General features: G+C 43.8%; 7 protein-coding genes and 1 long non-coding RNA gene across 13 annotated transcripts; 4 read left to right on the forward strand and 4 right to left on the reverse strand.

Annotated features, from left to right (window-relative positions):
* The first annotated feature begins 3,744 nt into the window (after positions 1-3,744).
* Positions 3,745-16,694, forward strand: SPARCL1 (SPARC like 1). 2 transcript variants are annotated; one of them, XM_088164117.1, is made up of 11 exons: positions 3,746-4,260; positions 7,280-7,397; positions 7,525-7,578; positions 9,895-11,055; positions 11,731-11,800; positions 12,431-12,558; positions 13,087-13,207; positions 13,970-14,106; positions 14,555-14,703; positions 15,598-15,746; positions 16,266-16,694. In XM_088164117.1, exons 2-11 carry the CDS (start codon positions 7,344-7,346, stop codon positions 16,292-16,294), a joined length of 2,052 nt encoding a protein of 683 aa, XP_088020243.1. In that variant the 5' UTR covers positions 3,746-4,260; positions 7,280-7,343; the 3' UTR covers positions 16,295-16,694. The 2 variants fall into 2 exon arrangements, with proteins under 2 accessions (XP_088020242.1, XP_088020243.1); XM_088164116.1 differs by lacking the exon at positions 16,266-16,694 and having other exon boundaries at positions 3,745-4,260; positions 15,598-15,835.
* A 2,088-nt stretch (positions 16,695-18,782) lies between these two features.
* Positions 18,783-25,138, reverse strand: NUDT9 (nudix hydrolase 9). Of its 2 annotated transcripts, none has more exons than XM_088164118.1 (8): positions 24,963-25,138; positions 23,709-23,942; positions 22,591-22,686; positions 21,979-22,065; positions 20,978-21,089; positions 20,666-20,812; positions 20,332-20,416; positions 18,783-19,397 (listed from the first exon to the last, which is right to left on the reverse strand). In XM_088164118.1, the coding sequence occupies exons 1-8, from the start codon at positions 25,133-25,135 to the stop codon at positions 19,222-19,224; spliced, it is 1,110 nt and encodes a 369-aa protein (XP_088020244.1). In that variant the 5' UTR covers positions 25,136-25,138; the 3' UTR covers positions 18,783-19,221. The 2 variants fall into 2 exon arrangements, with proteins under 2 accessions (XP_088020244.1, XP_088020245.1); XM_088164119.1 differs by lacking the exon at positions 24,963-25,138 and adding an exon at positions 24,518-24,846.
* Positions 25,136-34,998, forward strand: LOC106854820 (17-beta-hydroxysteroid dehydrogenase 13-like). Its single transcript, XM_088164120.1, has 7 exons — positions 25,136-25,785; positions 27,602-27,709; positions 28,319-28,450; positions 29,084-29,190; positions 32,834-32,971; positions 33,233-33,349; positions 34,301-34,998. The coding sequence occupies exons 1-7, from the start codon at positions 25,576-25,578 to the stop codon at positions 34,386-34,388; spliced, it is 900 nt and encodes a 299-aa protein (XP_088020246.1). The 5' UTR covers positions 25,136-25,575; the 3' UTR covers positions 34,389-34,998.
* Positions 34,999-38,190: 3,192 nt separating this feature from the next.
* LOC106854821 (estradiol 17-beta-dehydrogenase 11-like) lies at positions 38,191-44,788 on the forward strand. Its single transcript, XM_088164124.1, has 7 exons — positions 38,191-38,562; positions 40,750-40,857; positions 41,468-41,599; positions 42,232-42,338; positions 43,011-43,148; positions 43,410-43,526; positions 44,226-44,788. Exons 1-7 carry the CDS (start codon positions 38,353-38,355, stop codon positions 44,311-44,313), a joined length of 900 nt encoding a protein of 299 aa, XP_088020250.1. The 5' UTR covers positions 38,191-38,352; the 3' UTR covers positions 44,314-44,788.
* A 7,185-nt stretch (positions 44,789-51,973) lies between these two features.
* On the forward strand, positions 51,974-72,912 carry KLHL8 (kelch like family member 8). 3 transcript variants are annotated; one of them, XR_015803376.1, is made up of 11 exons: positions 51,974-52,019; positions 59,231-59,477; positions 62,366-62,914; positions 64,983-65,169; positions 65,874-66,017; positions 67,199-67,310; positions 68,926-69,094; positions 69,614-69,773; positions 70,136-70,194; positions 70,730-70,931; positions 71,332-72,912. XR_015803376.1 is itself a non-coding variant. In XM_088164121.1 (10 exons), exons 2-10 carry the CDS (start codon positions 59,271-59,273, stop codon positions 71,453-71,455), a joined length of 1,854 nt encoding a protein of 617 aa, XP_088020247.1. In that variant the 5' UTR covers positions 51,974-52,019; positions 59,231-59,270; the 3' UTR covers positions 71,456-72,912. The 3 variants fall into 3 exon arrangements, 2 of the variants coding, with proteins under 2 accessions (XP_088020247.1, XP_088020248.1); XM_088164121.1 differs by lacking the exon at positions 70,136-70,194; XM_088164122.1 differs by lacking the exons at positions 51,974-52,019; positions 70,136-70,194 and adding an exon at positions 53,614-53,808.
* A 5,656-nt stretch (positions 72,913-78,568) lies between these two features.
* LOC148224048 (uncharacterized) lies at positions 78,569-82,899 on the reverse strand. The gene is made up of 5 exons (XM_088164123.1): positions 81,843-82,899; positions 81,497-81,598; positions 79,738-80,494; positions 79,456-79,538; positions 78,569-78,831 (listed from the first exon to the last, which is right to left on the reverse strand). Exons 1-2 carry the CDS (start codon positions 82,890-82,892, stop codon positions 81,557-81,559), a joined length of 1,092 nt encoding a protein of 363 aa, XP_088020249.1. The 5' UTR covers positions 82,893-82,899; the 3' UTR covers positions 78,569-78,831; positions 79,456-79,538; positions 79,738-80,494; positions 81,497-81,556.
* A 3,626-nt stretch (positions 82,900-86,525) lies between these two features.
* Positions 86,526-89,966, reverse strand: LOC148224049 (uncharacterized). Its single transcript, XR_015803575.1, has 4 exons — positions 89,664-89,966; positions 88,126-88,176; positions 87,383-87,420; positions 86,526-86,646 (listed from the first exon to the last, which is right to left on the reverse strand). It is a non-coding gene; the product is annotated as an uncharacterized LOC148224049 (long non-coding RNA).
* Positions 89,967-97,900: 7,934 nt separating this feature from the next.
* Positions 97,901-119,928, reverse strand: SMARCA5 (SNF2 related chromatin remodeling ATPase 5). 2 transcript variants are annotated; one of them, XM_014878989.2, is made up of 24 exons: positions 119,565-119,928; positions 117,159-117,233; positions 114,766-114,932; positions 114,053-114,153; positions 113,301-113,401; positions 111,175-111,354; positions 110,655-110,810; positions 110,422-110,553; positions 110,083-110,151; positions 109,606-109,715; positions 109,107-109,333; positions 107,532-107,653; positions 107,291-107,443; positions 105,951-106,083; positions 105,354-105,502; positions 104,857-104,976; positions 104,509-104,619; positions 103,872-103,985; positions 103,143-103,265; positions 101,788-101,920; positions 100,706-100,824; positions 99,548-99,760; positions 99,015-99,125; positions 97,901-98,195 (listed from the first exon to the last, which is right to left on the reverse strand). In XM_014878989.2, the coding sequence occupies exons 1-24, from the start codon at positions 119,697-119,699 to the stop codon at positions 98,130-98,132; spliced, it is 3,120 nt and encodes a 1,039-aa protein (XP_014734475.2). In that variant the 5' UTR covers positions 119,700-119,928; the 3' UTR covers positions 97,901-98,129. The 2 variants fall into 2 exon arrangements, with proteins under 2 accessions (XP_014734475.2, XP_088020251.1); XM_088164125.1 differs by having other exon boundaries at positions 105,354-105,498; positions 105,947-106,083.
* Positions 119,929-123,779: the final 3,851 nt, after the last annotated feature.

Consider the following 123,779-nt stretch of genomic DNA (forward strand, 5'->3'; position numbering starts at 1 on the left):
CTCATTCCATACATCCAGGCAATAGGAGTTCTGCCTGGCCCTTCTTGTCTTCCCAGGCAGCATGGAAATCACACGCAGAACTGCATCCAATACAGCATTTAATGCAGATAGAACAAGAACTAAAAAGCCATAGTAGGGTTTTGGCTGACTGAGATTGCTGAAGGGTTGGAAAACTTGGTGTAATAAAGGAATTGTAATGTGGAAGTAGGCAGAATCACTGCTGTGTGGAATAAAACATTGGTGATTGTGGTTACTGTGCCAGAGAGAGAGAACAAGGACAGCAACACACATGGACTTTTTTAGGGAAAAAAGGTCAACTTTATTGAATGGATAGCCCGTATTTAAAACATATTATGTGGAGCTAAGACAGGACAGTAGCTCATTGGACAATTGGGAAAAACATCCATGGGACCGTACCTCAGGATGTGTCCCACAGGAAAAACACCAGGTGTTAATCTTTATTATGAATTCCTCTCTGCTTTTCACCATTTTATCACCTTGGGAGACTTCCTCTTTAACTGAAGCTGTAGTCAGCTTGTCAGCCTGGGAATGGACCTGAGAGTCAGGAGAAATCCAGGCCTGAAAAGAATTTCCAAGCTGTAATTCCCTGGCTCTCTAAATGTGTGTGTGCACAGGTGATGGAGGGCTCCTGGATTAGAGCAAAAGATCAGCTGCAACCACATAGTCTGTATTCAAGAGGACGTTTTTACATGCAGAACTGAGCAGGTAACAGGCCAAAAAAGAACACACAGGATTTTAACTTGGTGTCTCTGTGATTTTTAAAAGTTTTTAATGATAAGCCACACTTTGTGAAATTTTTCACTAAGAAACTCTTGGGAGATAGCTCAGTTTCAATATAATCATCAGCAGCTCATGTGCATTTATTATTGTGCTCCAGAAATGCTTACTAATCTCAAAAGGGCTCCGGGACATTGCCTTTGGAGTCGAAAAAGACCCTAGAGAAGGGAAGCCTTTAGAGTCAAAAAGCTGTGCCAAAGGTTCATTTTTCAGAGCATAAAATCTTCAGTCTAAATTCAGCACAAGAGGCCTCCAGAAGGAAGTCAATCTTTCTTTCTTTTGAGGAAAGAAGAAAGGAGTAATGTACTAATATCACTTAGTCCAGGGGTTATAACTTACATTTGTCTATGTACACATCTATGTACTATATTTACTATAATTATCAGTGATTTATTTTCGGTAGATAAGTTAATTTAGAAAGAAATGCATGCAAAAATACTTGGGCAAACTTCCCGAGCAGAATCTCTATTACAAGATACCTAAAGAGCCACAACTGATATTTTCCTGCCTCCCCTAAAATAAGGCACAGAAGGCCCCCCCAGCTCCAGTATTGCTTTGGTGTGGCACAACTGAACAGATGTGTGGCACACACATCAGCACTGACTGCAGTCAGACTCAAGCAGTTTCATGTTTGTCTATAGTTTTGTGGTTCATTTTGCTGTTTTTTTCCCTAGCTAGGTATCATATCATTGATATATTAGCCAGTATACATGCACAGTTTCTTTATTTACAACACTTGAGTTCCAGCTTGCTTACACCTTTTCATTTTGGGGCAAAGCATATTTGATGGAACAGCCAAACTTTATTTGTGAATCAGAATGAGCACTGATGTTCAAATTTACTTCACATTTTAAAAACCTGGAAGTTGAACCCTGGTGTGTGGTCTGGAAGCTGGTGGCTCAACACCACTCTCTTGTGGGCAGAGATATGAACCCTCTGCCAGGACTGAGCACGCACAGGTGCTCCATAAAAGCAGCTCCAATAAAAACAAATGTCTTTTGAGCCTAACTCAGTCTCCCCCACAGTCAGTCAGACCCACAGAACTTTGCTGCCAGAGAACACACTGCAAGACAGGCATATTAATAAATACAACTCGAAATCCTTTGAGATTTCGCTCTTTTTCCTTGGTTTAAAGTGCCTGTTTAGCAGCTGTCACAGTGAGATAAATCAAATCTTTCCACCTCCCTGTACTCATCTGTCCTCTTTCTTCTGTGTTTAATCTTCCTCTATTGTCTGCTGCACATTCTCTCTCACTTAGCTCAGCAACTGCTTGCCTCCCCTCTCTTCCCCGTACTTCACCTCGATGGCACAGCACCTTTTCCTGGTAAGATAATTAATTAATCAGTCAATTAATCCACCTCTGAAAAGGTTTCCAAAAAGCACACTGCCTGCCACAGTGGGACTGACTAGGACTGATGGCTCCCAGACAAGCTCAGGCCTCCTGGTGACATCAGAAAGCCACCAGAGATGTTCCCAACCGAAGCATTTCGTCATCAAAAGCAAAGCTAGAAAATGTTGTTTAATGAAGTATTTTGTAAATCTGTAATAGCTCCGAAAAATAATGTATAATCCCTCAATAAAAAATGTATAATCCCTCAATATCCTCAAAACCAAAACATATACTCCCCACTATCCTGTAAGTCCCGAGAAAGCTGTTTAAACACAGAAACACCAAAGCCTACAAATCACATACAGTTTTCCAATAATAACCTTCAAACTCCTACAAATTTCCACTTCAAGTTTCTGCACATTTCTTCACAGTCTGGCACTTTTTTTTTTTGTGAATTAAGAACTTCAAGGTAATGTTAATAGCCATTATCAGAAAATCTTATGACAAAAAGAGTTAATATTTAGCTACCATAAAATTAACACTGTACTTGTCCTAATTTCTGGGTAGCCACTTGAACAGTTTTCTTCTATCAGCTGAGAGTCCATCCATATCTGGAACACTGAAAAATCACAACAAAGCCACTTATCTTTGATAACCCAGTAAAGCTAATCTGATGGTACAGCAGAGCACAAAACAAAGTTTTGAGTAGATAAAACCAATCATCTTTTCTGCACGCACAACAAAAGAAAAAACAAACGGGAAGTTCTGAAATATGCCCACTCGTTTCAGGCACTGACTGGCTGACAGACAAGCACAATTTCAACTCCAATAGGCATGAATTAGTTTCCAGGCAGAGAAGCAGAGATAAAAGGGAAAAGGATTTAAAGAATTTCTCATGGGCTTTTGTCAAAGGGGTTTTTTTTCTGCTTGGTCTACAGAGCAAGGGCTCAGCTCTGATTTCAGGCTCTTTTTTTTTTTTATTAACTATAAACTTCACAGTTTGCCACATAAAACATGGTCAATTTTTGTACATTTCTCAATGTATCTTGTCTAATCAACACTCAATGTCTATTACCTATTTGGGTGAACGGAACAGAAGCCATCAAAACTGTGACTTTAAAAAGAACCATATTAAAAAAATATCTAAAGTGACTGAAATTTCAGCATTTGCATTACAGTTCTTACCATTCACACACTTCATTCTGCTTCAGCCTCTCTTCCAGTCAGATCTACACAATATACAAAGTGTCCTCCTTAGGAAGAGAGGATTTTGGCAGAATGGGGAATTTGAGGCTGGATCTGCTGCCTTTATCACTGGAAGTGCCTCTGCCCTTACACTGGTGCATCCCCTCCACTATTTCTGGACAACCTCCCAGAAAGTATTCCAGGGCAGGTGGAGCATTTGAGATGAGAAAAAAACAATAAAGAATAAACTCATTGATGCTTGCAGAACCAGGAGCCACAAAGGCTCTGCTGCAGAGGCTCGTGGAGATTTCCATACTCCTCATCAGGCAGCACAGCCATGGCAACAGCTTCCAAACAGCAAACTCCTCAGAGTTATGCCAGAGCATCCAACCAACACTGGGTTTGATCATCTAATTTAGAGTTTCTACCTTTTTGCAGGCTCACACACACCATGTGCAGCACTCAGAAACAGTACTGGGCAGTTCAGCAGGGACTGGCATATCCAGTTTTCTGCTTGCCCCGGGCTCACAGCGTGGCTGCCCCAGCAGATCCCTTAGTTCAGCTCTTCTGGGAGCAGCTGATGCAGCAGAAACTCCTGCACCCTCTCCCTTTGGCTCCCCTCCCTGCAAAACACAAAATATGTCCTTCCCACACAGCCACTGAGCTCCACTGGCCCGGAGCCCGACAGCACTAAATTGTCTTTCTGATTCAATTAATCCACCAGAATTCCACCAGCCCACTGCCCCCACCTCATCCCATGGAAGCTGAGGATTCCACCAGGAGCCAAAGAATCCCATCTTCCTTCACTGAAGCACAAGGCACCTGCTGAGAGGGTCTGTTTCAGACACCAAAACACACCTCAGGAAAAGCAGCAGCATCTTGCAAGGCTCGAGGATTTCCAGCACACCAGTGGCAGGCCAAGAAGGAGCACCTCCTCTACTGCTATGGTACTGTTTCTTCTTTATTCTTTATTAGAATGCTTTATATCTAACCCTCTGCAATTCCTTTCCACTTACTGCAGAAGCTTTCACACGGTGTCATCTGTTTTAAGGATAACACATTTCAGATGTTTATGCCCAGAACAGGAAGAAATGTTCTTTGTAAGAGAAAACAATGTGTAGTTACTGTGTTGAGGAAGACAACCCTTGTCTTACCACTGGAATATTTATTTTTCCAGCGATCCTGAAAAATAATAAAGCATTATGGCTAACAAGAACCAGGAAAAGTACACACCTCCTTTGGAACCATACAGTGGTCCAGCTGAATGCCACAATTTCCCAACACTTCAACAGTCTCTTGAAATATCAGTTTAGGAAACTTAATCCAATAGACAAAGACAAAAAATCAGATTCACCTTCTTTATTCTTACTGGAGAAGAAAGAGAGAGAAACTCTGGCTGGTCTTGGAGGAAACTTTCAAAAATATGTTGGTAGACCTAATGCAAACATGTACCAAACAGGGAGCCCATGGAAGAAATATAGGATCTGGGAGAGGACAAAACCCACCAACTAATATAAAAATAATTCTGCTAATAAGTAAGCCTCATTTTGATCCTCCTCAAATTAAATCAAAGCAGCAAATTTTGACTTAATCTGGTCTAAAGTTACAGAGAGTTCTAGTCAAAAAAAACCCTCAAACCTCTAAAAACTCAGATCTAAACAATTAAAAAAAAAAACAAATTGCAAAAAGGAAACATAAGAGATTAAACAATTACATTAAGTTAACGTGAATGGTTTGTTAAAAATTGTTTTGACTTGTCCTGAAATACTTTTGGTTTGGTTTTGATCTTTTTGCACTCAGCCATCAAGGACTTATGCCCGATGGTTTTTACAGCTGTAAAACTGGGACCAATTCTCTTTAGCAGCTGTTTACTGGTACAGAATGAGTGAAATCGTTTTAGTATTTTAATATTTTTTTTCTTATTATGATCTTTTACTCAGATCAGAAATCTATCTCAAAATCTACCTTTTAATTTTATACTTGTGCACACATGAACCAGGTTCTATGTGCATAATGTACTCCTGCTCTCACAAGGGCTTTTCAAACAGACCTGGAAACAGGAATGTGCTACACCAGTTGTAATTTTAAAGTATCACACTTATGTTTTTATTAAAAATTCATGTCATTGATGAGTATTTCAAGTGATTGCTGACACTGTTAGAAAGGCAGCCCTGTAGCCTCCTTGTAATGCAAACCCAGCACCCCTAGTTAGCCCTGCTTGCTCAATAACCCAAGGTGAAGTATTGTTAAATTACTCATTTCTTGGCCAAAAACACATCAAGAAATTTTCCTATTCACTTTTGGCTAAGTTTTTCTACAGATTCTCCTGCAGAGTATAATGATTTCATTTTTCCAGGGAGATGTCTCCCTGTTAATATTTTTAAAAATAGTTTCTTGTATAATCGTTCCTTTCTGACAGCCCTATTAGACTTATGTGTCAAAAAAGCTTGCTTTTAAAAATTCTCTTCTGTAGACATATTTGGAAATTAAAGCAAGAATGAAGTGCTTTCTCTCTTAGTGTAAAAAACCTCACAATCCATCATAGAATACTCCAATCAGTGTGGTCAGGCTTCTCTAATAATTCAGTACTTATTCAAGACCAAATACTTAATTCAAGACTTATGATTCCTATGGGCTGCTGTGGGCTTGCTGTTAATAAGAAAAGAAAATACAAAAGCCCTGTCCTGACACCCTAACTCAGATTTATTCCAACTACTTTTTCATTATTTGAGCAAAGGCAGTAGAGGCAACTTCTACAGACAGAGACAAGCCAAATTAGAAACCTGCAATTATAAATAAAATACAACAAGCAGAACTTTTCATTTATAACTCTCAAACTAGTTTACTGAAACAAATATGACAAATGAGAGATGAAAAAAAAAGAAACTCAGTTAAGTGACATGCCCAGATTTGTGCTGCTCACCAGCAATAGAAAAAAAGAGAAATCAAGCCTACCTGATATTCACATCCTTCTTTCCTCAGTCACTTGCCAGGCCTTCAAAAAGCACAGTATGCAGTTTTTTAGGGCTTTACATGAAATTGGATTATTGCCCTGCATTTCTGACAAGTTGCCTGCATAACCCTCAGTCTAACAACACTTGCCTTGATGTGAAGAGCCTGCCCATATCCAGCCCAGCGAGGCATTTTGCATATGCTCGTTAATGGTTTCTGCTGTATTCTGCCTTTCCCTCTGAAAACATCTTGGACAGTAAACTAACTGTAAACTAACTGTGAATGCCAGAGAGATAATAGATAATTAGTCAAGAGGTAATTTGGATACCAACTGTGAGAAAAAATGGATTGCATACTAGATATGCCCCACTAATGAGTATTTTGATCTTCATTGACAGAAAGATAATGACATTAAACAATGTTTAACAGAGGAATTTTCCAAAAGCATACACTTGGAGTGACTATTTCTGAGAAAACACAGAAGCAGGACTGCATCCAAAGCAGGACTGCACCCATTCTTCAAGCAGCCTGGGCAGCACTTCTGGGCTTGGAGACCTGCTGAGCAGAATTTCACCACTTAATTCTTCCTGCCAGCCTCAGAGGGGAGCAGCCAGGAGACACCTCAGCTGTAAAGACGCCACAAGCAGGCACTACCTCAGAGTTCAACAAAAAAGGGGCATTTTTCACAAAGTGATATCTCAGAGGGGTGGATAAATACTTACAAGTATTTGTAAGTATTTAAATGCTCAACTTATGTCCATTCACAGCTCTGCCTCTCAGTAGGACCCACTGGAGTTTGTGAACACAGCCCACAGTTTAATCACTGTCAAAGACCTGAGACTAGAGTCTCCTCTAGTTAAGCTGGTCTCACATCTGAGTTTAAAAGACATTGCATAGCAATTTTGTGGATCTCCAGACTTAACAAGTTACAGCAGCCACTACATTGCTTCCATCAGTCATTTCTAGGTCATTATACCCAAATCCTAACTTGTTTTGTTTTCATGTTTCTTGCAGAAAGGAAATCTCTAAACCCTACCCCTGAACCATTAACTATTGTCCTCTACAAGATCTGGAAAACATGAAGGCTGTAGCTCTCTTCATTTGTCTTGTAGGACCAGTTTTTGCTATTCCAGTAAGTCCTCATCATGCTATTATTACCAGGCACTTAATTTCCCACACTGAGATTATTCTATGTTATCCCATTGATCTATACAAGATTTTTATGGAAGGGCAGATAATAATATATTTGTCTTTTTTAGACCCATGCTGTAAACCACAAGGTCAGAACTCACAGACAGAAAACTCCAGAAAAGGTACTCTTCTTGTTCTTTAAACTATAGGAAGTAACTTACATTATTCATCTTGAATATAAAAACACATTAGCACATACATACTGGTTGGCAAATTGATTTATGTTAAAAAACTTTAGGTCCTCTCACCCCAAGAATTAGTGCCAAGTATCTTATGCCTTGCATATTAAACAATTGCAAACAGGACAAAATCTAAAGCTCAAAATGTAAGTTTCGCTTATTGACAAAATTACCTTAAATGAATCCCCACATATCACCATTACCCATATTTGTACAAGCAATAAACTCCAGTGACAGTCAAAATTGTTATCACAGCTCCGGTACAGGAGGGGGATGAAATCTTCAATTTATTACACCAGGGGATCATATGCAGTCTCAAACATACTGTAAGAATTTTAGCCACCATATGTTTTATTATTCATGGTGCAGAGCATTAGACACAGGGCCAGATGCCCTAATGGCAAAGGGACAGAGGATTTCACCAGCCCTCCCTATGCCACATATGTGTGCTAATGCCAGAGCCCACAGTTTTCATTCATGGCTGACCCAAATGAAAATTCCTTTTTATTGCACTGTGGCTCAGACACAATGGATCTTGGCTCCAAGCCACTGGGTGTTTCAGAACTGTTAAATTCAGATCATGCTCTGTAGGATGAGATTCAAAATCCCAAATCTTATGCTAACCATTTTTATATTTTTAATTAAAACTGTATCCCATTCTGCACAGCTTTCCAGATACATCTCATATCAATCTGGATGGTGCTGTACACTATGAAAACCAAAAAATTAACTTTCCCTAATGAAGTATCCAGCAGAGGAAATGGTAGAAAGATTAGTTTGTAGCTACAGCTGTCTACCAGAAATAACACACAGAAGTCATCAAAGCAAAACCTTGCAGTAGCCAATGAATCATCAGTTCCAAGTGTGTGCATCATCCATCAAAGGCCAGCTCTCCCCACAGTATCTACTCACAGATAGTGACAGAAATTTGCCCAATTTCCTTCATGAGCACTGCCAAGACACGAGCCAAATCTTTCTCAAACACATGCACCCACAATAGAAAGCCTTAAAGACTGTTTGGCCTTGTGTTTTCTAAATCTGTAGAATTTTGGAAAAGCTCCACAGTGAATTTCTGTTAGATTGGAGCAAACATACAATCTTCCCCTGAAAAAAGTTAAGGATTGGAATTTTTAACAGTGAATATTGTGCCCAGTACTATTCCCACATCAGCAAGGACACCAGGCAAAAGACAAAATTAAAAAACATTAAGATACCACTTTGACATTAGGAAATAGGATATAGCTGATCTACAAGAACCAAATTAATATTTCCAAACCTACCTTTAATATAAATATATATAAGCATTTGTGAGTAGAGTGCTTGTTTCCAAGCAGTCATGAGACTACCCAAACTAAAGGAAAAAGCTTTTCCAGTAACTTGGATACTGAGAAGGACCATTCTTCCCAAATTAAATCTCCCAAAAGCTTTAAGAGCGATCAGTATCAGGTGCTATATTGCTGTAAGCAATAATAACTCAATAATAACACTGAACAATAATAACACAGAACATCCACAGGTGGTGTTCAGAAATACACACAGCAGCAGAAAGGTATTTGTTTCAGCAAGACCTGACAGTCTTTTTTTGTACCTGTTTTTTCAAGCATTTGAACCATTTCCACTGAAGGTACCACTTTTGCTATTGGCTTGACAGATTAAGAAAAAAAAAGGCACTCAAACATCTATTGTTGATCTTATAATTGTCACCACACACAATAGCTCCTGGTGGCTTCAGCCAGGAAGCAATGATGTATCAGACTCAAAGCAGATGAATATATGGATTATAAAATCAATGCAGGGCACTCCTCAGGAATTACTATCACCTTGTGAAAGGTGCCTTCTCTTCACCTGCTCCTTTTTTCCCAGGTTCCTTATTTTTCCCTTATGTGTGTAGGAAGTTATGTTTCACATCCCCCTTTTCTGAGGTAAATGATAATTACTGCAGCCTACAAGTGCCTGTAGTTATGACTAAAATACTAACTAGGCATTTTGAGATTTCACAAGACACCCATGTGCATCTGTGTCTGAAACAGAATTGCATAGACCTCTCCAGAAACTCCAGCAATAAAAGAAGGGACAGATAAACAGATTTTCTGAGAAAGGGACATCAGCTATGTATTTCATGCTCTGGGCTAGTTTAAAACAAAGAAAACAAATAAAGCCACTGCCATGCTTTTCAATACAAGGCAAAAATAACACTGCATCAATTTCAATTAAATTCTATGATTTAATAATCTGTTATTTTTAAATATTTTTTTTAAGAGTGAATATATTCATCCTGAAGCCTCAAAGGAAGAGAACACAGGGTATGTAGACAAGGGTGATTTGCTGCCCACTCACAGAAACTTCAAAGCAGAGCTATCAGTACCAGGCACTGATGATGAGCCCTGGACCATTAGGAAACAGGGAAGAACTGGGAGCGAGCATCAGGTGCAAACCAGCCTGAAGAGCATCGATTTCCTTGCACTGCACAATAAACTAGGGTTGGCTTCTGATAACCAGGACAGTGACTCTGGGAGCAGTGGCAGAGAACAGACCAGCCCTGAGCTGGAGCAGCTCAGGAATTATGAGAAACACGGGAACACAGCAAACCAACACCTCCCTGGACATGCAGAACACCCGGGGGGTGCTTTCAGCCTTCAGCAGGAGCATAACATGTGGAAATATAACAAAAATGCTGTTGGCCTGGATGAAAAAAACAGTGAAAGCGAGGAAGAGGAAAGCATGGAAGAAGAGGATGAGGAATGGGGTGAAGAAACTGATTACAGAGACACAAAGCACAAAGGCCATCAGACACGTCAAGGTGACCAATACAAAAGACAGCAGCATGAGAACAGCATGCAGTCAGATGAACTCCTGAGAGATTCCAGCCAAACAACCTGGAAAACCAAGAGACACAGTGAGAAATTTGACCTAGAGGAAGAAGAGAGGGAGAACAGGAAGAAGTCCTATAAAGAAGGAGTCCCCCTCTCTCAAAAAACCCATAATGAGTATCAGGATGGCAAACAGCAAAGTCAAGAGAGAAAAGACAATATTCAAATGAACTATCAGAATGATCATGATCATGTGAAAATACAAGATAGGGAAGACAGTAATGATGATGGTGATGGACATGACAGTGGTGACACTGATGGTGAGGAATTGCTCAGCAATACCTGGAAAGAAGCAGCCTATGAGGAAGAGGAGAGAATCCAGAGTAATGACCAGGAGAGCACCAGTACTGAGCCTGGAGGGGAAGGAACCACTGACGATGATACTGCAGTTCATAGAGAGACTGAGGATTACCAAATTGTCAAGATTAAAGACCTTGCTCACTCTGAACAAGATATTTCTCATCATGAGCCACCTGATTCTGACAACAAGCAACAACTCAAACTGAGTAGCTCTGTTCAGAATGTGAATTCAATGGACAGTGAAGATCAGGTAAATTATCTTTAAAATAAACTTGACTACTACAAAAAGGGGGAGAGGGACCAGTTCCAAATTTAAATTCCTGATGATTGAAATGACCTGTTGGAGAAAAACAGGTGACTTCTTAATATGCAGAAGTGTCCTCTCCCCTTCTATTCCTCTGGTTCATGTTGTGTCACTGCACCCAGAGCATTTAGATGAATTGGACCAGAAAGGAAATGAACACCATTCACATAAGAGCTCCAGCCCCAATGGGATGTATAATGAAACACACAGATAAATACAGATACAAATCCTGAAACGGTCTCCAGCTTATCGGGCCAGCCTGTTTACTCCTCTCTCACAAAGACTTAAAACACTATTACACAAAAGTGAACAGCTTGGAAAGGCAGGACTAAAGAGTCCACAGAATAATTATAAGAAACCCAGGCCTTACTGAGCTCCCACTTCTCTCTCTCTCTCCACCTCCTACTCTATTTCTTTCCCCAAATAACAAGAGAATGGTAATACTACCAGAGGCTTTATGCTCTTCTCACACATTTTTCATAGCAACCTCTCTGCTGAAAGCAGAGCAAACTGTGCCTCAGTCAGCTCTATATTTGGACCAAAAAAACCCATCTGTCCAAGTATTTATTTTCTTCCCAAGATTTACCAAAACTCTCTGCTTATGCCTCTGTGACTGTGCAGGTTAAGACTACAGGCAATTCCCATGGTGAGATGGAAAGTGTCAGCAACAGGAATGAGGAGGCTCTCCTTGGTAAGCACCAGGCAAAGCTGGAATGTAACTCCCAACTGGGGAATCTGTTGGTCTGCATTTCTTTTCTGCCTTTTGCAGCACAGGATTTCACGTGACTGAACTGTTTGTGCCTAATCCTGTGTTCCCAGAAAATCCCTTCCATACTCCCTTGGATTTAGTAACTTGTTTGTGCAAAACATTTGTAGGCAGTGCACAAATGTTTGTGTCAGTTATACAGAAATGGGGATTACCTTGCACTGAGAGCTCTCAGTTTCAGAACAGTAGCTTGAATTCAAGTAGGAGTGGGACAAAGGCCAGTGCTTGATTCAGCAAAGACCAATGGGATATGTTCCACCAAAGGAAGCTGGAAGTGAATGTCAGTCCTTACAGAAAAACAGCTTTTTCTAAAAAAAAAATAAAAAAATTATTTCCCCATCCAATTCAAACCTGGGACTGCTAGAAGCCTCACAAAATTCCTCATGTAAAGTTTGGCTTGTTTTATTCAATATAAGACCCAGCTTCATAACAAAATCAAAAACGCATTTGAACTTCTTGATGACTATTGGGTTGTATTTTGCTTTGGCTGTCAGTAGTATCTGACAAACACTTGGCTTTATCCCAACACCTCTAACAGTTCCCCTTTCCTGCTAGGATTGCCAGACACATGTCGGAATTTCCACTGCAAAAGAGGCAAAGTCTGCCATGCAGATCAACAAGGGAAACCTCACTGCATTTGCCAAGATCCTGCTGCTTGCCCTCCCACCAAAGACTATGAGCATGTGAGTATTTCGCCCAGTGCACAGGACTGGGAAAAGCCACCTCAAGTGTTCACAAGACAACATATTCCCCTGATATTATTTAAAATTATTCTACCCTTAAATGCATGCAAGTGAGTTTGAGTGATTCCAGTAACTGCAAAATTAATATGAAGCGCCCAAACTCACTGAGTGTGGCTTGAGAGAAGTAGGAACCCATGGAGCTACACAGTGACTGGCTTGTTTCACTCAGACTCTCAGGGATTGTAGCTTTTCCCTGTCACTAAAATTTCTATGTATCCATACATGCCGAGTACATATTGAGTGAAATAATCCCATAGCATCTCAGAGGCTTCATTACAACCACAAAATTCAACTCAAGTGTTGCAAAAAGTACAGACAACTCATGCAGGCATAAAACAATTAATAATTCTGATAGTTCTGATCATGTGTACTCCCTCTGGGTAGCCATTACTTTTATTGCTATTATGCCTCTGAGTGACATGGATTTTTCTCAACACAGTGGTGGGGTGGTGGTTTTGCTTCTTCTAGGTTTGTGGTACGGATAACAAGACTTATGATGGCACGTGTCAACTCTTTGGCACCAAATGTCAACTGGAAGGGACAAAAATGGGACGCCAGCTGCACCTAGACTATATGGGCTCCTGCAAATGTAAGCCTGCTTTTCTTTGAAGAATTCACCTAGGTATAAAAAAACAGTAGCCTTAACCCATCTGCCAGCCCTAAATTACCCTTCTTCCTGCAATCTGCCACTTGTGCATCAACTATCTGATAATTAAGACCTTCAAAACTCTAAACATGTTTTTAAAGTATCTGAAAGGTAGACTCTCCTGTGTTTACACCAATTTGTTGTTGACCTTATCTTCTCACTGCACTGTCCTACATGTTCTTATTACTGTACTGTAGCCTCTGAAGATTTTTGTAAATCCTGGACCAGAAAAACAGTGTTTGCAGAGTTAATAAATGAAAATGTTCTTCTCAAACCCCCATGGAAAACAAAAAACCAAAAAACATCAACCAAACTTAGACGCCAAATGCAGACTCAGGATCTAAAAGCCAGAACTGATTTCCAACCTCTTTGACCACTGTATATGGTAGGAAGAAAGTGCATTCCCAGCCAGAATACTCATTTGCTGTCAAAAACTCTGCTTTCATACAACTGATTAGAGCTTCACTGCACAGCTATGCTCAAAAGCTGCACAGATGTATAAAAGTTGTGGCTTCACAACTGATTAAGCACATACACCAAAAAACTGTAGATTTATAATTGAACACATTAGGTGCATTCACAATTTAATGCATTAACAGCTCCACCAATTTTAATTTTAACTGGAAGTAGATCTCAAATCTCAGAAATGCTCAAACAGGGACTTAACAGATGACTTGTCAACAAAAGCTTTTCTCTTTGGCACAGACATCCCCCCCTGTACTGATTATGAAGTGGCTCAGTTTCCCCTCCGGATGCGAGACTGGCTTAAGAACATCCTTATTCAGTATTATGAACGTGACCTGAACACTTCTGGGATTCTAACTGAAAAGCAAAGGAATAAGGTCAGCAATCCTTTCCAAATAATACCATGAAGTTACATGGACCAGCCCAGAACATTTCATGCTAAATGGCATGAATTAGATGACTTCTGGTTTATTTCACACCAAAACATGAGGTGCTTGCCTCAGGACAGAAAATGGGATAAAACTGGTTCAATCTCCTAACAGCTGAGGCTACTGCCCCCCTTAGCTGAGTCTGACAATCAAGCCAGAAGAATTTCACTTCCTTTCTAGTTACTGCTAAAGGTGATATGAACAGCAGCAAAAATGTCCTGGACTATCTGAGGCAAGCTTTTCATGCTGCATATGGTCACCAACAATAAAACACAGTTCCCTAGTAGTATTTTATTATCAAGTTTCATTTCTCCAAAACACCTTCTTGCCAGATAGTTTTCTTCAGGACAGATCTTCACCCTGAAACAAAAAATAACAATTTCTGTGTTGAGCTCAGGTCAAAAAGATCTACCAGAACGACAAGCGCCTTGTGGCTGGTGACCACCCAGTTGAGCTGCTCCTGCATGACTTTGAGAAAAATTACCACATGTATGTGTATCCTGTGCACTGGCAGTTTCACCAGCTTGATCAGCACCCTGTTGACAGGTAAAAAAAAAATAAAAATCTGCAGTTCAGTTCTGATTTGCTGATTAAACTCAGTCTATTTTACTTTTCTAAACACCTCAAGAGATTCTCTACATACAGAACCAACCCCTTAGCTGTTAGAAGCCAGTTTCAACCCCTCTCTAATACAGAACTTTTTCCCTCATTGTTTTCCTGATCGTGTCCTAGGTCAGAATCTGCTATCCTCTTGCCTTGCATAATCATGTATTACGCTGGAAGCTCTACATTGTCTTAATACCTATTAATGCTCTCAGCCAGGAAGAAGTCCTGTTATCACTGAAGCTAAGAGTAACAGGCTGAGTACAAAGGACAGAGCCCTGGCAGCAAAAATCCACTAGTGAGGAATCCATAGTTTTCAACTAACTCCACAGAGGTCTCTCAGTGTAAGAAGCAGATATAGTCACAGTTCAGAGGAAGCCTCCAGCTTCTGAGAACATGACTCAGATTTCAAGCTTTAGGTCGTATCACCCAGTGATGGGATCCATATTTCCAATATCTTAGGACAATCACACCTACTGTTCTAGAACATAATTAAGCACTTTTGCAAGCTTGATGTCCTGAGGATTAACAGCAAAACTTCACAAGTGATGAGTTATGAGCAAGTTGCTCCATACAATACTTGTAAATACTACACAATACTTGTTCTAGGAAAAAGATGTTAGCAAACAAACATGCAGCAAAAGCATTTTAGTTCATCAGGTATTAAACATCTTTATAATGACCTGGGACAGATTCATTACAGAAGCACTGTAACAAAACCAACTGGGGCATCTCTGATAAAGCTATCATACTGTTGTCTTCTAGCACCTTAGATCAGCTTGGAAAATGCTGATTTATTGAGGAAATGCAGCTCTCCATTCCTACTCTTTCTTTCAGATTATTAACACACTCGGAGCTCGCATCCCTGAGAGCCTCCCTTGTTCCCATGGAACACTGCATAAGCCGTTTCTTCCAAGAGTGTGATGGAGACCGGGACAAACTCATCGATTTGAAGGAATGGTGCCACTGCTTTGGGATTAAGGAAGGTAAACCTAAAAGAATAGGCAGATGTACCTGGCAGAATGTTCCCACCAAGAACATTACTCAGACTTCAACGTAAGGCAAAGAAATTGTAAGCAGAAACCCATGGCTACTGTGCTGAGAGGAAAACAGAACACTAATAATAAGGCTGCAAAAGGTCAGTGGGGTTAAACAACATAGCACAGGTTAATCCCAGAAGAGTTATGGGACAGAAGGCATTTGCCAAACAAGCAGACTGAAGAAATGTATTCAAAATCCAACCAGCAAGTCCCTAATTTTAAGTGGAGGCTGATTTTGGTCAGAGGTCAAACATACGAAGCCTTCTCTCTTCCCAGAATCTTCTCAGCTCTTCTGATGGCAATTTACCAATCATGAAGGAAGAAAGCTTCAAGGAGTTATTTTAATACACATATACTTCTGCCAGTGATTGCTCATTCATAGCATCAGTCACTTCATTGATAGTGGTACAGCATAAAAATGTTTGGCATAAAAAGTTAATAATGTTTTCTTCTTCTTTGTTGCAGAGGACATAAATGAAAATCTCCTTTTCTGAGCCCAGTTGAACAGACCCCCAGTACGGCACTAAAGTTGGTGAATCCTGCTTACTTCTGTAATTAACAGCTTTCAAGAAAAAGGTGGAATAAGGTTCACTAAATTCTTATCAAACAAGCCAAGTGCAGAAAATTTCTACATTCACTAACAGCAGAAAAATTTAACTACTTCAGATGGTTCATAGCTAAACAATCAGTGTTTCCTCCTCACATGTATCCATGATCTTTGTGAACCAATAAATATTACTAACCTAATGACTAAGCTGTTCACAAAACTCTTCAGTAGAATTATAGAATGTAGATTTTACCACCCACTGAAATGGGATTTGTTTACTTTATTTACTGTATTGTCAGTTTAACACTCTGCATAGAAGTCACAAATAAAATAGAAGTCTACTTGGATATATGGGTTTTATCACAACTTTGTTAAAGAAAATTCTGTTTCTTTCACCTTTGCCCATCTTTTATTCTCCTCAAGAGAGGCACAATTTAAGCATAAAAAACCCCAGGATAGGATGAGATTATTCCTGAATCCCCATAAATTTATGATTTTTAGATAAGCACTTCACTGAAAACACTCTAGGCATGTTCTGCTCTAAGAAAAAAAGCCCCAAATTCTATTCCTACAAAGGATGATCAGCAAAAACCTTTCACCTGAACCATGTCACCTTTCCAAAGGAAAGAAGATGGGAGTCAGAAATGCCATTTTGGTAGCTTTAATAGTGGAAGTCCCATCACCCTGTGCTAATTTGCTGTTGAACCAGCAAAGGCTGATAATCGTAGTCCAATGCCAGCCTGATGCCCTGGGATACAATGAATTAAGCTGTGATTATTTTCAACACAAGAACTTCTTACACAAACCAGAGATTCCTTCCCAGCAACCAGTGAAAACAGTTTCACTGCCAGTTTTTTTTTTCCATAATCCTGACTTGTTGCTCACTTCACATTCTGCAACATCACACAGCAGTGTGTAAATAACTCAGCTTGGATGGCAAGTACAAAAGCATTCTCTATGCTAGTTCCATTTGGAAAAGATCCTTTCTCTGGGACTTCAAATGTCTTGGGGGAGAAAGTAATTTTGACAGCACTTTTCCAGCCTGGCTGCAGCCTATTGCTTATGTGCTCTTTCTGCTTTTTGTTTAACCCACATAGAGCTGGGTGGCAGAAAGCACAGCTCTCAAACTGCAAGTACACTGCCAGTACACAGCTGGCCTCAAAAGGTAAGGACTTTAGTCCACGAGTTCCCATTTCTTCAGGAAAAAGAATTTATGCTGCCTCTCAGTTTGCAGCTTCAGTACTCTCAGTATTATCATCCCAGTACTCCTCCAATTGCTACAGTCAGAATATCTACAGTGAAAAAATAAACAACAAATATTCCTTTCATAAACATTTCCACTGCCAAGCCTGTCAACCCTCCAAGGATTAGTGGGGGTTGTTACAAAAAAAAAAACCCTGTTGTTTTTATCAGCTGAGAAGTAAATTAATAATCCAAAACATATGAAGAAGGCATGATTCATGACATTTTGTGGTTTTCTGATGCAAGCCAGAGTATTAAAAACTGTATATAGAGACTGCAGATCCACATCCCTGGACTCCATAAGAAGGGTCTGCTCTTGTGGGTCATGCTTTCAAAACCCAACTACACTGCTGGGAGTCTGCTCTGCATAATGTATCACATCACAGAAGAAATCAGATGGGCAGGAAGAGGTGAGCAAGGACTGAAAGAAAAAAATAATACCTCTTGGCATTACCTTTTCATTTGAAAGGAATATACTAATAACTCAGCAAGATTCCCAGGGCTTCTTGCATAAACACCACTGGCTCCTCCAGGTTTCACTAGCTAATTGGGAGGCAGGGGTAGGGTTGAAAAGGAGAAAGCCCTAAACCCATTCATCAGTTAAGCAGGATGTGGATTAAGTCTCAACAGTGCATGAGTGTGTCACAGTACTGTTAGACAAGATAATTCCAGACCATGACATTTATCACCACCTTACTTCAACACACGGATCAAAATTCCCCAAGTCCTCAGGTCTCAATATCAGCTGTCAGCTGTCACTGTCACCAACTCCTGACACAATTAACAGCAATTCATTAAAAACACAGGGAGAAATGTCAGCAACTGTTGTGCAGTCCCGTTAGCAGCATAAATGCCATAGAAGGCCCCCAGCAGCTTCCTGACTGCAAGTTACATCACCTGAAGGGTAAGAAACCAGCACAATTTAAATATTATACTTTAAAGCTGCTCTTTCCAGTGATTCTGTTTATGCTGCAATCTCCACAACAACTGTACTGCCATAAGCTGTGGGAAGAAAAGAAACCTCAAAATTCAGCTCCTCAAATCAGTCATGAAGTTTCATCTTCCAACAGTTTTCTTTTGACAGAGGGGTACAGTCACACATTCAGATGTGGATCCCAGCCACACTGTAAACTAAAAAGTAATTAAATGTAAAAACTAATCTCTCAAAGTAGAAAATCACTGCAAAGATATGCTATGTGAAATGACTCAGAAACTTCACTTTATTGTGCAGCACTTAATTTAAGTCATTATTCAGGTTATCCTACAAGTCTCTCATTCCTTAGGGATTCATACTCCTGAAAAGGAATCAGTGCAAAAATACAGAGCCTGTGTACTGGCATTCTGAGCACCAGTCAGAATGCCAGTGCTGCCATGCAGATGTGCAGACATTATGAAACAGCTGCAAATAATGAAGCCAAGAAAGCAAAGTGAGAGCTCCACATTCTTCTCATTTCACAGTAGCTAAGAAATCAAAAGAAGCCATCTGAAGTCTCTGAAAAAGCCTCTGTTTATCACTGTCCGGTGTTTTTCGCAGCTGAATTTCACGGAATTTTCACTGAGGATGACAAGGACATCTGTTTCAAGGCGGGAAAATGTATTCTCCTCTCAGAGTCTGTCAGTTCCAAGTCTCCATCACTCGTGGCACTCAGAGCCAGGATCCTCACTCCAGTGGGCTGCACGTTTCTCAGTCACCAGCTTGATGAAGTAGCTGTGACTCGCATACAGCTCAAGCTTCTCACTGATGTCAACCCACTTCACCACTCCTGCATCATCACCTGCTTCCAGAGGCAAGTTATCCATCGTCTCACCTGTTCACAAAACAAGAGTTGGAACATACTATTGCATCTTTTCTTTCTGCTTTTTCCCCCTCTCACATTCTATAAGTTCTCCCCTTCCACAGGCAGCAACCTTCAACTGCTTCTCTGAGAAGAAACAACTAAATTTCTCACTGATTCTGCACCAGAAACCTTTTTCATACTTGCACTATTGTAAGGCAAATCTGAATGGCAGAAGTGCTGTTAACATCCTGTCACCACCCCTAGGGTATCACCAGCAGCGTGAAAAGTTACTGGAAGCCATCATGACAACATGTACTTATTACTCCAAGTTTAGCCAATACATCTGCCTGGATTTTTGTTTGTTTGCTTAACTTTTGACTGCTCCTTTTCTCACATATTCTACAGGACAAACTGAATTCTGAAACTTATATACTCTTAAGAAAAAAAAAAATTCAAATTTTACTGAATGCCCCAAAATCAAAAATACTACTTTAAGATGGGATGCATAAAGGCTTCTGAATTTCTTTTTCCCCCAGAGTTTTCACTGTTTTAAAAAAGAATCTCAGGACTTCATAGACAACCACCAAGGAAATGCTTTTCTATTCTGTAATGGAAACAGAGGCCAAAGATACACTATCTCCACTACTTCTGGAGGCCAATAAATGTAGGACCAGTGACATGTGAAACTTCACAGCTGGCACCTGCTACCCAAAATTCAGTGGAAATGTCACTGCATGAAGTCTCTGGCTTGAACATGTCAGAAGCATCTAAGTAGACTGATTTATCTTAGAGGTGAAAAGTGGGAGTCCAAGATAACAGATCAATTTAAGAATCGAGTCCCATATTTTACACCTGACTTGCATGCTCCCCTGATTTCATTGCCATTCTCAGCTCAACAACAGTCCCAATTTCAAACCAACATATGGAGTAAAAGGCAACTAAGAGCATGCCTGCTGATATTTACCTGTTTCATCATGATAGTTCACAGCCTCTGTCTCCATCCAGGCATTATCAGTGTTACGAGGGTCATCCACATATCCTCTATACACCTATAAGGCCCCAAACAAACCAGAACAAGCTCAGTGTCAACAACAAACAAGGTGGAATCAGTCATACTTTTTTCTTTCCCTCTGACACATTTGCCTTTACAGAGTTTTCAACAGTCCCTTCCATTTCCTACACCCCAAGAACATGAGCATCACAATTTATTTTCATTTCAGCTGCACTTCTTCAAGTTCCATACAACTGTGAGCTACATGCACAGCTCAAGAGACTACCACAAGAGACACAGAGCTCACCACGAAGTGGTCCTGGCTGAACAGCTTCTGGAGCTGCTTCTCCAGTTTTGCTTTCTCCTCAGGGGATTTCTGCAGAGAGTTCAAGGCCTCCTCCTGAAATTCTCGCTTCAGGGTTGCACTGATCTTCTCTCCTGGGTCCACCATCCCCTTAGAGTGGGGAAAACAAACAAAAAAACACTAGTCCTCAGATTCTACACATTTTAACTCCTGGCTCTTAGTATATTACATCCACCTGAATCACACATGTGCCATATCTTCCTCATGGCCTCACCAGCAGGGAAATGCCAGCTGCCTCTGGAGCTTTGCCCTTACCCCTGGAATGGCCCACTCCCCACAGTCTCTCCTCTTGATGGCTACGAACTGCAAGATGTTCTTGCCAGAAACTGGATGAGCAACTTTATTGCCACTTCCATCCCTCTTCCACCTGCAGAAAATGACAAACAAGAACATGTTTTGCTGCTTCTCGACACACGGGCCTGAGAGAAGAACAGCAAGGCACTGCTACCCGTGTGGGACAAATAAAGCAGAGAATGAACAGTTGGGGACGACTAATAGATGCCATCCAGCACGATTGCAACCAAGGGCAGAACACTGAGGGTCTTCCTCAGCCAAAAGGGCAGAAAATGCCCAGGAGGAACGTTTCTGCAGCCAGGCTGGGAGCAGCAGCTCCTCTGAAAGCTCTCCAAGCTGCACTTGTGCCAATCCATACTATGAGGCTGAGAATGTTTCTGCTGGAACAGAATGGTCACACAGGCTGCAGCAGCACCAGGACAAAGCCACAAGCAGCCACCATCACCTTCATTAAAGAACTAAGATCTACAAATAGGCAAAGCAAAAAGCTGTCTAAACAAAAAAATAAAACAAAAACAATGCCACCATTTACTTTCAAGGAAGCAACTCGGTGGCATTGGCATCCTTCTGGAAAGGGGAAGAAGTAAAATGCATCAGGATGATTCTCCACAATGGCTCTGCCTTCAGCATGGCACTTCCTAGCTCATACTTCTGTTAACCACATAATCTTTTCCGAATGCTTTGTGTAAAATGGTTAGCAGTATACACATATCCTGCTGGGAAAAGCACATCAAAACAAAGCATACAGTGACAAAAAGAGCATCCTAACCCCACCTCCTCCTATCATAGCCTAAGTCAAGTTAGTGTTTCTTACATAACAAAAGCAGAATAGTCTTACACATAGAGAACACACAGAGAAAAGGGCTGTGGAAAGTAATATCCTGTCCAGAGAAGCAGAAAAGAAGCAAAATGCATGGGTTTTTTCTCTGCTGCAGGGTACCTTGCAGTCACCTGTCCCTTACCTGGTTACAACAGGATCAGCAGCATGGTTTGGTCCCCAGCGCCCCAACAATCCTCTGCCAGTGAGGCCTGTCCTTCCCACCGGATTGCTGAAATGAACGCCACAGTACATGACTCATATAGTCCTGAACTGGTTCCAGCTGGAAATTAAGCCCAGCCACAACCAGCTCCTCTGATCTCTCAGGACCAGCTGTAACAAAAGGGAGTTTATTTTCTGCTAAATTTCCAAACCCTTAACACAGAAGTACATTAAACGTATTTATTTACCCACATTCAAAATATTCTACCAAAAAAAATCCCAACAGCCAAACAAAAACCCCAACCAAAACAAACAAAATAAAACAAAACAAACTCAAAAAACCAACAGATCAAGACTAAGTAACAAAAAAGGGAAGGACAGCAACACATATTTGGTGTTAAAGCACATACATGCATTAAAGGGCAAGAGACACAATATGTTTTTCTCTTTCATCAACTTAGATTCATCAAACTAGATTCCATTTTTCTCTCTTGGCTTTGTCCTAGCAGGTAACATGTACTGGGACTGACAGACCTGTAAGAGCACTGAAACTACATCAGTGAAATGAATGTGCAAACAAAAACCCCACACTCACCGGGGTCTCCCATTTTCGACCACATACAAGCCATTCAGACTCTTCCTCTCCACTTCTCCATCTCTCTCGTTGAATTTGGGAGAAAAACCTTCATGGCTGCGTGGCAAATAAGAATTTAATAGAGAGAGACAAACTGTAAAACACAAAAGCTTGTATGCCAGCCATCAGACAAGCAACGCCCCTTGGAGTGTGTTGATGAGCAGTTTTTACCAGAACTGGAATTGCAGGCCCACCCTTTTCTAAAAGAGGCTATGAAGTCCTAACCTTTTCTGATTACAGTCCCTGCAGAACTAAAGTATTTAATATTGCATCTCTCTCAATCTTCATTTAGACAAAGAGTTTCAAAGGTATTTTTGTTAAGATTAAGAGTTGTAGAATGACAGAATCATTTTGGTTGGAGAAGACTTTTAAAATCACCAAGTTCAACGTAGCACTGGCAAGCCCACCCCTAAACCATGTCCCCATGTGCCACATCCAGATGTCTTTTAAATACCTCCAGGGATTTAAAACTAGGGATTTTCCACTTCCCTAGGCAACCTTTTCCAGTGCCTAACAAACTTACTGGTGAAAAAATGTTTCCTAATATCCAATCTAAACCTCCCCTGGCACAAGGTGAGGCTACTTCCTCTTGTCCCATCCCCTGTTACTTGAGACAGAAGAGCTGACACCCTCATTGTTACACAGTCACAAAAAAATTCTGTAATTAATTCAACCTTTCACATTTCCTGAATCAGAGTGCTCCCTTCAAAAACTACAATTACACTTTCTTTTATCATGTTACATTCCAACCATGAGCAAACGAGTGTATCACTAAAATGTTCTTCCAAATTCTTAAGGAGAATTAGATTTTTATTTAGCTCACAACACAGAGGAATACTTGCACAGCATCAACAGCTGTCTATTATTCCAATCTCAACCATCAGCTCAGCAAAATCATGTGTCAAATACCCTCACAAAAAACCCAAACGACTCAGTTCTCCAATTATCACCTTCCTTAACCTTAATTTTCACACATCACTGCAGAATCACACATCACTTAAGATGATCTTGTTAACTCAACTCATGACTATTTCCTGCTTTCATTTTCAGAGGGGAAAAAAGCCACCATTTCCACTCACTTGATCTGGGGATCTGCCCAACTGGGTCCGGCCAAAACAGACTTTGCAGTGTACTCCACAGGATTATAATCTTTCCACTCAGTCAGCCAGCCCACTTTATCTTCAGGAACTTGGCTACGCTCAATGTGCGATCCTGGATATGGGGAGGTGAGAGCTTTGCTGTGCTGGAACTTCACATTGTAACTGTTGAGCATGTTTACAGGATGAGGACGGGACCAACAGCTTGCAGATAAACTACCAAAAGAAAAAATAAAAATAACGTCTCATCCATTAGGTTTTAACTTGCTATTTAACAACCGATCTGCAAAGTACAGAAAGCAGAATAGACTCAGGTCTTTCACAGAATCAACTAGGTTGGAGAAGACCCAACCTATGACCAAATACCACCGTGCCACCTCGACCGTGGTACTGAGTGCCACGTCCAGTCTTTCCTGAAACACCTCCGGGGATGGTGATCCCACCACCTCCCTGAGCAGCCCATTCCAAAGTCTAATGAAATTAGAAGAAATTCTTCCTAATATTCAACTCGCGAAGCGCCTGAAGCTCACAAAAACCAAGAGGCGTGGGAAAGGGCAAAACCGCTCTTGCACTTTGCAGTAATTACCCCGCTGTAAGGGACAGCCCCGCTTGCCTTTCTGCCCCGCCCCAAGGGGACACCCGAGGGACACCGCACACTCCGGCCAAGCTCCCCTGGGCGGGCAGGAGGAGCACGGCAGCCCCGGGATCCCGGCCGGGCCGTGAGGCGGCTGGTCCCGGCGGAACAGGCCGCAGCGACAATGCGGCTCCGCCAGCGCCACAGCCCGCCGTACCTGAGGGCCGGGCGGCGCTGGGCAGCGCCCAGCAGGACGGAGAACGAGAGCACGGCCACCGCCCGAGGCAGAGCACCGGCGGGCAGTGGCATCGGCCCGGCCGCGACCGCGACCGCACCGCAGCGACCGCGCCTCAGCCTCAGCCCCGGGGCCGGGCCGGGCCGGGCCGCTAGGCCGGCGGTGGCGCGCTGGGCCGGCGATGCGAGGCAGCCCGCTCCGAGATGCCGCCCCTTGATCCCGCTCCGGGATGCCGCCCTTTGGGCCCGCTCTTTGATCCCGCTCCCCGATCCCGCTCCTTGCCGCCCCGCGCTGTACAAGCCGGCCCCGCATTGGCGGCAGCAGCGCCAATGGCAGCGCCCGGTGCCGGCTCCGGCTGGGGCGGAGCTCCGTGCCCGCGGCAGCCCCGGGACGTGCAGCGGCACTCGGGGAGGGGCCGGTAACACACCCGTGTTTTGGCTGCCCGCTGGGCAGCGTTCCCAGAGCGTCAGCGCTGTGTCCCCAGCATTCCCAGCCGCACCGGTGGGCAAGGTCCTGGGAGGGGACACAGCCAGGCCAGCTGACCCGAAACGGCCAAAGGGTTATTCCATGCCACGTGACGTCAGCTGGGACATAAAACATAAGGAATGGAGAAGGAGGAAGGGGAGGGAGGGCATTTGTTATTTACAGTGTTTGCCTTCCGGAGCGACTGATGTGCGTGCGGAAGCCCTGCTTCCCGCAGGGAAGTAGAGAATAACCTTTTCTCTTCTATACCTTTTACTTTAATCAACTACCTTATCCCAACCTAAGAGTCGCTATTTCCCAGGTTATTTTCCCTCCCCTGTGGAGCCGGGAAAAGCTTTGACAGCGCGGCTCGGAGCGCACCCAGCCCCGGCCCCGCCCACAGACACGCCCACAGACAGGGCCCGCCCCCAGAACGGGCAAGGCCCCGCCTACAGACACACCCTCGCTCTCTGATTGGGCGCCGAACCTCCGGGGGTGTGGTCTCGGCAGGCTGTGGGGCGGGCGGAGGCGGCGGAGCCGCGGCTCAGTTCGGGCACCGGAGGAGATCCGGGAAAACAATGAATCTGTTTGTGGAGGTTCTCCTGTTCCTGGTCACGCTCCTCTACTCCTACCTGGAGGCTTTTGTGAAGCTCTTCGTGCCTGCCAGGAGAAAGTCTCTCAGCGGGGAACTGGTGCTCATCACGGGCGCTGGCCATGGCGTCGGGAGAGCGACCGCCTTGGAGTTCGCCAAGCGCCGGAGCAGGCTGGTGCTGTGGGACATCAATAAGGTAATGGCACACTCGTGTCCTCACTCCGTGACCTCCGGGTGCACTCCGGGGGACTTAGGGCCGTCGGAAGGGCAGCACCACATTGCAGCCCCATCGCCTCCTCCCAGCCCGCTCCCGTCGGCTCCCGCTGGGATGCTGCTGAGCGCCACGAGGGGCTTCGGCCCCGCTGGCAGCAGAGGATGTGGGGCTCTGGTCCCTCCGGCACCCGGTGCTGCTCGGCAGGGAGCAGGCAGCAGCGGGCAGAGCAGCTGCGGGAGGGACTGCGGAAGCTCCCTCCGGAAGGGAGGGAGCTGCTGGTGCAGCCGCTGCCTGGGCTGGCAGAGAAAGCGCGCTGGGACCAGAAGGCTGTTTGCAGAGAGGAGCAGCTCTGCCTGCACTTGTTCCCTCTGTAGCCTCGGGGTTTGTGTGTGCATTGCTGGGAGATGTGTTTTCTCTGCGCTCCCGTCAGCAGCATCGCTGTGCCGGGCTGTGTGTGAGCCCTGCTGCCCTCTGGGCAGCTGCACGCTTGGATGGCATCTCTCTAAATGTTTGCACTGGCCCAAGCTCTTTATTTCAGATGACTTGACTGGAATGAAAAAAAGCCGTGGCAAGTGGAGGATGGGCAGATACAAACATGCAGCATGGCATTCAGAAGGGATCCAGGCCAAGTGCTGGGTGTAGGTGAGAGGCTACAGGGAGGGTCAGAGACTGTGCTTCCTTCTTCTGACACACTGGGTCAGCAAAGGAGTTCATCATGAAGCTTCAAAACAGAACCCTTCCCACCACAAAAAAAAATACACCAAACCTAAGACAAGTTGAGTGAGAGGATGGATAAACAGGGTTGAACTTTTTCAGTCTCTGTTCGTGGTACCCATTATGCCTAAGACCAGACATTGGAGCGGAGGGAGGAGGCGTGGCACTGCTCTCTCAAAGTGTACAGGGCTGGAGTGAAGCAGAGAATTGGTCGTATTCACTGGATGGAATGGGGGGATTAAGGTATAAATTTAGTAGCGAGCGACGCCTGGCTTCAGTACCGGGAAGAGATTGTGAGCGTGGGTGTCAGCAGGAACTGAAATACAGCGCCAAGGGAGGTTGTGGATTCCAGAGGATTTAGGAATATGTTCCTCCAACGCAACTGCCTTGACAAGGCCTCCTTCTTGGGGTCTCTCAGCATTAAACAGCAGCTGGTGTTGAGGACAGCTGCCCAGTCACCCAGCACAGGGACTGCTGAGCTGTCCCATGCTATTTGTGACCTAGAGCTTTTCACTGCACAGGTTCCCACTGACATGTCTGTCTGGCACCTGGGAACAGGGATACAACAAAGTCACTTCTGCTCTGGCTTAGTGAGTTCATGTAATGACTTTGGGGAGCTTCTGACCTATGTGTATCAAAGGTCATTCTGAAATTATAATCATTCCACATTGTACAGTGTGGAGGGCACCTCTCTTCTCAGACCCAGCATGTAAATACAGAAACACATAGAGCCAGTTTTTATATGTCAAAATGCCAGCCAGCCCTGTGTTTTACGAGCTGTTTACACTCACAGTGCTGCCTGCTGTGCTGTGATAGGCACCATGTGCCCCCTTTCTGCAGCCTTGCTCTGTATGCCTTACCAAGCCAAACTCACTCTTGTTGCCACCCTGCCTCTCTGGCTGTCACTACACACAGATCCTAATTTAAGGTTGGAATGCCCGTCCCTTTCAGCAACCCCACCCAGAGCTCTTTCCCTGGGTAGCCATGAGCTGTTCTGGGGCTGGGCAGTGGTTGCTCAATCCAGGCACATCTTCAGCCTCTGCTGCTCAGCTCTGCACCGTGTCTTTCTCTCTGCCTCTTCCAGCACGGCGTTGAGGAGACGGCAGCAGAATGCCAGAAGCTGGGAGCCACTGTTCAAACCTTTGTGGTGGACTGCAGCAAACGGGAGGAGATCTACAGCACTGCAGACAAGGTGGGGCAGCAGGGGCATGGCCAAAGGCTTTCCCAACCATGCCTGATTTCCAGAGAAGGCAGGGCATCTAGAGAAGAGGGCTTGCACACAAATCCTGCAAGCCCTTGGAAACTCCCCACTCCTCGCTGCTCTCTGCACACAGAGTGCTGTAGCATTTCCAGGAGCACAGCCAGTCTCATCCTATTTGGGAGGCTCCAGCATATCACATCCTATTGGCAAATTTGATTTCTAGGGCTCCAGCCTCTGAAGGAACATAGCACTGAGGACATATGGAACATTTTATTGTAATGGCTGTGGTCCAGCTGCCTCGAAACAGTCTCTATCTCATGGTCCCAACTGTGACTACACAGTCCAAACTGGGCACAGTTTTTGGAACACAGTAAATAGTGGCATTAATTACTGGGGAAGAATCAGTTCTACACCAGATTTCATGGCTCTACTGCAAAGTTCCTGTCATGCCATATCTGGAAATGTGGCATGATCTTCCTATCCCTTAAAGATGCATTGTTAAGAATTTAATTAGTTATGGCTCATCTTCCCCACGCTTGCATACTTGTTTCTTCCCCTGAGTGACAGACACAATTTTGGGTTTTGTTTTCTCTCCAAAAGGTGAAGAAGGATATTGGGGATGTGACCATCCTGGTGAACAATGCTGGTGTTATTACAGCTGCTGACTTTCTCTCGACTCAGGAACACCAGATAGAAAAGATGTTTGAAGTCAACATTCTGGGTCACATGTGGGTAAGGACCAGCACCATCTGTAGCTACAGTTTTTTTGGGAGTGTCATTGAGGAGGCACATTTAGACCAACCGTTATTAGCAGTGAATTACCAAATCCCTATATAGCACGGAGGCACAAAGCAGGCTGTGTGCTGGGAACCTGGAATGGCCTCTTGCTGATGTGAGCTGGCTGGGGACAGCCTCACCTGCAGCATGCACTGGCCTCTGTCAGAGGAGTCGTGGGGCTGACAGGGTGGGAGGCTTTCAGCAATGCATGTTTGTGGCAGAAGAGAAGAGAAGCCATGGGTTGACAAGTGATTTATTGTACATGCTGGGGGTGAGACCCTGCCAGCATTTCTGCTGGCACCTGAAACCTTGAAAACAGCAAAGGAAAGGTGTGAAAACCATCTCCTGTTTATAGCCAGCTGCTGAAACCTTTGGAGAGCAGGTTGCCAGCTGCACCTCTGGTCAGAGAGCAGGTATCCCTGGGGCTCTGGGAATCTGAGGTGCTGTGCAGCTCACAGCTTTAGGGATAGCTTTGGCCACCTAGTGAATGACATTGAGGGTCAGTGCTGAGTATGCCTAAGAAAATAATGTTCTTTTCCTTCTTCCTGCCCCCTGTATTTTTGCCTCTTGGTTTAAATGACTTCCAAGACCACGCGAGCTTTTCTGCCAGTCATGATGAACAACAACTATGGGCACATTGTCACAGTGGCTTCAGCAGCAGGTCATTTTGTCACTCCTTACATGGTGGCATATTGGTAAGTGATTTTGAAATCAGCTTGCTTAATTTGTTTTTAATTTTAATTATCTTGTCCATAAGAAAGCACCAAGTTATTAGCTCTGACTCTGTGAGTAATGTGTGTATGAAAGAATAGTCATGTGACATATCTACTAATGAAAGACTCTCCTGTTTTCTCTGCCCACCAACGCAGACTTTTGCTTGGCAAAAAAGGTATTCTCTTCCCTTCTCCTACTTAGAATGTAGTTATTTGTTGTAGTGTTGTCAAGTAAGCCCTTACTGAATAGCTTTTGATCTTTTTACCATTGTAGTATTGACTGTAGAGTATAAAAATAGAATCATCAGGGTAGGAATAGACCATTAAGATCATCCAGTCCAACCATCCACCCAGCACTGCCAGTGTAACCCCTAAACCATTTCACCATATCACCAGATCCAAATGCCTCTTAAACACCTGCAGTGTGGTGACTGCCCCACCTCTCTGAGGAGCCTATGCCAGTGTCTGATCACCCTTACAGTGAAAAGATGTTTTTCTAATATCTCATCTGAATTTCCCCAGTCTCAGCCTAAGGCCATTTCCTCTATTCCTCTTACTGCAGGCATGGCAGAAGAGACTGACTCCACCTCCCTCCAACCTTTCAGGGACTTGTAGAGAGTCATGGTGACCCTCCTCAGCCTGCTCTTCTCCAGACTAAACAAACCCAGCCCCCTCAGCCATTCCTCACAAGACATGTTTCCTAGACCTTTCTTGAGCCTTGTTTCCCTTCTCTGGACGTGCTCCAGCTCCTCAATGTCCTTTTTAAAGCGAGGGTCCCAGAACTGGTCACAGCACTCAAGGTGTGGCCTCACCAGTGCCCAGTACAGGGGAGCAGCCCCTCCCCTGTCCTGCTGGCTGATCCAGGCCAGGGTGCCATTGGCTCTCGTGGCCACCTGGGCACACTCAGGTTCAGCTGCTGTCAACCAGCACTCCAGGTGTCCCTTTGTGTCCCAAGCCACTCCTCACCCAGCCTGTATCACTGCATGGCTCAGGTGCAGAACCTGACACTTCACCTTCTTGAGCCTCCTGCAGCTGTGTCCTCAGCCCACTGATGGAGTGTGTCCAGGTCTCCAGCAGAGCCTCCCATCCCCTGAGCACATCAGCACTTCCACCCAGCTCAGTGTCTCCTGCCCAGCTCCTGAGGGTGCCCTGATCCCTGTGTCCAGATCATCCCTAAGGATGTTAAACAGGACCAGCCCAAGGTGGAGCCCTGGGGAACACCACTGGTGCCAGCTGGATTTATCTCCACTCACCACAGTGCTCTGGGCCCAGCCATCCAGCCTGATTTTTACCCATTGGAGGGAGAGTCCACCCACCGGAGCTGCAAGCAGCCAGTTTTTCTAGGAGGATGCTGTGGCAGATGGCATCAAACACTTTAGTAAAGTCTAGACAGACCCTGCATAGACACATCCACAGCCTTCCCCTCATCTACTAGGTTGACCATTTTGTCATACAGAGAGATCAGGTTGGTCATGCAGGGCCTTCCTTTCATAAATCCATCTTGGCTGGGCTTGATCCCCTGCATGTGCCTTGTAATGGCACTCAGGAAGATCTTTTCTATAACCTTGTCCAGAACCAAGGTTAGGCTTACAGGCCTGTAACTCCCTGGATAATCCTTCTAACCCTTGTTGTAGATGGGTATTACATTTGCTAATTTCCAGCCAGATGACACTTGTCCAGTTAACTAGGACTGCTGGCAGGTGATTGAAGTGGTTGGGCAAGTTCTTTCAACAGTTCCGTCATAACTCTGGCATGGATCTCATCAGAGGGCATAGACATGTGAGTGTCTAATTGGCACAGCAGGTTACTAACCATTTCCTCCTGAATTATGGGCCCTTCCCTCAGCTCTCTGTCCCTAACTTCCAGCTCTGGGAGCTGAGAATCCTGAGGGACAGCTGGACAATATTAAAGACTGAGACAAAGAAGGTATTAAGTTCCTCTGCCTTTTCCTCATCCTCTGTCACTACACTACCTTCTGCATTCAACAAATGTTGGAGACATTCCTTGAGCCTCTTTTTGCTGTATTTATAGAAAACTTTTTTGTTGTCTCTAAGGCCAAGTTCTAGTTGGGCTTTGGTCCTTCTAATCTTCTCCTTATGTGACCTTGCAACATCTTTATAGTCCTCCCAAGTTTTCTGACCCTCCATCTGGAGAGAATGCATTGGGTTTTTTTCCCTAAGTACTCTTGTTTAACCAGGCTGGTCTTTTTCCCTGACCACTTGTCTTTCAACCACATGGGGACAGGCTGCTCTTGAATATTTCACAATTGCTTTTTAAAGCATATCCAGCCTTCCTGGACCCCTTTCCCCTTCAGGGCTGACTGTCAAGCAATGTCTCAAACTATGCCAAGGTCTGCCCACTGGAAGTCCAAGGCAGAAGTTCTGGTGCCCCTCTTTACTTCACCCACTATTGAAAACTCTGTCATTTCATGGTCCCTTTGCCCAAGACTGCCACCAACCACCACATCACCCACCAGTGCTCTGCTCACAAACAACAGGTCTACCAGGGCATCTCTTCCAGTAGGCTCTCCTACCAGCTGTGTTAGGAGGTTGTTTTCCAAACACTCCAGGAACCTCCTAGGCCGCTTCCTCTCTGCTGTGTTGTATTTCCAGCTGACATGAGGCTGGAAGTTGAAGGGCTGGAAACCATGAGACTTCTGCCAGCTGCTTTTAGAACACCTCCTCTGCCTGTTTGCCCTGGCTGGGTGTTGTAAAGCAGCCTCTCACCATGAGAGGCTCCCTTCTGACCTCCCCTCTGACCTTCTGCCATCATGACATCAAATTACTTTTCTACTTTAAACGTGTCAGGAAAATCACAGTGCAGGCACCAAAACCCTGTTAGACTGCATGTTGCCATCCTGCACCACATCCAGCCTTCTATAAAGGCAGCTCCAGCTGCAACAGTCTTCCCCTGGGAACACTCCTTCTTAGAGCAATCTTCTCCTGGGAGTTCTTCTTAGAAAGTAACTCACTGTAAGCAGTGTGAGAACTCTCCAGGCAGGGATCTTACCAGGGTTACACTACCAAATCCATAGCAATCAATAAACTGACCCTGTGTTTTTTACGTTCTTTGGAGTTGATTTAAACCTCAGGCCCACGCCTATGTCCATGGCAGGTGGTTCCTGCTTTGCTTGCATAAGGCTTCTCTTTTCAAAAGTCACACAGAACTCTTACAACATGCTCCTGAGTAGTACAATAAACAATAGAGGGTTAATCTCCATTTCTACCCTGCCCATCCTTCTTAATTTTAGACATTCAGGCTGCCTTCCTTCTAGGAGTCTTCTCTCATGCAAAAGAACAGGATATCCTTTGATTGATGTACTTCAGTTGCAATTTTCTAAGAATTCCTGACGTCTGTTTGTCTGTTTGCAACTAAAGAGCCTTTTTTGTGATACCTGCTATAAATTACACAATTATTCCACAAGTCTCAATATCTAATCTACTACACTCTGGCACAGGCAAAGTTAGAATAGTCCTTGCTCTGCCTCTCAGCTGGATTACATTATTTGGAGGTTTTTGCATACTAACCTGTACTGTATGTATAGGATGGCTTAGGCCATTTGCAGTGATAGAAGGGTGGAAATAGGATTTCTGCCTTCTCATTTGTTCTTTTTCTCTTCCTGCAGCTCAAGCAAGTTTGCTGCAGTTGGATTCCATAAAGCTCTGACAGAGGAGCTGGCTGCCCTGGGAAAGGATGGAATAAAAACAACTTGCCTTTGTCCAGTTTTTATCAACACTGGCTTTGTCAAAAACCCCAGTGCAAGGTAACTCTCAATACTCTGCATTCCTGTGCTTCCTTCTTTGCATCAAGGCACTGCATATTATCCCCAGCTTTAGGCCTCTGTTCCAACTGGCTGTGTATCAACAGTGTGTATCACTGGCTAAAGAAAATCTGCAGTGCCCTTTTACCCCTGTAATTGTTGCGTTTGAATTACCTGAATTTGTGCATTTGTGAAGCCTCCTAGATCAGCTGGTACCAGCCCTTCTTATCTCTGCAACTCTTATGTGTTTGCTTTCCTGTGTAGGCTTGGAAAGATTTTGGAGGTTGAAGAAGTTGTAGAAGCTCTGATGGAAGGAATAGTGACCAACCAGAAAATGGTTTTTGTTCCACCACAGCTGAACATTGCTTTGCTTTCTGAATTGTAAGTACAATGGCAAGTTAGGCAATGGGTGTGGAAGCAACAACACTACCTGAGTATACAAGGTTCAAACTTTTTACTTCAGAGTCAGAAGAAGTTCCAGAAAGAGTTGAGGACCTGATGCTTGTTAGTGTTTGTTAATTCTTTTGAGCACTGAGGCCACAGGGGCTGAGAAGATTCCTTTAAAAGGGCTCTACTGTTCTCTGCTATATAAAGCAAGATTTATCCTCTCACACAACTTAATTATCCAGTGCAGCTGCTCTGTTGAGGAGGTGTTTTTACCAGAGTTCCAGTTCCAAATCTGGAATTCACATCTCAACAACTAAGTTAGCTTCTCAGTTAAATCCTATAGTTTCTCATGAAACACGTGGTAATTTCTTGTTTGTTAAACCAAACACCAGACAGTCGGAAATATATTTTAAATCTTTTTGCAAATCCAAGAGCTGCTTGTTGAGAGTGCAAGCCTGCAGAAGCATAGGCAAGTCAAAATTGATGCTGTCCAATCACTTAGAATAATTCACTTTTTTTGTCATAATTTAGGACAGGGGGAATAAAGAGACAAAGCTCTTTAAGAGAAGCAACCTTAGGAGTGGAAACTGCACCTCAGTTTTAACATCTTATCTTTCCACAGGCCTGCTGCTTTTCAGAGCATGAAATGTAATACACAACTACCACTGTACAATATTGAACCTTCCTGGATCCTGCAGCCATATTGCAGTTCACATACTGCCCGTAGATACCTGGCATTGGAACTGTCCTAAAAGGCCGGGGCTGGACTTCAGTTAGTCAGAGATTGATGAAAGCTATGGAAATAATGCCCAGTTTAATACTTAGTCTCAGTCTATATGTATGCATGCATTTTGATCCCAGACCAGCTCCCCCCTTACCTACAGTGCCACTTTTTCCCATAATTTTCCTATCTCACGTTTAATTTCATGTCACTGTCTCTTTCAGGGTATTTCCAGAACGTGCCCTGAACCTTCTGAAGAAGATGACCACTCCAAAGTTTGATGCAGTCATTGGGCAGAAAAGCAGTCAGTGAAAAGCAAGAATTGATTGTCATTTCCCAGAGGCTCCAGTGAAAACAGAACATGTGCTGAGCAGAGTTCAGCTGGCTTGATTCAGAACAGAGCTCAGGCAGGTGCTCCCAGGCCACCATTCCCAGGCACACCTAAGGGCTTATCCCACACCTGCAGCTGGAACACACCTGTATAACAGGGAGTGTTAGCAAGCAGAGATGCAGCTCTAGAAAGGCTGCTCTGTCTCATTGTGCTGAGGCAGGCAGGATGCCCACAAAGCCTGTGTTTGGGACAGCACAGCTGCCTGATTGAGTGCAAAGGGATTGCCTCAGAACATGTTAATCTGGACTCTTCCCTGAGCAAAAGCATCTTGCAAGAAGCAATTTATAGAGGAGATGGGTGGCCTGTTTCATCTCACTTCATAATATTAAGTTTTAAAAAAATGTGCTCTAATGAACACTTACAGTTTCGTGTGTGTTTGTAATGAGCATTATTGAATTATTTGTATTATTGAAATACTGCAATTATTTGTATTATTGTTTGTAATGTAATGCCTAATTACAACATTTATCAATTATGCATTAGCACCATCAACACTCCATATTACAAATAAATACATTTTTCTAACCTAAAGGTGTCTCTCTGCAATGAAAATGGTAACCAGGTCCAGGTAAGGACAGTAGAGTAGGTGCTGCAATGCTGAAAGGATCAGCCAGAGTCTGCCAAACACCAGCCCAGGCTGCAGGGATGAGGCAGTCTCCAGGCACACAGGGAAGCCACATCAGGATCAGTGAGGTACAGGGCTAGACACTGCAGCCCATGCACGGGCCAGGGCTTAAAGGCAGGGCCAGGGCAGGGGGTGCAGGGGAAGGCTCCAGACGAACTTCCACACACAGCTCCTCATCACAAGCCAGGGCTCTCCTCTGATGGTGAAATCCCTGAAGGTCTTTGGCCTGGGGTCGAGGAGAGCAGCATCTGCTGACACAGGGGTCACAGACCCCTGCAGAGCACAGAGGAGCTGTGCACCCACTTGTGCAACTCCCACTGCAGGCACTGCTGGCCCCCAGCCATCCCAGGCAGGGCTGCCACCTTTGGCACTGCTGGAATCTGACCTGCTCACCTGAGCCTTTCAAGCTGTTCTGTAAACAAGTTCTTGAGAAAAGGGAGAGCCCTCACCACCCAGCCCCTCCTGCTCTTAGCTGGCAACAGGTAGAAGCACCATTGACAGCTTAAATAACACACAACTGTTTTCCATTTTGCCCATGGAACATTCATGTAACAGGACACTTGCCAGCTTCAGCTCTTGTGCTTCACAGTGCAAGATTCCTGCAGCTGAGACAGGAAAGGAAAAAATTCAGGGTAATATAAAAAAGGTTATAAGCCAATCAAAGAATACTTAGGCATTTTTTCTATTTGAAAACCAAGCTAAAATGTGGGGGGGTTGCATCCCCACTTCTTTTTGCGCTGCATATTGCCCTCTTGCTACCATCATCTGTCACACATGTGAGACACTAGAAGCCACATCTGTGTGGCTTTTTGATTATGTTCACTTCCACATATTCTTACCTAGTGAGGAATCAAAAAGTCTAATTTAATCTAAAATCAATGTTCTGTCCTTGGAAATAGAGGGATATTATGCAAGCAAAACTGAGGGCAACCTGCCACACAAATAGGTGTGGCCCTTAAGTTGAAACGAATTCTAAAGGAAAGAGATGTCACATGACTATTCTTTCGTACAAATTTTGCTGACGATTCAGTCAGATCTAATAACTTGGAAATTTGTGATGGAAAAAACACAATTAAGTTTTTTAAAATTAAGCAAGCTGATTTCAAAATCATTTACCAGTAAGTCACCATGTAAGGAATCACAAAATGACCTGCTGCTGAAGCCACTGTGACAATGTGCCTCAGTCGTATCCCCCAAATCTGAGAAGAGTGATTTAGTGACTTTTGCCTACTCTGAAAGAAGTTGTTTTGTCCTACTTTTATTTGAACTACATACTCAGCTCTTTCTGAGAGGACAGGCCTGTCACAACTGAGAGCTGCTTGCTCTTCTCCATATTGCTTGAATTTCCGTGTCTTCTGCTTGGCATAAGACCAGACAAAACCCAAGGATTTCAGCCTTCATCTCCAGTGAACACCAGTGACAGAACGGAGTCACCAAACCTCCCAGGCTCCTCAGTTCTCTTCCTGGCCACAGCACTCAGCTGAAGCTTAGCCCAGACTCTGGTCACACATGGGTGCCCAGCAGGAGTCCAGTGAGCAGGTTTCATGCAGCCACCTACAGCTAAGTCCCAAATTCGAAGAGTGGGACCTCACACCCTGCTCTAGGACTCCTTAGGAGTCAGGTTAGTGCCTCTGGCCCTGTGCTCTGCCTCCTGCTGAGGTGTCTCTGGGAGTCAGTGCTTCCATGCCCTCCCTGCCTCCTCTTCCTTGGCCCCAGCACTGCCTGGAGCCCTGTGCCAGGAAAATGACAGCACTGCTGAGCCGTGCAATTGGGGTCTGGCCCAAACACTGATGTGTTAATTGAGCAGAGAATCAAGTTCCAAGAGAAAAGTAGGAAGTGCCCAGTTCTTTAACTTTGTGCTGGAATTGACCCAGTCTCTCACTGATAAGGTAAGCTGCAAGCAAACTACCAGGACAAAAATAATACTTTTCAAAAACTGTAATCTTAACTGGACACAATTTTGGTCAGTTGTTAGGTGTTCGTGAACCCTTCACACTTCCCTAAGCAGCTCAAGAATATCCTTAGATAAAATGATGAACATGACTGTGATACATCAGTTTTTCTAACTGAAAGCAAAGGAGTAAGATCAGCAATCCTTTCAGGAAAGGCCATGCAGTTACACTGATAGAGCTGGAAAAAACACCTGGAAGTACTTTTCTCCTATAAGCATTCCTGTTCTGCTTAAGGTTCTGCATACTCACAAGTGAGTCTAAGTGTGAGTTGTGTGATTTAGACTAAATTAGATAAAAATTATGCAATTCATGCAATTTAATTCCATTTTTCACAGGACTTACGGAAATTAAGAAGCTGCAGCATAAGATGGAAGGTCTGAGTATGAATAACTAAATAAAAGACACAATAAGAAAAACAAGGTAAGGTGAGCTAGGCAAGAGCTCACCTGTGGAGTTTTAGGAGTTGAAAAGACATGTCTCATTCAGCTTTCCTTAAGGGACCTGGAAGAGGATGGTGGGGGACAAAGCCTGCTGACAATGCACAGAGATGCAATGGAAGGAAGGACTGTGAAGAAAACTGCTCTAGGACCTCACGGCACTGAGCAGCTCGACAGGCACAAAGCACAAAAAATGAAAATAATTACAATCCAGAGTTGAATGGAACTTCAAGATGCTTTTGTCACTAACCGAATGAGCAATTTTATTGCCACTTCCGTCCCTTTTCCACCTGCAGCAAATGACGAACAAGAACATGTTTTGCTTCTTCCTTGATACAAGGGCCGGAGAAAGGGACAGAAAGGCACTGCCACCTGCGTGGGGACACACAAAGCAGAGAATGAACAGTCGGGGGCGACTGACTGATCAAAACCAAGGGCAGAACACAGAGGGGCTTGCACACCTCCATCGTCTGTGTTTTCCTCAGCCAAGAGGTCCGATAACGTCCTAAAAAACGCATTTTTTATCCACGCCCGGCACGTCCCGTGCGCTGCAGGGCGAGCACGGTTCTGCGAGCATAGACTGCAGCTCCTCCGCACCGGCACAGAGACACCGGGAGCTCAGGGTGGGACACCGGGAGCTCAGAATGGAAGACCGAGAGCTCAGGGTGGGACATCGGGAGCTCAGAATGGGACACCGGGAGCTCAGAATGGGATAGCTGGGCGGAGCAGCGGGCGGTGCGGGGGTGGATCCTGCGGGAGCGAACGGGACCAGCGGCGCGCACTGAGACGGGCAGAGGGTAAATCAACAACCTGCGTCTCCTTAAACGGGATTAAAGTTCGGTTCCGTCCTCAAAAGAGCTCCGGGAAAACAATGAATCTGTTTGTGGAGGTTCTCCTGTTCCTGGTCACGCTCCTCTACTCCTACCTGGAGGCTTTTGTGAAGCTCTTCGTGCCTGCCAGGAGAAAGTCTCTCAGCGGGGAACTGGTGCTCATCACGGGCGCTGGCCATGGCGTCGGGAGAGCGACCGCCTTGGAGTTCGCCAAGCGCCGGAGCAGGCTGGTGCTGTGGGACATCAATAAGGTAATGGCACACTCGTGTCCTCACTCCGTGACCTCCGGGTGCACTCCGGGGGATTTAGGGCCGTCGGAAGGGCAGCACCACATTGCAGCCCCATCGCCTCCTCCCAGCCCGCTCCCGTCGGCTCCCGCTGGGATGCTGCTGAGCGCCACGAGGGGCTTTGGCCCCGCTGGCAGCAGAGGATGTGGGGCTCTGGTCCCTCCGGCACCCGGTGCTGCTCGGCAGGGAGCAGGCAGCAGCGGGCAGAGCAGCTGCGGGAGGGACGGAAGCGCTCAGGGAGCTGCTGGTGCAGCCGCTGCCTGGGCTGGCAGAGAAAGCGCGCTGGGACCAGAAGGCTGTTTGCAGAGAGGAGCAGCTCTGCCTGCACTTGTTCCCTCTGTAGCCTCGGGGGTTGTGTGCGCATTGCTGGGAGATGTGTTTTCTCTGCGCTCCCGTCAGCAGCATCGCTGTGCCGGGCTGTGTGTGAGCCCTGCTGCCCTCTGGGCAGCTGCACGCCTAAAGGACCTTGGCAAGAGGAGGATGGGCAGATACAAACATGCAGCATGGCATTCAGAAGGGATCCAGGCAAAGCGCTGGGTGTAGATGCAACAGGGAGGGAGGAAGGCTGAGCTTTCTGTTTCTGACACACAGGGTCAGCAGAGCAGTTGATTGTGTCATCCCGAAGCTGCAAAACAAACCCTAGGACATGGTCTCACTGGCACAGCCTTCTGGCACTTGTGGACAAGACAACAGGGAAATCACTCCTGCTTTGGCCTAGTGAGCTGATATAGTGACAGAGGGAAGCTTCTGTTCTGTGTGTGTCAAGTGCAATTCTGTAAGGAAAGTCTCTCTGCACTGTGCACTGTTGTGGTGGGGTTGACCTTGGCTTCATGCCAGGTGCCCACCAAGCTGCTCTATCACTCCCTCTTCTCAGCCGGACTGGGTAGAGGAAATAACATGGGAAGCCATGACTTGTAAGTTGAGGTAAAGCAGTTTGCTAAAAGCAAAGCTGAAAGACTGTGTGCATAGAAGCAAAGAGAAAACAAATATTTTATTCCTCTGTTTCCCATTAGCAAGAGATGACCGCCCAAATGCTGGGAAGTGCATGCTCCAGAAGGCAAATATTGTAAATACCAGATGCCCCTCCTCTTCTTTCTCTTTCTTGGCTTTTGTCATCATATGATATGGAATATCCCTTTGGTCAGTTTTGCTCTGCTTTCCTAATTGTGTCCCCTCCCTGGCTTTACTGATGGGGCGGGGAATGTTGGGAACAGAGCACTGATGCTGTGCCAGCACTACTCAGCAGCAGCCAAAAAATGTGTGTGTTATCAACAGCTTCCTAGTAACCAGTGCAAAGTGCAGCACTGTGAGGATGCTATGAGGAAATGAATTCCATCTCAGCCAGTCCCAATAAAACTGTGGCTCTTCTCACACCCAGCACTGAATACAGAAACACATAGAGCCACTCTCCACGCCTCAGGGTGTCAGCCAGGCTTGTATTGCACGAGCTCTGTTTACACTCACAGTGCTGCCTGCTGTGCTGTGATAGGCACCGTGTGTCCTCTTTCTGCTGCTGCGTGTGCCTTACCAAGCCAAATTCACTCTTGTTGCCACATTCCTAAGGCTGAGAGATTGGGATTGTTCAGCCTGGAAAAACTATGGGTTCAGAGTGACCTAATTGCAACCTTCCAGTATGTAAAAGGGCTTACAGAAAGCTGGAGAGAGGGAATTTCCAACAGCCTGTAGTGACAGGACAGAGGAAAATGGCTTCAAACTGAAAGAGAGGAGGTTTAGATTGGATATTAGGACGAAATTCTTTACTGTGAGGATGCTGAGGTACTGGAACAAGTTGCCCAGAGAAGTTTATGGATGCCTCATGCCTGGAAATGTTCAAGGCCAGATTGAATGGAGCTCTGAAAACTTGGTCTAGTGTCCTGCCCATTGCAAGGAGGGGCTTGGAACTGTATGATCTTTAAGGTCCCTTCCAACCCAAACCATTCCATGATTCTGCGAGTTGCTTCCCGGCTATCACACTACACAGGTCCAAAATATCCAGCTGGAATGCCCGTCCCTTTCAGCAACCCCACCCAGAGCTCTTTCCCTGGGTAGCCATGAGCTGTTCTGGGGCTGGGCAGTGGTTGCTCAATCCAGGCACATCTTCAGCCTCTGCTGCTCAGCTGTGCACCGTGTCTTTCTCTCTGCCTCTTCCAGCACGGCGTTGAGGAGACGGCAGCAGAATGCCAGAAGCTGGGAGCCACTGTTCAAACCTTTGTGGTGGACTGCAGCAAACGGGAGGAGATCTACAGCACTGCAGACAAGGTGGGGCAGCAGGGGCATGGCCAAAGGCTTTCCCAACCATGCCTGATTTCCAGAGAAGGCAGGGCATCTAGAGAAGAGGGCTTGCACACAAATCCTGCAAGCCCTTGGAAACTCCCCACTCCTCGCTGCTCTCTGCACACAGAGTGCTGTAGCATTTCCAGGAGCACAGCCAGTCTCATCCTATTTGGGAGGCTCCAGCATATCACATCCTATTGGCAAATTTGATTTCTAGGGCTCTAGCCTCTGAAGGAACATAGCACTGAGGACATATGGAACATTTTATTGTAATGGCTGTGGTCCAGCTGCCTCGAAACAGTCTCTACCTCATGGTCCCAACTGTGACTACACAGTCCAAACTGGGCACAGTTTTTGGAACACAGTAAATAGTGGCATTAATTAATGGGGAAGAATCAGTTCTACACCAGATTTCATGGCTCTACTGCAAAGTTCCTGTCATGCCATATCTGGAAATGTGGCATGATCTTCCTCTCCCTTAAAGATACATTGTTAAGAATTTAATTAGTTATGGCTCATCTTCCCCACGCTTGCATACTTGTTTCTTCCCCTGAGTGACAGACACAATTTTGGGCTTTTGTTTTCTCTCCAAAAGGTGAAGAAGGATATTGGGGATGTGACCATCCTGGTGAACAATGCTGGTGTTATTACAGCTGCTGACTTTCTCTCGACTCAGGAACACCAGATAGAAAAGATGTTTGAAGTCAACATTCTGGGTCACATGTGGGTAAGGACCAGCACCATCTGTAGCTACAGTTTTTTGGGAGTGTCATTGAGGAGGCACATTTAGACCAACCGTTATTAGCAGTGAATTACCAAATCCCTGTATAGCACGGAGGCACAAAGCAGGCTGTGTGCTGGGAACCTGGAATGGCCTCTTGCTGATGTGAGCTGGCTGGGGACAGCCTCACCTGCAGCATGCACTGGCCTCTGTCAGAGGAGTCGTGGGGCTGACAGGGTGGGAGGCTTTCAGCAATGCTTGTTTGTGGCAGAAGAGAAGAGAAGCCATGGGTTGACAAATGATTTATTGTACGTGCTGGGGGTGAGACCCTGCCAGCATTTCTACTGGCACCTGAAACCTTGAAAACAGCAAAGGAAAGGTGTGAAAACCATCTCCTGTTTATAGCCAGCTGCTGAAACCTTTGGAGAGCAGGTTGCCGGCTGCACCTCTGGTCAGAGAGCAGGTATCCCTGGGGCTCTGGGAATCTGAGGTGCTGTGCAGCTCACAGCTTTAGGGATAGCTTTGGCCACCTAGTGAATGACATTGAGGGTCAGTGCTGAGTATGCCTAAGAAAATAATGTTCTTTTCCTTCTTCCTGCCCCCTGTATTTTTGCCTCTTGGTTTAAATGACTTCCAAGACCACGCGAGCTTTTCTGCCAGTCATGATGAACAACAACTATGGGCACATTGTCACAGTGGCTTCAGCAGCAGGTCATTTTGTGATTCCTTACATGGTGGCATATTGGTAAGTGATTTTGAAATCAGCTTGCTTAATTTTTTTTTAAAAAAGTGTTTTTCCTATCAGAAATTTCCAAGTTATTAGGTCAGAAAAATTTGTACGAAAGAATAGTCATGTGACGTCTCTTTCCTTTGGAATTCGTTTCAACTTAAAGGCCACACCTATTTGTGTGGCAGGTTGCCCTCAGTTTTGCTTGCATAATATCCCTCTATTTCAAAGGACAGACAATTGATTTTAGATGTTCTTGTATGGTACAATAAATAGTCAAAGGTTAATCTCCATTTCTACCCTGCCAACCTACTTACTTTCAGACATTCAGGATGCATTAATTCCAAGAATCTTCTCTCATGGGAAAAATGGGATCTGCATTGATTGACACACACTTGTTAATGTTTTTGAAGTTTCCCTGATGTTTTCCTGCCTGTTTTCTCTGCCTCTTCATATCCTGTCCGCTTTCCACAATTACTCCGTAAGTTTCACTATCTCGTCCAGCACTACACTCTGGCACAGGCAAAGTTAGAATAGTCCTTGCTCTGCCTCTCAGCTGGATTACATTATTTGGAGGTTTTTGCATACTAACCTGTACTGTATGTATAGGATGGCTTAGGCCATTTGCAGTGATAGAAAGGTGGAAACAGGATTTCTGCCTTCTCATTTGTTCTTTTTCTCTTCCTGCAGCTCAAGCAAGTTTGCTGCAGTTGGATTCCATAAAGCTCTGACAGAGGAGCTGGCTGCCCTGGGAAAGGATGGAATAAAAACAACTTGCCTTTGTCCAGTTTTTATCAACACTGGATTTGTCAAAAACCCCAGTGCAAGGTAATTTTCAATACTCTGCATTCCTGTGCTTCCTTCTTTGCATCAAGGCACTGCATATTATCCCCAGCTTTAGGCCTCTGTTCCAACTGGCTGTATAACAACAGTGTGTATCACTGGCTAAAGAAAATCTGCAGTGCCCTTTTACCCCTGTAATTGTTGCGTTTGAATTACCTGAGTTTGTGCATTTGTGAAGCCTCCTAGATCAGCTGGTACCAACCCCTCTTATCTCTGCAACTCTTATGTGTTTGCTTTCCTGTGTAGGCTTGGAAAGATTTTGGAGGTTGAAGAAGTTGTAGAAACTCTGATGGAAGGAATAGTGACCAACCAGAAAATGGTTTTTGTTCCATCAAATCAGGGCATTGCTTTACTGTTTGAAAGGTGAGTAGGGCAAAAAAATGTATCAACTGTAACTTGGTGAGTGTACCACCCTCAGACTTGTAATATCTGATTCAAGATTAAGTTTTCTTGTAGGACATATCACAAAGTATTTAGTAATGCAGCGGTTCTTTCCAGTGACAGCAGCAGACGTCATACAGAGATTTTTTGAGCCCTCTCACAGGCTCCTGCATAGAACAACTTGCTTCAGGTGACTGGTGTCAGTGCATAACTCCACTTCTCTAAAGGCCACCATATTCTCTGAAACAGCCACCCCAGCATAGTCCCAGAATGAGATGAGGACCTGCGTGTTTATTTCTCTAAGTCAACACCAAAGATTGAGGCCATGAAGGCTGGGAAATTGCTTTAAAAGGGTTCTGTTGCAAAGAGAAAGCAAATGTCTATGTTCAGTATGAAAACTTCCTGGATTCTGCAGAATTACTGCAGCCAAATCATGGTTAGTACAGAGCTGTCCTGGAATTGTCATAGAAAGAGATGGGTGGGATTGGAGTTAAAACTTGTCAGAGATTGATGAGGGCTACATGTCCTTGGGAAATGATGCCAAGTTTAAGAGGCTGTCTCAGTCCATGTATGACCATGCATTCTGCTCCCAGACCAGCTCTTCCCTCACCTACAGTGCCACTTTTTCCCATAATTTAAGTTTCTATCCCACGTTTAATTTCATGTCACTGTCTCTTTCAGGGTGTTTCCAGAACGCGCCCTGAACCTTCTGAAGAAGATGTATGAGATCAAGTTTGATGCAGTCATTGGGCAGAAAAGCAGTCAGTGAAAAGCAAGAATTGATTGTCATTTCCCAGAGGCTCCAGTGAAAACAGAACATGTGCTGAGCAGAGTTCAGCTGGCTTGATTCAGAACAGAGCTCAGGCAGGTGCTCCCAGGCCACCATTCCCAGGCACACCTAAGGGCTTATCCCACACCTGCAGCTGGAACACACCTGTATAACAGGGAGTGTTAGCAAAGCAGAGATGCAGCTCTAGAAGGGCTTCTTTGAATGTGCATCTCATCACCTCTGTCTCATTGTGCTGAGGCAGGAATTCCCACAAAGGTGGGTGGCCTGTTTCCATGCAATTTATATTTTTTAGTTATAAAATGCTCTAATGAACACTGAATGCCCCATATTTTTGAAGCAGATACCTGAAATAATACAGGTGTATATGTAATGTACCTAATTACATTGATTATCAATTATGCATTTGCACCATCAATGTGCCTTTATATGAATAAATACAGTTCTTTAACACAAAGAACACAGTGTCTCTTGGCAGTGAAAGTCATAATCAGGTCCTAGACATGCATGTAAGGTATGGTATCAAGAAATACACCTTTCCCTGTATAACTTCTCACACTGCTCCTCTGCACTTTCCAGACATATTTAAAACACCTCCTCATGAAAACAGTGCAGTATTTCTCTACAAATGACTGGGTGCCACAAGTGCAGCCCATGCACAGGCCATGGCAGGGGGTGCAGGGGACAGCTCCAGACGAACTTCCACACACAGCTCCTCATCCCAAGGCAGGGCTCTCCTCTGATGGTGAAATCCCTGAAGGTCTTTGGCCTGGGGTCGAGGAGAGCAGCATCTGCTGACACAGGGGTCACAGACCCCTGCAGAGCACAGAGGAGCTGTGCACCCACTTGTGCAACTCCCACTGCAGGCACTGCTGGCCCCCAGCCATCCCAGGCAGGGCTGCCACCTTTGGCACTGCTGGAATCTGACCTGCTCACCTGAGCCTTTCAAGCTGTTCTGTAAACCTTTCAAGCTGTTCTGTAAACCAAGGTGCTTTTTTTTTTTTTGCTTTTTTTTTTTTTTTTCAGAGGAGGGAGAGCCCTCACCACCCAGCTCCTCCTGCTCTTAGCTGGCAACAGGTAAATGTTTTGCTGCCATCAGCAGGAATAGTTGCTAGATGAGCTAAATGACACAAAAATAGTTTCCTTTTTGCTCTTGGAACATTCATGTAACTGGACACTCAGGGTGAGTGAAGCTCAGGTTCCCAGCTTTGGAAAAGAAAAGAAAGAAAGGGTAAGCAAATTTCAGAGACTTTTAAAAAATCCAAGAAGGTAAGAGTCAGTTAAGGACTCTTAGATGTGGACCCTCCAGCCCCTAAAGCATTTGAGAGAAACTTTGAATCCTGAAGGATAAAGCAGTACAATTTGCATGCATTTTCAGTAAGCTATTTTGTAAGTCTGTTTTCCCTACTTCAGTTGTATCCCCCAAATCTGAGAAGGGTGATTTACTGACTTTTTCCTACTCTGAAAGAAGTTGTTTTATTTGAACTACACACTCAGCTCTTTCTGAGAGGACAGGCCTGTCACAACTGAGAGCTGCTTGCTCTTCTCCATATTGCTTGAATTTCCATGTCTTCTGCTTGGCATAAGACCAGACAAAACCCAAGGATTTCAGCCTTCATCTCCAGTGAACACCAGTGACAGAACGGAGTCACCAAACCTCCCAGGCTCCTCAGTTCTCTTCCTGGCCACAGCACTCAGCTGAAGCTTAGCCCAGACTCTGGTCACACATGGGTGCCCAGCAGGAGTCCATGTGAGCAGGTTTCATGCAGCCACCTACAGCTAAGTCCCAAATTCGAAGAGTGGGACCTCACATCCTGCTCTAGGACTCCTTAGGAGTCAGGTTAGTGCCTCTGGCCCTGTGCTCTGCCTCCTGCTGAGGTGTCTCTGGGAGTCAGTGCTTCCATGCCCTCCCTGCCTCCTCTTCCTTGGCCCCAGCACTGCCTGGAGCCCTGTGCCAGGAAAATGACAGCACTGCTGAGCCGTGCAATTGGGGTCTGGCCCAAACACTGATGTGTTAATTGAGCAGAGGACCAAGTTCCAAGAGAAAAGTAGGAAGTGCCCAGTTCTTTAATTTTGTACTGGAACTGACCCAGGCCCCTGTATATACGATGAGAACAGTTCAGTTAAAAGCACCATGACTTTGGCAAAGTCTGAGGGTACTTCTTCGGAGACTGGCTCTGCTGCATTTTTCCAAAGTCCTTGAATCCTATTCAGAATGGTAGGAGAACCATCTCAACCTGTGTTTCTTGGCACAAACCTAGGTCACTTACAAGAGAAAATCAGGGTTGTACCACTCAGTGCCACTGTCTTCCAGCATCGAGGGCCCAGCGTCATGACTGGGAAAATACTTTTTTAATGCTTGTAGGTAGTAGCAGTATGCATAAAAATCCAGGCAATTCTAGGCAGCATTTCAGAACATGGATTTCTAAACACACAGAATCTCCTGAAAACACCAGTTCAGGAAGGGTGTGTGCATTGTTTTGTGGTTTTTTACTACTTCTCCACTGAAATTAAGCATCTGAGATCACTGGTGATTCACAGAGTTTGAAAACTGTCTGCAAAAATTCTGACGCAACTTTTTGGTACCTTCAATCTCTCAGATTCTTTCATTCTGCATCTATTATCCGACCATGTGTTTTTTCCTTTTCCAAGCAGGTCTCTTGCTTTGTTTGAGCTCATCACGTAGATTGTAGGATTGTAGCTTTACTGCAAAACTACTGGAGTATGAAGAAGCTTATATTTATCCAAGGAGCCAGGTGTTTCTAGGATTAAACTTGTTCTTGTGCAGTCTATTTCTTCTCTGTGTTCTCAGCCTTTTAATGTTCACAGCTGATAGCTGATCATTTTCTAAAACATCACAATCAAAATTATTTCCAAGGAACATTCTGGTTAAACTGGTGCTGCAACAGGAACATACACTCAATGCTCAAAAATAAACTGGTGACAATAGTGGCAGTATTTTTATATAAAAGAATTACAAATACTCATGTTCACCAGTGCCTCCCAGCTTGCTAATCATGAGGTAATCTCTAATGGGAGAAAAACCCGAACCCCGAGCAGGAGCTTGCACTAATCCTTTGATGGCTACATAGCTTTTCCATGATGAGGTGTTGCTGCTTCCCTCTGAAGAGCTGACCTGCAATACAGTAAATAAGGACATTTTTGAGCTTTATAGAACTGACACCTGCACTCTAAGAGAGGTGAAAAATTGAAAATCATGTAATAGTTGGCTTTAATATTATGTAGATGTGGTGGTCTGCATTTATTTTCATTGAATGATTTCTGTGTAATTACACTGGAATTATACTGGAAAAAGACAAGATTCACGTTTCTCTGGTATAAGAAACAAGAAAGAGGAAAAAACAAGTATTAATATGTAGCTCAGTTCTATAAGTCCTTAAAGCATGCATGTGCTGTTAACACCAGTTCTGGCTGCACAGCCTAATCATTAATGATATTTCCCAGCTGGACATCTGCTCATGTGGCACATTTCCATTTCCATCCTCCTCTCTCTCTTAGACATTAAATTGTACCAAAAGCCCTTTTAAACATAAGTACAATTTTAAGGGGATTTTAATGAATTTGTCTGGAAGGAGGCTGCATCATGATTTATAGCAAGCAATGTAGTATGGGCCAGAAAAAGCTAAAAAATTTTAGATTAATTAGTTATTTCCTTAGAAGTGCCCTTTTAGGTCACTCAGAGTTATGGTCAGTTCTTCTGCATTTAATGATTACTTTCAGCCAAAAAAACCCCAAACAAACCCAAACCCAAACAACTAAAATCAATCAGGACACTAATTAACAGAGACACAGTTACAGCTAACAGATTTTCTGCACAGCACTATGGAGAGACACCTTGGAAAGGAGACTCCTTTTTTATGGGTCAGTTGTAATAGACATGACAATAGGAATGAGTGACTGAGAATCATTAAAATGCAACATTTTATGAACATACTTTATGCTCAATGTTTACATGTTCATTTTCTAGAGAAAGAATTCCTGACTCAGAAGGATTTGTGCCTAATCCATATGGTTAATCAGTAACCAATTTAGGGGCAGAAGAGGCTGTAGCTCAGTTCATGCTCTCTCTCCTCAGGAGCAGGGAACAGATAAAAGAGAAGAAACATGCCAAACAGGGGTGTACTCTCCTTCAGCAGGATGACATAAGTCCATGTATGCCACAGGCCTAGAGATAAGGAAGCAGCAGCACAGATTTTTTCAGACAGTTATTTTTCAAGACACGGATTGTTTCAGTTTTGCCCTGCCACACACCACACATCTGAAGCCTTGGAAGTCATGAAACTTCGGACATTCCATACACATTTATATTAAACACAGATCTTCCCAAGTGTTCACAAACATAATATGGGTCACAGGCAGACAAATCCTAAAGCATGATCCTCAGTACTCCAAAGGCCATTTTAGATAATGCCTGCTGTGCAATGCTGAGCTACCTCAGAGCTAGCTCAAAGGCACTAAAAAGAGATGTTTTGCATGTATGTGTAGCCCCATGACTACCTGCTACCTTGGAGCCTGGCTGTGTTAGTGCAGTTGTGGACTAACAAGTTTGGGAAAGGGGTTGTCCTTCATCCAACAGCTAATCCAGGATCTCTGGAAGAGGTCAAGTGACATGGTGCAAAGCTATACTCAGTGCATGACACCTTGGCAAGACACAGCTATCTGGCATTCCTTTTCTCTTCAAAGCCTCCTCTAGGAAGGTGTTCATGGCCCTGTGGTTTTTCACCTTGGGGGCATATCTGTCACATGCTGATGTAGCTGAGATTAGCACACAAAGCCACACTCACTCAACACCCAAAGGTCTTCACCACCCAAGGTTATGCCCTGTCTGAGCTGCCATGGTTTATCTTTTGGACCAAATAAACGTCATTTTATTCCCTCTGAAGTAGCTGAAAAAACAAAACAAAACCATACACACACAAAAATACGGCTATTTAAGCTTTCACAGTCGGCTCTTTTTCTTTTGTTTGTTTAATGAGAATTGTTACTATCAGGGAATAACAATATTTTTAAATTGTTGCCTTTAGAGCAGGAAGATCAACTACTGAAGTCTTACAGGTCTCTACAATTGCTAATCCAAAAAATCTACTACAGTTTTAAACTCAAGGCTTTAAGAGAATCCAGACAAATGCTTATTTTACATTTACTAAGAGAAGAGAAGTAAACCATTTACCAGAACAGTCACAACAGATCACCAGGAATCCAGCCTCCTGCCCACACCCAGGAAAAGGTAACCTATTTATGTCATCAGGGATTATACCTCACCCCTGTAAAGCACTGCTTGTGAGGACAGTGGATGTATGTATCTGATGTATGTGAGAGCAGGAGCAGCACTATGCCAAGCACCTCATTGGCAGCAAAACCAAGCAATGGCATCTTTGTGATCAAACTATGATTGAAGTCATCAGAGCCTTTTTGGTGGTTTCCAGGGGCATTGGATGAAAGCCACAATACATTATAAACAGTATCATTAACTCTCAAAGCCAGAAATAAGAGCACAAAGTGCCTTATTTAGAACAGCAGTCTGCCCACTGATGACTTCTACCTTTTCACAGCACTCATCTGAGGAAGCTGGGAGGTAATATTTCCTCCCTTGGCACTTCTTAAGTGTCAGGCTTTCATCTTGAAGAGAACCAGTCTGGGGAAGTCAAGCAGCTGCCAGGCTGGGCACTGTGGATATATAATGTAGAAACTTTGACCCCCAATAGGGAATATAAGCATACACTGTGATAGAAGGGGAGGAGAAATCTGCAAAACACAAGTCTGTGCAGGTCACTTGTCCAATTCCAGCCTTCTGGAAACTCCACATGGACAGCAGCATCTCTGCCACATACATTCAGGTTAGTACCTCTCAAAAACATGGATGAACTTGGGGTGGATTGCTTGAGATTTTTATGTTCAGAAAAAAAATGAAAAAATGACTTTGCTGAACAGGAATATTCTGAGATGCATTAGATGTATTTATGCAAAACCTAAAATGTGCTGGGTTGATCACAACTAGTGCAACTTTTTGATAAGCATGTCATATAATCAATTCAGCTGTTTGCCACTGAATTCTCACCTTCTCTGACCTCTATGGAATAAATGGCACAGGGCTGTGGAATAACAACCCAAACCCATCAGATATATTTGAGATAATAACAACTGATCCCCATATTTTCATGGGCAGTCTTCTGTCTCTTTGTCAAACAGGCTACCTCAAATAGAAGTATTATTTAGTTGGACATTTTTGCCTTTAAAGATTCCTAAATGGATGTGCATCTCCTCCTAAAAACAGTATATGTGTACTCTGTGTGGAACTGCAAAGCTCCAGCCACTCATTCCCAGATAAACATTGATTTATAAAACACCTTCCTGCTTTTCAGCAGAATTGTGTTGGGTTCAGGAAAAAAGGAAATCCTAGAATTATTATGCACATCTGTAGAGCTGAACTTGGCATCCAGTGTGAGTCCAGCTTTCAGCTTTGCAGTATAGAACTGGGAAATCTACCGGGCTCTTAACCTGTGGGGCTGGAGGTGACGGGCATTTTCACTTGGCAAGCTGTGCTTGCTTTTGTGCAAGGAAATCTCCATACTCCCCAGGGCATCTATTTCTTTCATAAGGGCTTTCTAACAGCCTGCAAAGCTTTCTTGGCCAATTCTTTTCAAGTTCTGAAGTCAAGCTTTGACCAAATGGAATAAAGACTTACATTTATTATTCCCCAGGCAGAGAAGGGTACTACTAATAAAGAGACTGAATCAACCCGGGGAAAAATGCGTATTAGGGAAATGTATTGCTGCACTGGAGGGGCTGTATGTACCTCTCTGTATGTATACATAAAAAATATACACTCGTAGAGTGCAGAGCTGGTGGACAGGTGGAGAGGAAGGAGCTGGTACCGCCTTTTCCTCTGTATTACATCCTTCTCCCTCTGAACTTATGGAGAGCAGTTCCTCCAAAATCTGAAGCAGGATCACTCCGATCTGCATTACAGAATCAAAGAATCACAGAACATGCTGATGTGGAAGGGATACACAAGGATCATGGAGCCCAGCTCCTGGCCCTGCACAGGACATCCCCAAGAGTCACACCCTGTGCCTGACAGCATTGTCCGAATGCTTACTGAGCTTTGTGGGGCTTGGTGCTGTGACACTCCCACGGGGAGCCTGTTCCAGTGCCCAACCACTCTCTGGGGATAGAAGAACCTTTTCCTGATATCCAATCTAAACCTTCCCTGAGAGATTTTCGGGTTGTTTCCTCGAGTCCTGTCACTGCTCAGGAGAGTGAAGAGCTCAGAGCCTGCCCCTCCGCTTCCCTTCAGGAGGAAGCTGTAACTGCAATGGGGTCTCTCCTCAGTTTCCTCATTTCCAGGCTGAAAACACCAAGTGCCCTCAGCCACTCCCCACGCGATCATTCCGGCGGAGATTGCGATGGCATTTCTCAGGAGATGCTCTGCCTGCTTCTGCTCCTCGCTGAAGCCCAGCCCTTTTACGCTCCAAGAAAACCCATTTCCCGCACCGATGGAAAGCACATCCCCGTCAGTTTTCCCCAGGCAATCTGAGGGGGTGGCAGCGCGGGAAGCGCCGCCGGCCTCCCGCCTTGCCCCCGCCCCTCCGCGCATGCGCGCTGCGCGCCCCCTGGCGGCCGGCGGGCGCTCCGCCGGACCCGCCGCGGCGGCAGCGGCAGCGCAGGTGAGCGGGGCGGGCACCGGGCACCGGGCAGGCACCGCGGGGCTCACCCCGGCTCTCACCTCACGCCTCCGCTTCCCCCGCGGTCCGGAGGGCTTCGTCCCACCCCACGCCCTTCCCCCGCCGTCCCGCGCCCTCATCCCGCGCTCGTAGCGCCATGGCGGCTCCCCCGCCCTTATGTAACGCGCCCCCTGCCCTCAGGTTCCGCGCCGGTGTCCCGGGAGCGGGCTCGGTGGGGCGGGTGGTGTTCCTCCCCTTCCTGCGGCACCGCCGAGGGCTCCTGCCCCCGGGGCAGGGCGGCACGGCCCGGAGCCGCTCCCGGGAGGGCCGCGGGGCCGACCCGGCTCCCCCCTGGCCCGCGGGGATGGCCGCGATGGGAGCCGGGCCGAGCGCCGGTGTGCGGGGAATTAGGGTGGAATCGGTGGGAATGGTTACCGGAGCTGGGCTGTGCGCAGAGGCGGCACCGTGCCCGAGCTCGGCATCGGGGGCACCCACGGAGAGAGCCCCGGCGGCCACGCCGCTCGAGAAAGGAGATAAATGTTAATTGAAAATGAACTGAGCCGGGATTCCGCGCGTTTCAGGGTGCTCCATGCGGAGACCACAGCCGAAGGTGGTGCCTTAGTCTGCTCGCTATCGGCATCTTGTGAAGGATAACGAGTAGTCGCTTAGCTCACCCCAAAACAAATGTTTGTGTTTGAAAAAGCAAGAAATTGACGTTGCTGTTGGGGAGAGCCTCAGGAGTTTCTAGCTTTTCCTTCCTTTTCAAATAAATAAGAAATTAAAATGTCATACCTCCCCCAGCTCTTGAAACTGCCTGCTTGGCTTTCCTTCCTCTTTTGATGGGTTCCCTCTTCCCATCTCCACTCAGTTGCTAACTGGCCACTGGCAAGTGTATCTTTGTTTCTTCCTTTGCCTAAGTCCTTCCTATATATCCTACACTTGTAAAAGTTACAAGACTCATAGAAACCTGGCTTCCTGTGATTGCTGTGCTGGTTGCAAAGGCTTCTGCAAGGATAATCAACAAACAAATCACACTATGAAGAAAGACCACAACGAGTAAAACAGCTCATCAAGTGCTGTCAAATTGAAACCACAACAGACGTGTCTCAGATGTCTGTGCTGGAAATGGAGGTTAAGCTGCAAAAGGTTCAGCCACCTTCAAGCAATGTGGTCTGAGGTTTTTGAGTTAGTTTGGGCCGAGTCATCTCTCCGCAAACTCTTGTGCTGCGGAGGAAATGTGACTGCATTGTTGCGTGGCAAGGTTGTGCCTCCTGTTTCTGTGCTGTGTGCTCATGACCTCATTTATTTTATTAATTGTTAGTGGGATGTCACTAGCCTGGCATCGAGTTTTCTGGTTGGCTGTTTATTTGTAAAGGCAAATGTAATCGGTGTGGTCACAAGAAGACAGGATCATTGTGTAATGACTGCCAGTAATTTGATGCAAGGCAGCACAGTACCACATTAGCCAGTGCTTTAGTTCTTCCCCAGCAGGCTTCACCAAACAGATTTTGTAATAATAATTTCTTGCAATGGTTGTAGCATCTTGGTTTGTGAAGCCTTTTTGTCTTGTATTACCTCTGCCACCTCTTGATTTCAGATTTTGAAGGAGCCTTGCAGCTCTGGGACAGAAGGAAGGTGATAGTGCTTTATGGTTTGAGCTGTTTGTCTCGTGAATCTCTGCTCTAAATGCGAGAATGTGATGATGGCTGGCAGCTAAGGCAGAGAGTCCTGGGAGGAAGGGACTGGTGTGTGCATGGGAAGCATTGTTTGGCTGCAGTTCTGGGATGCTCTGGTGGGTACCATGCCTTGATTTACATATACAGGATAAAAGAAGCTGCCAACTCACTTAGAAATGATTTTACTCTCTGTTAAAACTTCCCAGGAATGGCTGGACTAAATGCTGCTGTGGAGACTATTAAAATATTGTTATTTTTAATATGGTCTGTCAGAGAAGACAATAGTGCCTCGCCTTGGTAAGGGACTCTTCTGTGTTCTTGTGAATGTAGCAGGCTAGTTAAATTTTTGTATTTATCAATCAGCACTTCGCTATGCTCCCATTGCACTGATTTTCAGTGGTTTTTATTTTGTGTTTTACTTTTTGTGTCTTCCCAAGTTTACTTTGCATTAAAAAAACCACGCCTTAGTTACTGCTGTACCTGCAAAGCAGGGTCCTGCCTTGCTGTTTTGTGACTTCTGAGGGATGTTGTTGGTTGTTCTGAAGCAAAAATGAAGCATAAATAAGTCATGGCACATGAGATTTTTGTTTGTTTTTTATAATGCAGAATTGAACAAAATTGTCAACCTGTCATTCTGTAAATCCCAGGAGACAGGTGGCCTTTCTGGTGTTTCACAGAAGCTGGGATTAAACCTCAGGAGAACTTCACTGAGCATTGACTCAAAGAGAGCTGGGAGGAAATCGTCTCAAAACAGCATGAAGAACTGCCAGGAAGAATTATTTCCAAAATGAATTTTTATCTGACTATGCTTTTCATGCTCTACAAAACACTTTTCTGTTTTTTCCAAGGAAGAGCTGTTCTCATTCACTGCTTGTGTGTCTGCAGCACTGATGGGGATTTGATTATACCAATTTAAGAGAGATGGTGCCAGCTGTACCCATTTCACCGTTGCTGAGCTACCTGTGTGACAAGTAACACAAAATACTAATGTCACTTTTTGCTGCAAAGAACTTTGGAAATGCTGAAAGGATTCAGAAACTCTAAATTAGTGTTGTCTAAGAAACTTTTCTATGTGTTTCTACAAAGCAATCTCGGTGGTTTTAAACAAGCTAAACCAGTTAGATGGGTGGTTTCTGACTATTTTTTTTTCTTTCTGTTAAATAACTTTCTACTGAAAAGTGCAGTAGGTTTAGGATTGTAATACAGTGTGTCATTTGAACGTTCCCCATGTTTTCCAGCCTTGTCTAATTTGACCTAGTTAGTGTGGGCATCTGAACAGTTCTGCATAAAGTTTCCACATCATCTTTAACAGAAATTAAAGACGAGAAGGGAGAATGGGAGAGAACTGAGGATTTCCTACACTATTTTATCTATCAGTTTTCCCCCTCCGTGTTCCTTCTCGATGGTGCAGCTGTAGCCAAGGCTGGCAGTGAAACAGCTGCTGGCACAGTCCCTGCCAAAGCTGCTGCTTGTCTGCAGTTTGCACTGCAGCTGCCTCCTGCCCTTCCCACTTCTCTCCCTCTGTGTCTTCCTTAGCTCTGCCAGCTGTCCTTTCTCCAAACATTCAAGTTCTCGTAGTACAACACAAGACAACAACTCGAATTGCTCTGTTAGCTGGATTAAACTGGAGAAGATCTTGTTGCCGCCTCTGCTGCTCTGATTTTGTGGGCAGCAGTGAAAGCATTTCATTACCCACTGAGACTCACCAGGCTCTGTGTTAGACAAGTTAGTTTTACACAGCCACATGTACAAAGGCAAATTTCTTGTCTCCTTCAATTAAAAGGCGTTTTTAGTTTCTGAGGGAGGCTGACCACACTTCTTTGCACAGATCATGATGTGATTTTAGTTCTTCTTGGGGATAGGTAGTCAAAATTGCATACAGGATACTTGGGGAAATTTCATCTGTGTCTTTATTTTTCCTGCACTTCTGCCACCTTTTTGCCAGCTTTTGTACCACCAATCATAAGGAGCACTGGATTTACAGATTTAAGATTACCTCTTATCTGAACACTGCCTAATTTTTGTTACAGTGGCAATCGTGGTTTTGTTTGTTTTATATCACTGAAGTGTCTTCCTCCCATGTGTCAGAGAAGGAATAAGGATGATCCCTTCATTCTGGGACATGGCCTCCAGAGGTGCTCCACAGGGGAAAAGGAGGCCATGTCTCCAACGTCTAGATTGGCTTGTCAGCCAGGATTCCTGGGATTTCATTTCATAATGGGGGAAAACAGAGCAATGTTATTTATGTTCTATCACTGCCTATTGTCTTCAGTTTCTTTCTGCTTCAAAATGGAGGTATTTTGTCTCTACTGAGCACAAGTACTCAATGTGACTTGAGAAATTTTATGCTTTATTCCATTTAAGATTTAGCTAGAATGTCTGAATCAAAACCATGTCACATTCAGATGTTACCTGAATTAGAGCAGTTGTAAGATAGCCTGCTTGTGCTCTGACCTCCCATCCTTTCTTGCTTTTTTAAATTAGAGGAGCAGCTAGGAGGGGATCCTCAGTCCCTTGCCTTAGGGCCAGCACTGATGACCAGAGCACAGAGCTCTTGAGAATAGCAGACATCATCAGTATTTCTAAATATTTAACTTGAACAAGGAAATTGCTGACTGGCTCTCAGTAGATGGTGAGCTGTAAGTGTGTGGGGTTTGTTTGTTTGTTTTTTTAATCCAGACAGCTACTCCTTCATGGAAAGTGTTAAGTAGCTGTTTTCAAGGAATGATAGATGATGTTATGAATGAGGCACTTCCTTTAGTTTCCTTAGAGTCACTTGCTGTGATGGTCACTTATACCCTTAATGTCATCAAAATATTAGACTGCATGGAGGCTGAAAGACTCAATTGCCAAGGTGAAAAAGGGAGCACATTATTGAAGTTCTGAATGGCAGTGTTTTGCTCTAGAGAGGAAAGACTGTGTGTGTGTTGCATTCACCCAAGACTAAACTAACCTCAAGTAGTTGGATGTTATTGTTGAATTACTGTTGATTTGGGGAATAAATCTGTAATGGCTCTTCTCTTTGTTTGTGGAGTATATATTATACTGACTTTCATGAATTTGGAGTCATCTTCAGATTTTCAGAACTTAGTATCTTGAGTCAAGTGCTACTAAAATTAATTTCTTTTTCATTGAAAATCTGAGATTAGAAAAGGTTTATGGCTAAAGATGAGCCCAAGCCAGGATTTTCTGCAAATGAAACATGGCTGCAGCTGGTACTTTCCATAGCAGATGATGATTTGTTTGAAGATTCAAATTGCAAGACTCTGTAATTAAGACCAGTGGAGGATTTGGGGATAGATGTCTAAAAAGATTTGCATGACCTAGGTGTATGACAGAAGCAAGATGCTCCTGAATTGGTGACTTGGGGGGAAGAATAAAAATCTACCTGCTACCAAGTCTCATCAGAAGAAAACTGAAGTGTGTCAGTCTATTGCTGTCTGAATATTTCTGAAGTTATGTTACACATGTTCATTCTTAACATGTTGCAGAAACTTCTCTTTAGTTGAGGAACAGTAATTGACTTGTCCTCATGTTCCCATACACATATTTGATATCACAATACTGGGCACTCCCTCATAGATGTGATTTTCTTATCTATGGCTGTGTGCCCAAGTAATGCCATTGGTTTCCTCTGGTGTAATTTCTAGTTTCTTCCTCTACCATATCAAGTGGGTACTTAGTATGTGTCAAGTATATAAATCCAAGTATGCAGTCAACTGCTTCTCTTACAGGCAAGAGCTCAGAGCATCTCCAAGACCTTTATTTGCTGTGAGCGTGAGATATGAATGTAAAATTGCTTAACATCAGTTATATTTGGCTTTTGTGTTACTGCTTAGTTCATGTGTAGCATAAAAAATTCACCCCGACAGCACTGATTTTTTCTTAAGACTCATGGGTTTTATGTTGGTGTTTACAGTGGCATACCCAGAATAGGAAAAATGTACACATCAGCCTTTTTAAGGAGGGAGTGGTAAAGCGAGAGTGTCAGTCAAAGACCAAAATAAGCATGAGTTCCCTACAAGTGTAGGCTAGAGATGCTATATCTTACCTACATTATCATGTGAATGAATAGCACATGGTGCCTTTCAACATCCCTATACAGAATTTCACCGTCAGTCTTCTCCTTCTTGTTTGTCCATGTTAATTTTTATAACCTCAGGATATTGTGTTTGAAGCTCTGTGTCAGCTTCAGATCTCAGTGCTAATAGTGACCTCCTGGAAGGGCATGTTAAACATGAGTACCATTCATAGAGGATTCATTTGAGAACCAAAATACCATAATGAACTAGAAAAACATCTTAGTAATTTGTAAATCTGGCATAATGAAGCTTAAGTTTTCAGCAGAAAAGGTATTCGTTGCTATAAACTGTATAAAGGTCCCATGATCCATAATATCTTTGAGCTAGTTTGTAGTTTTGGAAGAAGTAAGATCTTTCTCTTACCTGAATTTTAAAAGATGAGTACTTACCTTGCTTAAAGCACCAAGTATTCTATGTTTGATCTCACCTTAACCTGCCTGGCCCAGTGCAGCCACCAGCTCTGTCACCACACAGGACCTGGAGCTGGCAGCAACCCCGTGACCTACAGCAGGAACAAGTGTGGTTGCCTCAGGTCACTTCCTGCTTTTTCTCCAGTACTGATGCATGAAGAGCTGTAAGTTTAATAAGAGGCATGGACGCTTTCAAAGTCTCCCAAAGGAAATCAGTTCTGCTCCCAGACATGTGACTTAAATTTTTAGTGCAGAAGAATTTTTTGTTCTTTGGCTAGTCCACTTCCTCCAACACCAGGGTCCATGAGCAGAAGTCTCTGAATTATAGCAGTGATAGACTCTTAGAATAGAATGAAGAATGAATGCATCATAAAGTAGCTAAAAAGCCATGAAACCAAAGGTAGTCGGTTCCAAAAGAGGAACATGCTTCTCAGTGTAGTCTGGAGTACCTTCCGGTGCTTAAAGGTGGCTTATGAAAAACAGGGAGAGTTACTTTTTACAGGCAGGTGGTCATAGGGCAAATGGGAACAGTTCCAATGAAAAGAGATTTAGATTAGATGTTTAGAAGAAGTTCTTTGCTGTGAGGGTGGTGAGACAGTGAAAAATGTCCAGAGAAGCTGCAAGATGCCTCATCCCTGGAAGTGTTCAATACCAGGCTGGGTGGGGCTCTGAGCAACCTGATCTAATGGAAGGTTGGAACTATACAATCTTTAAGGTTCTTTCCAACCCAAACAGTTCTATGCTTCTATGGTACATATCTGCCTTTTTCATGTTTTTATCAAGAAGTATGGACAAGAAGTTCATAAATATGGCTTTTCCTAAAGGTACCTACATAGGATTCTTAGCTGTGGGTCTCTTTTTTTGTTCCTTCTTCTCTCATCTTCCCCAAGTAAGATCATAGGTAGTATTATAATGTAATTGAAGTGTTATGTACTAGCATTACCTAATGTCTCATTTTCTACTTTTGTGTGTGTTCTTAAACAGGAAGATGAACAGAACTGAATTTTATAACCTAACTCCTGATGGGCTGGATTTTATCTTGGCAGGAGTTTTTGAAGATTGATGCACTGAGAGAAGAAACAGCCAATGGCTTCAGAATCCATGGTCCCTGAGCAGGCAAAACAACATCTGGTAAAGGGAAAAAGGCGGCAGCAGCAGCAGCAAACTCGGCCTTCCAACAGCGATGGGGACGAGGATGTCTTCGTGTTTGAGGCAAATGAGGCTTGGAAGGATTTTCACAGCTCTCTTCTTCATTTCTTTGAAGCTGGAGAGCTCTGTGATGTTACACTGAAGGTGATACTTGTCACATATCCATTGCATGTATCAGTCTGAAGATAAAGCTGCAGATAAGTGTGTTGGAAGGTGGCTGTGAATATTGGCAGGGGTGTGGAAGCCACAGAATATCTGTTGGATCTGAGGCATCTCTGGAGATGCTTATATTTTTTTTCTTTATTTAGGAAGTTTACAGCTGAAATTTAAACACTTGAAATCCTGACAATCTGAGAGAGGAAGTACATGGCTTTGACCTCATCCAACTTGCCTTCTAAGCAAGTTCCTTCTCTTGGTCCCTAATTACTGTGCAATTCCAGCTCCTTGTAGCCTCTTTGTTCTCAATATACTTTCATCTCCAATTTTACCTCCATGTCTGCACTTTGTGTTGTTTTGCTAGATTCTTCTCAGCAAACGGGATTTCTGGAACAAATCTAACTTCCAGCATTCTTCAAAGAACGAAAGAAAAAAAACCCAGACAGTTGTGTTCTGCAGCTGATCAAAGAGTAAAGGAAGAGAGGGAGGAAGCAAATTTTGTGATTCTTGCATAGCATTGCTTTAATGCATTATTTGTAACTCAGCTGTATATTACTTAGATCCTGATCACAATAAATTTGTATTTAGCATGCAAAGAAGTGGGTGCCAGCACCTTTGACTATTAAGTATTGCTTAGCTAAAGAACTTGCTGGTGCAAGATAGTTATTTAAGGAATAGTGATGAAGCACAGTTCCTAAACCAAGAACAAATGACAGTTGCCTTTAGGATAAGTTGTTAGCCTGCTGCTTTAACTATTAGATATGAACAGGGAAAATCCTTGGCACATGCATGCCCCTCGTGTTACCAACCCTCTTCATCCCTTTTCTTCTTGGTCACTTCATTTTTACCTTCCCTCCTTTCTACCTACCCTTGCAAAAAAAAAAAAAAAAAAAAAAACAACAAAAACAAAGGCAGAAAGTCTTACTTTATAAACATATTTAAATGCATATTCCTGCTAGGGAAACTTGCCTTGGAAAAAACAGTTTGCTGGGGCTGGAGTTTAACTTTCCCTAAATTAGGCTGGTATTAATGTTCATTTGTATGATCTGTGTGGAGCTATTTTGGTAACTTAAGAATGCTGGATGACGTGATTTTCAAGTAACTGTTAACATGTACTTGAATTAGAATTTTCAGAGGGGCTTGATTTTTCTTGCTGTAGTGCTCACGCCTCACTCATGTTTTAAGAATAATCAGATCATTACTGAACTTTTTGCTTTTGTGTGTGACCTGAGTTAGTGAGCAATTCTGGTATTGCTGTTGTCAGACCAATTATTGTTCTAACTGCTGACTCTTAAAATATGATAGTTAGTAACTGGAGGGGAACTCTGATCTCAAAATAGCAAGAACATGCTAGGTAACTGGTGGAAGGAGTCCCTGCCCATGGCAGGGGGTGGAATGAGATGGCCTTTAAAGTGCCTTCCAACCCAAACCATTCTGTAACTTAAAATTAAGCAGATTTGAGTAACATAGTAAAGCCACTTAATTCAAAAGAAAGGTTTAATTATGGAGTGGGATGATGGGCAGAATAAAAGTGTCTGAAGGTAAGGATGGCCTGGAAGTTTTCCCTGATACATCAGACCTCTCACTGGTGGCATGTTTTTATATCAATACTGTAGTTAGTTGGTGTGCTGATGCTGTGACAGTGATAAGCTGTGGGAGCACACAGGGAGACTCCCTCTGCTCCAAAGAGTTAAATTCTGGAATTTCACCTACTCTCCTGCTGCTGTCATATGAACAGTCTTAGAAGGCGGAGAGTGGCAGATGAATACCATCTGCTTTTCTCCCGGTGGTTTGTTTTTTTTTCATTTGGTTGGTCTGAATTGTTCCTTCTGGAGTGATCTGAAGTTACCACACTGAACCATCCATCTTTTCCTCTTTTTTAATCTGCATACTCTTGCTTGTGTGTTTACTTTCTGTACTCAGCTCGCTGCTCACCAGATAGATTACACTTGTGTTGATCATACTCTTTAAAAAAGTAAAGCAATTGTGTATTGAATCAGAGCTAGAAAAAATCCAAAATATCCTTTATAATTTAGTATGTTTTTGTTTTTTTAAGTGCACACCAGCTCTCTATAGTACCTTCATCTGAAAATGAACATGTAATTTGAGTCTGTCAGGGAAGCTGGTTGCTTATGTCAGCCATCCCTTTACATGCAGAGTGACAAAGGCTGTAAGAAAGCACTCCTGCAACACAGATAAGCTGTGGATTGTTCATTTACCTTCAGTATTCAGATTCTTTTTTAATGTAGTGGAATTCTAGAATTTTGTACATGAAAATCTTATCTTACATTTCTGATCAGAATTTTGAGGAATACCTTCTCTTTATGGGGAATACACTGTCTTTTGTGGCTAAACATTCTGAAAATATTGAAGTGATTGGTAACTTTTAATAACCCCTGAAATAGCTGTTATTCCTATGGTTTTACATAAATTTGCTTGTATAAACATCAATTCCTTGACAGCAGTAAAAGTCCAGAAGTCTAAATTAAGTACTCTAAAAATGTCACTTTCTAATTTTCCCCCCTGAAAGTCTCTGAGTACATATAAAAGACAAGCAGTCTCCTCCTATCTCCAGGATGCATCTAGAATATTTCTAAGGCTGCTTCATAAGGCAAGTTCAGTGCTGTCAGCAGTAGCACTGATGTTACGGCTTTGCTCTACCCTGATGGCCAAGCTACAGCTCAGAATTCCTTTGGATGCATGGATGTAATGTCAGAAGTACAGGGCAAATGGGTTCATTTGTGTGGACAAAATACAGACGAAGCACATGGAGTCCAGAATTTTTATTCAACTTCACTGTTCCTGCTTTGACAGCCAGTACTGACATTCCAGCAAAACATTGGGGATTTTTTTGTTGTTGTTCTTTTCTCTTTCAGGTTGGTTCAAAGCTAATCTCCTGCCACAAACTGGTGCTAGCTTGCGTTATCCCGTACTTCCGGGCCATGTTTCTTTCGGAAATGGCTGAAGCCAAGCAGAAGCTGATCGAGATCAGGGACTTTGACGGCGACGCCATCGAGGACCTGGTGAAGTTCGCGTACTCCTCGCGGCTCACGCTGACCGTGGATAACGTGCAGCCCCTCCTGTACGCCGCCTGCATCCTGCAGGTGGAACTGGTGGCCAAGGCCTGCTGTGAATACATGAAGCTGCACTTCCACCCCTCCAACTGCCTGGCCGTCAGGGCGTTCGCAGAGACCCACAACCGCATCGACCTGATGGACATGGCTGATCAGTTCGCCTGTGAACATTTCACCGAAGTGATGGAGTGCGAGGACTTTGTGAGCGTGTCACCACAGCACCTCTATAAACTCCTGTCCTCCAGTGACCTGAATATTGAAAATGAGAAACAGGTTTACAATGCTGCTATCAAGTGGCTGCTGGCCAATCCACAGCATCATGCTACGTGGCTGGATGAGATCCTTGGACAGGTAGGGCAGACCGAGGCAACAAGTGCCTGTCTCATCACTGGTTTAGTTGTATAATCAGCTCTCTGTACTTGAGTACATCTGAAAGTGAAAAATATTCTTAGCTTTTGGTGCCTCTTCTAGTATTCAGAGTTGGGAGTTGACCATGGAAGCAAGTTAGATTTCTTAAATATCAGAGAGAAGTGATATTCTCCTGTTTCTGTAGAGAGGAAAGTTCTCACTTCATGCTCATGGCTGGGAGATGGGGAACCAACAAAAAGCTACATCTGTGGTTGAGCAGAAATATTTTATACTGACGCAAAACAAAATATAAAGTCATCACTTCACTTGGCTTGCCACTCCTACAGCCTGATATGCTCACTGCCCTTGCTGTTACATATTTGTACTTAAGAGAGGAGGCAAAGCTGTTAAGTTTTCTTACATGGCTAGGAAAGGAAACTAACATATGTCACATCAAGTTGTGTCATAGTATTTGAGACAGGTGTGGAAAGCCTGTATTGGGAAGAACTTGCATGCCATGTGCTGCAAAACATTCCATGTGTCTTAACAGGTAGATTGGCTGTGCAGTTTTAGTTGTCACCAAACTCCAACTTGATTATTTTGCATTTGGCTGAATTGATAATATTGACGTTATGTGAGTAAGGAGAGGTCCACTGAGATGCTGCTGTCATTGCCTTCATGAATCATTTTTCACATTTCCTAGGAAAAGATCACAATGGTTTATTAGCTATCTTCCAAAAACTTTCAGTTTCATCTAGACTACCATGAGGTTTTTGGTACAAAACCCCCTTTCTTATTATGCTATACTTAAACTTACAGGCAGTATAATTAAAGATTTTTTAAAAGAAATTGATGAGATTAACAGTTTCACTCTATTGATGGAAACCAGAGACTAGATTCAAGCAAAGAAAAAGTAAACCTCTTCTTGTAATTATGGGTTATTTGCCAGAGCCTATGGAGTCATTAGTTGACTTGGATATTACTGCTAGCAGAAAACATGCCTGGGCTTCCGGACAGTGATTATCCGTGTCATATTCAGCCTTATGGGGTTTCACTGTTATAATGAGGTTCTGAATTTAACAGTCTGGAGTTCTTACCACTTCACTAACCTTAGGAGTCTGTCAGCAGGGCTGCAGTGGTACTTTAAAATAGCCTCAAATAAGCTGGGCCAAAATAAAGGAAGAAATGGGACTAAAAGCAAGGAGGTCAGGAAGAATGGGTAGAAACACATGCTTGCTTCAAGGCAGGGGTGCTTGTCAGTGCTGTAACAGTCCCATCCTTTTGCTGTGAGAAGCACTGGAGCTACTGGGCTTCTGCACCATTGCTGTTAAGCCAGCTGAGAGCTGCTTGATAGTGTTGACTCCAAACTATAGGAAGTCAGGTGGAGATTTCCTTCAGTTCCCCCCACTAATGTGTCCCACCTTTGCCTCCGATTGTACTTTGTATTCTGCACTGTTTGTCTTACAAAGAAGGATGAAAGGTTTTCTGAAATAAATGGCAGGAAGGATTTAGAGAAGGAAACAACTAGCTCTCGATATTTATTACTTTTTTTTAAGATTGAAGTCTGTCAAGTCTGCCTTAGAGAAAGGTGTTACTGCACTAGCAAAATGTCCTTCATAGACATGTAGTTCATGGTGACTAAATGTTTCCTTTTTGACTTGCCACCCACACAAAATGAACCATTTTAGCACAAACCCTCTGACACTGACATAGCAGTGAGATTCATAGCCAACAGCACACTAAGTTGATAAAGCCCTGGTAAAGCCACAGATGGTGCCTGCATCACGCTGGGCAGGTGTGCGTGCAGCAGCGTGTCTCCTTCCTCGGCACAGCCTGGGCCAAGGGACACTTCTCCACTGTGGCTGAAATGCAGATGGTTGTAGCAGACATTATCACCAGAAAGAAGTGTTCATGTGGCTGTTGTGTGGAACAGCTCTGAGAGCTGCTCTCCTTCCTGAGGAGCGTGGGGCTGCCGGTGGCTCCGCAGCTGCCGGCCGTGCATGTGCAGCGCTGCATGGTGACACTCGGCACTTGAGCCACTTTTCTCCAACTGTGTTCATTTCTGTGTCAGGTACGGCTGCCTCTCTTGCCCATTTGTTTCCTTATGGGTGTTGTGGCAAAGGAAGAGATTGTCAAGCAGAATCTAAAATGTAGGGATTTGCTGGATGAAGCAAGGAACTACCACCTTCACCTGAGCAGCAGGGCAGTGCCTGACTTTGAGTACTCCATTCGCACAACACCAAGGAAGCAGACTGCTGGTAATTAAATGTGTGTCTGGTTACCCAGTAGGGAGTGGTGTGGAGAAAAGGCAGCACATCTGTGCAGGTATCTTGATATCAAGCAGGTATAGCTTGATGTCGAGGGTTGTTCATGACTTGATGCAAAATTGGGAAAGCTGCTGTGTATCTCTCTGGTATTTCTATAATGTGCTGCATTTTCCTAGCAGAACTTTAGCAGAACTTTTCTTTCTTTAAAGCGTTAGTAATTTATCCCGATTGGCTCTATCTGGATTAAAGCCAGAGCTGTTACATATATTATGACCAGGCAATCTGTTCAAAGCTGTACCAAAAACAGTGGACAGTTACCTTTTGGTGTTGAAGGTTGAGGAAACTTTTCAAGTCTTTGACTAACCTACACCAAAAGTGAGTGATGAATGTTTACCACAGATCATAATTTCTACATCATTATATTTAACAAACAATGGATTTATCTCCTTAAGCCAAATCACAAAAAGCATATTTAAAATATGCATTGTTTTTACAAGAGCACAGATAGCAAATTGCCATAGAGCATGTCAAGCAAATGCCAAAATCCAGTATCAAGTTATGAAGGGCAATGACTGTGTTCCTTGAAGTGAAATACAAGTTCCCCCAAACGACATAATTTTCAGTTTGCTCTGCTATGAAGCTGTTTTTGCCCATCCTCCTGCTAGTTCTCTGGAAGCCTGCTTTGTGTTCTGCAGGTGTGCTGTTCTGTGTCGGTGGCAGAGGAGGATCAGGTGACCCCTTCCGCAGCATCGAGTGTTACTCCATCAGTAGGAACAGCTGGTTCTTCGGCCCTGAAATGAACAGCAGGAGGAGGCACGTGGGTGTCATCTCCGTGGGAGGTCAGTAACCCTATTCAAGTAACCCCAGCCAAAAGGCACTTGTTTGCTCCTTTTGCTGTGTTGGTGCTTTTACTAACTGTACAAGAAATAAACTAATTGCTTAATTGTTTGATAGCCTTCAGTTTAGTAAAGCTTCTCCCCCTTGAAGGAGTGTTTGGTCCTGAGCCGATCTGAGACTGTGTTTATGGAAAAGACATTGCTGGGAACTGACAGAGCTGGGCTGCTCAGACTTGGGAGACTTCATGGAGACCTTATTGTGGCCTTTTTGTGCTTTAAAGGGAGCTTGCTAGAAAGAGGAAGACAGGCTTTTTAGTGGAGCCTGTTGTAATAGGGCAAGAGCTAATGGTTTTAAACTAAAAGAGGGTAGATTTAGACTAGATATGAGGCAGAAGTTTTTTAGAGTAAGGTTGCTGAAAACCTGGAACAGGTTGTCCACAGAAGTGGTAAATGTCCCATCTCTGGAAGTGGTCAAGGTCAGACTGAATGGTGCTCTGAGCAACCTGAAAATTAAAATGTCCATGTTTATTGCAGAGGGGCTGGACTAGATGACCTTTAAAGGTTCCTCCCAGCCCAACTGAACTGTATATAGCTTCTGGCCTTTAATAGGTGATTTACTTATTTATTTACTTATTTAAAATCCATTTATAAAGAAATGGTCTTACACAGCAGTCACCCAGAATTTGCTAGTACTCATACTGGCTCCCTTCCTACTTAAATCCATCCTGGAAAGTTACTAAGTTACTAAAGTTACATAACTCTTCCAAGAGCAGATCTAGCTTTTGGGTCTCCATCTTCTGAAAAAGGTCTGTGCAGTCCAGAGCAGCTTAGCACCAATAATGCAGCTTTCTCTTGTACATGGGAGCCCCTCTGTTGCAACAGAACAGAGATCATTTTTCTCCATAGAAAATCTGGAGAGACTGGTACATGTGTCCAAACTGATTTGACCTGCAGTACTTAAATTATGAGATTTTTTTGTCTACATAATCTGAAGCTTTGTGCAAAAGTTCACATTAGAACAGATTCCTGGTTGAGTGCAGCATATAAAACTCTGACGTTGAAAGCATTTAAAAACTTTAACCTTTATTTGACCTCTTTGTCTCCACATAGGCAGGGATATTATATAAATGAAAACTGAAATGTTGCCAAGCAATCTCTGTATCAAAAGATGTCTGTGTGTTCAGGTAAAGTCTACGCAGTAGGTGGACATGATGGAAATGAACACTTAGGAAGCATGGAAGTATTTGATCCTCTCACAAACAAGTGGATGATGAAGGCATCAATGAACACAAAGAGGTACATGTGTCCCATGCTCCAAGTCCTAGTCTGTGATGTGCTGTTTCTTGCAGATGCTTAAAAACATCCTGTCTCTCCTGCCTTTTTTGGGGGTTTTCAAACTGTTCTATTTCTAGGAATTTCCTTCCCCTATTTTGGAGCTTTATGCTATGAATGTATTACCCTTCTGTTCTTTTTGGAGGAGCTGGCTTCTGGACCAGGGGCCTCTTCTGCCCCAGCTATGCTTGCATTCTGGCATCCAGGGCCTTTCTGCTGTGCCCAGTAAACAACTTGGAACTGATGAACTGGTTCTGTGGGGCTTTTGCTCTTTTTAAGAATGAGCGAGATAACTGCCAGCATTACATGAAAAGTGAAATACTTCATAGTGAAAATCAAGAAAGTGAAATACTACACCAGGAAACAAATAGCTGCCTATTTGTGTTTTTCACACAAAAGGCCAGAAGCATGCAATCTCAAAGTCAGATTGAGGGCTCTTTTTGCCTTGACATTTAAGATTCTTCTAAGGAGTTACTGGGCTCACAGATCTGTAATTTTTTGTTTCTGCTGTTATTTAAATCAATGTCCCTAATTCTGCATTCCATTTTATTGTTTGTTTTTCAAAGCATCATGTCCGAGTAGGAGTGAAATATTAAGTATGACTTAAGTCTGAAAGCTATATGTAGCTGTGACCTAATTAAAGTAGAAGACCCAGACTCCTAGAAGTGGCTTGCTCTACTTCCTCCCTCCTGCCACCACCCCAGGGCATAATCTCAACAACAATCAGCCCTAGATTTCTGTGACATTTATTACTGAGTACTCGGGTAAATGAAAGGCTTGCTGTGCCTTGGCCACTTCCCAGCTCCACTCCTCCCATTCACAGAGGTCTTGGAATACTTAATGGAGAAAATAACTGCCACCATTACATGGTGTCTGTGTTATCTTCTGAGGCAATTTAAGATAAGGCCAGGATGTTGCCACAATGTTTGTTCTGTAGAAAGATTGTGCTTCCCTTGCTGCTGCCTCGAGTATCTCTGAACCCGCCCTCATTAAAGAGACCAGAATATTGTCAGTAACATGGTAAAAGCAGAAACCTAATGCTACATTCTAGACTATGCTTTAAATTTTGTAGTAGTGATTGTACTCATATTGATAGATTTAGTAGAAACAAATCTGACAACTATTTTAACACTTAATAAAAAACCACCAGAATGGAAGACATTGCAATTAAATCTTGCTAGAGTTCAGCTACTTAATATTCAGCACAGGTTTGCCTTTTAATATGTATTAGTATCACCCCAATCATTCTCAAATGGTAGCAGCCAGCTATACCATCAAAGTTAAAACCAGCAGGTTTTGGTTCATCTTCTGATTTAATAAAATGGAGAAATTGTATCTGACATTGTCCTGTGTCCAAGTATGTGATCAGAGGACTTGGCCTTAGAGTTGGCATTCAGTCTAAAGGACACAGGTGTGCAGAGGGCCAGTGACATGATTTACTATAAACGTCACTTTTTAAATTTCCATCGCTGTTTTCCCCCTAGTTTGAGGCAGGTGCCACTCACGTAGCATGGCACTAGCTGTGTGGCTCCCTGTGGTTAAGGAATTTCACTGAGCTGTTGCTGCTGTGGTTCCCTAGGAGAGGCATCGCCCTGGCGTCCCTGGGCGGCCCCATTTACGCCATCGGGGGCTTGGATGACAACACGTGCTTCAGCGACGTGGAGCGCTACGACATCGACTCGGATCGCTGGAGCACCGTGGCCTCCATGAACACTCCCCGGGGAGGCGTGGGCTCCGTAGCCCTGGTGGTGAGTCGCTGCTTCCTGCGCCCCGGGCTGGGGCCAGCTGGGGAGCCCAGCTGCTCTTCAAAGCTGCGTTCACAAGGTCTGAAGCAAAATGCAGCTGGTGGGTCTGAGCGCCTCTGGTCATCAAAATCCCGTGCAAAAAGTGAGGATGTTTAGGATAATACTCATGGCAAATGGAACTGTTTCAACAGTATGTGAGGTACTGGGAGGAGTACCTTTCTAGTGACATGAATAGTGCTTCCTGTCTCACTCAGCTGACTGATTTGTCATGGTAACTATGTTTAAAGATAACCAAATGCATGCTCTACTTTAATCCCTCTGTGCTCTGAAAAACAGCTGCAACACTACAAAACTGCTGGCTTCTTTCATTGGAAGAGATAGCATTTATGTTAGATAGTTAAATCTGTTGGAATTCTTAAATGAAAGTGGATGTACCACATTTTCCTATAATTTTAACACTGCTTATGAAAAGCTCAGTAAAGGTAACTAATCGCAAACAATGTTTGTACAAATATTTTCCAGAACCACGTTTATGCCGTGGGTGGCAATGATGGTGTAGCATCTCTTTCCAGTGTGGAGAAATACGATCCCCACTTGGATAAGTGGATAGAAGTGAAAGAGATGGGTCAGCGAAGGGCTGGGAACGGTGTCAGCGAGCTCCACGGCTGCTTGTATGTTGTGGGTGAGTAGGGATGTGGCATTTTGTAGTGCTGCTGCTGCTGCTGCCAAGTGCTGGGCTTTGGAAGAGGCTGTTGTTGCTAGAGGAACTGGAACAGATAGAGCTGACCTGTACTTGGTGTTCTCGGGCAGGAGAAGAATGCAAGCACAGCCAGGGCATGCTTAAACAAAGGTAGGTTAGCAAGGAAATTGAAAGCAGCTCCTAACCCACATTTCAGGACAATATGTCTGTATTAAAAAATCCTCTCAAGACTCACTACTCTTGAGTTCTTTTAGGAAACTATTCTTAAGTTCACATGCTTTCAAAGCACTCCAGTTGTGTTCTGAGTGTAGACAACAGTAGCTTTTTTTGCACTTATTCCACAGCTTCTTGTCTTGTGTGCTACCTTGTATTTACCTGCTTTCCTGAGAGAGGAAGACGCCAGGTAGGTGTGCCACAGTGATAGTTTAAAAAGCTCTGTGTATTGTCATAAGTGCTTAAATATGTTTTGAACAAAATGCTCCTCTGACAGCTTCTCCAGCAAGGGGAGTGCATCACTGAGTCTTATATGAAAATTTTTTTCCCTACTAAAATATTTGCCAGTGCTATAATTTGAGAACGCTGCTGCAGTGTGTTTTGCATAAAGTAAAACGAGTTTAAGATTGAGACCATCCTTATGCTGGTGTTAGCTTGCTTTCTCTTCCAAATGGGAAGCTGTTTCATTATGATGAATTCAGGGAGAAAAAATAATATAATTAGAATCCTTGCAACTTGAGTAGAAGAAAATTATTGCTCTGGGTGATGCTTGTGCAGTGAGAAGAGGGTGAGCTGTTAGATCAATTTTTAGGAGCTTGTAAAGTTCTGGTAAAGAGAGAGCTGGACAGGACGCACTGAATGCTGAGAATGATCAGATAATGCCAGTCTGGGATAACCCCTGCAGCAGGAGTGCCAAAAGCTGACCCTGTGATGGTTGCTTGCAGGTGGCTTTGATGACAACTCTCCCCTGAGCTCGGTGGAGCGGTTTGACCCTCGCTGTAACAAATGGGAATACGTGGCAGAGCTCACAACTCCGAGGGGTGGTGTTGGCATAGCAACACTGATGGGAAAAATTTTTGCAGTTGGAGGTCATAATGGCAACGTGTACCTGAATACAGTGGAAGCATTTGATCCCATAGTGAACAGGTAATTTCAATTGTTTTGTTTGTCCTAGTAAGACGAGGAAATCTGCCTCTGTGAAAACACAGCAGCAGAGAAGCAGTGTGCAGGAGGAGCCTAGCTGTTGTTTCCTGGTAATAGAGTATTGTCCATGACTGTCAATGCAGGGCTGCTGCTTGTATCACAAGGACAGTCTTGTCAATATTTAAGCACCTTCTCCTGCTCTGCTCCTCTCTATCCCTTGTCATTGCCCTTTAATTCAGTAACAATCTACGTTCTTCTGCTTGTTTCAAATCTGATTTTTCACTAAATGGGGTGCATTTTTGTGCAGAGCGAACAGCTAGGCAGTGTAATAGAATTTCAGGCACAGAACATACTCTCAGGTTGCTCAGAAAGGGCAGGAACTTATTTTTCTTTTCTCCCATAGGTGGGAACTCGTGGGCTCAGTGTCACACTGCAGGGCAGGGGCGGGCGTGGCCGTGTGCTCCTGTCTCAGCAGCCAGATCCGGGATGTGGGCCAAGGATCCAGCAACGTTGTGGACTGCATGTGAGCTCTGCCACCTCCTCCAAATTCCAAAGGAATGCTACAAGGGAGGCACTGCAGAGCTTCTAAACACTGTGTTTTGTATGGTAGGTTAAGGAATAAATCCGGCACATTTTCTTTGTGAAAATGGTATCTTCTGCAACTGTAAAGCTTTTGGTGGCTTTCTATCAATAGTGATGCAGAAAAGCCTGTGAAAACATGGAATAAAACTGTGACTCACAGGAACAAACCTGCCAAGAACTGCAATCATCCCATTTTTGAGAAGCTGTAATTTCAGAATCGTTTGAGGCAGCTGTTGCAAGGACTCAATATTGAACTGTAAATCAGGCATGTGGTGAGGAAAGGAGCAGCAGCTACTCCTGCTGAGCTTCCCCCAGCAGCCCTGCTACATGTTCTCTGGAGGGCTTGAGTGCCATTTAATTTAACTTATTTTCTAGAATGGAGTCTTAAACGTTTCCCAGTTGTACAAGAGCTCTGTAACAGAAGGTGTCTCAAGTTTTAGAAATAATGACATCCCTGATGCACACTGAGGCAGAGAAGTTCACTGCTCACCTCCCAAGGGAATGCTGGCAACAGTGAAAATTGCAGGGATTCTGTCTGGAAACTGTCTTTCAAAGTACTTTTTCAAGCTAATAAACTTGTTAGAAAGCTGGAAATATTCTTGACTTGAGTTTAGCCACTGGAATACTGGCATTCTCTAGGCTTCCATTAAATTTGTAGTTGCCGCCCCCCTCTCCAAAGGAGAGTTTCTGTTGAGAGGTCCTTCCTGAAGTAACCAGTGTAATTTGTCCTATTTTCAGATGATAGTGTGTGAAAATGTAGGCTTCAGTGGTGTTTGAATCACCATTTTTATACAAAATGGAAATGCATAATAAAATTTGTGGTATTCTGTAATATTTTTAAGTGCATCTCTAGAAGACTTGACTGATTTCAGTATCCAGTAGCAACTCTGGTAACATTCTCACATTACTTGCTCTTTTAAGGGAGCAGATAAATAACCTCAAAACCCTAAATGAACCAAAGAAAGTCATCAAGAAAGATAATTGGGAATAAACCAGTATTTCGATCAAAAACTGAGATAGCAACATGACAGCCCTGCGTACAAAGATGTCTTGTTAGGCCATGACAATCCCTGAATCCCAAGTAAAGTCCTGCTGGAAGACTGCAGATTCCTGTTCCTGCATCACCTTCAACAGACCAACAACTGACAATCCTTTGTGACCAAAGTTTCACGATCACCAGGTTGTTCCAAATGCCCAGGGAGAGCAGCGAACTTCTCTGTGTTCAGGACCAGGAAGAGGCAGCACAGCAGGAGCGAGGAGGCACAGTTGTGTTTCTCTGCTGAGTTACCATCATGTGGCTTTCCTGCCCAAAATGGCTTTGCACTTTGGTAGCACCCAGGGACAAAGTGAACGGTACTGTAAATAATGAAACATTGCAATAAAACATTTGTACTTCAAAGCATTTCATTTGTTGTGTGTCTGGAGCATCCTGGTGCTGGGAAGCTTTACAGCCTTGAGTATTTTTTGGTTTCTCAACAGGAAGCTTTTGTTAGCAGGGAGAATCCTGCATTACCAGCATGGGCTGCATCACCCTGCTGCCTTCCTCGTGGTTACCCTCATGGCTCTTGACTTCACTCTGAGGGGTGGAAAGGAGGGATAAAGATTCCCTCTCTGGGACCAAAGGGATGTCCTGGATAACAAAACCCCTGAGTTTTCTACCAAATGGCCCTGACTGTGAAACCAGGTAGCCCAGCAGTGCAGGTTGCCAGCTGATCCATTTCTCCTCTTGATGGAAAAGTGTGACACCCATGGGTGCAGCCTGTGGGTGACTCACATGCCTGGACCACACTGACCACAGCACCTGCCACATACCAAAGGGGGAAGTGTTCAGCAGGGAAATCAGGTTACAGCAAAAGCTCTAGGATTTTGTGCTGTGTGGGAAGAGCTGAAGTCACATGGTGCTAGCTCTGAACATGATCCTAAAAGAGGCATCTCATTTGTATTTCAATGCACACCCCCACCCCAACACTCGTGTTCAGGGCTCTGGAGGTGTATCCCTAAGGACTGGCAGGAAAACTGCAAAGCAGGCTTACAAGGAACAACCCTGTTCCCAGAACAGTGGTGTCCCACATTGTTAATCTTGGATGGCACCACAGCTAAATATATTTTGTACAGAGCTGGTTTTAGAATCACTATTGCTGGAAATGTGCTAATGACGACAAAGTATAACCAGAAATAAAAATACAGGATTACTGTGGTGACAAACTGCAGTGACCTGCCTGCACATAAAGCTGTTGTGATTTAACACCTGTCCTGGCAAGGGAATGCAAGTTGTTAGTTGAAAAAAAATTTCAACGTGGCATCAACACAACTAATAACCATGCAAGTCAATTATACATAAAAAAAATACAAATCCCAAATGAGCACCCCTTATACACAATGTAATTAAAGACCTAAGACAAACAATGAAAAAAAAACAGTTTAAACTCTCCATGCTTCAAACAATTATTAAAAAGCACCTTCAATAATTATGATTTCGTACCTTTTAACCACAAATATATTACCATAACAATCTTAAAAAATGCACAATTCATGTTATAAAAAGTAAAAAAAAGAGCTCTCGCCAAATTTTTAAAAAATCCTATGCCAAAAGTCCACATGCAAGCCTCACATTAAAAGAAATGAACAAAAAAAGCTCATGATAAACCACAAGACCAAGCAACAGTCAGCCTCCAGACATACTCTCAAATATAAAAAACTCAACCACTATACAAATCCAACCTACTAAAGTTTCAAAAAGCATTTATACAAAAGTAAAACAAAAAGTATCTAAGTCGTTCATTTCTTTCATAAATCACCTAACTCAAGCAATAAAAAAGGAGTACAGTAATGAAATAGCACATCCTCATCTACTTCAAAGCTTAGCTTTTGCAAATGCCAATAAAAAATACAAACACATAATTAGTACCTTGCCTGATCCACAGCCAACCCTGCCTCAGATAATAAAGACATAGAGCAAAATAAGTACTCCTCAACATGTAACAACAATCCAAACAAACACCTTAAAAAAAACAATTCAAAAAGCTTCTAGAAACTACAAATCAAAAACTAAGAAAAACCCTTACAACTCTTCGTGTAACTCCTCACACAAAAGACCACTTGTTAGGGGTTAGTAGTACTAGTTAATTAGTGGCTTGTTTTCATTTTTTTGTCCACTCAGAGTTAGGATTAAAACATGAAGGAGATGAATTTTTCGTTTGGACTTGGTTGATTATTAAATCTTATCTAAAGTATAGAGAGTTCTACAACACTTCCAGCTACTAGTTAAAAGCAAGCGAAAAGGAGATTAATCTAGTTAGTTACAAGGTTTTTTAAAGCTAAATTTAAAGTCCAATTAAAAGCTGATGCCTATATGATTTACACTTTTGACCTAATAACCAAACACCTGTGACCTGCACTGGGGGATTTATTATCTAGCTAAAAACTACTACTTGAAAGCATGAAAAAGAAGAAGGAGGGAAGAGGTAACACCTAAGAACTTCCATCTTGTCCCATACCTATTACTGTATTCTAAAAACCCTACATTCTAAACCCTTCACCGTGTGACACCACACCTATTCTAACTACACACCTGTGGCTTTATTACTCAAATTTGGATGCCTTTTCCAAGGCCTTAAATCAAAAGTAGTATTCCCCTAAGAGTCAGTGTCAAAAAGGACAAAAAGTTCAAAACTTCCAAGCTTCCAAGTTCCCACAATGGAACAGTGATGACAAAGGAATATCCCCCCCCACACTTCATGCTGAAGAACAGAGCAGCCACACAGTGATAGGAGGCCCTACCCAATACACCTTCTTTAATTATGTTTTTTATGTTTTATTTGGTTATACTTTCCCAGCTTCAAATACTATTTAATACTCCTCTTTCCCAGCAGAGTCTCATTCCTAATAGAGCCATGCTGGCAGCAAAGCTCTTTGGATTTGACATCCTGCTAAAATACTCAGAACAGAAAATTTTAGAAGGCAAAGCACACGATACTTCCATATTTCAAAATATAAATCAAATACATAAATGCACTCCTATTAGAAAGACTGCAAACTTCCATCCTGTTTGAACAGCAGCTGGAAAAATTATTCCAACTAGAAATGCCTGCCTGCAGAGGGGGATGCAGAAAACTGAGCTTTTTTTGTGTGCAGTTACTTAAAATCAGGGTGCCTCCCTGTGTCCTGGGTGCAGGACCTCAGTTCTGTGTCCTTACCTCCACTTGCAACAGCATTTTCATTGTAGAGTGTTTTCATCTCTTCTAGGAGTTGGAAACAAGCTGCATGAAAGACAAATCAAGAAACAAAAATATCTACAAACAGCAATCACTGAGGAATAGGCTGAAGTCCCACCAACCCAGGGAAACTCCTAAGCAAAGGTTTGCCAAAGATGAAATCAAGGTGATCTGAATGCAACGCTGACTACATGGTTTCCCAGCTGCAGCCCAAACTAATTCCCCAAACCAGGATGGGAACAAGAAGCAGCACCTGGGTTTGCTGTGTCTGCTGGGACAGCTGCAGGATGCTCAGCAGGATCCCTTGAGACGGGATTGTGGCTCCCACATCAAACCACACTGAGATTCATTTCACAAACGAGTTGTCAACAGGTGATAAAAATTCAGCCAATTAGCCCATTCAAGCTTAATTAGAACAAATTACTGGGAAATTCTTAACTCTAAATTTTCCCCACAGTCAAACGAACCTTTCTGTTCTTATTTATACTGAAGCTGTTCTTGCAACTATTTTTGGCATCACTGCAGTGCAGTTTTGCAAACCCAAGTACTCTGTTCCAGATACTCCACTTTTTTTTTTCTTCTGCTGGCTGCTTTTATCACACCTGTATTTGTTTTCTAAAGCTTTGCACGTTTCTCTACTGGAACTGGTGTCAAATAAATCCCAGCCAGCCAGGAGATGAAACTTTTATTTGTAATTCCTCCTTGGCTCAATCTGCGAGGCTGGTGTTGCTGCCACTTTGTGGCATTTTAATGCAACTGTGCTCTAAGCAGGCAACTGTGCAGCTCTGGCTGTTCTGGGAATGGCAAAAAAGTCACCCCTCTGCATGTCTGTGATGCTGATTCACACCCACTGGTGACTGGTTTTGAGCAGAAGATCAGTTACTGCTCTTAATTAAAGTTTTCCTCACTGATAGAAGGTCAAAGCTGGCAGACAAAATGAACAGGTTAAAAAGTCATCTTGTCCATGTCCTAGAATAGGCCCAAGTGAAAACAATGTGCATCTTTCCTAACCCTTTGCAGGCCCCTGACCTGGCTTGAGGTTGAAATACAATGGATTTTTATAACTTTTCTACTGTTTCACAGAATCATAGAATGGCTTGGGTTGAAAGGGACATTAAAGATGGTTTTGTTCCAACCCTCCTGCTATGGGCAGGGATAGCTCCAGGGATGGGGAGTAAAAAAGGTTTGATAGGTAAAACGGGGAGGGGGAACATGGATCTTCCTTGCACCCATTAGGGCAGCTTATCCCTGAAAGGTTTTTGTTAAAGTGAACATAAAAGGCCCTTGAAGTCCCTTGCAGATGTTGGAAGACCCAGCCATGATCCCAGTGGTCCTGCAGGGCCAGAAGGGCTCTTTCTACACAAACCCCTTTTGGAAATGCAGACATGTTGCTGGTATTTATTTACTGTTCATTTTCTTAAGCCTCAGACCCACAAACAGGTATTTTACAAAGGGGGTACAGCTAAACGTGTGCAGACCTGTTTCTTCATCATGAAATGAGAAAATTCTTTCTTGTAAGCCAAATTATTTTGGGATACCATCCTCTCCACACTCTCACAGGTGTGTCAGAGATAGGGAAGGGATGTGACAGCAGCAGAGGGCTGAGGCAGGCACAGCATTGGATGGCAGGATGCTGCAGTCACACAACAGGAAATCTTTGTCAACTCAATACACTGGACTAGCATGGTGATAAATGAAGATTCCAGAGTCACTCACTGATATCAAGCATCCATGTTTTATTGACCATTTGATGACCATTACCAAAAACTTGCTTTCATACTGGAATACAGGGAATACAACTGTAGAAAGGAAGCTGCTCAGCTGTGTTTGAGGGACAATGAAACTACTTGTACAAATAAAACTTGTTGTTTAACAATTTTTTGAACTTGATCTTAATATCTTGTATAAATAACATTGATGCAAAGCCCATCAAAGTCAGCTGAAAGGTTACTGCAGAACTTGGAGGGGTTTGGGGTTTTCTTTTTTTTCACAGAAGCAAGACTTCTCTGAAAACAATAACCTCTTTGAGCCATACTGCAAGCTTAATTTCCAGGAAATCTCTGGGAAGGGAAGGGTGTCAACTGAACACACCAGTGCTGTGGATGCTGCCTCCACCGTTAGTGTGCCAAGGGAAAAATGCTTGCAAACAGCTCATTATGCCCTGTTGGGTTCCCTTGGCAGGTTTCTAAGTCAATGGGCCCATCCTAGAGTGTGGCTTCCTGTGGGAGAGGGAGCCCAAATCCTCTCCCACAGGAAGGATGCCCTACTTTGGTACCAAATTCTGCTCTTGGACACTCCCTGAGACCACCACTGCTTGCAGGCAAATACCCAAATGCAAAATGTGCCTTATGTTCCACATCCAGCCACTTAATCTCTCCTTTATCAGAAGAGATTCCTCTCCCTGGAACCTCTCAGACTCACAACAATGCCCAAGCAATCCCAGGGACCCACTGCAGTTTCCCAGCCTCACCAACCCAAATGCCAAAAAGCAGCCCAAGAATGAATCCTCCCTGTGAGTCCCATCCCTTCAGCACAGGAGACAGGCAGAGGTGTTTCCAACCACACCTTGGTTGTCATTTTGCCATCCAAACTTGGATCTGACCAGGCTGAAACTGAGCAAGACCCTCATTAACAATCTGAGTGCATATTTCCTGTCAGCAATAGGTGGGAATATTGTCCTGTTAGTTATTCATAATAGAATTTTAGGTTTATAGACCACCAGCACATGGGCCCATTCCCAAAATTCATTGCACTTGGTTATTTTAAAGGCAGGTACCACCCTCCATCTTTTCTTTTGCAAGGCAGAAAAGCATTACCCTCAAAAAACACAAAGCTCTCCTGAGGTAGCCAAAAGAACTTAAAACTGTATTTAAAACAAACAAAAAAAATATGCAGGTGCTTTGCATTGAACAGTAAGAAAAGTAACAAAACAGAACTGTTTCTGAGGCTCCAAAACAGAACAGAGAACATGGAAAACTATTTACATCCTGGAAACCCAGTTAAGGCACTCGGGCTCCAGTCTCAGTCACTATAAATTCTGTCTCGTTCAGTGCATGAGGTCAGGCCAGCTCCTGGTCACGTCTCTTGGCTTTGTTCAGCAGAAATCCCTGGAACAAAAGGAGGGATAGAGAAAACATTCGGTTGGATTCATCCAACAGGCACATCTGGCAGAAGACACTCAATGACTGGAGTGACTTTACTCAGAGAGAACCTGCAGAGCTCTTTGACTTCCAGCAGCTGCCTCTCTATGGAGAGGATTTTTACAGCCTCCCAGCCCTTCTGCCAGGCACATCCCGATTATTTTCTTTTGCAAGTTTGCCAGCAGATCATGGCAATGCATCCCTTTGCCCAAAGGGGTCCACAAAACTTTGTGTTTTATGGAAAATGACACTGCAAAGGCCCCGTGGGATGGCAGGTTACAGCTTCTGACTATTCCCCACTGCTTGCACCATAGGACAACACAAGATTTGTAATGACTAAACTGTACAAAAACGTAGCAGCAGCTCCAGGAATTCCTTTTGGCAAATGTTGGTCACAAGCCCAGCAAGGAGTCAAAAGTCCAAGTGTTGCCCAGCTGTAGCTAAGCTACTTAGCAGGTGCTCTCCCCCATCCCTCCCTCTCTCTTTGCTCCCAAAATGAGGAATAAGGAAGCAGAAACTGGGGTGGCTGCAGGGCCAGCCCTGCTTGGTGCCTTCAGAAACTGCAGGCAGGGCTGTGAAACAAACACTTACTGTTCCAACTTCAGTCTTCTTGTCTTGTCTTCATTTGGCAGAGAAGTCGCTGGGAAAGGATTCTTCTCATCCCCTGCAGATCCCTGAAAAACCACAGAGAGGAAGCTGGTCAGAGAGGGATGCCTAAAGCAATTCCAAAGCCCGGCTTTCCTAAATTTCCAGAGAAAATGTTCCTTTGTCCCAGGCATAGTCTATGCTCCAGGATCTCCCCCTCTCGCCTCCTTCCCCAGCAATCCCTCCAATAATGGAAATGGAACCTTGGCTTCTCACTTGGCAACTCACAGTGCTTTGGAATCATTAAACTTCTCCCAAGCATGGAGACATTCAGCAGCAGGTTTCCTTCTCAGTGGCTGAAAGAGCAGTGAGGGCTGGAAGGAGGAAAATTATCAGGAAAAAATGAGCTATTAGAAAGCAGCAAATACAGTGTGCACAGCCTGCCTTAACTCACAGCCCCACCCTCCCCCAAGCATCCTAAATCCCACATCCCCAGCCAACAGTAAACAGCCAAATTTTAACAAGCAGCCCATTAAAATCCAATTTTATAACCCAGAAATGCAAAGCTGCAAGGGTTATGAACTATTTTGTAAGCAAGCTATAAAAGTTCAGGACCAGGTTGCAGCCACACCCGGAGGTTTGTTGTTTCTTACTTTTAAACAAGATTTAAAAGATTTCTGTTTATAAACACACTCCTTTTTGCCAGTCTTGCACTTGCAGTTGGCTACAATCAGAAAGAGTTACTTATCTGAGAGGATGTTTCTGAAGATAATCACACAGCACGTGTGGGTTGCAGGAATCCTCCTGTCAGCTCTCCTGGATATCCGTGTTGATGTCCTGGGATTGTTCCCTGTGATCTTCCTCCACTTTCCTGTGCTTGGGTCCTGGTTCCTGGCAGGGTTATCCGTGGCAGGCAGGTCCAGGTTGTCAGGCTCGGTTCTGAGTCTCTTTTGGGTTGAGTTTGGTGCACGTTGTGCAGCAGCCATGGCCAGCAGTGGTGGCAGCACCACATTCTTCCTCTCAGCTGGGAATGAAGCTCCTGATGCTGTGGGCAAGAGAAGGAAATTCATTAATATGATGCACATATAATGTTCTTAAAAACTTGGCTGCATCCTGTACCAGTTCTCACCAGTGTCTCAACTGGACAACGCTTCCAAAGCTGAGAGGCTTCAAGTGACAGGGACTTTTAACTGGCAGGGATTTTAACATTCAATAACACAACAGCCTAGCAGATTTCTGATCATCTGAAATCAGGATGACCAGGGAACTCTGGCAGCAAGAAGCAGCACTGAAATAGCTCTCAACCTTGTTTCACTACTGCTCATTTCCACCATTTTTAGTCAGCTTCTCAAAGTTTCCAAGAACACAGCAAGCAGTGAATCCCAGCTCATGGACTGGAGCATCAGGAGAGGAGGAAATGAAGTCAAACCCAGTGAGAAGGCTCAGCTGTGGGGCTGCACTTCTTGCCTGACTCTGCTGTGCATGGGACAGTCCTCTCCCCTCTTTCACACCCACCTTTGCCATGCTTTGGTCTCTACACATTGCACACGTGCTCTCCAGCTGCTCTGCCTTGGCACAGCTGGTGCTGCACATCACATTGGACACAGAGCACAGCACCATCCCCAACCTGATCCAGAGCCCTGTCTGCCCAAAAACACCTCCTACCCCTCCCACTCCAAAAGCCAGCACATGACTAAGACAGCTGCTCATTTTCCCTAAGGAAAAGGGAGCAAAGAACTCCAGAATTAAAGCTTTGCCATTCCTACTGCAATTGGAACATCCCTTCCCCCAGCCAAACACCAAGCCCAACACCTCTGAGCTTCCAGAAGATGTCAGGAGGGAAAGGCTCCCTACCCTCACCCACCTCCACCTGCAGAGCTGCTTTCTGCACTGGTTGCTTCCAGCATGGGAAGGCCAATCTGCAGCAGTTCAATTTGCAGAAGGCACACAAAATCAAAAGCAAACTCCCAAGGATCTGGACAGAAGATAAAGTTCTTTTTCTCACCCTTCTGACTTAGATTTACACATCCCACCACTGCATACTCACTTCAGTTTACTGCAGTCTTTGTTTGCTGAAGGCTGAAATTTTGGGGGGGGGATTTTTTTCTCACTCCTTTTTCTTCCTGGGAGTATCCCCCTTGTCTTCCCTCTAGCAGGAAGAAAGAAAAAAGGGGAAAAAAAATCAGTCAGGTCTTGAAAGTTTACATAAAGTACAGACCAGTACAGCTCAGTTTGACAGATTCTGGTTGAAAACAGAAAAAAGAACACATGGAGCTGTCTTTAGAGGAGAAGGATCATGGCTCTAGTGCCAACCTATGAAGGGAATCTCCACATGGATTTTTCAAACACCACCTTGATCATTGTCCAAACCCACTTCCCCCTGCCCCTCTCACCTTCTTCTTTCTAGGGGACTCCTCAGGATTCCTCATTTCTTTTCTCTTCAAATCCTGCTTCCTGGCAGGCAAGAACAGCCTCTTCTCCCCAGGAGGTGAGGGCACTTTCTTCTTGTGCAAATCCCCAGTCCTGTGGCCATTGGGGATGAGGGCGTCACCTTCCTGAGCATCTCCCAGGAGCTCAGGGTCCAAAAACGCTTTGGTGTTGGCCTGGGGGCAGCCCTTGTGCTCTCTCTCCTCAGAGGGCTTGTGAAGTGCCAGCTTTGGGTCTTCCCTGTCGGTTTTTAGCTTCTCTTTGACTTCCAGCAGATCCTTGCAGGGCTGCTCTGTGACCTCCCCAGGACCAGGCTCCCTCTCCTCCTTCCTCACCCTTTTGGGTTTGTTGTGTTCCAGGGGCTCTCCAGGTCTTTTGGTAGCCACAGACTCCTTGGGCAAAGGCTCCTTGGTGAGCCCAGGAGGATGCAGGCAGCTCTTCTTAGTCTGAGGATGAGTTTGCTGAGGAGCCTGATCCACCCGGCCACTGCTCTTCTGGGAATCCTTTCCCAGGGAGCCAGAGCTCTTGTGACCATCCTTGGCCACTTGTCCGGAGCTCTTCTGAAGGTCCTTGGTCACTGGGCCACATCTTTTGTGAGAATTCTTCTCTGAAAACTTGGCACCTTGGACAGAGCTGGTGTGAAATTCCTTGGCCACTTTAGCAGAGCTCTTGGGCAAACGCTCGGCCACTTGGCTCCAGCTCTTGTCAGAATCCTTCACTGCTTGGCCAGAGCTTTTGTGGAAATTCTTTTCCCTTTGGCCAGAGATTTTTTGAGTTGTCTTGGCTGGTGTGCCAGAGCTCTCCTGAGAGCCCTTGGCCACTTGCTGACGGGTTTGCTGGCTTTTCTTGGCCACTTGGCCACAGCTCTCGTGAGGAGACTCCCTTGCCTTGGAGTGCTGCTGGCAGGAGTGGCCGCTGATGCCCTGCTCCTGCTTCTCACCCTCCTCACGCCCATTCCCACGGGCAGTTTCCCTGGGAGCCTGTCCTGGTGCTGCTCCTCGCTTTGCCTGGGCCATCAGGTTTCCAAGCCACCACTTGTTAGTAGCTGGTGGCTCAGGCTGCCAACAAAAAGAGAAAAGAAGGATTCAAGACTGATGCCTTCATGGGCTCTTTCTGTCCTAGCACAGCTCACCAGAGCCCAGGGACTCTTGCCCAGAGGTTGTAAAGTCTGGGCTTTGACCTGTGAAGAATTACTCTAAACTAACAGGCCATGTGCCCTAACTTGCTCCTTGAGCACCATGGATGGATATTTGCCAAATAAAAAACCATATTTGCCTGTGGGCAAATAGCTAAGCCTTCACTGGAGTGAGAGGGGTCTAACAAAGCAGTGTTTGCAGGACACACCAGGCAGAATTTGGTACCAGAGGAGAAGTACAACATCTGCTTCCTCCCTAGGACACCCCCTGCAGTGGGCAGGGGCTGTGGGAGCCTCTCCATGGTCTCTGCACTCACCTCAGGTGCTGGCAGGTCCAGCACCTTTGGAAGGTCCTCCTCACTGTCACTGGAGCTGGAGCTGGAGCTGGAGCTGTCACTGGAGCTGGAGCTGGAGCTGTCATTGGAGCTGGAGCTGGAGCTGGAGCTGTCATTGGAGCTGGAGCTGGAGCTGCAGCTGGAGCTGGAGCTGGAGCTGGAGCTGGAGCTGGAGCTGGAGCTGGAGCTGGAGCTGGAGCTGGAGCGGGAGCTGGAGCTGTCATTGGAGCTGGAGCTGGAGCTGCAGCTGCAGCTGGAGCTGGAGCTGTCACTGGAGCTGGAGCTGTCATTGGAGCTGGAGCTGGAGCTGTCATTGGAGCTGTCACTGGAGCTGGAGCTGCAGCTGGAGCTGGAGCTGGAGCTGGAGCTGGAGCTGGAGCTGGAGCTGGAGCTGGAGCTGTCATTGGAGCTGGAGCTGTCATTGGAGCTGGAGCTGACCTCTGTGTCACGGCCTGGGATGCTGTGGCAGTCCCTGGAGCTCCCTGACTCTGAGCTGCTAAATTTTTAAGTAAGAAAAAAATCATTGTAAAACTTCTAAGAAGTGTTTTCCTTGGGCACAGGAGATTACTTTCAAATTTCACAGCTAGATTTATACAGTTTTTGTAGGTGTAGCTTTACTAGTCCAGCCAGGCTTCAAAACCATATCCAGGAATGATCAGATTCAGCTGGTATCCCTTAGCATTTATTTCTGTCAAAGGCATTATTAGCAGGTTGACAAGCACAAAGTGTGATCTTAAGCACCACAGATTAAAAGAAGACTTTTTCAGTCTGGTACAGGAAGACCTGGGGGCTTTTTCTTCACTTTCACTTTATTTTGGTTTTAAACACAGTCACTGTAATCATGACATGGTTTAGTGCACTTGGTGTTGTTGGATTAACTATAGGACTTGATCTTCAAGATCTTTTCCAACCTAAACCATTTCATGAGTCCATCAAGAAATAATAATTTTTCTGTTGGTGAAAATTCCCTGCGTTGAAGTTTCCTGAGAAAAATCTGACTGATAACCCAAAGTTTTGTTCATTCCAGGCTCTTTTCCCAGCAGAGATTGGAACAGAGTCTGGTTACTTACGATGTTCTTGATTCAGAACTCAGACACGTTTCTGAAGCTGCACCAGCCTGCTCTGGAAATCAAAAATGAAAAGGTTGTGTTTATTTGCCTGACCTGTAGAATATTTTACCCTCTGGTCTCTGAGCACCAGATTAGGCAGGTGCTTTCTTCCAGGAGGGGTTTGCCCCTCAAAGATCAAGATTGTTCATCATTCCAGATGGCAGTGATGAACAAAATACTGCTTGTCCTCTGCTGAACTGCTATCTTGAGTTCTAAGTAATGATTGTTTACAGTTTCTTAAGGCATTCCTAAATTCACCCCTGCTCAGCAAAGCAGAGGAAATCATGGTGCTTCATCAGTGTGAACGCTTGATGGTCTCTGCTACATAAAACACACAAAATTACCTGTCAGCACACAAAGAACTGGGTTTTCTTTGCATTTCTACTTACCCTGCTTCTGTGCTGCAGATCCGTCAGGTTGGGACTCCTAGAACGAAAGGACAAAGTAATTTAGCATGTAGCTTAACAACACATCTACTGACTCCAAAACTGTGCTCATGGCACATTAGGGGTATGTGCATTTTGGAAGAATTATTTTTAAAACATTCTAAGAGCTGCCAAACAGCTGAGCCGGACTTCTGCTCAGCAGAAAGATCTTTTGTAATTTATCAGAAACCCTGGGAAAATTGGGCTGGCTTACCTTTGTTGCCAATGGAAGTTTGGAAATCTCTGCCTTAGTTGGTGTCTGAAGAGGTGGCAGGAGAGGTGACAGGGGGCTGCTCATCTCCTGCAAAGAGAGGGAGAGAAGCAGCTCTCAGGAGTTTTGCTGATGGACACAGAGGGAGTTCCACCCTTCCAGGGCCAGAGGGTTCCACCTCCTCCTCATGGATTTGTACAGGAGATCTGGCATTGAAGAGCACCCACCTTCAATATTCCTTCAATGGACTGCACATAAACGTGCAGGATACGCTGAAACAAGAAAGAGGGAGCAGTGAGAGTTTGTTTGGATATTTTTGTCATTGTTAGCAAACAAGCAAGCACTCAGCAAACATTTGCTGACCAGGAGGTCTGGAAATGTCATACAAGTCCATTCATAAAGAAATGCTAGTAAGGATTAAGAGCTGAAGCCACCACTGTCACCTCCTGTGAGATCAATGTCTGGCTTCCCTGGCAGTCAGGAAAGAGTTTCCATTGCTGACTTTTTAAATTCATATTCTCAAGACAGTATGTCCCTGCAGTCTGCTCCCTTTATTGAATATCACTCTCCTTTAGTTGCTATTGAAGCAGCTGAGCTTTGCCTGCAAGGGCACAGGCTGCCTCTGCATGTGAAAGAGTTGAGCAAAAAGTTTCCTTAGTTAAGAAAGAACAGTTTAGAAATAACGGTTCCTAATTCTAGAGAAATTCTCAGTTCAGGTCTAGAGAAGGGGGAATATTTGTCATTGATTCAAATAAAATCAGACTCATCTTTCTGAAGTAAAAAAAAATTAAAAATAGCCCTGGCTAAAATGCAACCCTTGTAAGGTGTAGTTGGTGCTTGGCTTCCAGTTGAGAGCACTGCTCCTGCTCAGGTAACTCAGGCTGGCTCCAGCCTTCAGCACTGCAGGACTGAGTTATCAAAGACAGGGTCATCTTTGACACCAAGCAGAACTAAGAAAATATTACATCAACAAGACTGAAAGAAGCAGAAAATGAAAGAAGGAATTTTTCACATCTAGAGCCATTGTCCAAAACAGCCATGACCAGAAATCAGTCAGTCAGGGGCCACAGCCCAGAGATCCCTACTGCAGAGGATCCAGCACATGCACTCCAGGTTTCATCTCTCAGCTTCAAAATGGACTAATCCTGGGGTGAAAACTCCAGAAGGACTAGACAATGATGCCAAAGACATAACAGATAAAGGGACAAGGGGGAACACTGCCAGGTTAGGCTCCAGAAGTCCAAGAAGGGCTATTTATTGACAAATTCAAAAAGGGAAGCAGAGGGCAAGAAAAGTCTGATGCAGCTGCAGAGGTCTCAAGAGGACACCTAACAATTACAGGATTTCAGGTGTGCTGTCCTGGCTGCCCTCAGACTGCAGAGAGGGAGGCAAGGGACTGCTGTGGAGCAGCCTCTGCATTGGATTTGCACTCACCTTGGGTGCTGGTGGACTTGGAAGTGCAGAGGCTGGGGAGCTGTGGCATTCCCTGGAGCTCCCTGACTCGCAGCTGCTGGGCTGTGCTGGTGCCACCCTCTTCTGCTGGGGCTGGAGAGCTCTGCAAGGCCACCAGGAGACAAAATTAAACTGCAGCAGGGGAAAGGTTACTTACTTATCCCACTGACATGGCAGAATTCAAATCTAAACCCAAACCCTATATTTGGCCACTGAGAGCAGAGGGGAGAGGGCCAGGGGAACACATTGCCATGCTCCAAAAATAAAGAACCAGCATCAAAACTCCTCTGGGGGAATAATCAAACCTTCAACATCACACCCAGACAGACAAAAATGTAAACAGGATCTGACTGCTATATTGTGAACCTGTCTTTTGCCAACTAAAGTTAATTAAACACCAAAACTTGCCAGTGCCTTTCTGAAAGCAACAACCCTCAAAGGAAAATTTCCAATAGAGCCCAAAAAATTTCAGGTTAGATTTTTGAGGGTTTATTTATTCTTCCCCTTATACTTTCATTTCTCCATCTGTGTTCCTTTGTTAAGACAAAAACATAGGATCTACAGACACACTGGAGGAGGGGAGGAGGAGAAAAGAAGGGAACACCTGGGGAAATACAAGTCTGCTTCATAGGCAAACTCCAGCATGCCCGGGTTATTCCTTTCTAATTGGAGCTTTCCTGAAAACCCCATAAAACTGAAACCAATTTTCAACAGCAGCTCCAGGCAGCCACAAACCAAAGCTACAAGAGGAACCAGGAACCCCTTCCCATCTCCCCCTCGTGTGAAAATGTTTGTTTTTCTAGTTTGGTCTAGAGGGTTGTTTGGGAACACAACTGTACCTTGGAGGAGCAAGTGAAGGAGCTGGCTTTTCCACAACCTGTTTTGTTCAAAAAAACAAAGAGGAGAGGGGGAGGCAAGGTTAGCTCGGGGAATTGAGCACAGTGCAGCAAGTGGGGATGATTTAAAAATCTGTGTGCCTGGTGTAGGCACCATCTAAAGCTGACTTGGTGGGCAGCACTCTGCACTCCAACCTCTGCCTAACACACTCAGATAATTATTGTCAGCTTTTGCTGGCAATAAAGGTAAAATGAGGTTTGTGCTTCCTCATGTGACATGCTTCAAATGTCCATGAAAAACATCAGATTTGGAGATGACAGCTGTAACAAAAGTGTGAGTCCTTGAAGCATTTTCCATTCATCCTCTGGCTCAAACATGTTACAGCTCTACAAATGCAGAGCCTACTGAAAACAATGGGAGAGAGGAAAGAGAAGTTTGCTGCCACATTGGCCCTCTCAGAAACACTCAGAAGCTCAAGGGCATCTGGGTCTCTGTAACACCCTGTGCTGCAAGCATGGGGCTGGTTTCCCTTTGTTGGCAATGGGAATTGGGAAGCCCAGACACAAGGCAGCAGGTCCAGAGCCTTTGGGCAAGGGGAGCTCAGGAATGGAAACCTCCAGCTTGAGGAAGGAGCAGCTCTGGCTGCTTAGGATGAGTTGTCATGGGATGGAGCTGTTCACTCACCCATTTCCTTAAGGTATACAAAACAAGCAAATACAGAGATCTATTACTGAAGAGCACCAACCTTCAAAGCTTTTTCGGTGGATGGCACACCAATACCAATGGGCTTCTTTTCCTGAAACGAGAACAAGGGAGGCAGGAGTTGATTTGGGTTTGTTACTAATTGACATGCACTCAGCCAGCATGTGCTTACCAACAGCTCTACAAATGTCATTCAAGTCCATTAATAATAAAAGGCCAGTAAGGATGAAAAGGCCCATCTGAAGGGGAGTGAATAATGGAGACCAGGTGGAAAACCAGCTGAAATCCCCACAGTCACCTTCTCCTCCTCTGAGGAAAATGTCTGTGTTCCCTTTGGAACCTGGCAGTCAGGAAATATTGTGTCCATTCTTAAACTACTACTACTATTACTACTATTTATTACTCTTATTATTATTGTTATTGTTGCTATTGTTATTATTATTATTGTTTTTTTGTTGCTGTTATGTAAGTATGTTTGTGAAGTCTTCTCCCTTTTTTTAAGCAGCTAAGCTTTGCCTTCAGGGGCACAGGCTCCCTCTGCATTTAAAAGAGTGGAGCAAAAAGCTTCCTTGGTTAAAAAAAAAGTTAGAAATAATGGTTGTCTATTTTTCTAAGCCAGTTCTAGAGAAAGAGGAATATTTCTCATTCACCCAAATAAAATGAGACTCCTTATTGTTCTAAAGGCCACAGCAGTCTGGATAAGACACAGAGTTCTGACACATCTGGAAAGATGCAACACAGTTTATGCAAGTCCTGGCTGACTTTAGCCATCCTCTTCTTGCCCCTGCAGGATTTGCAAATCCCCAGCTATCGTTTCTCACTCTCCCATGCTTGGCCAAGTGATGGATTCTGCAGCCAGATTTGGGCCTGGGGATGTTCAGCAGAGCTGAGCCCACCCCCAGCTGATGGCAGAAGCTGCCAGGGATTCCAAGCCTCTCTCAGCTGTTTCTGGGCACCCCCTCCTTCCCCTCCCTCACCACCCTATCCAAGGAAGATGCAGCATCCCTGCTCCTTTCTTCACACTGATACTCCCTGACATTTGTCATTCACTCCAATAAAATCACACTCATCCCAGCAGCAAGGACAAACGCTGCCCATTGCTGCTGGCCTGAGGGCTGATTGCAGCACTCTGCATTTCCAAGAGTTTGAGACCAGGAAGGGTGCTTTATTTTTTTGGCACAGAAGAATGGCTCCTGCAGAAGGCAAGGCCCTGCACTGCTTTACTTCTCTCAGCTTCCTCTCATTTTCCACAAGATATTGCCTACAGTCCTTTGCAGCTGATCACCACCCTTTTCCAGGGAAAGCTGACTGCAGCCTCCAGCTCTTCCTTCTCCTCCCAAAGGCCAAACACAGTGTGAAAACCATCTCCATGGCTCTCCTGGCCCAGCTGCCATGGCTCAGCACTGTGAACTTCTACCTTCCATAGGGCACAGCAACATCCCAGTGCTGAAGGATGAGCCTGGCAAAACCCCAAAACACATCTGGAACCAAGTGCCAAGGCTCAGCCACCAGCCAGGAGTGTGAGGATCCCCTGACCTTGAGGGACTGCCAACAACAGAGGGCCCCAACAATTGCACTCACCTTGACAGGCTCAGGAAGGATTTTGGGTGGTGGAGCTTTGGCTTCTGACCTCTCTTTTGGGACAACTTCATTGCGGTCACTGGAGTTCTGCTTAGTGTTAGGCTTCAGGTCTTGTGATGGCAGTGAAAATTCCTTCCTTATGTCCTCACATGGGTTTGTTTTCCTAGAGGCCAGACCACTGCTGCAGGTCTGTGACCTGGATTTGGACGTTTCTGGAAACCACAGGGGACTTGGAGGGGACTCCTGCCATGGGATCAGGTTGAGGTCCCACTTGCCCAGTATGTGCTGGATGCGCCGTGACAGCTCATCCTCTTTATTGGTCTGCAGCACAGGAACAGAGAGGGGAATGTCACAAACAGCCCAGGCAAGAGAGCCAGCTCTGCAAGAGACATTGCTCAGCATCTTCCTGGAATCACCCTGCATCCCCACTAGGGAAGTTCGGCAAGCTCCGTGGAGCAGATGGGAAGAGGCTGTGTTTGCAGGGATTGGGCCAAAGGCTGCTACAGCCCATGCAGAAGACACAGCTCTCCTCTCCCACCCCCCAAGCCTCCTTCCTCCTCTCCCTCCAGCCTGCACCCCACTCCCATTACCTTGTAGGGTTTGGGAAAGACAGGAGTCTTCTCTCGGGATATATATTTCTCCTCCACCTCCCTCCTCCGCCTCTCCTGCTCCAGACGGCGGAGCAGGTTTCTGTTGTTGTTCCAGCTTTCAGAAGGAGACAGAGAAAGGAGAGTTAACACTTGAAACCCCGTTTTTATATTCTGTGCAGAAACTGGGGCTTTCCCAAAAGGGCACATGTCCAGTAGCAAAGAAATGCTGAAATCCTCAGGATGCTGACAGTGGACAGAGCAGTTTTGTCCCCTGTGTGTCTCATTGCTCTGGGACACAGCGCACATCCTTCCCAAGGATTGCTACTCCTCATCCCAGACATCAACAAGGATGAGAAGGGAAAGACTCTCCCCCCATTTCATTGTGAAACAAATGGAGAAGCAGTCACTGAGGGTGATCAGCACAAATCCACTTGCAATCATCAATGGAGAAACTGCCATGCAGGAATCTCTTTCTCCTCAACTGCACAGTGGCACTTGGGAAGTTGGATGGGCCAAGAAGAATCTAGGAATTGTATGCTTTATACATATTCTTCTTGGCCCATCCAACTTCCCAAGTGCCACAGGTTGCAAGGAGAGAGCCTTGTGTCCCCCAGCAGTGGCACTTTCTCCAATACCACACCAGTAATCAGCTCCTGAAAGTTTAATCATCCCTAGAGCTGAGGCACAGCTGCCTCATCTCATTCTGAGTGCCATTACTTACAATAAATCTGTTTTTTGCACCAGATGACATTCCAAATTCAGAGCAAAGTGTCTGCTGAAATGCCCAATCCCTAAAGATCAGCCTGTAGCTCTCCCAGTCTCCCCAGCCCTGCAGACACCATTGCTGCCCATCTCTGACCTGGCCATTCAAGGTGCTTGTCAAGATGCTCTTCAAAGCCTTTGCACACCTGAGCTCTGCAGCCACTCATAACCCTGCACAGTTTCCCTAAGGTCAGGGAAATTTGGAAGCCTTGGGAACTCCAGGCACCTGGGAGCCTTGGAGCAGGGGGAGTCCACAGTCCCAGCCTCTCCATCCCCAGGGGGAAAACAGCTGCAGAGTTAAAAACACTGCTGTACTTGCTGCAGGTGGTCAACACTTGATGTGTCACCAGGAAAACCCCATCACCCTGACTGCTCAGAGAGGCAGCCAAATGTCTGCCCTGAAACATCAGCTCAGTTCTCATCCTCTCCAAACATATTCCACAAGAAATAAGAACTTGCATCCACCCCGAAAGAAAACCAACTCTTGTGCTTTGCTACAGACTGAAACAGGAAAATACTCCAGGGCCCAAAGCATCCCAAAGTGCAGAAGGGAGTGCCCTGGCCCCAGTTATGAGAGACTGGCTTCAGAAAGTTCAGCAGAGAACCTGCCCTGGCCCACAACATCATCCAGGTCTGGGTCTGTAACAGGAGCTCTGAAAATACCAACGTGTTCTGAAACCAATCCCACTGACAGGACAACCTTGACTTTATTTCTCCCACTCAGGGATTCTGATTCGTGCATTGGAGGGAGGATTATTTTCATAAACCCTCTCAACATTCATCACAGCACCTGGGAAGCCAAGATTGCATCAAATCAATTCCTACCTGACGTTGCTGTTCTGGTTGCCTCTTCGCTGCATTTTAGTGCCTCAGTTTGAGTCAGCTTCTCTGGAAGAGAACAAACAGATATTCACCATCTGCAGGAGTTCATGATTAAAGCAGAGGCCACGATCTCCAGGGACTTGCTACCCTCAGAGCCTGGAATACCCTACTGGCAGTGCTCCTAACATAAATGATCCAAATGTGGGGATTACACATAGCTGAGAATGGGGGGAACCAAGAGATCCATTTTCCCCTTCCCCCAGTGGTGATGCTGCATTTCAGGTCAGCTCTTAACTCCAGATTTGGCCAAGAGCATGACAAACCTGGCCACTGCTACAGGCTCCAGGATATTTGTTTCAATTTTCAGAATAAATGTGCCCTAAGAACCCTGCTTTTAGATAACCAAATGTGACAGTGGTTATCTTATTTCTCCTGTCTTCACTTAGAGTCAGAATTGAATGTTCAAAAGACAAATTTCTTGTAGGAAAATTGAGGTGAATTTAGCTAGTTACAAAGTCTTTTAAAAGCTAACTATCCAATTAAGAACTAGCATCTGTATTATTTCTACTTTTGACTCAATAACTAAACACCTGTGACCCACAGTGCAGCACTAACTATCCAGCCAAAAACTGCTACCTGAAATCATGAAGAAGAAGGAAAAAGAAGGAAAACAAAAAAACAACAAACATCCAACCTTCACCTTGTCCGGTACTTATTACTATTTTATAAAAACCCCAAATTCCAAACCCTTCACCATGGGAAATTACACACTTCTATTCTAACAACACACCAGTGATTCTAACTTTATCACTTAAATTTGGAAGCCTTCTCCAAGGCCTCAAGTCAAAAGCAGTGCTCTTTTGAGAGTCAGTGTCAGAAAGAAAAAAAATTCAAAACTCCCAGGCTTCAAAGTTTCAACACGAATGGGCCTCACATAAATGGCAGCATTTGTGGAAAGGGGAAGGAAAGAAAAGGAGGGAAATAAAGCCCTGAAAATACAGCTCTAGATAAAAAGGTAACGAGATCCCCTCAGCAGAAGTAAAAAATTTCAAACTGGCTGAAATAGGACTGAGAACATTTACATTTCAATTTGTGACATTCATTTACAGCATCTCACACTCCAGAGAGAGCAGAATGATTTCTTGCTGGGGAGGAGGCTACAGGAGTTTTCTGTGAAGTCTTGTGAGCCACCCCACTTAGAGCAAGTGGTGTGGAGCAGGAGCACAGACACCTGGGGAAGAGCTGGAGCAGCAGAGCTCCAAGCCAAGGCTGTAACACCAGGAAAGGGACCAGCAGGGAACCATTCTGCAAGCCCCAGAATGGGAATCCTGTGCATGGGGATCCTGCCAGAGCCCCACCTCCCCCTGCAGCTGACACTGACCCCAAGCTAAGAGGACACACCTGGAAGCAAACAAACACTGCATTTTTGTTCCTTCCTCACGAGCATGAAAACCATCATGCTGGGTGGGAAATAAACTGCCCTAAAAGAACATGGTGCCCACTTGAATTTAAAGATAAACAAAAGTGGGAGAAGTAGGAAGTGCATGCAGGGAGAAGCCATGCCAACTTTCTTCCGATTTCTGCTGAATGGACCTGGCATTGGCATAACTTGGGCAGAGAGAGATGCATGCACACATGTGAATAAACAGCATGACAGGGAAGCCTGCCCTGTCACCAGCTTATCCTTGACATGGCCACAAAGCACACAAGTGGCCAGTAGGAAAATCTAGATTTCACTAAACAGTCCAAAAGTTTTGCAAATGCCCTTGAGAAGGCCAGGTTTTTGACCACACTATTCCCACAAGGCACAAATGCTCCTGCAACCAGGCTGTGCTTCTGAACACAAGCTTGCCTCACTCTGGAGAGGAAAGCAGGTACCCAAGTACCCTGATGGCAATTCCTACAAGCTTTTACAGTGCTGTTTTTGGCCAGGCTCATTTCTGCATCCCTTAGCAGGACATATTTGATTGCTCTTCTTTCTGCCTTGTCCATCCAGCTCCAGGCAAAGAGCTGCTCTAGTGGAACAAGCAAGCTTGGAAGCTGCTTGGAAACCTTAACTTTATGTACCCATCTCAAGAGCTTTTCCTTTAAATGTTGCTATCACTAACCTTCCCATGATATTTTTATGGGCAAAGCTTGGTGTTTTACACATATATTTGAAGCAACAATTTGACATACAGTCAGGGAACACACTGGACTCATAGAACCAGAGAACCATTAATCTATAGAACCACAGAATGCTTTACATTGGAAGAGGCCTTAAATGTCACCAGATTCTGCCCCTCTGCCATGGGCAGGGACACTTTTCACTAGACCAGGTTTCTTAAAGGCCTGTCAGACCTGGTCTTGAATGATTCAAACATTCTGGTGGCTGCTGTACTTATATAAATGTAACATATGAATATACATACAAGGCTATTATAATTATAACAGCCGTGAGCCTTGAAACTGGAAAAATAACAAATCAATAACTTTGGCTTCACTTTGGGGTGTGGGTGTTTCCACAAGGGCTTTGCCACCTCCCTCTGGAGTCCCTGGCTGCCACAGTTCAACTGCCAGAACAGCCCCTGGCAGCTGCTCCCATTCCCAACGGGGCAATCCCAGGCCACATCTGGAGCTGCTGCAAGCACTGCCCAGGAAATGCAAAAAAATAAAGTTCCCCCGACACACATCTGCTGGCTCTGCCCTCAACCCTCTCCTTCTCAGTGCTGGCACCTTTTGGCAGCACATGGGGCAGAACCAAGGGCCCTCTACACTGCCCATGTCACCCTCCTTTCCCAGGGATTGGCTTGGAGACATTTGGGATTAAAGCACCACCAGCAGCAGCAAGGCCTGCTGCAACCTTGTAATTTATCCTGCTGTAAACTGGGGTATAATAATCTTAAATATTTGTTATATAAAGAATGCCTTAAAGGTAATTTCCCTGGTTGTGGTTCTTTCCCAGCACACTGCTGCCAGCTTGCAGGAGCATTGGCTTTGAAGATGCCCCCTTTGATGCCCAGCGCTGGTGGCCAGCAGGGACATCCGTGCCCAGCCACTTTGCCCCTTGGTAGCCAAGCTCAGAATTACCTGACACAAGCCGGCCGTGCGGGCGAGGAATTCCTCCCCTGTGGCAATGAATGCTCTGCCCAAACAGGCTTTGGGGGCAGAGCAGAGCTCCGGGATGGAGCGGGCAATGCCGAACTCCGGGATGGAGCGAGCAAAGCAGAGCTCCGGGACAGAGCGGGCAGAGCAGAACTCCGGGATGGAGCGCTCAGCGCTGCCGCAGCCCAAGTGCGGCTCTGCCGTTGGCACCGCCCGGCCGGCAACGGAGCGTCCCGGGCACGGAACGGGCACGGGCGGGCATGGAACGGGCACGGGACGGGCACGGGAGAGAATGGAACGGGCACGGGACGGGCACGGGACGGACATGGAACGCGCATGGAACGGGCACGGGCGGGCACAAGAACGCTCGCCCGCAGCCCCGGCAGCAGCGTGCGGGTTGTCCCCGAGTGCCACCGAGCCCTGCCCGGCTGTCCCCGGGTGCTGAATCCCACAAACCTATTTTTTGTTTTTGTTTTTGTTTTTGTTTTTGTTTGAGCTTTCTGTGCTGTCAGGCGCTGAACCCCACGTAGAACACCGCTTTTGACCTGAAGCCTTGAAAACGCCTTCTAAATATGAGTGGTGAAATAAAAATCATGAGTGTGTAGTGAAATAGAAGTGTGTGCTTTCACGGGGTAACAGGTTTTAAATTTGTGGTTTTTATAGTACAGTAATAAGTGTGGGACAATATGAAAGATTTTGAGAGTTGTCTCTTTCGGTGTTAATCTTCCTTCTTCTTCATGAGTTTCAGGTAATAGTTTCTAGCTAGTCAGCATCACACTAAAAATCATAAAAATCTAGTTATTGGGTTAAAACTGAATTAGGTTTATTCCATCCTAACCCGTTTATTTATTTAATTTTATTTATTCAGCTTGTTTGATGCTGTGATATAAAAAATGTCTTCCTTTCTTCCCAACATTTGAACATCACTGTGATAATTTTTGGGCGTACTTTAGGATCAATCCCTGTGGATCCCTTCCAGACCAGAATATTCTATGATTCTTTGACCTGGACCAATGTCCCTGTACTCGGCACTGCTGAGAATGCATCTCGAATCCTGGACTCAGGTTTGGGACCACACTACGAAGCTGGGTTTTAATAATTTTGTGTTTAATTGGTCCCTGATTTATCGGTGTAAAACTCAGCTGTCCTGCCAAGAACTTTATTTTGCTCTCTGTCATGTTATCAGGCTGGTAGTTGCTTGTATGTGGGTGTGATCTGCCCTCTAGTGAAGAGAAGGGAGAACTTGCTTAGAAAGAGCTGCACTGTAAGAGCCACAATTTAGGATGAATTGTAACAGAAAATAAAACTGAAACCCAGGATAAACCAGTAGTGATAATCATGGGACACATTGTCTTCACATACAATAATAAATACACTTAAAGTCAGGTAATTCTTCTCCTGAACAGCTTGGTAACAACTCGATTTAATAATTTTAGATAGACTGGTGCAATGTGAAAGGTGTTCATCTGCTTTACCAGGATCTGAAATCCATGGGTGGATCCAGTTCAGAATCTCTGTGACTCCTTCAGCTGCAACACTGAAATGTTCCTTTGCTCTGGGCAGTGCCCGAGTACAGCCAGAGCACCAGGAGTAGGGATGGATGTTTGGGATGTGTTCCCAGCTGACTCACCGGGATTCAAGATCCTGGTGTGTAAACAAGGCATGCAGGGGATGGTACCAGGCAGATTTTTAGATCCCGAGGGCCTTTTTGCATCCGAAAAAAACATAAGGAATTAGACTTGATTTTCTTGCAACTTAATAAAAAGTGATTGGTGTGTATATGATACAAAATAAAAGGAGAGAACCATGCCACCTGCTTTAAGTTGGATTAATTCACATTGCCCGAGTCTCTTTTGGGTCTCCTGGAGTGCAGTTTTTGTCTAAATTAAATCTATGTTTTGTTCGATAAATGCAATAGCCTCTATGCATTCACACTAAGGAGAAAGAAATAAGCTGTCTTAGAACATATTTTATCTGCTCTACTTTAGCAGTCTGCCTTAAGGAAAAATTAATCCTTTCTCTAAGTGCCTCTTTCTGCTGTTGACTTGTATTTCACAGCAGACTTGGGACCTCTGTCCGGGCGAATCTAATACTTGGTGTTTTCTAGTTTATAGTAAATGTGCATCAGGGTTTGTTGGGGCTTTCTATGTGTTTGGGTGTATTTTTTTTGACAATAACATCAAAATACAGGCAAATACTTATGAAAAGGCAGCTTTTTTTTTTTTTTTTCCAGATGATACTGGGAAAACACTTGAATAATCTACAAGCAAAATATTTTGGTTTGTTTGTTTTCCTACTAAATTCCAAATTATGGTATTTCCGAGTAAATTCCAAAATGATGAGATGATGGCATCTCAGTGTGCAGATGCCAGAGACAGCATCAGGAAGGGACAATGTAGGGGTCCCTCGTGCCTGGCCCTGTTTGACTGGCTCAGGGCAGTGAGGGTTGCTTAGCACAGCTGTGCACAGCTGGAGTCAGCACCACCCTTCACTCCAGTCATAACCACCTCTGCATTTACCAAAGCTGAGTGTGTGAGAGAGGGGTTGTTTTCCAAATTGCCACATTTCCTGTTGTGACTTTGTGGTTGTTTGACAACAGACCCAATTCTGCCGTCCTTAGGCCATTCTAATGAGATGCAGACCCTCAGCAGGACTCACCAACCTTTCTTCTGGCTCACGTTTTAAGCAGCAAGTGTTAACAGTTTTGCTCCAATAATTATTCTAAAAGTAAATAACCAGCCTTTCCACAAATTTCAAAGAACTGAACGTATTGATACTATAAGTTCAGTAAAGGTAAAGTTAGAGCCACAAAATTTCCAGAAACAGAGTTTGAGTGGTAGCTTTTACCAAGAAAACACCACTAAACAATTCTATTTATCATAATGTTCACAACATCCTAAGAGGAAACAAACTGGGGGATAACTAAATAAATATGTATTGAACTGGAAACATTAATTTAAAAAAAGGTCACAAGAAGCCTTATTAATAAATGAAGACAATTTATTACTTCAAGTGTTAATGGTAAAAAAAATTCAGCACAGCTGTTGCATTTAAAAAAGTGAAACTACAATTAAGTACTATGTTCTAGTTCAATAAACAGATGAACCCAATGTTCTTTAAAACAGTTAAGCATTATACAGTACATCTTATGAAGACCCGTAAATTAAAGAACTACTTCTTAAATTTAGAGATTAAAAAAATTCTGCATTCACAGCTTTAGCTTCTTTTTTCTCCCACGTCCATCAGGAGTGCCATCCATTTTGCGCTTCTGTGCCTGCAAGGTAAGATTTGATACGAAGTTATTGGCATACAGAAAGGTTGTGAGCAAGCAATGTGTTTCAAAACAAAGCAGATGGAGAAGATTGACACCCTGGCAGCTTTAAAATGTGATAAACTGAAAATGTGGTATATGGTAAATATGCACATCTTTGCTGTTGTTTTTCATTCTCCAAATCTGAAGAGCATGATTTCACAGAGGTAAAAATTGTATAAAAAGCAAGTAAGGATGTTATAAAACTTCCTATTATGAAAAAATAATCCATCACTATTAACCTTACTGATTTCTGCACATCTGTCAAGTAAGTTGTGCTTCTAAGTTTTTGCTACAACAGCTCTAGGCAACAACCTGAACAAATGGAGGTACAAAAATAGGTAAAGGTGGTATTTTATTTACAAAGCAGGCCTAAATATTAGCAATACTTTGAATTTAGTCAGCAAAGAGAACTGTCAAGCATATGTGCTGTTTCCCAAATCTAGCTCTAGAGGCCCATTTGTAAATAGATCTGTGGATGATTTAGCAGATTATATAAATCAAAATACATCCATGGTGTACTTACCAGTGTACCGACCCAGTGATCCAAAACATAACAAGTTTATCTGCTTCAAAGCATGTGAGCTACACTGAAGAACCTTTTTTCCTTTATTTGACATCCTCAACTGTACTAGCTGAACATCAACGTGAACTTTAGGCAGCTTTTAACATTGCTCTCTAAGTTGTTGGTTTCAAATAACTTTAGATATCACTTGCCCTAGACACTTGGAAAAACGCTGTTTTTAAGTGAGCTTTTTCACAGAAATGCCTTTTAAATCTTACCGAAGATGGTTTTGGTCCACGTTTCTTCTTTTCTGCCTTTTCCTTTTCTTCCAGTTCCATGTTTTCTCTTTCAATGAGAGTGATTAAAGTATTACACCTCCTTTGCAGCTCCTGCATTATACAACATATTCAATCAGTATCTTAGGCAGCCACTTAATGTAAAAATCCTCTTAAAATATTAAAAATGCTGGTGAGTAGCTAAGTGTTTCGCTGGATCTTGTCAGAGTAACAAAGAATGAAATGTTTCCTGGTACTTACTTACTAGCTGGCTTCACAGGAATGGATTTGATTGCAGATGTTTGCTTTGTAAAACACATTTGTATTTAACTCACATTGGAAAAGGGTACCTTAGAATTCTGAACTTCTCCCATTTGCAGCCATGGCTGCATTTGACACCCACACAGTCGGAAAGTTATAAAAAGGTAAAACCTTGTTCCCGTGCACCTACCTCAGTATTTCAGCAGCAATTTAATTACTATAATATTGTGACAGGCATTCATGAACAAAAAAGAGCAATAGATATATATATATACCATTGCAGTTCTGGACTTGAGAAACCAGTCAAATCTGAATTGCGGCGAGTTTCGGATACATTGTCTTAATTCATCATAGACATTTTCTTTATCAAATCCTAGTTTGTGAAGCATACAGATTAGGAAGCGATCCTCCTCTTCAGTGTAATTCTTCCCTTTATTAGTACCATAGGATATTCTTAGTTGGTGGAAAGGGGCTTTATATCTCCCAATCTGAACAAAACAAATAAGACCACATAAAGCTAAGAAAAAGTTCAGAATTAGCATGGAAGTCGTTTGTATGAAAGCAATAAATCACATGAAGACAGAAAACTAGATCTTGAAGGATCTCCCATGCTAAGTCATCACAAGAAAAGGACTGTACGTTCAGGACAGTGCATTTATCAGCTATCTAAACTGGCAAATTCTGGTTTAGACAATAGGCAGCCTTGTAATCTTTTGACTAATGGCAGACTTTCACTACATTTGAAAATAGGCAAGACCAGTCAGGATTCAAATGGCAATGATCCTTTTTAACACAAATCCTCAGGAGCTGGTAAAATCAGAGTAAGAATAAAAAGGTACATGAGAGTTATTAGAACATGGTTCATTCTGGTTTAGTCTGACACTTCCTCCCTAAAACTAACTCAGCAAACCTGAAGCGGGGAGAAAATTCTGATAAAATGTCTTAATTAACTACAAATCTCTTCACTCCCAAATACTGCTTGGTGAAACACAGACAATAACAAAAGCCTCCTCTGTTGGGTCTTTCTTTTTAAGTGCCCTTAACAGGTGTCTCTCATGTCTGTTTCTAACTCCCTCTGCCTGTTTGTACCTCTCTCCCTCCATTTCTCTCTCCAGTTTTCAGTTGTAAGTGCCCAGAAGGAACTGTGCTCCTCCCCAAAGCCTGTACTATATGGAGTTTGTTACACAGCACTCTGAACTGTGTGCTGTAATACAGAAGACTCTTTCAAACACCAGGGTAGGCCATAGCTAGGGCTGTCATCACAGTGCTCCAGTGGGACGGAAAAGCCATAGGCAGAAACTGCTGAATGTTATGCAAAGAGGCCAATGCCACGCCCAAGATGTCTCCATACACCAGCAGCACTGGCCAGACAGGGGTCCTGCATCTCCCCTCACTGGCACCAGGAAACAAGGCAGCAAACTGAGCAAACTCACCTTCGTATCGAGAGCCTTTTTTATGCTGATTCGCCTCTGAATTCTGGCTTCTCCTCTTTCAATCTGAGCCATGATCTTCTCTATGTCTTGGAGTTCATTGCATCTTTCCCAGAACACAGCTAAGGGAAGAACAACTGGTTAGTTTCTTTTCATGCACTGTAGAAGTCAGAGGTTTAACCTTAAAAAAGGATGTTAGTTGTTCCTTCCTTTTACCAGAGCTTACTGCTGTGTAACAACAGACATGCCTTGAGCTGGTAAGGAACCTTCCCTTCTGGCTACCATGTGCTGCAGTATTACAAATCCTATTTTGAAGAGACTAGATAGAGGAATCTTCAGTTTAAATGAGGTGCAATAGAGGCCAGAAAGATTTCTGTGTGTCAGTCTCCTCATAGGAGAAAAGCTTCTTCAAATGGAAACTGATGTAACAGAACACAATTTTATCAAGAGAAGCAAGAGAGCAACTGAGTGCCCGAAGACAAGCAAGTGCCTAAAAGACAATTAGGTGTTTAAATAAGGAGCTTTTTTAGAAGAATTTTTTCACATTTTCAACCTGCTCTATACCTTTAGAAACGTAGTGCCAGGACTTGGTAGTTACACTACAGTGGAAAAATGTTCTGAGACATGAGAGATAAGTAGCTGAGTGGACTCAGGTTACAAAAACCAGTGGTCACTGTACGTTCAATCATGATGTATTTACTGTGTTCTGCTCTCAAGGAGGAGTAAAGGTTAACTTCTAGTTAGTGAATACAAGGGAAAGGGAAATCTCTTCAACTAAGCAGTGTTTCTCAGCATTTCCTTTTGCAAAAATTAACAGGAACTGAAGACAGTGCTACCCAGTTTGATTCAGGATATAGTGAAGTGGCTCAGCAGGAGTGCATTTTAGTACAGCCTTAATTATGCAGGCACTAATGATGGTAAAAGCCAGATCAGCAGATCCAAAATCCGTCAGTATAATTCTAGCCTGAAAATCTTAAACGGCAGTGTAAGAAATTCTCAGCAGTACGATTCACCATGCTCACAGGCAGCTCATATGAGGCAAGTAGAGTCAGATACTCTCAGAGCTGAGTACAGAATTTAGTTACCTGAATACTCAATGACCTCCTCTGGGGTTTTTCCTTCAACTTCTCGTGCTATATTTTCAATGTCATCACGGCCCCACTTCTCATTGGCTTTGATGAACTGGTTGAAATCTCTCTTATTCCAGTTAGTGAAGCCCTGCATAGCAATCAAGAGGAAACATTGCACAGAGGGTCAGGATTTGTCCATCTCCAAATTTGATTCAACAGTTTTCTTTGAATTGCCTGTAACACTTCTATCATTCCACAGTGTTAAACCTTTTCTTTCTCTGCTGTTTAATTTACTGGAACTGTTTTTATACTGCAGTCACTGTAGTCTCTCCATTTAAATACCGCATAATGAGTAGTTCTTTAGTTACCTAGTAATTTCTGGTAAGTATTCAGCTCATAAATTAATCCCTCCTCCTAATAGTCTCTGCATGGGATTGCTTTCTAAAATAAAAAATTGCTTGAGTGAAGCAAGCAGTGTCTTTAATGGCTTTTGTTTTGTCAAAAAGGCCCCCCAAGTGCCTCACAGACACCTTCAACCATTGCACCTGGTCACTCTCTCTCAGAAGGACTAAAGCTATCTCATTATGATGATACTCAGCAGGGACACTGCTCAAGTTATGAGCCAGAGTAGGTTCATTTCATATTACCAGTAACTTTTATAAATAGTGGGAAGTAGCAAGTTCTGCCAGCCATGTTGTGATTTAGCCACAGCTTACTGGACTGTACTGATTCCTGACCTCTGTGATTCTGGTGTCTCCACAGTGAGCTGTTCCAGCTCATTACTACGCAAGCAAGAAATCCTGTCCTGTAATTCCGATCCCCTGCCAAAATACAACGTGTAAATACAATATCCAAATAAGGCATATCAGGCATTCACCTGCTTTAAATTATTTCAATATACATGCTTCCTAATGATATACCTATGCAGCTCACACCCTCTTCTAGAGAGGGGCACTGTCCTCTACCAGATGTAGTTTAGGACCATTCAGACCAACTGACCATTCAGACTCCAAGGTTCACTTCCATACGGTTGTGAAACTGAGGCAGAAGATGTGCATTAAATAATGTGGAATGCAGCACACTCAGCTCTGCAGCCATTCTGCAGGTCCCATGGAAAGACATCACAGTCTAGTCAGTGCCACACTAGGATTCAGGAGAATCCAAGTGCACTAATTTGGTGCACATTTCTCAAAGATATCCTGTGACATAGGCCTATGACAAACCTAAGGCTAGAAACTCTTTTCAGTCAGAACCAAAATTTGCAGATGTGTTAACTATGGCAAGTGCCAATCAGTGACCAAGAAATGTCCCCATAATGCTGTGAAACACAAAACAAACTTCAGCTGACTTCAGTCTCACTGAAAAAATACCTGGGTTAGAAGTTTCTCTTTTTCTTCTAGTTCTTCATCATTAAGGGGTTCAGCCTCATCAATCTTAAGCTGCTCTTCCTTTTGTGCTTGGGCTGCATTTGGGAGATCAGGATTACGAGGCACCTGAAAGGTTTTGCACTTTGTAAAACTGAATAAAGTTTCATAGATAATTACTAATTGTCACCTTTCTGTTAAAATAACTAATAATTTCTTCAGCTGAACATGCATTTATTCCGTTTGAATTATTGTGAAAGGTTGGGAAGTATATATTCTCCTACTGTTGCATAAACTGTTCCATTGTAGGAATTTAGAGAATCACACAGTAGGGACTGGACTTTAAAGATCACCTCTTTTTCCAACCCCATGCCACGAGCAGGAACACGTTCCACTTAGATGAGGCTGCTCAAAGCCTGGTCCAACCTGGCCTTGAACTCTTCCAGGGATTGGACATCCACAGCTTCTCTGGGCAAATGGTGCCAAAGTGCCTCATCAAGCTCACACTGAAGAATTCCTTCCCAATATCCAACCTAAACTGTCCTGTCAGTTTAAAGCCATTCCCTTGTAAAAAGTCGCTCTCCAGCTTTCCTGTAAGCCCCCCCTCTATGTACTGAAAGGCTGCAATCAGGTGCCCCAGAGCCTTTTCTTCTCCACACTGAACAACCCCAACTCTCAGCCTTTCCTCTTTAGAAAGGTGTTCCATCCCTCTGGTCAAGGAAATTCTTCAGTTACCTTGTAACCAATTGTTTTCCTGTAGTAAAGAATCTCTTTTTCCAACAGTTCAAACAGACGAGGAGGAAAGAACTGGAAGTCCTGTACATTTGGCTGTTTTGGAGGCCGTGGAGCCTGAAACAGAAAGTTTGCATTTGGCTCCCTTTCATATCCAGAACCTGCTTCCTTGTAAGAACTGATTTGAGTTTATGAGGAAACAAAAACTTTATTGTTACAAAAATGCACTGTCTTAACTTGGGGGAAAAAAGTCACATCATGCAAGAGACACCAACCACCACAAAGAATTCTAAAAGCAAAAGACCAGTGAGAGAAGGGGAAGAGAGGTCTTCTGGGAGGAGGAGGTGGCTGGGGAAAAAGTCACACATGTTTAAAGCATCAGTCTTACACAGGAAAAATTACTTAAATAAGAACCAGAAAAAACTTATCTTAACCTCCTAACATCTTACAAGTTTCATATTGTTCTTACTTAGAGAAGTTTGTCTCAAATCCTTTGGAATTTTTTTTTAAATGTAAATAGTCTCTTCACTTTATAAAAGTGAACAGAGCAATTTTCATGACTAAAGACCTATTTGTTGCTTATAGCTTTAGCCATTTACCATGAATATTTAAATAATTTTCTTTTAATTAGTCAACTCACCTTGGGTGCTTTTGGTTCACTGACTCGAAGAGCCTCTCTGAAGTAAGCATCCACAGCATAATTGGCTTTTCTTTCTCTTTTAGGTGGTTCAATCCACTCTGTAAATGCCAACTATAAAAAGCAAAACCCACAACCCCCAAAAACAAAAATTAAGTCTTGCAAGATCATCAGACCAGCTACAAGTTTTATACAAAATTAGATCTACATCTACTTCATTATAAGTGTTACAAGTGTTTTTATGTAAACTGTTATCACAGATGACACTATATTTTACCCAAAGTCTCTTAAATAAGTATGACTAAAACATGCAATTTAGTGCATTCCTCCAAAAGAAACTTAAAACATTACCTTCTGTTTTTCTCTGTAGTCTTCCCCTTCAAAATTATACACGCTAGATTCAGTATCCATAGTAAAATTCCTAAGGGAGCTTTCACCCATCTTTGAAAGTTTTTCGTTCATTTCCGCAGTCTTGGATGGGGGACACAGAAAAGAACAGTAGCCATTTGGATGGTACTTCATTATTTAACATCTCATTCCCACATAGAACGGGAGCCATTTTGGAAGGCACATCATTATTAAACACCTCATTCCCAGAAAGGAGCCACTCTGAAAGGTACTTCATTTTAAAACATCCCATTGCCAGAAAGAAGAGGAGCCATTCTAGAAGGTACTTGACTATAAAACATCTCATTGACAACATCAGAAAAAACAAACACAATTGAACAACACGAAAACCCTCCACAGCAAAACCCCTTTTCTCTCCAGCTCGAAACCATCCACAGACTCACTATCTTGCCATCACATTTGAATCTGTGTGTAGGCTTCCCCTTTCCAAACCACCTCACCTTCTTTGCCCCTCTTTCCAAAATGTGATCAATATCTTCATCTGTAATCTCACTGTCCTTTGAGGCAAACACGTGTGTTGCTCCATGTCTGATCATTTGCAGCATTTCATCCTTTCCGAGTTTATTCAGGTTTTGATCCACCAATCTTCCTAAAGATAAAAATGCTTGAGGAGAGCAATTCACTAAAGAGTTTATGTTACAGAAGGAGTAATACAGGATTTTTCTCCCCCTTATATTTCCACATACAAGCTATATATTACTGATTCCAAGCAAGTCAACTAAGGTTACTTTACTTTTCTCCATCTATCAGAAAAAGGAAAGGCATTCATTTCCCCAGTTTAAAGGAGAAGCTGAGTGCTTTAAAAAACTAAATCTGGCTATATCCACTTTTATGCACTTATCACTATGGAGGCAAGCAAAAAGTTCGTGAGGAAATACCTATTCCTACAATAAAATAAATTTTCTTTGCACCCTCTCGTCAGAACTCTGCTGAGGAAAAAGCAACATTCCCACTGGTTCTTCCTGGCTGATTCCACCATGGTTTACACCAGAAGAAGGGAATTGCATCCTAGATATGAAGTGTCCTCATATACTTGCCTTGCTGGATGACAATGGAATCCAGGCGGAGTTTCATTTCTGCACGCTCCACTATCCTCTCCTCCACAGTATTGTCTGTGATAAACCTGAACACCCGCACAGTCTTGGTCTGGCCAATCCTGTGTGCTCGATCCTGCCCAAAAAAGGGACAAAAAATTCAGCACTTGCCTTCCAGCAACATGACTACATCATTAGGCTTGAGATTTTCATTATTTCCAGCACACAAATGTATAAAACATAACAGCACAGGTCACTTAAATGTTTACAGCTATCCATGGCTACCCAAGATATTACATTTTTATATACAGTGCAAGTTTTTTAATAACATCCACAATGAGTCTGTCTCTCTGTGTGTCATAACTAAAATACAGCAGGTTTTGGCGTTTTTCATTAAATCACTCTGGGGAGAAGACTTGGATGCTTCTGACCTTAAGCAACCTTCTGTAAAAATCAAAGCATGAAGAAATCATATCTGTGCTGATCAAAACTTGCCTTTCTCAAAATCCTTCAGTAGTGCCATGAATATTCAAGAAAAATACAATACCCTGCCTCTCCTGACTAGCAAAATATAAAGCACTGTGACAATCAGTATTCTCAACATACACCTGTAGTGGTAGCTGGTACTGCCTCACTTGAGCTTCTAGACACCAGTTCCATCATTCTTTTGAAGCAATTTTTGCTAGAGTACTTGAGACACTACTGGCTAACTGAAATAATTTAAGAGATTTCCAAGACTTAAAGGCTTCATTTGTCAAAAAAATCCCCACTGGCAGTTTTTAAATAGCTTTGCTTTTTTAGGTGGTCACTAATGTCCTTGACATGTATCCAGGATGGAGATGCATGTAAATCTACTTTAAAAAAAACTTCTAAAGATGGTTGCTAAAATGAGATCCTTCCATTACCATCACCATAAAAGCAGTTTTTGAAAAGTTTAATTCAACTTTACTTAATCTCATTTTCAAGTTCTCAGGAAAAACCGTGCAAATACATTCACCTCCACTCCCTACAACAGTAAAGCTTTAATGCTTTATAGTTTTGGGATTAACAACATAGATTTATTTCATTTTTACTTAATCAAGGGGGCTATTTTCATTAAATAATACTAAGAGGTGTAGCATATACTCAGCATTTCCCAATGCATAGAATACTGTATAACCCAAATGTAACTAAGGACTAATGGTTCCACATAGTGGAAGCTGCACTTGAACTGAAAATTGGTCTTACAAATCCTACTCCTGTGCTAAAATGGGAAAATACCAATTTATTGTGGAAATAGACATTTCTAGCAAAGTTCTGTGAGAAAAAGAAAAGAAAAATGAAGTTTCCATAGGGAATCTTACCATAGCCTGGAGGTCTACTTGTGGATTCCAGTCTGAATCATAGAGAATTACAACATCAGCAGTAGCCAGATTTATTCCAAGACCTCCTGCTCGTGTACTCAACATGAACACAAATTTTGAGCTGTCAGGATCGTTGAATGCATTAATGGAAGCCTAAAGAAATGAAAAGAACATATCAGTTAAACAGAATGCTTTACAAGTAGTACTTTTACATAAATATGATCCTTAAAATTGTAAATACCTGTCGTTCGTTGTGAGGAGTTTGTCCATCCAGTCTGCAATATTCGTAATTCCTCCACATACAGTAATCTTCCAAAATATCTAGGACTCTCGTCATCTGACTGAAGATTAGAACCCTTGAGCCTGTTTGGGTAAAAAGGTTTCTTATGCTTTCACCAAAACATAAGATTTAACACACTCTGCAAGTCTGCACTACCAGAAAAGGAAGGAGGGCAATTCCATGTACAAAGAAGGAAAGTAGTTTGAATTTCAGACCCCAAAGACAATGCAGGGCTGCAGCTGCTGCTGTCACAGCATGCCCATGCCATGGGACATGTTTGTCTTACTCTGATATGTCACTGTCTAATTAATGGCTGCCTTTTTCCTTTCATTTTGTGTTGTACTTCTTAACAAAAAGTTCCCAGACACAGAAGAGTAAGATGGCAACACAAATATAAAAACATCATCAAGCATAAAGAATAAAACTTTCAAGTATCTGTTTGTTTTGGATTTAAGATCTCTAAAAATAAAGTGGATTCTTCTTGAAGACTTGTCAGTTAATTTACCTGCCAAGAACAACTTAAAACAAAAGTAAATGTTCAGAACTTTATGCACAAACACACTCAACCATTTCCAGTCTACTGGAGAAATTTAAGTAAAACACAGGACATAACAAAGTTTCTATTTCCTTTTGTGCTTTGGACTAAAGGGTTAATACTGAACTCTTTTGTTGAAGATGATAATTTGATTTGAGATCAGGCCAGTATTAATTACAACATCTAATCAATAAACCTGATAACAGAAAGAAATCAAGATCAAAAAAAGCACAGTAACCACTGAATTGTTTGGTTTTTAGTTTTGAGTTACACAGGTACAGCTGCTTGGATGATACCTAGATACAAAGTACAGGTTACTTTTATATTACAGAAGACTGAGGTTTGAACGTGTTTTTTTTTTTTCTGCAAAGTGTTCCCACTCACAAATTTACCTTCAACTCCTTTAGCAAAGTTACTACATTAAGCATACTCAAAAAATAATGAGTTAAAAATTTATTCCAGTGTCAAAAACTCTGTGGTGAGTTTTGCAGTAATCCATTTCAAAGCTTTGTCCCTACCATCCACTAACTTTAAAACGGCTCAAGAGTTCCTCCAATGTCTGAGTGCTTATAGCATACACTGAAAAACCTCAGATGCTGCTCAAAATCACATCCAGCAAGAAAGACCAATATTTCACAAAGGATTTGATTTTAATCCTGCATGAGGACTCTGAATCTGAAATGGTCCTTCATGGCAAATCAAAGCTGTGGCTAATATACCACACAATTACATTTCAAATAGCTAATAAGACTAAGACAGAAAACCTAAAGCTCTCATCAAATGATGTTTCTGTGGTCTCAACTTAGCTGAGATGAAAAACGGAAAAAAAAAAGAAATCAAAACACTTCAGCACAAAAAGCCATAATGGACTATTGATCCAAGCTGATATCATACTAGAAACCAACAATAATGCTGGCTAAAGTCTGCTGGTTTTTGCTCAGAATATACAGAAACATCACTGAACCAAAAAACTCTCAAAACACCAGAAAGGAGACGCATACCTTGTTCTTTTAACTTAGGTAGCAATTTGTCCAGAACTACCATTTTGCCACTGTTGGTGACCAAATGCATGTCTGTTGTGTAAGGTGGGCCAGGCTCTGCTCCATCAAAGAGGTAAGGGTGATTGCAGCATTTCCTCAGCTGCATCAGGATGTTCAACAGTCTCATCTTGTCCAGCTTCCCAGCCGAGTTCAGGATATCTATATCCTTCATCAGGATCCGGGTATACCTACAGCAAAGAAAGGAAAAAGTCTTTTGTTCACTCTAAAATTAAGTTGGTCCATCTTTAAGAAACAAATATTGTCAAAAGCTCACCCTACCCTTCATTTAGTCAATCTCTCTGACATGCACACTTCTGTCACAGCAGTGTCACAAAGAAATAGGTATAAATTGGGAGTACACCAGAGAGAACAAATGGAGTTCCACATAACCTCCAAGTCACAGACAGCACATTCCTTGTGAGCCGTAACCACAGCCCCGTCAAGCACATGCATTCATTACCATTCTCGCTGCATTTTGCTGAGGCCCACATAAATTTTAACTTCCTTCTTCGGAGGCAAGCTTTTCTCCACATCAGCCTTGATGCGACGGAGGAGGAATGGTCGTAGCACCTGGAAGAGGTTCAGCATTAAACGAATTTTGGAAACTGAAACACTGATCAGGTCAATGGACAAAATACAGAGCAGATATTCTCCATCACAGATACCAGACCTATTATTAGGCAATCTGAAAAAGCAACCTATATGGAGAGATTATTTGCTATATATGGGATATACATGTGCTTTCTTTGCAAGACTCAAAGATTAGGTCAAAATCATCTTTCATATGGTTCTGTGTCCTTTGACTTAATTTTGCTTGACTGAAAATTTGTGGAATAATCTCTCTTATCCTAATAATCTATCAAAGAAGCATTAGAAGAATTGCTTAGGATTTAACTTAGGAAAACATAACGCTTGTACAAAAGGCAGAAGGACTCACCATATGAAGGCGCTCCACCAGTTTTTGATCCCCTAGACAGTTGTTGGTATCAAACCATGAATCAAAATCCTGTACCAACAAAATCATCAGTTTGTAAGAGGCTTCCCTTCAAGGTGCAATGGCATCACAATGGTGAACAAATACAACTCTTATATAGCCGGGAAGTAAAAGAACAAATTACTCTATTTGGCCTATTTTATGAATAGCTCTATAATACAAACATTTCTAACTCAATCTATCACTTATCAGTAACTGACACCCCTAATTATACACATCCAGGTCTATTTTCAAATCTGGAAAACCAGCAAAATATTTCGATTAGCAGAAATGAAGACTTACCTCAGCTGAGTTAAAAACATCTGGCAAAAGGAAGTTGAGAAGTGCCCAGAGTTCATGTAAATTGTTCTGAAGTGGAGTTCCAGTTAATAGCAGCCGGTTGGTAGTCTTGAATTCCCTCACAATTTCTGATAACTGAAGGACATTGAGATATGAGCAAATAGAAAACATTACCAGTCCCCACACCAACACCTAATAATCCACACAGATCTCTTTTTCAGTGTGAAATAAATTACCTTTGATTTTTCGTTTTTAATCCTGTGGGCCTCATCTATAACAAGGTATCTCCAGTTGAACTTTTTGAATACTGACTTCTCTTTGATAAGCATTTCATACGATGTTACACAGACATCCCATTCTCCAGGCAACAACACATCTCTCACAAAGGCAGCCTAGACAACAAGGTGACAGCTAGTTACTGAGGCTTTGTCAAATTTAAAGCAAAAAGAACACAGTAGCATTGTTACAATTTTCCTGTTTTAAGTCTCCTGAAGGCAGTGTCCTGCCTTCACAAAGGAGACTGCAAATCTTTGAACAAGAAATTAGAATCATAAAGTGATGAAGAAATAGCTGGGCAACACACACATGAATTCTAAGCTGGTTATACCTACCTTCCCAGGTAGGCAGCATTGTAGGACTTAACCCACTACAAATCCAAGTAACATCCTTCCCAGAGAAGGAAAGAGAAAGGACAGCAAGATCACATGCTGGATTTACACAGGAATACACAGGAAAATTCACCATATCCAAACTTACTCGCTGGTCTTTGTCACCGATCAAACAAACTGCTCGGAGTGTTGGCACCCATCTCTTGAATTCATTCATCCAGTTCTGCAGAGTGGACTTTGGAACTAACACCATGTGAGGTCCAGGAATGTTTCTGTAGTGTTTCATATAGCCAAGAAGAGAAATTGTTTGCAGTGTCTTCCCAAGACCCTGTAAGACACATTGGTGTTTTAGAAAAAAAAAAAACTCTCAGAAAACACCTTTAAGAAAACCCAAGAGTGAGCTCCAAGCACAGCATGGAAGGCACGGCAGCCTGAATAAATGAGGGAGATACTAAAAGGCTATCAAAGTCTTGGTTAGGAAAAACTTGCAGGGCTTCCCACATTTCATTAAAACAAAGCAGGAAGAGTATAATTTTGAAACTTTGGACTATGAAGTTAGACTTTTGCCTTACCTTTCAAGTAAGACAACTTATTAAAAGTACAATGAAACATTATTTCCTAAAACTATTTTGTAGGCTATGGTGTACTCAGGCTATTTAGAGGTCAAACTTTACAAATTGGATTTAGGTATTCTCTTAAGCTTGACAAAAAAGTGAATAAATTAAGAACCCGTCGGAATTTTTAATGTATTCCATTAATTAATCCATTAATATTAATAACACTATCACCATAATATTATATATTATCAGTACTATATTATTAATGCTTTATAATCGTATATACATTCTTAATTAATTTTTAAAAGGAAGCTTCCAGAGGCCAGAAATGACATCAGTTCCTGTGAGAAAAGAGCCAAACAAGTGTAAAAAACTGTATATGTCAAAGAAGAAAAATTCTGAGTGTCTAGTAAAACATGGTATCTTCAACATTTAATTTTAACTAAAACAATATTGAGGAAGAACTGAAAAACCAGATCATTCCTATACTTAAAGTAATTCAAAAATATGACTCAAATGCATGAGAAATAAAATTCCAAGCACCATCAGCACAAGTAATTTTTAGTTCTACAATTCAAGTCTTTATCTTCAAAATAACAAAAATCCACCAGGTACTAGATGTGGAAAAGTGTTTATAGGCTGAGTGAAATGCATTAATAACTTCACAATGATTAACACCTAAGAAAAAACAAAAAATACTTAGTAATAATATTTAATCTCTTTAACACAAAATGGATTTTGGAATACCATAAATCCAAGGACTCATAAACCTTCCAAGGTGTTTGTATTATAACAACACTGCTCCTCTTAGCCAAAAAAAATATCCTCTCTTCATAAGCATTTATTTAAAAAAAACCCTTGTATTTAAATGGAAGCATGTTACTAAGCAGTAACTGAAACTAATTTGTCTCTAACTTATTTTGAAACTTTCTTACACAGAAATTGTAAGACACAGGAAATGCAATACACTGAAATTATTTAGATTTTAGGTTTTTGTTCCTTCTTTTCTCCTCCTTATGAAAAAGAGATACATCTAAAATTATTAAGGGGAAAAAAACACCTGCCTTTGAAACTACTGCAGTTTCTTCTGCATTCACCCCTTATCTTTGGGGGAAAAGAATACAAAACAGAAGCAAAAGCTACTATGGCCAGTGCCAACTGAAATGCCCATGGTCAGGGTGTATGAGAAATTTTAACACAGCTCTCTAGCTACATCTGTCTTTGCATCATTTTCCCCAGAAAATTCCCACTGCTGTAGCTGTTTTGTGGACATCAGCCCACAGTGGACTACACATAGTGTGGTATCTACACATGGTCCTAACAGGAAGTGTTTCCATATTTGATGCTCTTTTCATATCTGACACTCGTTACAAGGGCAGCTGGAGAATACCATAACAAAACACCTACAATTTAGAGAGAAAAAATCAGAGGACATGTCATCATGTGGAACAACTCCCCTCCACCAACTTCTTGGTCCTAAAGGTTGACAGATTCCCTTTCCATAGGTCTATTTTTGAAACCTGCCTGCACTATTTAATTAAATTAAAATATCTTTGACACTTTTAAAGTTAGTGACTTTAAACACACTAGAAAAATAAGACTAGCAAACGATATATTGCATTTTCTCTTATTAAAACTCCCACATAGATACACACTGCTGGACTAAAATGGCATTGTACTGCATGTGTTCTGAAGTGATCCTAAGCACTGTGCATACCATTTCATCTGCCAGGATGCCATTGATGCCATTTTCATACAGAGAAATGAGCCAGTTCAGTCCTCGGATCTGGTAATCACGCAGCTTTCCCCATTTCACATCTAAAAGACATCAAAGAATAGACTAAAAGATACACAAAAACTTAGGAAATAATTTCACCACCTGTTGGCTGGCAATTGACAGTGATTACCAAAGCTACAGAACAAAATCAAGTAATAAATTAATGTAATAAATTCAAGGATAATGCAGAGTGGAGACAGCAACATGTTAATTTTGTTTCTGCAAGCTGCTGCAACAGCTTTGTTTTCTGTAAGAAACCAAAGCAAATGGAAATTCTAAATCTATCACCACTGTCCAAATCAGAACACAGTCAAACATTAGAACAACAGAATACTGAATTCCATTAAATGAACTGGAAGCTGTTAGGTATTTTAAATTATATCAGAATATAGGCTACATATGTAAAAATTATAAGATGACAGACTTAGAAACTCTTTCCTATTATCTGAAATATAACAACTGGATTTCTAAGGGACGAGACTCACTGAATCATCTTTCCAGCCTGAATGAAAATAAGCAGTTCCTCACTAATACATTTTGTACCAATAGATTGGTGCTTGATTCTTTTCCTCCCTCTCCTGTTCCACTGAATTATTTCACTATCCTTAGAGAGCATGCAAACCAAGTTCATTTTAAACATTCGGAAAAAAAAGAACAGGGGCAAAAAAAAAAAAAAAAGGAAGGAAACATACATGATGGAGATTCTTCAAATCGAGTGCAAACATTTGTTGTCTTGGAGCTTTCTGTTAACAGCTCCTCGTCCTCTTCCTGCTCTGTTCTACGGTGCCGATAGCTGGAAAAGTCCAAGAAAGTTTGTGGAGAAACTGAAAAGACATCAAGTTGCTGCGAAATAAAATCTAATGTATATTAATGTATATATTGCAATATAGAATGCTAACACCCAAAGAAACTCCTAGCAAGACTCTTCACTAGAATTCATGTTCAGCAGGCTCAAATATCACCCTGAGGTGACTGGAAAGGGATTAATGTGTGCATCAGTAGCAGCCTTTAACTACAAGACAGGGAACAACAAGTTCTGCTGCACCTCCCAAACACTGCAGCCACACAGGCTGCAATGAAGGCAATCCAAATTTCTACTTATAATTTTCAAGCAGCCTGCAAGATGTTGCATAGTGTGTGATGTTTCCATGAGCTCTTACCATTTAGAGCTACGACTGCCTTACTTTTCTGCCCCTGCTTTTCTTCATGCTGGAAAGCTTTAGCATCAGCATAAATCTCTTTTAACTCCTTGAATTCTTAAGCAATCCTCAACTTACAGGTGGGCAGTTGAAAAAAAAGGCACTCACACTGACATAGGACAAAAGCTTAGCAAGTTCAACTTCAACTTTTGAAGTACAATAAAATCTTATTTATAGTACAAGTTGGACTATGTGTCATCACTCACTCTCCAGCTGACAGTAAATTCTGTTTCTCATCCTTCTTTATTCGTGGACGTCCAGGTTTCATTTTTAAAGGTGAAGTTGGAGTTTTCTGAGCAGCAGGCTGAATGAAATGAGCAAAGAGCTCAGTCTGCTTCAACAGATACTCAAATCTGTTTGCTCTGTCTGTTTGCTGGTGACAAGGGAAAATTAAATGGAACAAGTGTGAGACATTCCAGTATGTATTCATTCAAAAGAAAAAGCAAACAAATACTTATTTAAATAGAGATTCACATTACTTTATTCACATCACTACAACACCAAAGAAGAGATGAGTAACATCAATATACCTGCTGCTGACAGATTCAATACTCTTTTTTGGGGCCAAGGCACGTCTTTGCTACACAGCAAGATCAAAGCCGTGAGACAGACCTGTGCCAAGACTAAAATCTGACTTTGGTACAAAGATTGCACAAGACTCACTAGGTAAGGCCAGACTCCCCTTAACAACTTTCTCCTATCAAAAGTGATAGTCCCACTCCTAGAAATTTCCCCTCACCCGTCACACAGAGGATTCTTCATTGTTTTAATTCATCTCTCACCAAACTGGCAATGACTGCTCCCTACTGCACTGGTGACCTGCCTGCTCAGCGAGATACAGCACCTCCCTGGGCTGTCAGATTAGCAACAGAGCTGGCATCAAAGGGGGCAGCGAGGGCACAGCAGCTCACAGCACAAGACAGAACATCTGTTTCAGTAGCAGAGACCTTAGATATGCTCAGCCTAACTCATCAGGCTGCCCCCTTTGATAGGAGTTGCTGGTTCTGCTGCACAAGAAAGATTACAGCACACAATATTAGTATCTGAAAGGTTCAGCTTCTTTGAGACAGGTAATATTTGGAATCAACACACCTTACCAAGGCCACACCAAAACTTTGAACAGACAAACAAGCCTAAAACAGCTCCAAGGCTAACAGTAACCACTCTGACATTCTGCCAGCTGCCACAACATAACCTAGTATTTAGCAACTTGCTCCCTGAGCAAGCTACAGGAAGTCAGCTCTCTTAGTAAAAAGGAACATATGTTCCAGGTTTCTGCAAGAGCAATGGCAGCTCTGTAAGTGCTTTCCTCCTTAGTGTGAGCAGATCCTGCACTGTGGAAGAGACAGGAAGACAAAGTGTTAGAGAATAAAGAGACCACAAAAGAGGTTCTCAATGTACCACAGAGGACTCAGACTCACTCTAAGGGTATTTTAAGCTTGAGTGACACAGCCACAATCCACATCCACTAAATGGAAGTTTTCCTGTCTTTTCTTCATAGGTTTTGTTTGTTTACTTTGTAAGAGTTTCTGAGGTTTAAACTAGGCAAGATCTCCTACCATCCAAATTGCTGACCCTTATTTTTAAGTTATTTTTTTTAGTGGCTGTACAAAAGAGAAGTAGAAGAGATGCAGACTGCATTGCAAAAGGTTCCTCATTCTAAAATTTTAGTGAGGAATCTTCTGCAAGCTTTGGCCTTGCACACACATCCCCACACTTGCTTTCACTGCATTTGAGAATGTTCTTTTAAGGGACTAATAAACATTATCTGTCTTTTAGACAGGACACAGAAAAGAACAGGCTGTACTTTGCAACCCTGAGCTATCCTTATACCAACAGAGACACCCTTCCCATTTTCTTTTTCAATGCATCCCTAAAACACAATTGCCCTTGTTACTGTGACTGTCTAGAGACTAAAGGAGACAATTCCAAGTTCACTTCCTTCAGTGTGCCAGAAAGTAGCACAAAGAAATATGCAGAAGATGACTGAGTTATTTTCAGTGGCAAGATGAAATAACACAGGAAGCAGTAAATTATAAGAATCAGTTTCACTTTCCTATGAAGAAATTCCACACAGAGTAACAGACACTGGAATTACAAACAGGAAGAAAGGCAAATAGGGAGCAACTGAGAAAGAAACTGCAATGAGATGGTGAGGAATGGGGAACTCCATCTCTTACATTATAAAAACGATGAAAAAATAAAAATTAAGGAAAATAGCAAATTTTCTCCTTTCTAACCTGTGAAGCACAGAATCATCACCCACCTTCAGAAACCTGAGGACTCTAATTTAAGCTTCACAAAGAGATTCCTAGAGAATCTTTCAATTTCTGACTGAGAAGTTGAATGCTCAACTTCATAATCCCCCTTGCTTACAGGACAGACTGCTCTACAGGTAACTTTAAAATGCTAGAAAAGAGAATGGTCCAAGGAGGGTCCTCTGGATACTTTTTGTTTCAAGTTACTAAAATATTGTTAATACCTAGACAAATCTTTATAAATCCAGTTAAGATATTTCAAACAAGCAAACAGAAAACTCCAGTCTATTTTAAATACGTGCATAAGTACTGAATAGCACACAGTCCCAAATATTACATACCATTTTCTCTTCATATGTAGGATCTGTTTCCTGGATTTCTTTCTGTTTTGCCAGAGATGCATCATCAAAAGACTCCTGAGATGAAAAAGAATTAAAAAGAAATATTTCTGAAAAAGGGGAGATACCCATGTAAAGGAGAACAAGCTTGTTTCACACTGTATCAAGGCAGCAAAAGCTGGCTGTGGCACCTGGTGTGGATAGATAGCAGTCAGCTCTCTATTATTTCCTATACAATTACCTGGAGATGGATCAAAGATCCCTGCCACAGGGTGAGGGACAAAGCTGGGTCTCTGTAATCCGATTTAGCTCCATCATTAAAGCATCACATCACCGTGAATGAGGGAGACAGCTGTGGTCCAGGAGATCAGCTGCCACTTCTAGGGTGCTGAGCCAACCGCTCCTGAAGCTGGCTCTGGGGCACACTGATGAAAGCACCAGCTCCAGGCCTCAAGTGAGGGCAATTTCAAGGTTTTGCCCGATTACCCCAATCCCTCATCACTCTGTATCAAAGGAACAAACCTAAACAAGAGTCCAGACTCCAGGTTTGTCCTGAAAGCTGAGGAGGAATTTAGGAAACTGTATTTTTCTCCCACGTACTTTACTAAATCAAATAATGTTTATCACCCATGGTACTACTAACAACAGAAAAACCAGTTGGCTGGGAAAGGGCAGTCCTCCTTCATTCCCTTTCCTGCCAAATCCTTAACATACTGCCTTCAATTACTCTTTCGGATCAGAGCTTTTTTATCCTTGTCTCTTCTGCCGTTAGATTAACTCTTTCCACATCATCTCCCATCTGCATTTTCATCTTCTGTTGTTAAAACTAAAAGCAGTGAGATGATCCTTCCCTGATAAACAATGCTAAGGTAACATATTACAAAATATCTCTTTAAAGGCTGAGAAAATTAAAGAAATTAGATGCTTTCAAGTGTTTTTTAACCATCTGTTTAATGAGCCGAGTAAGAATGGAGCTAAATTCAATCTTTACTGGCCAATACAGAACAAAGGAACGGAAAAGTAACACACAAATGAAACAAAGGCTGGCAAGAAACAGGATGTCTGTCAGTGGGTATTTCCTCACAAACCTCTGGCAGGTGAGGCATGTGGAAACAGAAAAATCCTAACATAAATGTTTAATTCACTAGTCAAAACATAAAGAATTAAGCATAAGAAGTTATGACTAAAGCTGTTCTGAAGTCATAAGCAAATCCTCTTACTCATCCCTCACTGGACTGAGCCAACACCCAGTGAGCACAAGCAGAGGACCGCTGGAACTTGTGCTCACAATTCCCCTTTCTCCCGCAACGCCTAACCTGGAAAGCACAGCAGCGGAGCATCCAGCTCATCATCTGCTGCACAGATGACAAAACCCTGCAATTTAACTGAAGACCAGGGAAAAGCAGTCTTTCAGATGCTCACGACTCCACGGTATTCCAATTCAAACTTCACTGTATGCCAGGAAGTCCCATCCCAAGGTAAAAATGGAACGGACTTAGCAGCACAGAGAGCCCTCGCACACGGGCGCCTCGAGAACACGCGTTTCTCAGCCTCCACACGCTAAACTCCAGCCCGGAATTGCCCTATTTCTGCAGGTTCGAGCAAGATTTATTTCCCACAGTGCTTTGGCTACTTATTCATCCGAAAAACACGGCATTTGCAAATTTATTTAGATCAAGTAGGTTGGACAGCCCAGCGTGACTCAGAGTACAAAACACCCAGCGCCGAAAGCAGGACCGACCAGTTTCCTGCTATCATTAAAGAAACAATGCTGCGATAGAATTAGCATCTTCAGGCAATCACTTCCAACCCCTTGAAATTTCTGGAATATACGCACCTGCTGCCAAAACAACCCCTCCGACAACCCTCACACCGCTTTCCGCCCCACCCCCAAAAGGAAAAAAAAAAAAAAAAAAAAAAAAAGGAAAAAAGTTTTGAAGCACTTCAGCAGACAAACACCGCTCGTGCTTTTTAGACGCCGGGCTGGCTGGCTGCTGGAGCAGGAAGCGCAAAGGCTGGGCAGGGTCTCGGGGAGGCCGAAAGCCAGCGGGTGCACGGGGGGCTTGCTCCCGCCTCCCCTTTCGAAAACAAATAAGCGGCGTGACCCGGCCGCAGCGCCTCCTTCCCCGTGTCCCGGCGGCAGGAAGAGCGCGGCTCCCGGGCCCCCTGCGCGGCGGGGAGGGGGCGCGGAGGGATGGGACCCCCTCCCCAGACACCCCCACCCCGGCGGGCCGCGCTGCCGGCGGGAGGGAGGGCACGAGGGAGGGCGGCGGGGCGGGAGCGCGGCCCGGCTGTGCCAGGTGCGGCCCCGCGGCCGCTCCTCCATTGTCTCCCGCGGCCCCACGCGGCCCGGGGTGTCCCACCTGCCGCCGGGGCAGCGGGGGGCCCCGCCGGGCCAAGCCGACTCACCTCCATCTTGATGTCTCCCCCGGCCAGGCCGGCGGCGCAGGGCGGCCCGCTCCCCGCGGCCTCGCCGGTGTTGGCGCCCGGTGGCAGCGGCGGCGCGGGCGGCTCGTCCGGCTGCGGCGGCTGCCCGGCGGACATGATCCCCGCCGCGAGGAAACGGCGCTCCGCCGAGGCTCGGGCTGGCGTCCGGCGGGGCTGCGCGCTGCGGGCAGGGGCGGGCGGCAGCCGGGATGCCGGCGGAAGAGGAGGAAGAGGCGGCGGCGGCGGCCTGCGGTTCCCGGTTCCCGGAGCGCGGCCGGCGGAGGGAGCGAGGCCCGGCCCGGCCCGTCCCGCCGGGAGCCGCCAACCAGCGCGCGAGCCGCGCCGCGAGCCCGCGCTCGCGAGACTTCCCCCCTTCGCGCGGCGGGGCCGGCGGGGAGCGGGGCGCGCGCGGCTGTGGCGCCGCCGCCGGTGGGGGCGCTGCGGGGCCCGGCCGGGCCGCGCGCTGCCGGCGGCTCCCGGGACGGAGCGCGCCGGGATCCCCCGGGATGGATCCGCCGGGATCCCGCGGGGGCTCTGAGCCCGGGTAGGGAGCGGAAGTCGTGCCTGTAACTGCGGGGTGACTTAGGGCCCTACAGGAGAGATCAGGTCAAGGCTGGGCAGGCATCAGGTTTCATACTCTGCGTAAGATCCCAGCGTATTCCAAGCTGGTTGGGACCCACAAGGATCATCGAGTCCAGCTCCTGACCCTGCACAGGACATCCCCAAGAATCACACCCTGTGCCTGACAGCATTTTCCAAGCACTTCTTGAGCTCGGTGCTGTGACCACTTCCCTGGGGAGCGTATTCCAGTGCCCAGCCGCTCTGTAAGGGAAGGATTTTTTCCTTACATCCAACCTAAATTTTCCCAACACAACTCCAGGCCATTCCCTCGGAGTCCCGTCACTGTCACCACAGAGAAGAGCTCAGTGCCTGCCCCTCCTCTTCCCCTCAAGCTGTAACCGCAATGGAGTCTCCCCCCAGTCTCTCCTCACGCGGCTTCCCCTCAGGGCCCTTCTCCATCGTCACAGCCCTCCAGGAAAGGCTCGGGAATCACCCAGGATGTGATCCATGCTCCGGCTGGAGCCCAGCAGCCGCCTCACCGCTCTGGCCCCTGCAGGTGGGAGCAGCAGGGCAGTGTGGTTCAAGCAGGTGACAGCCATGTGCTGCAGAGCGAGTCGCTGTGAGGCAGCTTCGGGCCGCTGCGTGGGTTCCTCATCTCTCCCCGAGTTCTGGGTACAGGGACTTGAACATCCACCATTCACTGTCATCCTCTCAAGTCCCCTGCTCTCACTTGCTCGGGTTGATGGAGCAGTTTGTAGGCAGAGTACAGTTTTTTTTTCAGTACAGTAACCACCCAAGTACAACAACACAGTGTCTGCTCCCAGCTTGGAGCATCGCGGGCTGCAGTGCCCTGCTTTAGGATGTGATTGAGCAGATCTGCACCTGCACTGCCTTTGTTCGTGGAAGGAGTGCACCTCCTCACTGATAACGTGCATCCCAGAACTCCGGAGTGCACGGAATGGGATGAAACTGAACAGGAAAAATCTGCTTAAGAGCACTGCTATTGCACTCCAGGTGCTAACAGAGGCTGTCCGAAGGGCCAGACCTGAGCTAGTCAGAAGCAAAAGTCCCCTCAGTGGTTCACAGCACAGACAGCCACGGTCTCCACATCATCCAAATTGCTTTACAAATCTTCCCCTGCAGATTTGTCACACCTCTAGGTATTCCAGCAATATTCACAAGTGCTGTCAGTGTAGATGCAGCTACTGAGTGCAGTCCACAGGTTTGGGAGGCTGCATCTTCCAAATTCTGAGAAACCGCTGTAACCTGGAATGTAGCAGCAAAATAGATCATCTTCATGATGATTATTACGACCTTCATTCCATTGTCTTTTATTACAGACATCCTTTAATATTTTTTGAAGTTAAAATTATTAGCTTTGACATTTCCAAAAGATTGTGTCACTTTGTTTCTGCCAGAACTACTCAGAATAATAAATTCCCAGAAATTCTCAATTTTCCTACAGTGGGATTTCTCAGCTAATCACAAATTTACTGACAAATTTTTCCACTCCTCATTGTCATCTCTTACCACAGATGGAAACGCAGTCCCTGAGCTTTGCTAAACGCTTTTTTCTCCATTCAGGGACACAGCTTGAACTTTTAAAATGCATGCAGCAGCAAATTACACTTAACTGTGTTATTTTAGCCACCTATACTCCTCCAACATAGTCTTGTGTCCCCCTGCTGTGCCTCAGCTCCTGCCCCCTCTCGCAGAGCTGCTCCAGATAATGCAGTGCTCTCCAGGAGTGCAGGTCAGGGTGGGAAGGGAGCTACACTCCCGTTTTTACCATTTTTCATTCATTTGCCTCCCCTGCAAAGCACACAAACAAAACCACACATGGAGAATCACTGGTGAAGCAAAATGGAGAAGGCCTTGGGAAGAAGTCAGGCATTTTGAAAAAGCAGCGAGAATGTTTGAGCACCTTCAACACTATCTCTTATAATCAGACTAAAACTGACAGGTTTGATGGGGAAGGAAGGAAAGCACACCCTCTGTCCAAATCTCATTGATCCTTGGCCATCCAGTAAAATAAAACAGCACCATGCCAGGGGGTGAGGGTGTTGAGGTGTTTGTGTGCTTGGTATCAGAAAAGGTGAGCATTCACCTCTACTTCAACAGGCAAAATAATTGAAAAAAAACCCAAACTCTTGCCAAAAGTTAAAAGACAAAGGCTCTAAATTTCTTTTGGAATTTTCTGAAGTCCTGAAAGCACAGCAGAAGACTATGCAAAAAACCCACATAAAACCAAAACAAAAAAAAAACCCCACCCAACAACAACCAAACCAGAACAAACCACATCCCCCCAAAAAACCCAACCAAAGCAGGAAAGAGGACTTTCCAAGTTAACATGAAAATGTTCATGAACACCCAAAATCACAACAGTCCATACAGAGTCCAACTATGAAGACCTTACATTGAAAGCAACCAGTGGCATAAAAAAATTCATGACTGATGTGCTGAACACCTACATTATGGTCAAATACACAACAAAGTAAGAAATCCCCCTCAGCCAGTACCCAACAGAAGAGACAACTAATTATTAACATGCTTATGAAGTTAGTAAAGAACAGTTTAATTACAGATTTTTGTCAAATCTCTCGGGCGACACGTCTTTCAATTTTGTTGCTTAGTTGTGCAATCGTAACTTTAATTAATATTCTTTAGATGGCTCCTTGTTAAACAAGAAATTGAAACACCACAAGTAAGAGCAACTCTAAATGATACTATTAACTGTGCAGCAATTATGCTAATAGGCATTGCTGCACATATATCAACACTGTAAATCTTCCCAAAATTTGGGACACAGACGGAATGAAATAGAGTTGTTTGTGGTTGCTCCATCAGACATATGACAGTCATTTGGGTTCAAGAAGGTAAGAGAGAGGTGAGAACTTGGTTTGTGTTCAGATCTTAGGGGAGGTTGTAATTTTTTTTCAGTTTGCAATGCCAAACCAAATTACTACCCACGTGTGAGGTACTGCCAGGTTTTCTAGTTCCTCACAAGGCTGATGTTGAGCTAGACTATCTCATCAAGAGGAAACACAATTAGACTTATTTCAAAGCCATTGCTTCTGTCACTGTCACTTTTCTTCCAACCTCAGATTAACAGTGCTTCAGGCAAGAGGTGGTGTGTACTCACACACACACACACACACACAATCAACAGTCAAAGAAGCCATGAAAATCATGCTACATCTGTTAAAAAAAAACAAAAAAACCCAAAACCCAAAAAAACCCCAAAACCCTCTGCCCATCATCAAAGGTCACTGTCATCAGCTTCGTCATAACTGACAATGCATTGATTTCCAGAGTTAAAAAAAAATGCCCCATAAAAAAACCCCAACACATGCAAACAGTACCATATATTAATGTCAGTAGATTCCTTCATGCAATGGAAATGTTTTGGAGTTTACCACATGTAGGTTCATAAATTTCCTCCATGTGCTCTTTAAATTTTGAGTACAGTGAAGATGATGCTGAGATTGTTCAAATTACAGTGTATCCATCCTGGTAAAATTCACCATTCATAGAAAATAAACAGCCCAGACTTCATCAGCTGTGCTTAAACAAATTGTAATGAACATTTGTAAGCCTGCTGTGTGTCTATCTTCAAAAAGTAGACTACAAAAATAG

Source organism: Sturnus vulgaris, chromosome 4, assembly GCF_052056855.1.
Source record: "Sturnus vulgaris isolate bStuVul1 chromosome 4, bStuVul1.hap1, whole genome shotgun sequence".
NCBI classification, from domain to species: Eukaryota; Metazoa; Chordata; class Aves; order Passeriformes; family Sturnidae; genus Sturnus; species Sturnus vulgaris.

Excerpts from the sequence above, each read along its gene's own strand:
- SPARCL1 (XM_088164116.1), top strand. The coding sequence starts at position 7,344 with ATGAAGGCTGTAGCTCTCTTCATTTGTCTTGTAGGACCAGTTTTTGCT. Across the intron at positions 14,107-14,554 it reads CTGAAAAGCAAAGGAATAAG|GTCAAAAAGATCTACCAGAA; the intron begins GTCAGCAATCCT and ends TGTTGAGCTCAG. Across the intron at positions 14,704-15,597 it reads GATCAGCACCCTGTTGACAG|ATTATTAACACACTCGGAGC; the intron begins GTAAAAAAAAAA and ends TCTTTCTTTCAG.
- NUDT9 (XM_088164118.1), bottom strand. The coding sequence starts at position 25,135 with ATGTTTTATGTCCCAGCTGACGTCACGTGGCATGGAATAACCCTTTGG. Across the intron at positions 21,090-21,978 it reads GCTGATCCTGTTGTAACCAG|GTGGAAGAGGGATGGAAGTG; the intron begins GTAAGGGACAGG and ends CATTTTCTGCAG. Across the intron at positions 20,813-20,977 it reads GGGAGTGGGCCATTCCAGGG|GGGATGGTGGACCCAGGAGA; the intron begins GTAAGGGCAAAG and ends CCCCACTCTAAG.
- LOC106854820 (XM_088164120.1), top strand. The coding sequence starts at position 25,576 with ATGAATCTGTTTGTGGAGGTTCTCCTGTTCCTGGTCACGCTCCTCTAC. Across the intron at positions 28,451-29,083 it reads ACATTCTGGGTCACATGTGG|ACCACGCGAGCTTTTCTGCC; the intron begins GTAAGGACCAGC and ends ATGACTTCCAAG. Across the intron at positions 33,350-34,300 it reads ATTGCTTTGCTTTCTGAATT|GGTATTTCCAGAACGTGCCC; the intron begins GTAAGTACAATG and ends TGTCTCTTTCAG.
- LOC106854821 (XM_088164124.1), top strand. The coding sequence starts at position 38,353 with ATGAATCTGTTTGTGGAGGTTCTCCTGTTCCTGGTCACGCTCCTCTAC. Across the intron at positions 41,600-42,231 it reads ACATTCTGGGTCACATGTGG|ACCACGCGAGCTTTTCTGCC; the intron begins GTAAGGACCAGC and ends ATGACTTCCAAG. Across the intron at positions 43,149-43,409 it reads GTCAAAAACCCCAGTGCAAG|GCTTGGAAAGATTTTGGAGG; the intron begins GTAATTTTCAAT and ends TTTCCTGTGTAG.
- KLHL8 (XM_088164121.1), top strand. The coding sequence starts at position 59,271 with ATGGCTTCAGAATCCATGGTCCCTGAGCAGGCAAAACAACATCTGGTA. Across the intron at positions 65,170-65,873 it reads ACCAAGGAAGCAGACTGCTG|GTGTGCTGTTCTGTGTCGGT; the intron begins GTAATTAAATGT and ends TGTGTTCTGCAG. Across the intron at positions 70,932-71,331 it reads TTTGATCCCATAGTGAACAG|GTGGGAACTCGTGGGCTCAG; the intron begins GTAATTTCAATT and ends TTTCTCCCATAG.
- LOC148224048 (XM_088164123.1), bottom strand. The coding sequence starts at position 82,892 with ATGGCCCAGGCAAAGCGAGGAGCAGCACCAGGACAGGCTCCCAGGGAA. Across the intron at positions 81,599-81,842 it reads AGTCCCCTAGAAAGAAGAAG|AGGGAAGACAAGGGGGATAC; the intron begins GTGAGAGGGGCA and ends TCTTCCTGCTAG.
- SMARCA5 (XM_014878989.2), bottom strand. The coding sequence starts at position 119,699 with ATGTCCGCCGGGCAGCCGCCGCAGCCGGACGAGCCGCCCGCGCCGCCG. Across the intron at positions 113,402-114,052 it reads ATTTGAAGAATCTCCATCAT|ATGTGAAATGGGGAAAGCTG; the intron begins GTATGTTTCCTT and ends GATGTCTTTTAG. Across the intron at positions 101,921-103,142 it reads AAGAGAAACTTCTAACCCAG|GGCTTCACTAACTGGAATAA; the intron begins GTATTTTTTCAG and ends ATTGCTATGCAG.